Source organism: Castor canadensis, chromosome 2, assembly GCF_047511655.1.
Source record: "Castor canadensis chromosome 2, mCasCan1.hap1v2, whole genome shotgun sequence".
Taxonomy (NCBI): Eukaryota; Metazoa; Chordata; class Mammalia; order Rodentia; family Castoridae; genus Castor; species Castor canadensis.
The window spans coordinates 202412262-202556440 of NC_133387.1; the positions used below are offsets into that span (position 1 = coordinate 202412262).

Here is a 144179-nt window from a genome sequence, read left to right on the forward strand (position 1 = left end):
AAGTACCAAGAGAAAGGTGTACTAATGTAAGAAGAAACTCTCCTGGGAAACTCATCTGGAAAGAGCCAGAATTCCACCAACCTTCCAGCTCCAAGCATAGAGCTTGCTCTGTTAAGACAGCATGCAGTGGAGTGCCGGCACACAGTAGGCGCTCCATATGTGCACACACCCTGCCTCTGCTGGTCCGCTTTCCTTCTGTTGCAGGCTCTTCTACTGAAAATGCACACCGTTCTCAGGAGGAAGGAGGAAAAGACACAGCCGGTCCCCAGCTGTGCCTGGCCTTGACCCGGTGGATCCAGTGCTGGCCCCAGGCGTCAGGGAGCCAGGCAGTGGAGATGCTGGACCCGGGATAAGGCTGCGCTCTGCGGGAGAAGCCATGGCTCAGTGTGCAACGGCGCCGGGGAAGGCGGGCCGTGGCGGGACCTGGGGTGGACCTGGGCCGGGTGGGGTGGAGTGGCTCGGTGTGGCTCCAGGCCGGTGCCACTGCCCCTGCCGCTCATCTGGCCCCACCACCCGGGGCGGGGGCCCCCCAGGCTTCGGGGCTCTCGGCCTCCCTGCGTCCAGGGAAGAAACGCTTTCCTCTGGATCCTCCCAGACCCGACGGCCCCCCCTGCCCGCCTGAACCTGGAAATGGAGGCCCAGGCGTCCTGGGGACCCGCGACGCCCCGTTTGCACGTGCGGCAGGCCAGCGGGCTGGGGACATCGCCCATGGCCATTGCCGGAGGCCCTGCTGCACCGGGCCGCCTCCCTCAGGGCTTCCCAGCTCCGTGCAGCACCCACAGGTGGGACCCACTCCAGCAGCCCGGGAGGAAGCAAGCCACGCTGGCGTCCTGCTGCGTCCTTGAATCTTGACAAAACTGTTGTTTGGGACTGGCCATGGTGGGCCAGGATGAAGCACCAACGCCCATGCCCCTCCAGCCTGGGGCAAACTATGCCCTTTTGTCCCTTTCTGGTGGCCTGGCCTGTTCCTCCAGGCCAGGGGCTCTCTGTCTCTGAGGACTCCGAAGATGGCCACAGCTGTTCTTCCTGGAGGTCTCTGCCTGGAAAGAACACAGAGCCGCTTTCCTAACGCCCTTAGGGACTGCAGAAAAAGTAATAGGAGTCCTCCCAGATCACCCTGTGCAGAGGGATTACTGCCCTGGATGAGGTGTCCTACTGTGTGCAAAGTCCCACAATCAGTGACTGACAGAGGGGCCACCAACCCACCACTGCCTGACTTGGAGAAAATATATATGCACATTTATAATTTTGTCTATGGTTATATAATATGTAACCATAAAGTCACACACACACACACATATACATTTTTTCACCACCCAGAGTTGAGGACTAAGTCATTGAGGCACTGTCCCCTACCACCAAAGCCCTCCAAAAGCCTGGCTGGCATTCTTGGCTCCCGTTCTTCTGTGTGCTGCAGTGAACAGCATCTTCCCTCCTCATTTATCATCCACAGCCTTGGCTCCTTGGTAGCACTTCGGGGCACACTGTAATTGTTTTGGGGACCAGGTTTCACAGGATTCTGTTCTGAGAGGACAATGCCTTCTCCTTGGGTGCACCTGCAGAACGGTCTTCTTCCCTCCAGCTCAGCAGCCTTCCTCCAGAGCTCCGGGCAATCTCTCAGCCCCACTGCCAGGACCTGAGAGGTCCAAGATACTCCCCTCTGCCCTGCAGGACCCCGGGGGTGCTGTGGAAAATGGCTCCTCCCCTTGAGGAACTCTGCTTACAGAGCCTTTGGACATCTCCTGGCTAGATCCGGTCCAGTATGTCGATGACTGCCAAAGGCCTGGGGCCATGGGAGCTGGCTGTGGGGTCACCAGGACAGCATAGACCAACGGAGCAACTGAATTCTTCCTTGAGGGACTGCCTGCATGGGGTGTTGGTTATTTGGGGGGAAGGCAAAATAAGGCACTTGCACTTACAGCTCCACACATTTCAGAATTCTCCTCCCCCACTCCCCTTCTCCATCCAACCCTTCTCTATTCAGCTTGGCTGTGGACTGCTGCTCTTGCCAAATGGCCTCCTGTGGACGGGGGTACATTTGAAGGAGGCCTGTGTGCTCTGTGGAGACCAAGAGTCACACACACAGATAAAAAAGAAATTTCCCAGTACTGGGCCATTTAGCAATGAAGTAGGATTTGTGATCCCTCTTGGGACCCGAATGTTTTCAGGTCAATAAAAGCAAGGCCAGGGCAGTGTGAGGGGCTCTTGTGAGCCCCTGGAACCCCAAGGCAGGAGGATCAAGTGAGAAGTGTGTCAGCTCCAACATGGCTTGTGTTACTGGTTCTGAGTCTGTGATGTAGGACCAGATATACTCTCCATCTGTGACTCACCTTCACAAGACAGGACAAAGTAATTCTTTATCTTGTGAAGAAAACATGAAATCCCATATTTGAGAGCTGAAAGTTCTATTAGAAATGAAGCCAAGATGATTTCTGTAACAACAGATCTGGACACTTCTGGGAAGCCAGAGGTCTTTGGGCACCTGTGGCAGGACCTGGAGTCGGTTAGAGAGGAGAAGGGGAAGGCAGAGTGAGGACTGAGTGTCCGGGGTCTTCTCCCTCTCAGCTCTCACAATCTGGGTGCAGAGGGAGGGTGCATGGTATTCTGGCAGCATTGTAAAAATGGCTTCCCCTCTTCCTGATAAATGTGTCCCAACTCATCCCCTCCATTCAACCCTTTTCCTTCTCACACCTGGCATCTCAATGAGTGTTTTGAAATCTCAACTCCACAGCTGAAAAATTTGCAGTAATAGTGAATTTATAGGGTGTGGTAAGGCTTACGTGATCTAACATGCATTCAACAAATTAATTTCATTTCCCTAAGTTTTGTTTTTATCTTTTCTGCCTTCCTATTGACTTCTAATTCTCCCCTCTCTGCTTCTTCCTATTCCCCAGATAATGAAGGTGAGGCTGAGTCGGCACAGACAGGAGCAATGGGGTTTGGGAGAACTCTGGTTCCTTTATCTTATTCCTCCCTCTTTGGACTTGACCCTTTGAGGATGACTATCCTTGTGTCTGGCGGTTAATGTCTTATTAGCTAAGTCTTCTATCACCAGTCTCTCTGAGTGAATGGTTTCTGAATTATTTATTTTTTGGAGCTCCTTGTGGGGTGTATGGTCACGACTCGGAATCATAAAGAAACTCAAGACTGAAAGCTGATTCGATCTGGGACCATGTTGAACTCAGCAACATTAAAAATGTACTACCCTGTCTGAGGACTCGTGGGCAGGTTACAGAGGCACTTGCAGAACTCCCCTGAGTGCTCCCTCTGTTGCAGAGGACCGTGTGGGAGTTAGGGCCTGAGTGTTCTGTCCCCTGCAGAAAAGGCCCTCCTTGTCTTGCGCTGCCTGCTGCCCTGACACATCAGCTGTCCCTGTCTTCCGCGATGCTGCCTTTCGATTGACTGCCTGATGCATTGCTTATTCGACCACCACCTGCTGTGTTGTCTATATGGGGAATGGGGTGGTTATAACAGGGCAGAGCTCTGGACCCACTTTGGAGTTCTCCACGGTTCTGCCGCATTTTTTGTCTGACCTTCTGTGCCCGACCCCAGGGCTTTCCCTCAGTGTTGCCCCCTCCCCAGCACTCTGTAAACGTCCTCCCACCAGCTTCCACTAATATCACTCTCATTTCCAGTGATTCCCAGGGAACCCAGTCTGCATGGGAGGTGCTGGGACTGTGGACTGAGACAGTCCTGGGTTCAAATTCTGACTCTCCCTTAGGGGCTGTGAGATTTGGGGCAATTTATTCAATCCTTCTAAATTCCATATTTCCTGTGGGAAGGGAGATTTTTGTGAGGATTACTTGTGTACACTTAGTGTGTAAGTACTGGGACCACTAAAGTCATTCTACAAATGTTAGCTCCTCCTTCAGTGGTGTTTCTTGAACATAGTGTCACAGTCCTGCCTGAATTTATAAGATTTCCTATCATTTACATTGTCTTTATATTCTTAAAATTACTGCATTTTTGAAAAGTGTCACCTTTGTTATTAATGTTTTAGAATACTGTCCAGTTTGAAGTATACAAGTCATAGAATTAAGAGTCTGGATTTTGGAGTCTCGATTTAAACAAGCAATTTACCCATGTAATCTAGTTATGTCATTTTGAAATTTCCTTACCTGTAAAAAGAGATATTAATAGCAACTACTTAGGCAGATGGTATTTTCCATAAATGCTCCAGAATGTTTTCCATCCCAGCTGCTTTTCACAGATGTCTTTGCCTTCCTGTCAATAAATGGAGCCTAATTCCCACCCCTTGCCTCTGGGCTGGGCTCAGGGACTTGCTTGACCACTGGGATCTGCAGAAGTAATTCAAGGCCAGGTAAGTGATTTTTGTCTGGCTCTTTTAGGATGCTCCTTGTTGGAACCCAGCCACCATGCTGTGAGAAACTCATGCACTTGGAGATGCCATGGGTGGCTACCAGGGTTAACAGTGCCAGGTGACAACCGATACCAACTGCCAGCCCAGTGAGCAGCCCTCGTGGACATCTGGCACTTTGGGCCTTTGGATGTCTGCAGCCACAGCAACAACCGAGTATGACTCCCTAGACCAGCAAAAGAATGGCTCAGCTCAGCCCAGTTAACCCACAAATCAGGCCAGATATGAAACTGGTTTTAAGCCATTAAGTTGGGGGGTGGTTCATTATACAGCAGCAGAAACCAAAATGCACCGCTTGGGTGAAGTTGAATACGATGCTTGCACGCTGACTAACAGTGCTCTGAGTCGTTACTACCCTTGTCAAAAAAAAAAAAAAAGTAAGCTTCTTATATGGGGAGATAAAACAGATAGAAAACCCCTCAATACTACCCGGGCATCCCTGTTCAATATCGGGCACCTGTGCCAGGCCAGCGGCAGGTATACTGAGAGAATCTGGGTAGAAAGGAATTTCAAGCTCTTCTAATTCAACTTTGCAGCCAGTGATTAATCCAGTAATTATTTATTCACGCTGTCTGTGTCAGGAAGCATGGTAGGTGGCAGTGTTGAGAGTAGGATCTGAAGGTGACTAAGGCCACACGAGGCGAGCCTGTGCCCAGTTTCTGCAGGGTTACATGTGCAGCGAGAGGGGACGCAAAGAGGATCATGTGCTCAGCTCATGGTCAACGACTCATCCGCTTTCTGCCGGCTCTGCTTATTCAGTTCACCTGTGCTCTGAGGGCAGCACACACTGCCTGGGGATTGGCTTGCATTTTGAGGGCAGTTTTGGGCTCCTGCCTTCTTTCTCCACATCCCGGTGCTAAGCAAGGAAGATGGCAGAGTGGGGTGGGCGGTGCCTGGCACTGGAATAGCAGCAGCCCCGGGGCCTCTTGCAGGGCAGTGCCTGGGTGTGTTAATTCATCACTGCGGTCCCAGCTCCCAGAGCAATGGAGGAAGAAGAGAAAAGAAGAGGAGGAAGAAAAGGGAGGATGAGGAAGAGGAGGAAACAAACAAAACATGCACCCCATGTGGGTTCCAAGAAAATGCCTTAAATTCAAGCTTATTTCAAACAACTGCATTGGGGAAAATTACAGCAGCGCTGCTGTCTCAAGAGTCTCTCCCGGCCACACGACATTTTAACAGGCTGGGGTTGTGAAAGGCAGGTGAAACCGATTTTCATCAAAGCCCTTGTTCACGCTGAGTTCATTAGTTGGTGACAGCTGGTTCAGTGTGAGCGATCGATGTATTCCACACAAAGCTGTGTTTTGTGGCTTCTTAAAATCAGCTTTAAAAATGATTCGCAGACCATGATTTTGGAACACGAAGGTTAGAATTTTAATTTTAAATGACATTCACAAGCTGCACATTGCACCTGAGAAAGCCCTGGCTGTCTTCTTTTGAGAAACGGGTAACACTCCAATGCTGAGCAAAAGCCCTCGGAATTTGGCCCTCAATTCTCTGCTTACCTTGCCGTAACTCCCAAGGAAACAGGATTAATTCACATGCTAGACAGACGTTTTTGTCATTGTTCTACAGTGTTTCCTGATATCACAAGTTGAATCTCTTTTCCTCATTGTCCCCCTAATTCAAAAATTTTATTGCTTGCTTGCTTCTATTAAGGTTTCTCTGTGTGGCTGTAACTGCAGTTTTATGAAACGGTACTGGACTCTTGGCAATTTATTATAGTTTTTGTTATAAGTTATTTATATCAAAGGGGGGGACAGAATTTATTTAATAACTTCTAGAGACAGTGCAGTCCCCTATACAAAATCACCAAGACTTTCCTATGGAGGAGAATATGGGGAATTAGAAGAAGAAAGAAAACCTGGTGGGGAAATGGCAGCTCTTCCATCTGGAAGAGGAAGGAATGTTTCTGGGAACCTTAAGAACAAATGGGGACCCTGAAATCCCTCAAACTGGTGAGTGGGGGTTGTACATCTGTGTGCACTTGGGTGGGTGGGATGCACTCTAAGGGCAATCTGTAGGACAGTCCCTGGAAGGTAGGGACCTCTGTGGTCTGCAGTGGTTGGTGATGGACTCAGTGAATGCCAGAGATGTAGGGTCAGCCCAAGGGCCAGGAGTAGAATCCAGAAATTTTCAGTGGATTCCTGGTGCAGAATTAGTAGAGTTGGCTAGGGGACTCAAGAGTCTAAGACCACCTGCAAGGGCAGGGATGAAATTCATGGCCCTACTGGCCAAAGGGGAAAACCATTTATCAGTGGGAGGGGATTCTTGTCACACTAGGAGGTCTGGCAATGTCTCCTCCCTTCCTCCTAAAGTATGAGCAAAGAAAAACCAGGTACAAAACTCACCTGGTAAGCCCCAGCTCAACCCCTTGAAGGTGATAGATTTGTGGGACTCTGTAGCCACCAGTGGGTACTACTGTACCTGCCCAGAGGTCCAATCCTCTGAGCCTCAGCGTAAATAAACCAATGGAAGCGCATGTACCCTTGGAAATCTCTGACGGGCCAATCTGCAAGAGGAGAAGGCTCTTCAGGTCATCTCCAAAGTCCTCTGCTGGGTTATCTTATAGCCCCAAAGGAAGAATGGCAGACACATTCCTGGGCACACGTGGCCTATGGTGCAGGTGTTAGGAAGTGGTTTAATGGCAGACAGGAACGCTGTGACACACTCGTCACTTACATCATAAAGACGGTAGACAGGAATACTTAGTTTCTTTCTCCCAAAAAGGCATTAGCTATGGAAGGGACACTTGGGGGTTGTGTTAACATAGGAGTTTACTCCTTAGGGCACCTACCTCACTTCCTGGCTGACATTGGGAGCAGGCACCAGCCCACTGCTGGGCGGGGATGCTGTCTTATCCCCTCTCTCCTTTTTCTTGTTCTTCTTCATGAATTTGCAGGTGAGATCCCCACCCCCACCTTGTTCTCTGAGCATGACAACAAACAATGCTAACATTCTTGGGCATTTTTGTGAAGATTTGTGTATGCGAAGGATACTAGCTCTTTTTCTGCCATGTTGCATGTTTATCAGTCTTGGCTCCACCTCTCAGCCACAGTCTGTAAGGCACATGGACTCAGCACTGTAACAGGACATGGCCATGTTGTTGGTGTATCATCTGTGCTTAACACACTGCGTGGTAGACATGGAGTTTCAACAAATGACCTAGGTTTGCCAGCTAGCAGATAACCCTCATCTTATTTCTCTAGTTTTATTTCAAGAAGTTAAGGAGAGATATTTGTATTGAAAATTCAATCATAAATTCTCTCCTGTCCTGACAGTACAGAAAAATCTAGAAAAAAGATTGATGTTTCCTGATTCCTAGCAGAGTCTCAACTGCTTTGGAACAGAGAGAATGTCTGCAGAGGACACCTAAGGCATTTATTAAAATATTTAGCTGAAAGACATTCCTTTGTAAGAGAAGGTTATCTGGTTATAACTGTGAGCTCTGGAGTAGGACTGTGGTGTGTCAAGACCCAAGTCCACTCCCTGCCTGTGTGACCTTGGACTAGGCTCTTAATGTCTCTAGCTAAACTCGGAGTAAAACAGATGAATGCTTTAGTGCAGTGTCTAGAATGCAGGTGTTCAACACACTGTAACTGCTGTTATTTTTATTATGATTGCTTGTAGAGTCAGGGAAATTTCAAGAGAAAGAAATCACCTCTTAAATAATTGTGGTAATTAGGGAGTGAGTTCTTCACTGCAGAACTAACTATAACATCCCCTGTAAGTCAGATAAGGGCTGTATAACTCTGTGATAAAACACACCGGTATAATTAACTGAGGTATTTGTTCCAACTTGACCATTCGTCGCTCACTTAGTTGTGAATATTTGCTCTACAAAAATTGTTGAAGGAATTGCATTATTTCAACCACATTTATGACTATCATAAAATGGAAAGGAAAATGACTGCTGACTTCTACCAGAGCGTTGACCACAGCTCTAGAAGACTCCACTGATGGAGGAGATAGCATGAGATCTGGGTTTTACCACAGAGCCTTATGCCTGACCAGGCTCTGGGTCCCACCTGCAACTGTGTCGCCCTGAGATAGTCAGTTGAATCTCTGAATCTTGGTTTAAAATAAAAGGGGGATAATTGATGTTCATGGGATAGATATAAATGAAACGGGATCATGTTGGGGTTCAGTAAATCCCGATGGCCACAGGAGGTAAATTAAATGAGCATGGTGAGTTAGGTCAGAGAGGCAGCAAAGATGTGATGGGAACTGTGACACACTGTGGAGTGTCTGCCCTGAGTACACAACTCTAGCTGACTGTGGCCTCGTAGAAACACTGGTCCAGTTTTCATGGTTTTTTTTTTTTTTTTTAAAGAGAATCTAGAAACCAAATATATCTATAGTTGAAATGTAGTCCACTGATGAGCGTAAAGGGGCTTTATAAGTCTTAAGACATCTTGTAAATTCAAAGACCTCACTCACTATATGTCTTAATACAACATATCATCAGGCAAGTCAGTCTATGAGGGACTCTTGTAGGTGTCTGTTTTTCATATCTCCTCTGACCTTATGATGACTACACCACCACCGCACATCTGTAACCCAGTCTATGCCAATTGTCTTATTTCACCTTTCTGAATACGGTGACTGACCCATGGATGACATGTGCCCAACTGGGGAAAAGGGAAACAAAAGAGAATTCCTGGGGATTTCCTGGCCAGAACTAACAAGGAAGCTTCCTTTCTTTTCTGGCTATGAGATCCTAAGGGTGAATATCCACAACTGCCTGCAACCATGTGCCACGCTGGATGAAGCCCACCTCCTCTAGGAGCGAGGTCTGTCCTCATTTGTTACCCTGATATCAGCAGGCCCTTTCTAAGCACTTATTATCAGATCCAGCACGTGTAGAACTAGACTAGCCTGAGGGGGGTTTCTGTTGCATCCAAAGTAATCTTCAAGTACAGTGGCAGCAGAGGCTTAATCCAACACATCACTGTGACATCTGGATCCTGTGTAGAGGTTACAGAGCTAAAAACTATGTCCTGAGTCGAAGGATGGAAATGTGACCGCAGCATTTCAGAAAAAGTCAGCCAAAGCTGTGTAAAATTCTCTGTGTTCATTCAGATACCACAATACCAAAATTTCCAGATTTGAAAATTCAGAGGTGGGTTCTGAAGAACTTCCAGAAGAAATGAGGCTCTCTGAGAAATGAATTCACACTGGAACACATGAGAGATTAGGACAACCCAATAGATATATTTTATTAATTTAGATTGCAAAATAGAACGGATATATAGACTGGACCACTTCAATTAGCATTTCCAGTGCATCATGTCATGCTATGCAGGAAGTTGAAACACAGTCAAAATCCACTTTGTCCAATCTTGCTGTGATAAAGCAAAGTCAATGAGGTCTGAAACTGCTGTGGTTTATGTGCTCACTCCTGGAGGGCAAACCTGCAGAGGAAGCCAGGTCATGGTTGGAACAGACTAAAAAAGAGGTGGTGGATAAATTGTGGTCTTAGGGCATTATGCTAACAGCTTTCTACAGGGCAGGGAATGGCGACTTTGGTTTGAAAATATTCAAAGTAAATTGCCAAGACTTGCTGCTTCCTGCATGGCACTTGTATGGTCGTGGCCAGTGTCCCTCTCAGGATTTTCCTTTCTCTCCTGTTCTATGGCTTTTCAACTCCTTCCGTTGGACATTTCAGTTGGAAATCTATATTCTTAATGCACACGATTGGATTATGAAGCAGTGGATAGAGAAGCCAGCCCCCAACCAAGCAACTCCCACTGGCCGAGAGCATTCGTACAGCACACAGCTGCCCCCTGTTTTTCGTAATGACCCGTTGGCAGCCTAATGGCATGGTGGGAATATTGTACCCGCCTTGTTTCTTCAGGTGTATCTGTCATGGGGTTGTCTTTTGTTAGACATTTAGTGAGCAATTTACTGCCCCTATTTCTAAGTTCTCAGAAGGCCTCTCACCGTGTTCACATCCCCCTTAATACATGTCTTTTTTGAGTAAGACTCATGGCTCATGGGATGCTAGTCTAAGACAGGTACCTTCTGATTCCCGATATGGTGTTCCCAACACACCTCTTACTTATCAAAGCATTTACTCGTGTAGGAGTTGCTCCCAGCTACTGGGTAGGATTTCCTAAGATCATTTAACTTGCTAGTATTGACACAATGTGTTTGTTAACTATCCTTAGAAGACTTGTTTTCACAGCTTACAGGATGAGTGCCAAGTGGGGAGATTTCTGGCAACACAGTAGGCTGCTGGGGGAGTTATTTAGAAGCAAGTAGCTTTACTGGAATTTCTTAAATGCCCTCATGTTAAATGCACTGTACCCCTGCTAATTAATTGTGCAAGTCTGGGAAGAAGAAATGCTGATGACAATGATGATGATGGTGTTGTTTTCATGACTGGTCAGTCATGTCCTTCCTGATAGTGTCCCAAGGGACACTGGTAATGCTCAGAAAGAATTGATAAAACCTGAGCAGAATCTCCTCTGAGCCCAGTGATATGAAAGGGCTTGTTGAAGGGTTAACTACCTACAATTTGTCAAGGCCCTAGAGATGGTCTTATTTGATCTTCTCCCTCTCTCTCTTCTCCTTCTTCCCCTCTCTTTGTCTCTCAGACAAGATCTTGGTATTTAACCCAGGCTGACCTTGAACCCATGATCCTCCGGCCTCTGCCTCCTGATTGCTGGGATTACAGCCCTGTGCCACCACACCCAGCAGGTCTTCCCTTCTTGTTTTGCAAATACACCAATGGTGATCTCTAGCAAAGGTGCAGTAACTCACAGGAAGGGCAGCCAGTTCTGCCGTGTTCCCCAAGCACCTTCCCCTTCCACCAGCCCACCAACCACTGAAGTTTAATCCTGGATGCAGTGAACAGGATAAACCTGGGTATGTATAATCAGCAAATATCTCAGGGCAAAACACACTATGACCTCCAGAAGCGTAATCCCAGGAGCTGCTGTCTGACATTCTTGGTGACGGGCCTGGGCTGGCCTTCATTTGCAGGCTGCCGGGGAGCCCGGTGGCTTCTGCCAGTTCTGAGACTCCCTTGTGACTTTCCACTCACTGGCACTTGTTTCCCTGTACTCATATAATTTATGACTCGTGGTATCTTTCATTTCAACACCTAATATTCCGCTGACTCGCACAGAAAAGAAGCAAATGGGCCTGGGCAGGTGGGGCCTTCTACTGCTGAAAGAATTACTGGGTTTTAAGGCAGGAGAACTTGAGGATGGATGAGGCTGAATTCTAAGACCTTAAATTCAATGCCTTCTCAAAGCATAATGTTCAACATTTACTGTTAAGCACAAGCTTTAGCTAAGTGGCTGCTTTTCTGGATAAATCTCTACTCACCTTTTAGAAAATGAACTAGGCACCAATTTTTAGAGAAATAGGACCCCTCTGGCATCTCCTATAATAATGAAACTTCATATTTTCATGTTACTTTATGGTTTACAAAGCAAATTGTCTCATTTGCTCATTATAAACATCTTTGCATTTGTGTCCCCCCAGGTGGCCATCTGAGCAGGGCAGTGTGGAAAGCAGAGTTGAGAAACCTATGAGAACTTGGCATAAGCACAGCGATGATCAGTAATCTGCAGGCTGAGTTGGCATGGCTCTAGCTGCAGAAGGGGGCAAGGGCAAAAGGCAGCATGGCTGCTTTTCCTAAGATGTTCATGTTCAGAGAGTAGCGATTGCAGGTTCCTCCTATTTCCTGAAAACTACAGTGTCACATCCCCCTCCCCTGTCATGGCCTGGAACTGTTGCTCCACCTTGTTTGCCACTGTCCATAATAAACTCGCTGGAGGTGGGTGGTATGGCTGTTGTGTGTCCATCAGAGTACGTAAGCCCACCTAGCCCTACCTTTCTGCATCTTCTGTCACTGGAACCAGATGGTGGGAGAGGAATGGTAACAAAGAAAATTCATGGGGATTGAGAATTAACAAAGTGAAAGGCAGATAGTTCAGACAAAGAAGACTTCACATACAAAGGCCCTGAAGTATCAGAGGATGCACAACTGAAGGAGGGTAGGTGTTGGTGAGGCCACCAAAGGTTCTGTAAGTCACATAAAGTTTGAACCACAGGCCCCTAAAGGGCCTGAGCTTGTTTTAGAAAGATTGCTCTGGCTGTTGTGTCCACCTGACCCCAGCTTTCTGCATGTTTGTCTTCTGTCTTTTGTCCTTTCTTCACCATCTGTCACTCCCAGTTAGGTTTCTAGAACAAGAGCTCGCACAGGTTGCAAGAGGGCAGGAAGAACCAAGGGGACTGCAGAGAAGGTCAGGGACACCATGAAAGACTTTTGAGAGACTTTATCTGTGGGAATGTGTCTGCCCTGTTGAACAAGATTGACCAGACCACTGTGGAAGCACTGGCACTGAAGGTCCATGACACCATCTGAGGTCACACCATCTGCCCTTCGCAGAAACTGAGAATGAGAAAACAGCCAGCCCCCAAGCTGGCATGCCAGCTGATACTGGGCTGTTTTCCTGATTTCTCACGCTCGGACTGGGGGCGGGTCTTCAGAGTGAGTGACTTCTTTTGATTCTAGTCTGCTGTGCAGGAGCTTGTTCCAAAATAGTGGTTTTTGTTTAACACAAGGAAGGACTTTGATAAGACCAGTTGGCTTTTGGTTCTTTGTTTCTGCTTGCCTTGGTCCTCTTCTGCCTATAAAACCAACCTTCTCTACTCAGTTCATCAAAAACACTATTTTATAGAATTAGGTGCTGCCCAATTCTAGAATTGAAAATAAAGACCAAAAGCCAAGTTGGGATTTGTGAAAAAGAATTGTTTTGCAGTGTAGACGCTAGAAATTGAACTGTGATCTGAGGCTGCCTATGGGAAGAGCCAGTGAGAAGTCTGAGAACTCACTCCTGAGAGCCAGCAGTTCTACAGCTTGCTTCTGGTGAAATGTTGGGGGTCACGCACTGTGTGCCAAGCTGAGGCAAATGCTGAACAACACATGGTTCACACACAACACCTGTCCACACTGGGCACGTGATGAGAACGGCTGTCATCTCCACCCTGAGGGGCACCTTACTTACTACAGGCCACAAAGACCAACAGAGGCCACTTGTTCTTTCTCACACTGTGGGAGTTTCATGATGGCAAACAAATAAATCAGAGTGTTTCTATAATTTTCTAGATGACTTCGAGTCAGTACAGCATTAAACCTTTATCCTTCTTTATGAAGCACATAGGTAACTTAGAAAAGTAGCTCTAAGCCCTGTTTTAAACTTACATGATCTCATGTACGACTCAGAAGAATTTTACAGTGAACAAAAGCCAGATGTGACTGGGAATCACGTGTGTTAATGTGAATAAAAAATAAACATGAAGGGGTGGCGGGGGGAGGCGGGGAGCTCAGTGGCAGAGCTTGCCTAGCAAGACCCTGGATTTCACGCTGGAAAAAATAACACAAAAGTCACAGGTAATCCCCACAGTTCATTTCAACCACTCGGATGGTATTTTATAGAACTGCTAGTGAGTTGTCAATAATTACTTTATTGAGCATCACTAAGGGCACAGCACTGTACATAGCTTGAAAATGTCAAATTACTTCTGCCACACCCTCTGCAAAGTCTTCCCTAATTTCCTTGATTGTGTGGTTTTTCTCCTGTGCTCCAGGAAGCACACAGCTGGCCCGCTCAATGCAGTGCTTACCATGATTATTGCAAGTTCAATTGTACTTGTTACACATATTTTGAACTCTTTACAGATGGGCTATTCATCTCTGCAATCTTGATGACCAAACATGTTTGTTAAATAAATGAATGACTGAGGAATGTTGACTGCTCTGTTCTGGCTACTCCCAACTTTCTAGTTTGCATCCAGGTGGAAGTGCTGAAGCTAAGTAAGAGGCAACACTCAAAAGGCACAGGGAAGAGAGAGTGTCCAAAGGCGTGGCTGCATCACAGATTGAAAAGACAGCTCCATAAATGATGAGAGTTGGCTGACTTCCCCAAAGGGCCTGGGGACATGATGAAGCCACAGCAAAATCTTTAAGCCAGAGATGGAGCTCATCAACCCAAACTCCCACCTCCAAGCCCCAAGCAGCCCATTTAAAATCAGCCAACAGTGCAGTGATCCATGGGACTTGCAGCCCAAGGCAGACAGTTCCAGTGAGGAGGTCCAGACAGGAGGCTCTCAGCCACCAAGGCTTAAGGTAGTTTTGCCTTATTATCCCTTCCAAGATTTCAATAAAGCCACACAAAGACAGACACTCAACAGCCAGATATAAAAAAGAAGACACTTCCACATGGTTCTGAAGAAGCAGTTCAGACGCTCTGTTCCCTGGATGACGCTGAGAGGCACAGGCCGCTGAGGGTGCCCTCTTGGGGCCGTTCAGAATGCCAACTGTCCCATGACGGAACACGGGACACTGAGATGCAGTAGGCACGACGTCGGACGTGCTTATTATACCATGGCACTTGGGCTCAAGGCCTGACCGCTGATGGGGGAGAAGACCCTTCTTATGACCAGGAAGACAGCTGGCTAGAGAGTAGCTCGCATTCCTGCATGTGTCATCCAGGTGTGATGGGTGACCGTGGTTCCTGAGCTGTGGCCTCCTGTCCCTTATCAAATGAGGGTTTGTCCAGACTGTCTTTCTGGCCACTTCTTTCATCCAGTACGATTCTTAACTCACCAATACCAAGGCAAGCCTCACCCCTCCCCTGACCCACACAAAAAGTGTTGCCAAATACTGCTTAGGATTCTTGGGGATACGCAGGGCCCTGTCCCTAGCATGGACCGGTCTGGTGCCCACGCTCCCAACTGTGCGTCACAAAGTGATCAGGATGGCAGCTTGCTGGCTGCTCTTCCACTCTGGTGCAATCCGATTTTTCGTCTGTAAAATCTAACTCCTGCTATACTCACATTTCTCTCCCACCACATCCTGCAAGTGGTTGGCACATTGTTCTCTCTGTGGCCTTTCTGGACTCCCAGTTTGTGCAACTAAGTTTTTACTTAATCATGGACTATGCTTCAAGATCAGTATTTTACACCTGGGCCTTTTCTACTTTATAGCAACTCTTTAGGACACTCTAAAAACATCCAGATAATTCCATTACAGCTGTGGAACGAAAGCAAACTTTGGTTCCTCCTATTCTCATTTTTAGTGCAAGATTTAAAATGACAAGTACTTGATCAAAAACTGGGGATAAGCTCTCAAATTTAACTTGCATTAAGGGAGAGTTATGTGCTCTAGCCCCAAATACGCTATAAAATAATTTCCAAGAGATAATGACTTGTAAGTATTTATATACATACATTTTTCCCAAGATGGACAGAATATATATTTTTACTTTGCCTTTCCTATATACTTATATCAGACAACTGTTTAAGGACAGAAGCTGGCGTGTGTTACTGGATTGGGCACTTACTTGATACATTAAAAACTGCTGTGATGAGAATATGAATTTTCATGTTAGCTGAACATACAGATCTTTGAGTTCCATCTTGTCAGCCAGTGATTTAATATATGTCAAGCTAATGCAATCTTGGCTACGATGCCCTTGGATTTATAGCACCTGCTTAAAAGCAGGCTGTCACCCTTGAACTCCCTTCTTTACATCTGAAAGGACTGTATTTATTTGGATCAAGGTTGCTTTGAAACAGTGCTATGCCATTTTTGACATAAAATGCTTACCTAAAAGAAAACTGCAACAAAATTCAAACTTGGAAAAAATTAAAACCTAACAGGGCCTTGAGAACCATGGAAAGCTGAGAGAAACAGCACATTTTGTCTCCAAAAGGAAGTTATTTTAACAGAGAAGCATCATCCAGACTTCACAAAGGAGCAAAGAGAAGCGAAGGCTAAGAAATCAACCAATGATATTTGGGTCTGCTTTGCCCTAAATCTCAAGAAACAACAGGAGGAACAAGACTCCTTTCTTCTTTTCTCAGAATTCCTTCGGTTTTAAGTTGTCCTCTTTGCAACTGTTCCCTGCCTTGTAATTTTTAGTTGTCACAAGGAACACCAGGGTGTTTTAGGTGCTTTACTCTGTAACAGAGTGAATAACTGAAGTTATTAGTGGCGTGGAAACTTGCACATATAACTGGAGGCACACAGCAGATTACTATACCTAATCCCACCCTGAGCATTTCTTTTGGGTCAACTTCCTTTGCAAAAACCCCCACCAAGGACCAAAACAAAACAACTGAGTGAAAAGAGACTCATTAGCTTGTTGAGTCTATAACTCTCCGGAATTATCAAAGGTAACCTTGTAGCCAATCCGCTTGAAGACACCAAAAACAACCTGAAATAGACCACCCATGGTGCCAAAAGCAGTGTCAAAGAGCAGAGAGACAGTGCCACCAAGGCCCATGGCAATGTCCCTGCACACGATTGGAATCGCACCCATGGTGTACATGGGGAACGTAGCTACGTCCACCAGAACTCGGACGGGAATGCTGAGAAGGCGGCAAACAGCCTTCAGCAGGCAGCAGAGGATCCGCAGAACGGCCCTGATGATTTTGGCCAGGACTCTGAGCACCTTCCAGGGGATGCTTAGCAACTCTTCTCCAATGGCCACAAAGTACGAGGCAGTGGCCGAGCCCAGGCGGTAAAGGCAGCTCTCGATACCATTAACCACCTGCTTGGTGACACACCACAGGAAACAAGCAACGTTCTTCAGGATTGCCACCACAAGGTAATAAGTTAACTGGAAAAGCTTGATGACCGGGGTAGCGATGAAACCCAGGAGTTTTCCCAAAAGGCTTCGACTGCTTTCTTCAGATGCCTCTGGAGGCAACGGGCCAGACCTCTTGCTCGTGGTGCTGGAGAGGGGTACAGCACTCTGTTGAGACTGCACCATGCGCTCCTCGTCCTGGACTTGATTCACCACCTCCAGGATCTTTTTCATTTTCTCTGTGTCCTGCTCAGTCTCCCCACAGTTGTCCTGGAACAGCTGCAGCTTGAACGGAAGCAGTTTCTCAAGGTCTTTCACCATCACATCTTCTATGATGTCACTGTCCCGTGTATGCTTGATGAAACCCATGGCCCAGCCTCCTCCAGGGACAGCACAACACGCCGCCAGCCAAACAAACTCAGGGATGGACACCCTGTCTTTAACCCTGTGGTCTGAAGGCACTGCACCTGTGATGATATACAGGTCGTCCCCATTGCCACACTGTGGGATCAAGGCCCGGTCCATTAGGCTGTTGAGATTCATGTACCACCGTTCCTGGAAGGACTGGGTCATGGGAGCTGAGTTTGTGAGAGTGAATGTGGGTGCCTGGAGGTCACTGTTCAGGGGGAACGGGTACAGCTGTCCTCTTTGGTAATCAGAATCTAGGTAGTCTGCATTCAAGGCTTGCTGGTTTCCCAGATTGCTCACGGAGGTGGCCTCAGCCTCATCCATTGCCTCCTCCAGGCTGCTGTTGGGGTCATCGATCTGAAAGGAGAGAACACTGTTGAGATGCGGCCCTGCTCACGGCTGAGACGGCGGCCACAGTGCTAGGGAAGTTCTACTCCTCCACCCTTTCTAAGTCTTGGGTTTGGAAGAGTTGGTTCTCTGACATTCACTCTTCATTCTGGGATCCCATGACACCAATGTTTGAAAGCATCTTTCCAACAGGCTGTTTCCCGTTTTACCGCACCTCTGCTCTGCAACAGCAACCCCTACAGTCATGGCATTTCTTTTTTAGGGGGTCAGGGTAGAACACAGGGCTGAACACATGCTCTGCCACTGAGCTACACCCCCAGCTTCTGACGCGCTCTTTGAATCTCCTACTTTCATGAATTTCATAGTTTTTTTGGAATGTGTTTCCTGAATGTGAGAGTAACTGTTAAGAATGGAAACAAGGGGAGGATAGCCCATAAAAGTCAGAACTGCAGCTCAGACAGTCAGCCACCAACACTGGCTCTGATTTACGCATAGGTTCTTCCTAAATGTACATTTATGAAAAATAATCAGCTCTCATCACAGCATCTCAGTCAGATGGGGACAGGTACAGTTGGTGTCAGTTATTAGAAACCAAGCAAAGCCCGAATTCAAATCAACTACTTCCTGTTTGAACTTAATCTCCCTGTGTCAGTTACTATGACTAACAATTCATGTCTCTCTTGGTCAAGCTAGATATAGACCATGTTCCAGTTGTAGTCAACATACACACCCTTCCTGTGTTCTGCTTTTTGTAAAGAATCCTTTTTAGTTCAACAGCACAATTATATGTTGTCACTTTATTAATGTGAAAGGACAAAAGAACTCAGAAATAACCTAGTGCTATGTTTTGTTTTGGAGACAGGATCTCACTATGTAGCCCAGGCCTCAAACTGAAGATCCTCCTGCCTCAGCCTCCTGAGTGCTTGGATTTCAGGCATGTACCACCATGCCTGGACCAGGACTATGTTTCTGTTTCCTAAATTAGATTGTGAATTCCTTGACACCAGGGACCAGGTATCTTTTCTTTACCACTCAGCCAAAGCCTGCCAAATGCCAGAAGCTGAGGGTTCTTGGTTCACCTGTGGGCCTGAGATGGTCATCACAGCAGCATGAGTGACAACATGGGATTGTTTTCAAAAACAAAAAGAGTGAAGTAAATAATGCTATATTCCTTACAGAAATACCTCAAAGCCACTGAGGTGCATCTGTGATTAAGAAGAGTTTGCAATGCTGGGGAAGGATGTGCAATGAGGCTGAAGTCAATGGTCAGGCTATAAAATTAAATGGTCACAACTTTCTTAAAAGCCTGAAAATATGCAAGAGCATCTCAAGTCTGAGACACAGGACATCAATGTGGTTATTTGATTCCTGGGGATGCAGGTGGTATTTTTTTTTCTTCTATCTTCTTGTTTACCTCTCTGTACCTCCCCTACTGATCTCAAGTGAAACATTTATAGTGTGTGCACCTTTCAAAAGGAAACCAATTTGAATCAGTACATTCTCGCTCATTGATTCGCCAGTGTTGGTGCTACTCACTGAACCCATGATACCGCCCCCGTGGGGTCAAGGCCATGGGGTGTCTGGGACAACCCGACTGTGCATTTCTCCAGCTCTGCAGTGGTAGTGTAGTGAGGTGCACATGGAGTAGTCAGGGCAATGAATGAGCACTTAGTTTGAAGCAGGGATCTTGTTGAAGTCTAACGGGATGCTCTGCAGGCTGACCCTACTCATTTACTCCACCCCTTCTTAGAAGGAGCAATGATCTTAGATAGATGCTCTCTACTGCCACCACATCCCCTGCAGGACAGAGATAAGAAGCTCATCCATTTCACAAAAGTCCAGTGTCTGGTGCAGCTGGAGGATGCACACCAAGGAAATGCTAGCTTCGCTCCTAGATCAGGAGATCACAAGATGGCAGAGCCAAGTTCCATAGCCCCTTGTGTATAAGGTCAGGGATGTTGGATACTTGTTTTTCCATGGTTACCAGAGCATTTTGTCTGAATCTAATGGGTACAGTGTCTTTGGCCCTTTCGGGGGAAGTCTGGAGATGGCTTCTGATTTGGTGGTCCTATCACAGGGCACAGGCACCATGCCAATGTGTTTTCTAACCCAGAGATGCAACTGGCTTCAGCTTGGATATGAGCAGAGAGGAGGGACTCTTGGATCAAGGAGGGGGAAGAGGCAAAAAGACAGAGATAGGAGGAGAAAAGAGAAAGATAAGGAGAGGGGAGGAAAGAAGGCAGGAGGAGAGGGAGAGAGAGAGAGAGGGAGAGAAGTATCCTGCTCTTAGGCAGAAACCAGGACTGGACTGATTCCCTCCCATACTGCCCAATATGGCCTCTGGGCTACCACAGGCAGAGGGGGGCTGGGTGCCTCTGGATCCTCTCAGGCCCCTGGGTACATGGAGCTCCAGAGGCGCCAGATTTCTGCTGTGGCCATGAACCCCAAAACTGGATAAAGTCTTTTCTACTTGTATTTCACAGATACCTGGGAAACTGGCCAGGATGAAACCAAGGTGGCTGAGAAGTAAGGCCAGGGCTCAATTAATTCCACACTGGGCTCTGAGTACTCCTCTATCCTGGCCCTTCCTAGACGAAGTGTTCACTAAACTTTAGTAGGCTCTGGAGAGTGGGTAGCAGAGAGCACATCTTCCCGCCCCTTCCTTCAGAACCCCATACCCATGGTCACCATGTTCCTAGGCACCAAAGCTTGGTCCTATGGCTTGATGACAAAGTAGTATAAATATATTATTTGAACTAGAGCTAGTAGGTCTGGATATCCAATGTATAAACTTATTGGGTGGGGGAGGATGGAGACTAATTTTTTATTTTGAGACATGGTCTCACTATGTAGCCCAGGCTGGCCTCAAACTTACCATCCCCTGCCTCAGCCTCCCAAATGCTGGGATTACAGACATCATACACCATGGTAACCCAAGACTATTATTTTGTGAACTACTCATTATTTCCAATATAACATTATCTAGAAGGTATTGTGAACTTATTTTACAGATGGGGAACCTAAGACACAGGTTCTTATTTTTTTGTTTTTTGGTGGTACTGGGGTTTGAACTTAGGGCCTTGCATTTGCTAAGCAGATTCTACCACTTGAGCCATGAACACAACCCCCTTCCATTTTTGGCAGTGGTAGAGACTGAACCCAGGGCCTTCTGTGTGACAAGCAGGCACTCTACCACTGACCTATACACCAGTCCCAAAACTGAGACATGGAAAGAAGATGTAACCTTTTCAGTTCTTCAATAATTAGTAGCAGGACTAGGATTTGAACTGAGGTCAGTCTTTTTTCCCTAAAGCATGTGTCTTTTAATACTTATCCTACCTTCTCCTAGCTTCTTGATGAACACAGTATATCAGCTTTCTCTATCAGGGAGTAGGGGGGAAAAAAAGCCACACTGTCAGTAATGTCATGGAATAAATGGAGCTTCTTATGGCTCCTTACAGGGAGAGGAGAGGATATCTGAGACTCTGTGCTGTGGGCCCAGACCACACAGAGAGATGGCTAGAGGATGCATGTGCTGGCTGGTCCTCCTGCCTCCTTCTTGCCTTTCCCCAGGGCATGTGTCAGCACAGGCAGTGGACAACTGGCCAGAGTGGTTTTGTCCTTCAGAAACTGGCCCAAGTGGCCAGTGCACAGGTACTGTCCCCATTAGTGCCTCTCTTGGCTACTCCCTTTTCTTCTCTATACCAGCAAAGGCAGCACAGAATAGCAAGCATCCACGCCTGGGAAGCCTTCAGAAAAAAAAAACAATCATTAAAATCAGTCCCTTCTACCACCTCATCCACTTCACAGAGTGGGGTTATCCAGCTAGGAAAGGGACCCTATGTAATCAAGGCAACCTAGATAAACTGTGTAGCTTACCAAATCCAGACTGTGTTCCTTCAGACCTTCTATTTTCAATGAACAAAGACTCATTCATGTTTCCTTCTAAAATGATGGGTTCATTGGAAGGATAAAAGACAAGGAAACTCAAGAAAAGTTGGAATAACAGACTCCACAAAGATCCAGGAACTGTGGTATACATCAGCATTTTTGGAACTAGAAATGGATTCCAGGCAGCCCTGGAGAATTTTTGTTCATGATTGAGACTAATAAGACTCTCATGACAGCCATTAGTGAAGCGCAGCCACGCACAGCCTGTCACACTTTCTGCCTCCCTCCTGGGTTCTCACCTGCTTCCTTGTACACAGCTCTGTTTCATGGCTCTTTGACTCGTGATCTCTGTCCCTTCAGAACCTGAGTGTGCACATCGACCTCAGTGGCCTCTCTAGTCATTGCTAACAATCAACCTTCAATTCAGCTTCTTCTATTAACCAATTTCCCACTTATATGCTAAAGAGACAGAATCTGGTTGACTCAGCTCGTCTTTTCACACCAGCCACATCAGACAAGCATGTGGACTGGCTGTCCTCGAGTGTAGTGACAACTCTATCCAACCAACTGTGGGCCGGGTGTTGGACAGAAGAGCTGGTGATCCACATGTGGCAGTCCCTCCACCAGGGACCAGGGAGGTGTCAAGCATTCTAAACTTGGCTTGTCTAGTCATGGCCCTAATACAATACACTCATGTGGGCAAATCAGTGTGAATGCTACCAGCCCAAATTTAAACACAAATTAAAAACTAGAGAAATTTATGGTTTACCTAATCCAGTATGAAATCTCTGACAAAAATGACAAAGATGTTTTATAAGAAGATAAGATGACCTTCCATAAATCCTCTATTCTCTCTTTGAGGGTCCCAACTAGATGGCCATCCAAGCCTCTTCTTTTCTTCGTATTCTGTATTTCATCACCTTTTGTAGTGCATGCTAGGTGAGTTTATCGGATCTAACTTCTAATTCAACAAATCTCTTCTAATTACGTCCAGTCTTCTTAACCTTTTTTTCCATTTCAATGACATTTGTCTTTTTTAACATTTCTAACTCAAATTCTCCATTTCACTCCTCTTTCCTTTGTGGAATTCCCTTTTATCTCTCAATGGTTTAGACATACTTATTTTAAGGTTCCTTTAAGTAGTTTCTATTTTGTTTGGTTTTTGGTTTATTTTGATGGTTCTACGGTTGACTTCAAGGTGGAGGGCACATTTAAATGCTTTGTAATGTTTTCTGGTGAGCTTATCTCCACAGAGGCCTGTGGTGTTTTGAGGAGTAGGAATGAGTAGGTTGCATCTGTGACTGACTCCGCCAGAGTCCCACAGACTTCAGGTATTCTGGACTAGCTTCAGGGTGATTTGCACAGCGTAGGGTCTCTATGTGAAGAAGGCAGCACACTCAGACCTGCACAAAGGAAAGGTGGTGGCTTTTCACTCACTTCTGGCGGGTGACAATATCCATACCTGTGGTGCCTCCTATAGCAACCTCAAGAGGAATTCCCATGTAGCTCCCCACCATGTAGCTCTCCAGTGCTGCAGGACTCTCCCAGCCCCTGCCCGGCCCTGCCCTGCCCAGGGCACCTTGCTCCAGCTCTGTCATAAACTCTGCGGGTGACTTGGCTCCTGTCTCCACGTGTGAGAGCCCTTGTCCCTACAGGGCTTGATACAGCTGTGGCTACTGATTTCTTACATGTGTTACAAATATGAATTTAAGTTTCATAAAATTATATTTTTATCCAATATTTACATGTGCTTGCAGTGGGAGGAGAGGAACTTCACAAGGGCTCAGGCATCTGACCAGAGGGTTTTTTTTGTTGTTGTTGTTGTTTTTAACATTGTCTCAGGATTAAAAGGTTTTCTCCTACAGTATGCCTGTGCCCCTTACAGTTCAGTAACTTGTTATCCCAATTCATCCACTGTCTTAGCCCCACCCCCTTTGCATTTAGATGATCTCCTGCATCACTGTACACACTTAAGACCCTTACTAAAAGTAGGGTACAGGGGCTCCTGGGCCCTTCCTGAACCCATCAGCCAGTTCATATAAATTCTGATTCTGTTTTCTTACTAATTCTTTTGTGTTGCTATAACTCTTTCATCAGCTCATGATGTGTTTTTGTTTCTTGAAATTGATTTCTGCTGATTTTGTGTTTTGTAACTTGAAAGCAAAGACTGGACACTGTATTATAAAGTGACTTTGCCATATCACTTATAAAATCAAATCCCAGGACCTCTTAATAAATGCCCTGCTAACTGACCTCCACCGAGAGAAAGGCCCATTATTCTACTTTGCTCCATGCTTTTTAACCCAACCTTCTCCTGCTCCCAAGATGGCTGATGTTCTAATAGCCTTTGTTGAACAATCACCTGACACTCCTAAATAAAATCATTAACAAGACCACTGAGTATATTTTGGTAGAATCTCATTTTCTGAAGGGAGGGGAAGGTTTGTGTATTTGCATGCGTGTGTGTGTGTGTGTGTGTGTGAGACTAAAGTTCCTACCTAATGCATGGGGAACCATATTAAAAATAGCACACCTACTTGATTAGCACAGTCGCAACGTATGCTCTGCTCCCTTCATCTAAAGGCCCGCGTGGTTTTCCGTGCTCTCTACAGACACGGTCTAGGATCAGGTTATTGCCATTACAGTAAATTACTGGCAACATTGCCCCCTCAAGGTGAAAGAACACCATGATGTAAGAAGTGGTTTCAGATTTCAATCTCCACATCACACCAGGCTCAACACTGGGTTTTCCACTGGGCTCTCTGGAGCTACGGGGCCCACAGAGCTCCCTGTCAGATGCCCTCCCTGGTGGCCTCTGCTGCTCCCTGGGCAGCTGATGTAATTTGATACAGTTGCTGTATTTAATGGAAATTTTTTCTCTAATCCCAGCATGTTAAGTAGGTTTTAGAAGAATGAGCTGTCCCATTCTACCAGTCTCCTGCCCCATAAACAATCTTATGATAAATTCCTCTGGAGATTTGGTGCCAAGAAAAAAAAATGTTTCTCTCAAGGAGCAGGTCTGTTTCCTTATACCAGACAATAAAAGCTATGTAACCCCTGGAGTTTGGTTTTTGTTCAGAACTAAATGAAGGGAGGCTTTCAATGTTTGGAATAACATGCTTGTAAGAAAAACAAAGCGTGGGTTGGTCAGTAAAGCCCTAGGGACAGAAGGGAAGAGCCTAGAGGTAGACACGGTTACCACCTGCATTTTGCAACAGGAAAACTGAAACTCCCACACCTGACATGGAGGCCTGCCTGCCCACTAGGATGTGACTGGCACCATCTCACTGGACCCTCACCCTAATCTTCTAATACATGCAGATTTCCCCCAATTTCCAGATGGGGCTCCAGAGAAAACTCAGTAGACATTCTCTACTTCTGCCCCACATGGAAAAGGTAGCTGTGACAAAGGGTCATCAAGGTGGTTATTAAATTTGGCAGCTATTTGCCATGGGGAGGGTGGAGCTTCCTTCCCCAGGAGAATTTTATGCAGAGACTAGGTAAGCACTCAGGATGTCATACCATGTTCCATGATCAGAAGACCCGCTGCAATCCTTCTAACTCTGTGGGGACAAGAGGCTATTTCCTGTGTGCTTTGTCTTACTTTTCAACCAGCGTTTCTGCTGTGTGACTATGATGTATGCACACTCCACACACACACCCCCGATATAAATGCTGCTGTCACCCCCGCCCACGGAGGGGAGCCCCTCCTTACAAGGAAACCTGAGTGCATCGGACAATCAGAACATCAGATAATCTTATCAGAGCTGGACAGGGCATAAAGGTCTTCTGCAGCCATGCACAGGATGAACTTGACCTGAAGCTTGCGTGACTCCTAGGAGAACCTCTTACTGTGGAAAATACCCAGCCAGGGAAAGAGCTGCAGAGAATGGGGAGGTGGGTGGGGCCAGGACAGCAGATTAAGGTCATTTAGGAGGAATAAACCAGGAGGTCTTTCAGCAATCAGGAAAGAAAGAAACAGAATCTGGGTCCACCCATTTAAACAATAATAATGCCATGCTTTGCATCCAAAATATCTCTTATCCTCTTGGGAACAGAAGCCGATTTACAAGAATGAGAAGGATGCTAATTTTCACTTCCTTCTTTTTCTGTTTTTAGGACAGAAATACACAGACATCCATTTCCTGCTGGGCACTGCTGGCCTGCCTGCCTCCCATCTTCCTCCCAGGGAATCCTCTTCCTTTGGGCTCCCAGACCACACACACCCCTTCCTGCTTTTCTTTCTCTTGAAATATTAAATTAAAGGAGTAATAAAAAGCACCAACTCTAAGTTGACAATAAGTGCCAGCAAGAGAGTCCTAAGGGGTGGTCGCAGGGTGGTCACCAGGACAAAGAAACTCCTGGCTGCCTCCTCAGTTCAGCCTCCTGGGAATCCAGAGTGCCCTGACTCACTTAAGACCTCTCCAGATGCAGAACCTGGTCAGGTTACATCACCCTGCTCTTCTTCAGGCTCCTTCCTCATTCCTCACAGAGCCGTTTTCCACTCTGCTTCTGCTGCTTTTCCAGAAGTTTTTCTCAACATTCGCGATGTGGTGCAGAACTCAGAGAAGTTAGTTCAACTGAGAAGTCGTCATTTCAGTTTCTTCACTTTCTGAGGTCTTTGGAGACCAGAGGTTCTTCACACTGGCTACACATGGGAATCACTTGGAAGCTTTAAGAAATAAGCCTCATCTAATCCTATGATATCCGAAGAACAAGTCACAAAACGAGCCCCTCAGTAGAGTCACTGGGATGACTGCGCCGTTGCCCAGGTGATTCTAGAGTGGTTTGAGAGCAGGGGCTGCTGGGTCCACTCAGATTCTCCTTTCTCAGTGTCTGATGGAGCCAAGCCCCTGCCTGACAACCCCACAGGAAGGCTGCGATGTCCCCTAAGTCATTAGCTCCCGAATACCAGTTAGTATCATGTGGGCCCTTTTGAAAAAGGCAGATGCCCGTGCTTTGGAACACAGACACATGTGGCAGGTCTGGGTGGGGCTCAGATATGCATTCTATTGGGGATACTGATGAAGGGGTCCCCGATGCAGCAGTCCCCCAGGCCCACACTGGGAAACAAGAGTTTAAGTCATCGTGGGGAGTGCCCTGGCTGGGCTTGATTTATTCACTTGATATTACTACTTTGTGAGAGGCACGGTCCACAGATTGCAAGAGCTGTGATAATAATGCCAAAGCAGAGGACAGGTTAGAGCCACGTGGGTCCCCACCTATTGGCCAGCCAGCGATCTGTTCCTATAACGTGCAAACATGGATTTCCTACCTTACTCACACGTGTGCTGGGAACCCTATTTACACTCTCTTGAACGGATCAGTACACCTTCAACAGCACCCTAATATTTCTTGGTTAATGACAATTGGTGGATTTGTGAGCTCTCCCCGCTCTACACACACCAATTCTTTGAAGCTCTTCTTTCAAGCCTCCCCTTATATTTAACAAAAACATGCCACTCCCTGTCCCCCGACCATGTCAGTTCAGTGGGCAATAAAAACATAGAGGACAGCTCAGAGTAGCTGAATCCAGAGAAAAGGCTGAGACCAGGAATGTGTGAAATGAAGGCACTTCACCAATGACATGAGCCCAGAAGCATGGCAGTACTCACCCTGGCTGTCATCAATGGAGGCCTGACCTGGTGTGGGAAGTAGAGTATGAAAAGCCTATGAGAGCTTGACATAAGCACAGCTGTGTCAAATGAGCTACAGGCTGAGTTTGGCATGGCCCCAGCCACAGAAGAGAGCAAGATGTTTACACTCAGAGAGAAAGCAGGTTTCTCTTGGTACAATGTCACACCCTCCCTGAGAGCTGTTGCTCCATCTCCTTGTTTACCACTGGACATAAAAGACTTGCTGAAGGGGGATTTGGAGATTGGATTGCTTGGCCTTTTGTGAGGGGCAGAAACGGCTATCAGGAGGCTTGCGATGCTGCTGCTGCTAAGGCAGCGGCTGTTTGTGTGTCTGCGAGTCTGAGGACCGAGACTGTAAGAGAGATTAAGGAAAACATGGGACAGTGCGAGTCTAAGTAAAGAGACTTTAAAGAATAGAAAAGTAAGGTTTTAAAGATTACAGAAAAGAAGCAAAGTAAAGAAGAGTTAATAGAGAAAAGAGTAACCAGGCTCTTGTGTGTCTCCATCCGAGCCCAACCTTATATATGTTTGTCTTCTATTGTTTGTCCTTTCTGAGTCTCCAGTCACCCCGTTAGGTCAGTAGGACAGGAGCTTGCAAGGCTCATGAGAACCTGGGAAGCAAATGGTTTGTTTGTTTGTTTTCTTGTGGCCCTGGAATTCATTCCAAGGCCTTGTGCACACCAGGCAAGTGCTGACTGTTGGGCTTACATCCCCAGCCGCAAAGGTTATCTCTTTGTTCACTGTGCTTAACATTATGTAAAAAGAGCCTGGGGAAAGGCGGAACACCTTTGTCTCACGCTGTGTCACTGAAACGCCCTAACTCCTCTGTAAGCTAGGACAATTTATTAGCCTCATTAAACTGTGAGGTTTAATGACTTCCCAACGTCCCACAGCTGGCAAATGGCAGAGCGGGAACTCGACCCAGTGTTGTCTCCCTTGGAAGCCCATTTTCTTGACCACTCTGTATGTTTAGTCCTTGCCCCTTTCGTGGCAGTCTCCTGAGAGACTGAAGCAAACACTTCTTCTCATGACCTGTCTTTGTCATTAAGAAATAAGACACCTGAGTGTGAGGATGGTGTCTTGACCCAGCACGAGGTCTAGACCTTTTTGGCTTAAGTCTGAGATCTCAGTGAGTGGTTTTTGGTTTTGTTTTGTTTAAGTACTGGGATTTGAACTTAGGGCTTCACACTTGCTAGGCAGGTGCTCTACTGCTTGAGCCATGCCTCCAGCCCTTTTTCCTCTGGTTATTTTGGAGATAGGGTCTTGCTTTTTGCCCAGGTCAATCTGGATTTCTATCCTCCTATTTTATGCTTCCTGCCATCTCTGGGGTGACAGGTGCATGCTACCATGCCCACCTTTTTTCAGTGAGATAGGGTCACAAACTATTTTTTGCCCAGGCTGGCCTGGAACCGCCATTCTACCAGTCTCAGCCCCCCGAGTACCTAGATTCAGAGGTGTGAGCCACAGGCACTCGTGTCAATAAGTGACTTTGCCGCTAATGATAGTGACAATACTGATGAAAGTAACAATCGGCAGCTTGATGTCTGAGGATGAATCCTATGCAATGCTGAGGATCTAGAGTGCTGGCCAGGATGGAAGAGATGAAACAAGTAAACAAGTAAACAGGGTGAGCTGTTTCTGTCACTGAAGCTCCCTATAATTCCATGCCTACTTTTAAAATGAGAACAAATGTATGATCGTTCCTGTCTCTGACTGGTTAGGTAAAAGAAAGGTTAGGCTGAGAGGGAACAGACACACACACCACACTCACACACACATAAACACACCATATGCACTCTCTCTCTCTCTCTCTCTCTCTCTCTCTCACACACACACACACACACACACACACACACACACACAGCTGAGGTCCGCCTTGATCCTTAGCTTCCTCTTTCTTTAAGCAGCTAACCTGAGGCACTGGGCTGTGGGAGGAACAGAACTGCAGAAGGACAGCAGAAACAAGTCTGGTGGATAAGCTCCCTGGTCATCAGCTCAATGATGAGCCACACACATTCAGAAAGTGGGGAAGTCCATTGCCATCTCCACATGGGATTCTAACTTCGATAGAATTTACCTTCACCTTGAAGACCATCGGAGAAGGGAACATGTTAGCCCTTAGACCATTTCCCATAGCACAACAGCTCTCACTATCAGGAAATAGTTTTATTTGCATCCACCCTAAATTCTCCTCAAGCTGTTCATGCTTACCACCCCTTTTCTCAGGCGCAAAACAGACAGCATAGCTGAACAGTCACAACAGAGACTCTATGGCTTGTACAGGAAAAGTCTGCCGCCCGTTGTGTTAGACGATGAGGTTCAATGGTGAGCACCAAGGCCCTCGCCCTGCCTTGACGGAACTCAGAGTTGAGCCGCCTGGCATTTCATGAGCACACATGTACAATAAGCCAGCAAACAAAGGTGTGTTGGGTTCTTCTACAGAGCATCACAAGTGTTGACCTAGTTGGGAATATCATGGAAAGCAAAAAATCAAAAACAAAAGAGAACCCAGCAGTTGCCCAGGCCCTATGATGGAGAGAACATGGACATTTAGAAGAAGAAATATAACCAGAGTCGAAGGCCTGACATGGTATGTAACACCAGATATGGCTGGGGAGGGAATACAGGGCAGAGCCGGCCAAGTCTGGAGGCCCCGATAAGGATAAGGAGCTGTGTCTTTATCTGAAGAGAAACAGGGCACCCTGAAGGGTTTCCAGAGAGGCCACAGGATAAGGATGGATGTTGTGTGAAGCTTCCCTCACCTCAGAGTGCAAAGGCCTATAGGAGAGCCAGTGGGATGGATTAGCCATCAGGAAGCTTTGTAGAGCCTTTGATACAAGATGAGAGAATCTTGTACAGACAGCAAAGATTACAGAAATGAAATTGGTCCAACTGAGGCCACTGACCATCCCAAACGTACCTTGGAATGAGATGTGTTGTGCTAGAAACATTCAAGAATGAGAAACCCTTTTTGTCTTTCCTTTCCTCATGCTTTTCTGTATCTTGAGATGATAGTGCTCTATCTTTCAAAAACATAGATCATGCTCAATCACACATACTGGCCCATCCAACCAGCAAGCGTGATTTGGATCAATTCTGTCCCTTCCTTACGATACTAAGGTGAAAGCAAGAAGGTTTCCTAAAACCTTCAGCGTCATCTCACAGACACTGGGAAGCCACATTTGTCTGACTGTGTTGGAATCACAACTAAGGACCAAGGCAAGACTGGCAAAGATGAAGGACTTCAGCTTACTACAGTCATAACGGAAAAAAGGGATTCTTGCACCCTCACAGAGGTGGGGTGTTCTGAGTCAGAGCCCAATCTCTCTGCTGTTCCAAAGCTAGGCTTCTTGCATGAGTGGGTCATTAAATGTCAGGCTTGGCTGGTTTCGCTTCCATGGGGAGCCACGCTGGCTGCATAGAGGGGACTTCCGAACTGACTGGGGCTGAAGGACGGATGAGCAAATCCTTGGGCCTGCTCCTGAGGGTGTGGTTTGCCTGTATCCTCCCCCAGGGCAATTAGCCTTAGGTTAGGAGCTAGGCTCCAACCCTCCAGCCCTTCAGCCTGTCTGGCAACCAGGGCCCAATGCCCTACAGATCAAGACCCCACCTGAACCCCTCATTCTGCTGAGATCAAGGAGACAATACTTATTCCAAGAAGGAATCATTTTTTTTTTTTCCGGCAATACTGGGGTTTGAACACAGGGTCTCAGACTTGCTAGGCAGGTGCTCTACCACATAAGTCATATTTCCTGTCCTAAAAATAACAGTTTTTACATGATGTTTGTCCCAACCTTAACCTTAGACTCTGTACCCACTGAACAACAGTAACCATGTCCCCCACCCTCCAGCCCCTGGTAACCTCTACTGGATTCTTGTCCCTATGAACAAGTGAGTCCTGGATACATTCACAAGCCAGCTCCTCCTTATGCAGCCTTACTCACAGCAACTCCCTTCTTTTGAGTGTTTGGACCCAACCCCTTGAGTCACCTATGACTCCTCCCTTTCTCTGACTCCAAAGAGTCTTGGTTCTTTAAAATAGATCCCAAACCACATTGTCACCACGCTGTCCAACACATTGCTACCACCTTGGTCAAGCTACCATTGTGTCTTAACAGATCACTGAAACTCCTACTGAGTTTCTCCACTTCTGCCCTTGATCCTGTAAATCTGTCCTCAGTGCAGAAGCCAAAATGAGTCTATGATATAAGTCACATCATGTCAAAAAACTTCTGCTCAGAACCCTGTACAGAAACCAAGTTTCTTACAGAGTCCATAGGACTTAAATGACATGCCATCTCCCTCCCTTCATCTCTGCCTCATCTCCCACTAGAGTAGGCAGTTTTGTCTGTCCTGTTCACTGATCTAATTCTTGGAGGAGTGCCCCCACACTGCAATGCTCAATAAATATTTGTTGACTAAATAATCAAGAGAGGGCTTTGCTAAAGCATTAGGTGTCCTTCCCAACTGAAGAGCAACCAAAGCTTCAGACAAGTCATTTCTCAGGCTAGAAGTATGGCTCAAGCTGCAGAGCTCCTACCTCACACATGCCAAGCCTTGAGTTCAAAACCCAGGACCGACAAAAAAAAGATCATCTCTAAAATTAAAGTCTATGTCAACTCGAATGTGTGATTTTATTTACATTTTCAAATAATGCTTCAGTCATCTTTTATCCCACAAAATGAAGGGTACCCATATTTTCAGCTTTAATTAGAAATATAAAATGTCCTTGGTGTGACCTCTCTGGATTGAGTCACACTTTTGCAGGCACTGGGTCAATAAAAGCATGACTAAATGATGTGTCTGTCGGGGTTCAGCCTAGGCTCCATTTCTGTTTCCTTCCTGTGGCCAAACAGATATACCAGCAGGCAGGCAGTTACCGCCGGGAGAGATGTCGGGTTTCATGAACTACAGGGGGAAGTAAGCTCTGTGGACAGGAAGTGAATCTGGAAAGAGGAAAACCCCAGGGTTCTTGGGCTCACAGTAGTTCTAGGAGAAAGGCCAAATCCCTATGAGTGAGAGCTACTGGCAAGTGGGAGCATTTGTTTTCTTACATTTTTACTTTTAGAGCTGACATTTAAAAGGAAGAGAAGTTAGAAACCCAGAGAATAAAATCTTTGCTTCCCACGGAGTGCCTACGCAACACCAAGAACTAACAATGAACCTAAAACTGATCTGAAGTTGGGATTTTGAAAATGAGGTACAAGTGGCAAAGCATAAACCAGTCAACAAACGGGTTCAATTCAGAAAAGGTAAAAAAAATCTAGTCAGTCAGGTTGGATTCTGGAGGGAAAACACCCGCGTCTTACCGGAGAGGAAAGAGAGCTCAAAGCTTTGGAGCTGGGTAGTCAAAAAGCTGCAATCTGGGCTCTGCCATCGAACAGCTGGGTGACCCTGGAGAAGCTACTCAATCAGCTGTACTTCCGTTCCCTAAACTAAACAGCATGGACCACAACACCTAGAGTTCTTATATTGATAAGCTAGGTTGTGAGGATCTTTGCACACAGTAAGGGGTGAATAAATAACAGACCCTTTCCTGGACCTTTCAAATGAGTCTAAACTGAAAGATGGGTACAGAGTTACCACCACCCATCTGTTTCTAGACAAATGCAATTAGAGGACACAGGGCCTTAATTTGCTCCCGAGAATGACCTGTGAAACAGCTGAATTCAAAGATGAAGAAGAGGCAGAGAGGGGAAAGGCAAGGAAGCAGCAGGCGCGCTCCTGCTTCTGCTCTGAGCTCAGCAGTGAGCAAGAAGCTGTGAGTGAATCTTGGGAAACACCCCTGACTCGGGTGCCTCCGGCCCTGCCTGGGCTGGCACAGCTGTCCGAGTGCCGCTGCTCACTGTTTGGTGACAACACGCCTCTTGGTTGCTTAGGACACAGAGGGCAGAGGTATTCCTGGTATCTGTTTGCTTGTTGCTGGTTTTTAAAACCACCTAATTTCATCCATCCATCTACCCATCCATCTGTTCATCCAATCTTTCACTCGTTCAGTCTCTTACCATGCTTATTCTGAGCACTGACACGAATGTGGGATATGTCAAGCATTTGAGATGATTCAAAGATGGAGAGATTTTAGGAGATGTGAAGAACTGGAGCAGTCGTCCATTGATCCAGCCTTCCATTTGTATTCCATTTACAAATACCATTTGTATTTGTGTATGCCTGGCACCTGTTAGAGTGAGACCTTAATAAAGTCGGCACACTAATGTTTGCTAAGAGTTTACCTAGTCTTTATTACCCTTAATACACAGACTGGAAATCGGGGCAGGAAGAATGCAAAGTCACGAATAGCTTTTAACGGCACAGCAAGGATCTGAACCAAGCCTCCTGATAGGAGGAAGAGTCAGACTTGCCCTGTCTGTGCGTTCCGTATAGAGACTTAATGGTATGAGGTCATCCAAATATCTGTCTTCTGATGCAGGGAGCAGAGGATAGATTAAACAAGGTTTCTAACTGTGTAAGCAGGAAGTCACTGGTGAAAACTGCAGATCACGGCCTTCATCACGGTTCTAAGTTGTAATAACCGCTCACATGCATTTACTAAAATTTGAAATACAGCCCTATTGGAAAGAAATGCTTTTGCAGCTAATCAAAATATCCCCTTTGCTTCTGAGTCATTCCCACTTGAGCAACATTTAGGCATTCAAATATGTGCTACAACTTGTCCTATGACTACTGAAAAACAGAAACAGAGTAGAAGTTAGGATTCTCATACAAAAGACGGTAACTAGAGTCCTGACACCATTAGTGCTGTGGATTCATTGGGAAGTCAAAGGTGTATAAAACAGCAGTGAGCCAAAAGTAATGAGTCACATGCATTCATACCCAAGTGGTGTGATTTAGACACCAAAGTAACTTCTCATCTGCAATGAAGATGTAATACTGTACCTGCGTCACTATATTTTGTTAGCGATGTTCACTGTTTTTACTGACCATAAGGCTAGTCCCAGCATCCATGTTTATAATATAAGGTCTTACATGTTGGCTTCCAGCATGAATTGGTAATGTGCTTTGGAAATCACTAGTATCTTATGCACAATCTTCCACTAGACGTAAAGGAGTTGAAACACTAAAAGGTTTGAGGCAGCATGCACCAAGTCAGACTCCAGCTTTCATGTTTTTGGAGCCTTGAGCTGAAACCTCCAGACCATTCCGATGATATCAGAGAGAGATGTGCCTTCCCCTTTCTCTTGCCTGCTCTCCACTGCTAATGTAAAAGTAAGCACTGACCACACACCGCCTCAACAGCCCTCCATGCTTTCTGCCTCCCTTTAAATTTCTCCTTCTGTTCTGCAGAAGGTCTCCTTTGTGGGCACACACAAGAGCCTCTATCCCACACAAGAGGGCAGATAGGCAGGGAAGAGATGAGAACCAACAGGGATGGCTCCAAAGGCCAGAGCCAGGGCTGGTGGGGTGGCCTGGCTCCAGCTCTGCATATGGACCATGTCTGTGACAGGAGATGCTGGCCAGCTTGGGCAAGCTTCCAGAACAGGAAGGTCCTCACTAGGAAATCTCACCACTGCTACCTGGCTGGTCCTCCTTTTGTACTCAAAATAAGCTATTTCTTTCAGCACTAAGTGCTTTCTATGTGCTAGGCACAAGGACTACAAGAAAGAGTAAGATGAGCCCCCAGCCCTCAAGGGCTCAAGTTGGGGACTGATAAATGAGCAGGTGACCACAAAACAATGCTGTACACTGCAGGAGCACTGGAGGTGCCCCTATCCCAGGAGTGCATCTAAGTCAGGTGGGGAATTCCTTCTGGAGGGGACACACAGTCAAGTCTCAAAGAATGGACTGGGGCTGGGCATCCATGTCTCACACCAGTACTCCCAGCTACTTGGGAGGATGAGGTCAGAGAGATGGGGGTTCAAGGCCAGCCTATAAAAAGGCTCCCAAGACCTCATCTCAACCAATAGCTGGGTGCTGTGGTATGTGACTGCCATCCCAGCTATGAGGGAGGCTGAGATTGACAGATCACGGCTCCAGGACAGCATGGGAGAAAAAGTTCTCAAGACCCCATCTCAAGAGAAAAAAAGGCTGGGCATGGTGGCAAACCCCTATCATTTCAACTAAGGCAAGAAGTGTAACACTGGAGTGTTTGCCCAGGGTGACCTCGACAAAAAGCCAGACCCTAACAGAGCAAAAAGGGCAGGAGGGTGGCTCAAGGGGAGAGCACCTGCTTAGCAAACACAAAGCCAACTTCAAACTCCAATAGTGTCAAAAAATAATAATAATAAATAAAACTAAAAAACAGATGGTCTACAGAAGCATAGGGTGGGTGGAGGGGAGTGGTGTAGACAAGCCACTCAAGCAAAGGCAGTCCTGACAGTGCAGCTTACAGAAGATTCCAGGCAGCTCTGCAATGCTAGGACATAAATGTTGGGGTAGACATGGAGGGAACCAGCCCACGTCTGGTTGTAAATTCTGCAGTTTGAACTTTGTCCTGCAGGTGTTGGCAGTCAACACCCTACAGGTTTCAGCAAGAGTATGACCAAGTTTCTGTGACCTTCCACTGGGAAGCTTTTTTCAAAGGGGAGCTACAGGCCAGCCTGGAAAGCTGCTGAGTAGAATCCCGGGGTTGGCGCAGCGGGAGCTCCTGTGCTCTCCTGCTGGGCCTGTTGTTAACACTGACCTCATAAGAAGACGATGTGGGCACAGCTTGGCAGCAGCCAGAAGAACACACTGAGCCTTGAGCGTCTCTCTCTGCAGTGGGGACATTGGCTGAGACTGAGGCCTCCAGGGAGCAGGTGACAGGGGCTGCCTGTACCTCCTGCCTCCTCTTCTCTTGTTCTTTCCCTCTCTCCTTCCCTTGCTCCTAAATATCTTTGGTCCTCTGGTGACTTGGCATGAGGTTGGGTGGGGGTGGAGGTAGGGCATGGGTCCCATCTACATTGCAGGGAAAAGTAACCTGGCAAGCAATCTGACCTCTCCAGCCTCTAGGTGGGCACCCTGGCATCTGGTTCTCTTCTCTTGAGCTGCCCCATCCTCTTCTATCTACCAGGCCACTCCCTTGTGACCCCACCCAGAGTTTCCACTGCCTCTATGCCAAACCATGCTCCTTTACGACTCCTCTGCCTTCCTGGGCTTCCTGAGGACTCCTGCCTGCCCTGCCACTCCCTCCATGAAGCCCTGTCATTCTGGGCACGAGTACAGTGCCCTACAATGTGCCACTCCCCATGATCTGATCCCCAAATCTGCCAGGCCCGTCTCACTCATCTGCTCCTCCTCCTCCTCTTCCTTCTGAACTCCACCTTATCCTTCCTGGCACAGCACGAACGTCATCTGGTCCCGAAGGCTTTTCCCATCACCTCAAAGACAGATTAAATCAAACGGGCTGTGGTGGAGTGCATCTGTAATCCCAGCTCAGTGGCGAAGGCAGGAGGATGTCAAGTTTAAGGCCAGACTAGGCTAACGAGACTGTCTTAAAAAGCAAACTAAAACTAAAAGGGCTGGGGGGGTGGGTGGCACAAGTGGTAGAGAGCTCTGGAGGAGGCCCTTTGTTCAATCCCCAGTGGGGGTGGGGGGAACATTAAGTCTAATAACCATAATTGTCAAATTATGTCCTTTTGCTTTTGTGACAACAGCTAGTATTTATGTGCAGGCATCTCTCTGAGAACTTTATATATAGCAACTAATTTAGTCCCACAACAACCCTGTATTATTGTCCCTTGTTAGCCAGCCCAGGTTTACAGCCAGTCAGTGGAGGACCTGGGGCTTGAACACACAGTGTGGCTTTAATCAGACGCTCTGCCACCTTGCCACCCTCACACTCTGCCTGCAGACTCAAAAGTCTGGGCTATACTCAGTTTCCTTGGTATCCTCAATGTTTGGCAGCCAGTGCTTAAGAATGTTCTGTGAATTTAATTGATATTTGTTTAGCAAGCACTCCCACAACTGCCTCTGGTGGCCAACAAGATCCTTGGGAGAAAGGCCCAGGTCATCTATTTTCTTCCCAGGCCCACAGTCACAGTCCATAATGAGAAGCTGAGGGACTTACTGGACTGCAAGCTCTAGTTGTGCACTGGGGGAACTAATTTTAGATTGGAATGTGTATGTAATTTACAAAGTCTGTTGCACATGCCTGATCTCACAGGTGCTGATGTCCATGAGTACACTAGGAGGACCTATATGCAATAGGTAAGGCACTGAGGAGGAGACTGCTTGGGACTAGCCCAAGATCTCACCACACACAGTCTGAAAGCTGGTCTGCTGCTCACCTGTCTGGGGTGCTGGACAGCCGGCCTGGCACCAAGGGCTGTGTGGGACTCAGTGCCTCCCCTGTCGCCCAGACAAGGTGAAAGGTTAAAGGAGAGCAGGCCTGGGAGTTCCAAAGGAGCAGAGAAGTGAGCCAGGATGTGTTAAGAGCAGGCCAGCAGGTTCTGCAGGGTATGAGGAGGATCTGGAGTGTTTGACCACTGTCAGAAGACAGACAGAACGCCATGAAAGGTGACACAATTCCCAAGCGCTCTGTTAATACAGGCATAGATACTAAGAGTCAGGGGAAACTGGCCTGTCCCTCTGCCAGGTTGACATCCACTGCAGTGCTAAGTACCCATGACTTCGTTTACTATTCTCACTCAGTAGAGCTTCAGATTTAAGTTACAGTCATGTGTGGAGGGAAGTGCCCATCAGGATGGGCACTGCAGAAGGGAAGCTGTCCCTAGCAGAAAGGGCAGTTACTTTCTAGCCAAAAGACTACATCTCCTCTCCCTGAAAATAGGGAAGAAAATGCCCCAGACTTGTGGGCAAATGAATGCTGCGGTGATGACATGGCCCGGACCTGTGAGCATCCGGCCTGGGCTTCCAGCGTCCTCAGGCCCCTCACTACTCCGGGTTGCAGATATCTGCACGGAAATGCAGAGAACTGTCCCCAGCGGCCCTGCGTCCCTGCCGCTCTCGCTGTGGCTTGCACAGGGGGCGCAGTGGGGTGGACCCCGCTTCCCCGCTTACCTGCGGCTCCACCAGCCAGCGCGGCTGGGCGCGGCCGGGCGCGGGGCGCGCGGCGCGGAAGGCGGAGAGGATGGGGACGCGGTCCCGGGTGCTGTACAGGGTGGCGAAGCGCTCGACACCCTGGAAGCGCTGGCAGACCCGCAGGTGGGGTCCGGCGTCCGGCCCGGCGGGCGGGCTCTGCGCGTAGAAGAACCGATCGCACTCGCCGAAGCCGGCCTCGGGTTCGCGCACCAGCCGACCTTCGCGCAACCCGGCCAGGGCCAGGACGCTGCCCAGCGCCAGCCAGCGCGCGGCGCCCATGGCGGCTCTGCGGCGGGCCGGACGCGCCGGGCGGGGAAGGCGCAGGGGCGCGGCGGGGCGCGGGGCGCGGGGCGGCTGGCGGCGGGGGCGGTCCCGGAGCAGGCCGCGCCCCTTCCCTGCCTCCCTGCCGGCCTCGCGGAAGATGGCTGCGGAGTCAGGCTCCGGCCAGCGCGGCGGCTGCGGCGACGTCAGCGGGGCCGCGCCCGAGTGGACACGCGGACCACCTGCAATCGCGCCCGCGGGGACGCGCGCGGCCAGGGGTGGGAGGGCCTGGGCCGAGGGACCGTAGTCGGACCTGGTGCCCGGAAGTCCCGGCTAGCGCGCCCCGAGTCCTCCGGGATGCCCAGGGCGTCTGAGATGCTCCGGAGCCGTGGCTCTGCAGAACTGGGCCTGCCTGGGGAGAGGGACAGTCGCTGGACCCGGTGCTCAGAAGCCCAACCTAACGCGTCCGGACCTCGGGGATGCCAAGCGCGCCTGAGATGCCCAGAGCTGTGGCTCTGCGGAGCCAGTCCGCACTGACCCTTTCTGAAGTCCGATGTCCACTCTTCTCTTCCCCACCGAGAACTGCCTGCTGTGGTTTACTTGGTGTAAGTGTTTACGAGCCGACATCATTGGCTGTTGGTCGGCTGGTTCCTTCCTTCACTTATTCCACGGGAGTCCTGATTGCCCGCCCGACTTAGGCGCTGGGTTACGATGGTGGCAAAAGCGGGCTCTCTGCCCAGGTGAGACAGTAGCCCCTGGGAGAGCTTGTCTTAACCAAAAGGAATAATGAGACAGAACACCATCAATCTGACCCTTATCCCTCATAAAGATAGTCTGGGAGAGTTCGCCTAAGACCTTGGCATCTGATTGAGACATGGAGGAGGACATTGACGTTAAAGAGAAAAAGAGCTGTGCTGAGGGGTCTTCCCCTGATCTGGCAGAGGAACTTGAAGGCTGGTGTAGGCAAAGCACAGAGAACTAGGGGGAAATCACAGAAAACGGGGCTGGGAGCCAGGGGTCATGTGATTCAGGGTATAAGAGACCAGGGCCTTCAAACAATGACAAACATATCAAACAATTCTTAACCTACCACTGCGAACTTGTTCTATTCTACTTACATTCTACTTAGCCTTGCTGTTGCAATCTAGCATTTCTGCTCTAAGTGCTGGTGGTGACTCACTGATGGCCGTGACCTGCAGTTTAGAAAGAACATCAGGAAAGGAATCTTGTTGAGTAGCTGGGTGTGGTGTGGTGGGACATGCCTGAAATCCCAGCACATGGGAGGCAGAGGTAGGTGCATTTTGAGTTCCAGACCAACCTGGGTACACGGCAAGTCCCGTCCCAAATAAATTAAAATAAAAATCATGTTGAGACCCAGTGCCAGTGACTTACACCTGTAATCCTAGCTACGTGAGAACCTAAGATCAGGAGGATCATGGTTCCAGGCCAGCCCAGGCAAATAGTTCAGGAGACCCCCAAATCCAAAATAACCAGAGCAAAATGGACTGGAGGTGTGGCTCAAGTGGTAGAGCACTTGCTTTTCGAGTGTGAAGCCCTGAGTTTAAACCCCAGTCCCACCCCCCCCAAAAAAAAATGTTGAGGATTTTACTCTTTCATTGTAGTAGCACAATCACATTTGGTTTCTGAGCAATCTGGTAGATTTGGAGTGGTCCAGAATGAATGAGAACAAAACAAAAACAATTGAAATAATCTAGGTGACAGAAGGTAATTTAGACTAGGGTGGTGGAAGTAGACAAGGAGCCAGAGTGCCTACTGTTGGCTTTATGACATCTTATTATTTAATCTTTTTGCCCCAGGTGCTTCTTGAGGGGCTGAGCATCAGTGTATTGACAGTTGCCTGAGGTGGCATCATTAGTGAGTCCTGAGCCAGATTTGAAGCAGGTCTTTGATTCCCAGGTTTGCCTTCTTCTCCACATCTAATCTGGAAGCTGAGTCTGTAAAATAGGAGGCAGTTTCCAGAGAACACACTTGGACTGGGGGTATAGCTCAAGTGGTAGAGCGCCTGCCTAGCAAATGCAAGGCCCTGAGTTCAAAATCCAGTACCACCACACACACACACACACACACACACACACACACACACACACACACACACTCCTCTGCCATCTGTTCTGCCTTAGACCAGGGAAGGATGAGGCAGGGGAACCTTCATGCAATGCCAGCAAGTCTGTACCATTGAGTTCATGCTGTGTTTAGCTCCACCAGAGCAGGACTGACACAGACCTTTGCATTCCAGAATGTGAAGCATGGTAGGAAGGACACACAGACAAGCAATCACAACCCTGGGGTGAGCAGAGCTCTAAGGGGCAAAGAAGAATCACCAAGGCCAAGCTGGAGAGGAGCAGCTCAGGAAGACAATGGGAAGGGTGGAAAATAATGCTTGCTTAGGAGACATGTGGAAACATGGCTCATAGACTAGAATAAACATGACCTTCTGGACCCCGGCGCCATGTCTTTGGCAGGGTGTCCTCTCTGTAGAGTCTCTACACGAAGGAGTTGACAAATAGTAGACATTAACTCCATGTGGCTTCCTAAGAGAGTGAGAAGCTGAGAAGTCCTTATTTGGTTGGAAATCCTGGTGTATTGTCCTAATAATGAGCAAGCCTTGAGCCTGCTTGGCTCGCCCAGGGGTGGGAGGCAGAAAGTAGTTACTGGATCAAGACTGTGGTTGATGCACAAGCAGCAGATTGAGTCAACTGATGTGAGATTGTGGGTGGAACTCACTTCTTGTAGCAAAGCTGAGCTTTGGTTGATGTTTAAAAATAATGTTAATTGCTGTTTCATGGTATAGAGATTCAGGTTTGCAAGATGGAAAAAGCTTTCCTTTGTGGTACGAGGGTTGCACTCAAGACCCTACACTTGGAAGGCAGATGGGCTAGGCCATGCCTCAGCCCTTTTTGCTTTAAGTTTTTATTTATATATTTATTGATTTATTTGCTTACTTATTTGGCAGCATTGGGGTTTGAACTCAGGGCCTCAGGCGTGCTAGGCAGGCATTCTTAAGGCCTGAGCCACTCTGCCAGTCCTTTTTGGTGATGGGCTTTTTCCAGATATGGTCTCATGAACTATTTGCCCAGGACTGGCTTTGAACCACCATCCTTCTGATCTCTGCCTCTTGAGTAGCTAGGATTACAGATGTGACCCACCAGCGCCTGGCTACTTTAGGTTATTTTTCAGATAGGGTCCTGCTTTTTTGCCTGGGGCTGGCCTCAGACAACAATTCTCCTATCTATGGCCTCCCTGCATATCTGGAAAGACAGCCGCAGGCCACTGTGCCTGGCTTCTTTTGTTGATATGGGGGTCTCTCTAACTTTTTGGTCCTGAACCATTATCCTCCTGATCTCTGTCTCCAGAGTAGCTGGGATTTCAGGTGTGAGCCACCACACCTGACTGAAAAAGGTCTTGAGATCTGTTTCACAACAAAGTAAGTACCCTTCACACTTAAAAGTAGTTATGATGGTGAATGTTATTATCGCTTTAGCACAAGAAATGAAAATGTACTATTAGGAAACTTCAGAACTCATAGAAGAAACACAAGGGTGTGTTCATACAGAAACTGTTCCCCACCCACCCCTGCAGGCCTGAGTGAAAGACTCAGATGGCTGAGCATTCCAGGAGGTTGACTGACACTTTTTAAAAATAAAGAATACTAAATTCAGTTGAGGTTTGGAAATCACCGTAAATTTAGTACCTATAGCCTGTAGGCAAACTCCCAGGATTACTTACTTCCTTCTCACTGGTGTTCTTAGCATGCCAAAACACTGTTTCATTCTTCTTACAGCACAAAACTTCATGGAGGTTCTGATGCTACCTTCTCGCACGTGGGACAACACCTGGCTGGGCTCCCCTGCCTAAAACTGTTGATATCTGCTGTGCTGTTGAAGACCCCAGTCTGCTCAGAGGGAGGAGGAGGCTCGGTCTCTGCCCTTAGGCCTTCCCGTTCAAGAGGGTCTCTTTCCTCTGAATGCTGACAGGACACAGGAGAGACTTACTCATTCAGTCAGTAAATTTGAGAAACGACTTGTGGGCCAGGCTCAGTGCTAATTTTATTTACCCTTAGTGGACTCAGAGTGAATGAAACATTCACACCTTCCTGGAACCCACAATCTAAGCTCTCCACCAGGTCATTTCTATTTTCAACACAGAACTTTAAACATTATTTCGGAAACCTTTCTGCCCAAGTATCCATTTCATTATTATTTATGAATCGAACACAATTTAAACAAATTTATTTTTATCACTAGGGGAACAAAAGCAAAGCACCGAGTGCTATCTCTAAGTCCTTTCTGTCTCAGTCTGCTTATTCTAGCACTGGGGAAGCGCAAGAGAACTCCAGAAGCACAGACAAATGGGAAAGGCACAGTTTGGCCATCAGGAGGTTTTGGTATAAATCTGAGCTCTGCCATTTCTAACGCCATCTATGTGGTGGGCTGTATTCCTGGGTCTCCCCTCACCCCAGGCTCATGAGCCCCTGTCCTGGCAGCAAGCTCTCCTGTTAAAGTCACTGGGCTCTGGGCATTTGAGGCTTTGTCTTTGGATTTGTAATCTGCTCTGCAGTTACCCAGGACCCAACAATGAGGGCATCTGTTACAAATCTAATATTAGCAACAAACACAAGTTACATCATCTTGTATAAAGAGAATATTGAGGGAGAAACATTTGGTCACTTTCAGAGATGTGGCAGCACTGAACAAGAAGCTCTGTCAAGCGCTGGTGCCCTCTGTTCTGCAGGGGAGGGGGTGCCATAGTGGAGGGAGGAAAGGAAGAAAAGAAGACTAGAGAGTATAATCTTCTTTTCTTTCCTTCTGTTCTTCTCTTCCAACAGAATATAGCATAACTCTGCATGAGTTCTACAGTGTCGGGCCCTTACCAAACTAACAAGCCTGGAACAATTCACCTTAATTAAAAACTTTTGGCTACGTGACTCAGAAGATTCCAGGTATCTTACTTTCCTACCAGTGCCAAAGGTAGAGCAAGATCATTTCGGTTAGCTGCCAAGTCTCAGGGAACTTTTCCAAACAAAATGGGCTATTTGGAATACCTAGAATGACGAGTGTGCTGGTGCCTGCCTGTAATCCCAGAACTTGTTAGGTGTAAGCAGGAGTGTGGCATGTGCAAGGCTAGCCTGAGCTGTGAAAAACAACCAAGGGTGGGGAAAGTAGAGGGATAGAGTGCTTTCCTAGCATGTGCAAGGCCCTGAATTTGACCCCAGTACTGCAAACAAAAGCAAAAATAAATAAATAAAAATACTATCAAGCATGCCTCAGAGATCAGTAAGTCTTCTCTGGCCTCTGGAAATGTTTCATGTGGCCCACTGGGCTTTTAAGGTTATTCAAATTAGCTACCAACACTGAACTTCAAAACTTTTTCCTTACACTTCCAAGTTTCCAACTCTTTTGAAAATTCAGGAAATTACGGGCACGTGACACTAATTCCTATATAACAACTTCCTCCTGCCCCACCTTGGGAAGGGCAAGAACCACAGTCTTCACAGGAGACTCTCTTAGATAATTTGCCTGACCTGGTGGGAATTTGGATTTTCCACCAGGGATCAAACACGTGACATGAGAAGTTGAGAAGTGATCTCTGACTGGGTTTTCTCCACCCAAACAGCAACTGGGTCCTGTGCCCAGTGGTCAGGAGCAGAAGATTCAAGGAGAAAGGCCTTGTTTCAAGGAAACACGAACTTCTACTGCAGAAAAGCCAAGCCCCATCAGCACAGTGACTTGGCGAGACACAGGTCAACTAACGCAGCCTGGATGCTGTCCACTGCAACAAAAGGAAGCAGAAACGTGGGAGGAGACAGCTGGTCATGTGTCCTGGTGGCTGGAACGAAGACTGAGGAATGGAGGGGGCAGGGACGGAAAACCATGTGCTTCCGTGTCCTTCTGTACTTCTACTTTCCTTTAGCCTGAAAAGAAGCTAAACAAACCAGAACTCTTGTTGGCACTTGCTGAAGAAATGGAACCTACCGCCTAACTCCTCACGGACCACATGCCGGGTGAGTGAACTCAGCTCGTGTTACCTAGGGAGCTTTTTAAGTTTTTGTAATCCAGCCAATTGAAACAAATTTTTGAGGGGGGAGTGTTTAGACAGTGTGTTTCAAATATGATTCCAATGGAAACCACAGTTGAGAACCAGACATACAGATACCTCTAGCATTTGCTGCAGCAATGCTTCCCAAACTTAATACTTGCCCATGACTCACCCAAAGATCCTCCAGGTGAGGCCCTGGTGAGGATCCTCCCCATACCGTGCACAGAAGGAGCCAGAGCCCTTGGCTTTGCTATTTTCTTCTCACGTTCTTTAGTAGAAAAGACAACAGAGGTGACACCTCTGAGTCCTAAGTAACAGGAATAGTTAAAGTAATAATATTACTATTGAAATATTAAACATAATTAACTAACAGTAACAATAAATCAATAATTCATTGTGTGTTTCTTCCTGCCAAACACTGTGCTGAAGTTACCCTCTTAAAATATGCAACAAAAAGATGCAAAACAACTACTTGTTCTAACCTTGTGCTGGTTATTACTCAAATTGTTTTACTAGTCAGGTGAGGTGGTCACTCACCTGTAATCCAGGACTCGGGGGGCTAAGGCAGGAGGATTTCAAGCTAGAGGCCAACCTGAGATCTTTCCTCAAAAAAATAAATAAATAAGTAAAATATAAGGGCTGGAGAAGTGACTCAAGTGGTAGAGCACCTGCCTAGCAAGCCCAAAGCCCTGAGCTAAAACCCCAGTACCACAAAAAAAAAAAAAAGATAGGGTTTTATTTATTGTGTTAGTCAGATTTTTGTCACAGTCACAAGATGCCTGAGAAAATCAACTTAACACAGGAAAGATTTATTTTGACTGATGCTTTCAGAGGTTTCCATCCATGGTTAGTCGGCTCCATTGCTATTGGACCTGTGACAAGGTTGACCGTCATGGAGCAAGGGCATGGTGGAGCAAAATGCTTACTTGATAGTGGCTAGGAAGCAGAGAGACTGAGCAAGAAAGAGAGAGAGAGCTAGCAAAGAGCTGGGGACAAAATATACCCTAGTGACCAACTTCCTCAGCTGATCTACCTCTGAATAGCTGAATAAACAATGAACTCATCCATGCAATTGGCCCATGAGAGTCCGAGCCTTCATGATGCAGTCATCCCTCAATAGTCCCAACTCTGAACACTGCTGTCTTCAAGAGACAGTATTCAACACAAGTCTTCAGGGGACAGACACTTTGTATCTATACTCATTGTTTAGATATTGTTTAATATTCACAACCACCCTCGTTGTTGGGTACTCTTATTTCAATTTCATTTTAGGGACAAGGAAGTGAAATCGCACAGACATGAAGCAGTGTGACAAGGCCACATGGCTCAGAAGCATAGAGCTGGGTAGAGAGCAGGGTGTGTGCTGGGGCTTTAGACTTATGAGTCACTTCCTGAGTGAATAGCAGAGCTGGGGTTCAAACTTTACCTTATTCTACAGACTAAGCTCTTGTTAGAGGAAGGGAATGATGCGTGCAAAGTTCTACCAGGGTTCTTGGCACATTGCAGCCATCATAAAGCAGTGACTGTCTTTCCCTGTCCCTCTACCCTCTGTCTTTTTTCATTTCTCTGCGAGTTGCCAGTATGAACTTTAAGCAAGCAGTTTGGTAGATGCCTTACCTCGGGCCTCAAAAACAAATCACCATAGGCTGGTGGCTTAAACATTGGTTCATCAGAGTTCTGATCCTCGTTTGGGGTGGCAGAATGGCAAGGTGTTTGTGAACCACTTTCTTCCCGTAGCCTCAGACAGCAGAGAGAAGTCTCTTTCACCTCTCTTCTAAGGGCACTAATTCCATTCAGGAAGACTCTATCCTTTGACCTACCAGTGGGGTTTCAACACAAGAATGTTCGTTCCATTTATGGCAGGGGGAGATAGTGGGAGGAGGGACTAGAATAAGAAATGGAATGTGAATGGTGCCACTCCCTAAAGGACCCAGGAAACAATGCTGTGGACAGAGGAAGGGAGGGATTCAACAATAAGTCACATCTACCTCCTAGTGCAAAGCAGTCAATGTGGCCAGGCCAATCAAAGCCAGTTCCCAGGTTCCTGCAGGCTCATCCTATGCCTTGCATCACTTCCAAGAAAAGTGGCCTCTGTCCATTTGTCAGGCACCATTAGAAAAAAGCGCTCAAGATGGCTATTACTGAGAGCCAGAGACAGAATGAAGCGGCTTTCAGAGCCCCTGTGTCTTTGGCCCTAAACTCGAGACTGCGTGCTTTTCTTCAGGGGCTGTAACCCAGCAGCCTGGAGAGAGCCTGAGTATGGCTATGGTTTCGTAGGAGCAGCTGTGGCATGGGCACACTGCCTGGCTGCTTGTTTGTGTCTCCATCTAAGGAGACTCTGGAGTCCACATCAGGTTCTACCCTTAGCCTCTAGTACTCAGCGCTGGGTGGATGGAAGAGTGATCAAGAGTCCATGCTGAGTGCATGTGGAAGTGTGGCATTGGAATATGAGAAGCCGTTTGTTCTCTGGCGCTTCGCCTTATTACAGCGTCCTGCTTAGAATCAGCTATTGTATTTTAAAAGATAGTGAATGTGAAACAATGGCTTATTTATTTAGCTGTTTCTTAGGACGCTGGAAACTTTTTCCCGTTTGTATTTGTAGTTTCTGGTCATTTATTCAGGCAAACAACAATATGCATTAAGTCATCGATGTACAAATCAGGTTTAAAGGGATGGAGACATGGCTCAAATGGTAGATCATTTGCCTAGCAAGCACAAGGCCCTGAGTTCAAATCCCAGGACCACCACCACACAAAAAACAAAGAAAACACAAATCAGGTTTAATAAATGAAGCAAGCTTCAGACATGATAAAGTACTCAGGATCTTAGATGAGCATTTGTAAGTACAAGTAAAGATGATGTTACCCCAAGTGGCGTGAGCACCTCACTAAGTGCTAAGGAGTGTCTCAGGTGGGAGAAAATTATTTGGTAGACCTTTGAAACTTACAGGAAATGAATCCTAAGATCTTTGCAAACTCCTCATCCTAATACTTTCCTAAAATACTACTCTCACCTGGAGCTGGAGTTTTCCTGTGTGGAGCCTCCCACTCCAAATCCAAAGCGTGTTCAACTCTCACAGCTGACCTCACCTGGCAGCTATTTCTCTAGACAATCCCTGGTTCATTCTCCCCAGGAGCTACGTGTCTCCTTCCTTCCTTTACACTGGCTTCATGGTCCTCCATGTTATCCAAATATGAGTGTTGGGAAAATGCAAGGTATGGGCTGCGTGTCACTGATTTGATAGCTCAAAGGACTGTTAACTTAGCAAAACTCAGGAACCTGCTGGGATGGCTGGAGTCCAGTCTAATTCAATGCAGGAATGAAGTACCTCCTGTGAGTCATTCACACACCCTGTTCCTGACACAAGCAGAGAACCAAACCAGTTCCTATTCTCAATATTTGTAGCTAGTAGGAAAGACAGGACACCTACACAGCTGGCTGTGAACTATGAGTGACTTCAAAAGCTGTACAGCCCCAAGTCCCTCCACCTCCAGATTCCCTAACACCAAACACCCCAACTACACAGTGTGCTCTGGAGAAGTCTGCATAACCTCAGCTGAGACATTGGTGCCTGCCCCGCCCCACCCAGATCTCCGTCTTGGTTCCCATCCCCTCACTCCTACCCAGTCTTGTTGCTTCTACTTCTGGGCATTTGTACTTCTCCCTCTGCCCATAAAGATGCCCATTCTCACATCCACATTCTTGAAGACCACATCCCAAAGAGGCCTCCTCTAACTACCAAATATGGCAGCCCTGCTGCCCCCAACTCTTAATTCTGCTTTATGTTTTCTCATGGCCCTTATGATTACTCCTGACCTCAACTCATGTTCTTCCTGCCTGAGGCTCCTGAGTGCTGGGATTATGGTGTGAACCACCACACACAGCTTCTGTGTCACTCTTTAGAACAAGACTGTAGAGTACATAATGACACCAAGAGAATCAAAACTGTCCTTTTCGCCGGTGTTTCCACAATTCCAAAAACAGCGTGTTTGGTAAACAGTAGGTTCTCAGTAAACATTTGTTTAATTATTGAATGGACCTGAAATACATGGACAGAAGCCATGTGACTCTTGAAAGACAGATGGCACTGGGAAAGGATTTTGATGAGTGCAGGAAAGATGCTCTCTAAACTTGACAGGCCTGGGTAGATACAGTCCTTATGGGAGTGCAGAACCCTGAATAATTAGGAATAAGATACCAAGACTATAGAGACGAAGTAAGAGAGTGCAGAAACCAGCAATGCAGATACTCTGTTTCTGTGGGGTGGCACCTCTGATAATGACCCCTTCTTCCACATTGTGCTCTTCCTTGGCTCTACCTGAATTTGCTTATCTCTATAGCATCCACCTCCTGCTGAGGGTTAGGGAGAAGGGTCTTGACCTGTCACCCTTGCTGTCACTGAAGGAGCTGAGGCAGGCCCTGCAGCTGTGAGGAGCAATAAGAGAATGTCTGGGAGCAGAGTGGAGTCACCAGGCCACTCCTTGCCAGGGTTCTGATCAACTCCAATTGGCTTCCTTCCCACTGATCTCTGTAGCCAAGCCCCAGCAATTACAATGATAGGTAACAGCAACAAAAAGCCACTGGGGGGGTGGGGAGACCTTTGCCTCCATATGTGGCCTCAGCCCATTGAAATAAATATTGTAGTGCAATTATTCTAATATCCATATACAACTGCTAAAATAAAGAATAAGTTAGCTAGCTAGCCTAATCTTTGTGTATAATTCAGAGTGACCAGATAACTAGATGAAATCCATTACTAAAAATGTTTAATAAATCTTAGAGAAGTCTCAAGACCTAAATGCCAGTTTCTCCATGTGTGCATTCAAGTTCAGTTTATTTTGTTTACTTACTTATAATTTACAATTGTTTAGTGATTTTTTTATAACGATTAAGAAGTTATTGCTTATTCTGCTTCTGTGTGCTGCTCTGAACCTGTGTGTCAACTCTAGCACAGGTGCGAAGTGGCTGAGAGTTCCCGTTACCTAAATAAGAAGTGGAGCACCAGAGGAAACAGTGCATTTGTTGACAGATTACTCAACAAGCCAGTGTAGGAGTTCTAAAGAAAGGTCTTTTGGCTCCTGGATGTTTATGAAATCTTGACCTTGCCCTGGTAACATTGCAACAAGGCCAAACACCACAAGGAGTTGAATTTGCAAATAAGCATGAGTGACCTTTTGTACAAATACGTGGGTACATCCTAAGAAAAAAAGAATAGTAGAAGTAATAGATGGAAGATGGTTTGGCAATTTCTTACGAAACTAAACATACTCTTATGTAACCTAGCAGCTGAGTCCTTGATACTTACCCAAATAAACTGAAAACTTTCATCCACACAAAACCAGCACCATGATTTTTATACCACTTTTATTCATAATTGCCAAATCTTAGAGACAACCTTCAGTAGGTGAATGGGTAGAAAAATGGACACATCCAGGCAATGGGGTATTATCCATTAATAAAAAGAAATGATCTGTAAAGCCACAAGATAGAGATAAAGTTGCTTACTGCTAAATGAAAATAGCTAAGCTGAAAAAGCTACACAATGCCTGGCTCCAACTATGGGATATTCTAAAAAGTGCAAAACTATAAAGCAATTATTGTTACTCTTATTTTGGTGGTACTGGAGTTTGAACTCAGAGCCTAGATAGGCGCTCTACCACTTGAGCCACTCTCCCAGCCCTGCTATGAAGCAATTAAAAAGGCTGATTTGGGGAGAGGCGGACAGATGGAACAAAGAGGATTTTTGGTTAGTGAAACTGTTCCCTATGACAAGTAAGATGGATACATATCATTGTGCATTTTTCCAAACCCTAGAATATGCTGCGGTGGGACTGAACCCTAACGTAAAGTATGGACTTGGGGCGATAAACATGTGTCAAGGTAGATCCATCACAGGCGACAGATGTGATAAAGATGTGTCAATGTAGATTCATCACGTGTAACAGATGGATCATTCTGGCAGGACGTTGATATTGAGGGAAAATGTGCTTGTGGAAAGGGAATGGGGGAGCTATACATTCTGCTCAACTGTGTTGAGAACTGCTGCAAAAAAAATAAAGTCTATCATTACAAAAAAGACTGGGTTAGCCTGTGGGCATGGTGATGAGGCCAATGCTGAAGTGAGTGTGACAGAAGGAACGTGAATGAGAGGATGCCCTTGGCCTTGCGCTTGTACATAGACGTCCTTCTTTCCTCACATTCACTGACTGTTTCCTGCAGGACGGTTCCATTCATATCATACAATGTCTTCGTAAAAATCCTACACTGTAACTTCAGCTTAGAGAAATCAGTGATTTCTTTTTGCTTATAGGCATATGACTAGAAAGTATCAAAGCCCAGGTGCAAAAGACCCTCTGTTGGCTCTGAGTCCTGTTTTCCTCTCTAACTAACTGCAGGAAAGGAGAAAGCAGTGACCGAGGGACGGTTTGCATTACTGAACACATCACACCTCAGAATCAACTTTGTACACTGATTCTCAGCAGGCATCAGGACTGCTTCCTTGTAGATGGCGGGAAAATGTAAAAACCACATCAACCGCACTGACATTTACTACTTCACCATTAAAAGAAAAATAATAGGCTGTTGGGATGTGATGGGGAAGGAAGAAAAGTGAAACAGCGAATCATTATGTCTGTCCAGAGTAATTGCCTTCTGGAATTCCTCATACCAGGGATGGAAGGGTGTTTGTAATGGATGAGCAGAGTCAGACTTTCCTGGGAGTCACATACCTCTTTGATGAGGAGGAAGGGAAGTCTCTGTAGCTCAAAGCCATGCCAGGGAAGGTGGTTTCACAGCTGCACGATGCAGAGAGCAGTTTATGCCCAGGCAATCTGGCCCTGGTTACTGAGGGGAGTCCAGGCTGTGCAGGAGGGAGGCAGAGGTAAAGCGATGGGGACTCAGAGTATACAGCTGTATTTTTTTCAGGAGGGCTAAGTCAAAATGCTTCTGCTCTATGGCAACCACCTGAGACTCAGCTCAGCAGTATGAAGTCCTTTAGTAGTGGCCTCCACTATAGATGCTTAAGCCTCTTCACTTTTTAGCTGAGGTGTTGCAAAAGGTCCACATAATTCTGCTTACAACTATGGAGAAGTCTCTCTACCCATGATCACCACTGACAGATCTGATTGTCTTCCTTGGTCAACAGACACCTCAGAGTCCTAAAGACATCAACTAATCCATAGTACAAGGCCCATCTTGGCCCATCTCATAGAAGAAGCTGTAAGAGTCAGCCCTATGAGGGGTGTTCCACAGACATCTGGAACCTCCCTCCAAATCTAATTATGCTGAGAAGAAAGAGGGACATCTCTGAATGTCCACACAGCACTTGATGAGGAATAGCACAGGTCTTGTCTTAGTGGAGTCCCCAGACCTCTTAGGCCCAGGAAGCCTTCCCCAGGTGTACTTTCAGTATGCCTGCAGTACACCCCACAAACTTGGCCCCAATTCATAGCTTCCTTCATCCTATCTACCATCTCTATCCTCACTAGAGAGGGACCTAGATCCTCCCTACTCCCCACTTCCTTGCACCTCCAAGGAGAGAACAAGCTTCACTTCTTGTTGCAGGGAAGAAGACACCTGGCACACACACATAGACTTATATACTCACGCCTCCACTACCATACAAAGCTCTCATCTTAATGTCCTTGGACTATCTTCCAACTTCCTTCCCAGATGGAATCACAGGGTCACTTTGTTCTTGCCCCTTTATTTTCACTCTTCTAAACTCTCCCTTACTTTGATGAAGACTTTTCCAAAATCCAGGAAGAGCCCATTCCTGGGAGGTCCCTAAAGACGAATCAAGACAAAGTGATGGGCTGGGCATGGTGGTTCATGCCTGCAATCCCAGCTACAAAAAAGGTGAAGGTAGTAGGACTGTAGTCCATGGCCAGTCTGGACAAAACTAGAGTCCCTATCCAAATACTGACATGGCTAGGAGTGTGATTCAATTGGTAGAGCACCTGCCCGGTAAGTGTGAGGCCCTGAGTTCAAAACTCCAATACTACAAGCAAAAAAAAAAAAGATAAAGTGATACTTAGGGCTAATTGAGCCCTTACTATATAAATGGTGCTCTTTGCATGGCTTAACTAATATGCTCCTCACAGCAATCTGTGAAGTGGGTTTATCCTTCCCATTTTTAAAATGAAGAATCCAAGTCTCAGGGAGAGGAAGAAGTTAATTCACTCCAGTTAAAAATCTCCTGGAGGACTTGTTAAACAGATTTCTGGGTGTTGCTCCAGAGTTTCTAATCTAGATGCCTTACATGTGAGACCCTAAAATATGCTTTTCAACAAATTCGCAGATGGTACTGACTGGGGGAAAGGGACCCATGCCTTGGGAACCACTGATTGAGACCATAATGGTCCACAGGAGAATCACAATGGAGTCTCTGCATCCTCAAACTCAAAGAATGGCCTATGGTCAACAGTACTGGGGTTTTGTTGAACATGTAGAATCTCAGCCCCAGTCCTAACTTACTGAATTGGATCTCCATTTTAACATGATCTCCACATGAAACAAATCCACCACTCTGAGGATACGAAGCAAATCTTTGCTGCATTTTCACTGGAAGCTCCTGACTTGAAATTAGGCCCTGGAAGACCAAAAAACTGACCATAGCATAGTAGGTGACCACATGGTCTCATCCTCCTGTCCTGGACCAGGTGACAACTGACCCATCAAACTGCACTCGGGCACACCAATCAGCTGTCTACCACCAAACAGAAATGAGATAAAAATAACCAGGATAGGATAAGTTTTTAAGGCACTAGCGGATCTCACAGAAGTGACTTACACTCTCTAGCCACACCATTGCCTACTCTCAACCTTCACTTATGCCTCCAGGGAGTTCCCTGGAGGGCAAGTAATTGTTAAGAAAGAAAAGAGCAAGCTCGGTTATAGACAGGTGGCTGTGACAACTGTGTAGAGCCATTATAAGTCAACCACGGTTTTTGTAGCTTACTCAGTATGTCTCTAAGCCACTCTGGAGAAGAGAAAATCTTCCAGGGGCAGAATTGCTCCCACTTCCCCCTTATCATCTACTGCTCCTGGAAGGGGAGAGCTGAGAATAACCAAGACAGTCTTGCAGGGCTGGGGTTTGAACTCAGGGCCTTTCTCTTGCTGGGCAGGCACTCTACCATGTGAGCCATGCCTCTAGCCCTTTTAGCTTTAGTCATTTTTCAGGTAGGTTTCTGAATTTTTGCCTGAGACTGGCCTCAAAGCATAATCCTCTTGCCTATGCCTCCTACATAGCTGAAATCACAGTTGTGAGCTACCATTACTGGCTTGTTGGTTGAGATGGGGGTGGTGGTGGGGGTAGTGATAAATGAGTCTCACGAAATTTTTGCCCAGCCTGGCCTTAAACTGCAATCCTCCTGATCTCTTCCAGAATAGCTGGGATTATATGTACAAACCACTATGCCCAGCACCAAGGTAGTCTTGATGATAAAAAGGACAGGAGAGCTTGCTACTAGAGAAAAAGATTTATTAAAAATCTAAAGTAATTGAAACAGCATGGTCTCAGTACAGGTACAGAAAAAAATACAAATGGAAATGAGTAGCAATCAGAAGTAAACTAACTCAAGCCTGGGAAGAAATACGTGACAGAAGTGGCATAGTGGAGAGTGGTGGGAATTTTCAATAAATAGTGCAGGGGAAATTGGTGCCCACATAGGAAATATTAAATTGAATTCCTACTTCATACCATGCAAAAAATTAATTCCAGTAGGTTAAAGTCCTGAATGGTGAAAGCAATGCTGTAATGAGTATAGAGCAGACTATATAAAACTGTCTTTATGACCTTGGGGTAGGGAACAGGACACATAAAAAAACTAATCACAAGAAGTTTTGGTAAATGTAACTACATTAGAGTGACACGTCAAACTCATCAGATAACTGGTCAAAGATGTCATAGAGTAGATGAAAAGGCCAGTCATTGAGCAGGAAAGTGTATCGCTCAGGGAACTAAATCATACAGATAAGTAAGAACCAGAGGATGGAGTGTGACCTTGAAACTGTTAGCAGCTGGGACTCTCATCCATTGTTGATGAGAGTCTATATTGCTATAACTATTTTGGAAAGTAGTTGGAAATTATCGACTAAAACTGAATATGTCCTGGGCTGGAAGCATGGCTCAAATGTTAGAGTGCCTGCCTAGCAAGTGCAAGTCCCTGAGTTCAAATATCAGAACCTCAAAAAAAAAAAAAATCAAATGTCCTGATCTCAACCAAGCAATTGCACTCATGGGTTGATACATGAAATGTGTGCACACATGTACATCAGAGTGTAAATCTGCAAATACTCATAGCTTCCTTATTCAAAATAGCTCAACCTGCAAACAACTCAGACGTCCATCAACAGAACAGTAGAAATTTAATAATGATTTTTTCTTAAGTAAAATACTCGACAGAGTGTGTGCCGGTGGTTACCACCTGTCATCCTAACTACTTGGGAGGCTGAGATTGGGAGGTCAGGGCAAATAGTTCAGACTTCCATCTCCAAAACAAGTAGAGTAAAATGGACTGGAAGCGTGGCTCAAGCAGTAGAGCGCCTACTTTGCAGACATAAAGCACTGAGTTCAAACCCCAGTGCCTCCACACACAAATACTATATAGCATCAACAAAAGGAAAAATCCTCAGCCATATTTAACAATACAGAGAATAATAAAAGCAAAAGAGTGAGCAAAAGAATCAGAACACACAAAACACTTATAAAATGATTCCATTTTCATAAAACTCAAAAACAATTAAAATGTCTAAACTTGGTGGTGCACACCTATAATCCCAGCACTGGTGAGGCTGAGGCAGGAGGATTGAAAGCTCAAGGCCAGCCTGGATTACATACAAAGGGAAACCCTGTCTCAAAAGAAAAAACAATAAGCAATAAAAATCAAGCAATACTTTTAGAAATACAAATGAAGATGACAAAAGTGTCAAATAAAAACAAAAAAGCAAGGAAAGGATGCATTTTTTTTGGCATTATTGGAGAGAAAAAGTCACTCACCCCCTTGGAAAAAAGTCTTGAAATCTAGGCATAGAAGGGGTTTTCCTAAAACAATAGATAAAATAATAAGTTTATCAAGCCCTGGCACCTCACAGGTGAACACAGAACACTCTCGTTTAAGTTAGTAGCACATGAAGGTTGCCTGCTGTCCAATGAACTGCTTAGCTTGCTCTGAGAGTTCTAGAAACTTTTCTCCTTCTGCAATTTCCACCTCCCTTACTGTTCCCTGTCTCAGTAAAGAGCACTATCATCCACGCGACATCTCAGGCCAGTGATTAAGGAGTGATGCTTCTTTCTCTCCTTTCATTCACTCCTCTGCTCCTAACCCATTAACTTGTCTCTCTGGATCTCCACCAACACACTCCCAAATCTGTCTGCTCCAGTCAGTGTCTGCTGCCATCCCTGGACACCGAGGGACTCTCATGTCCCCAGGTTACTGCAGGGCTCTCATAGCCCCCATCCAGCCCTCCTGCAACAGTTCTTCATCAGCCCCACAGTGGTGGGTCACTGGAAAATGTACACCAGGCCATGCCGTGCTTCTGTGTCCTCCTCCTGCTGATGGCGTGAAGGTCCCACTAAAGGCAATGTCCACCTCCCAGATTGCAGGTAGGGGTCATCTCAGTGCCATCTCCACATTCCTGCTCCAAAGGGCCAACATTGATTCCTGGTTTCAAAGGTTTTATTATAGAACAGACTATTGATTATAATGCTATATTTTGGTCATATTACAAACAATTCTTCGCATATATTCCCTCCGAATCTCCCAACTCCAGCTGTGACTGCACCTGACACTTCCCCCGCTGAAAGTGGCAGTACTCGCCTATCCGAGGGCTAGCTGGTCAGAAAGGCCATAGCCACCGTTTCTTAGGCTCCTCATGTGTGCCTTGGGGTCCTGCAGAATCATATTTGTGAAAATGCAAATGTTTCTCATGGCCAGACAACGTGACACCACATTTCATAGATGATGTGGCTTTGAATTAATGACTACCAAACCTGTGTCCAGGTGTGTTGTAGACGGCTGAAATTGTGAGAGAAGTGTGTGTATGAAAACACTGCCACACAAAAACTAAGTACTGTAAAAGCAGACGCACCTCACCACCCGAGTTCAGATCTGCTGCCAGACAACTGGTCAAAAGGTCTCCTTCCCACGTGAACAGTGGTTGGTGGCTGGGGAGGCAGGGCATCTCAGTCACGTGACTTGATTGTGACGACTGAGAGGCCAGGGTAGCAGACCAGATGCAAGGGGGTTGAATTAAGAAGCTACTTAGATTGTCAGCATCACGCTGATACCGTCGAAGGGTCTGAGGAAGGTGCTTTTCTTCTGCCCAGTGGGCCGGGAAATAAAGCAAAGTAGAGAGCAAAGGCAAAGCACGGTTTATTGAAACCAAATGTATTGAGACAAGTAACAAAGTCAAAGTCAGAGACGCAGAAAAAAAGGCTTCCGCAGTGAGAAGGGGGACCTGAAAACCGGTAATCCCCCCTCGGGTCCCCCCGACACTTCTTTTCCGCATAGCTGGGAGGGGCAGCTCCTGTTGATTGTCTTTTCGCGTTGACCATGTGCATGCACGAGGCCACACATGAGCCTGCTCCCGCACACATGGAGGCCCGAGGTGGCCTGCTGGGAAGTTTTCCAGCGAGGACCCCCCACTACCATCGCAGGGCCAGGCTTTTGGGGTCTAGCATGCTTGGTGCTCCGCAGCTCTGCAGCTGCCCCTTCCCCACCTCCCAGGATTCAGCGGCTACCAGAAGCTCAGTGCTCCAGCCCTTTCCCCCTTCAATGAAATGCTGGCCACATAACGGTGGAGCTGAACCCTTAGCGCCACAGGGGAGGGATCCAAAGGTGGCAAGGGGTGACCATGGCAGGTAGACCATGGTAAGGCCCACAGGCACGTTCGTGTTCAGGAGGGGGATGAGAGTCCCTGAGAGGTACCACAGCCTCATGTGACATCCTGTGGGGTAGGAAGTCCACTTCAGTATTCTCTGGGAGTATGGTTGTCATAGAAGAAAGCATCAGGCATCCTCATAAATGTGCCAGTTCTCAAGGACGAAGGGTCTCTCTCCACGGGGGAGAGGCCCAGGCCAGAAATGAACTCAGCTAGGAACCCACATGGTTCTGGGGCTGAGATCAGAGACACAGTCACACTTGGAAACATACTCAAAATCTATTACTCAGAGCCTCACAAATATTTATTGGTGACAAATATCACAAAATTCAGAGGTACAGCTCCATCTGGGTGCATTTATTTATTTAGGTGGGACTGGGGTCTGAACTCAGAGCTTGCCCTTTGCAAAGCAGGCCCTGTACCACTTGAAACACACCTCCAGTCCATTTTGCTCTAGTTATTCTGGAGATGGGGTCACGCTAACTATTGGCCCAGGCTGGCTTTGAACTTCAGTCCTCCCAATCTCAGTCTCCCAAGTAGCTAGGATTATAGGTGTGAGCCACCTGTGCCTGGATACATCTAGTTTTGATCCCAGGTATCAGACGGGTTGGCGGGGGAGAGACCTTAGTACTTTCAGTTTGGACCAGCAACCTGCAGCAATGTGATCCAATGCTGCCACCTTGGTCAGGTTCACAGTGTCCTTGTCATTGTCCCCACCACCCTGGAGAATATTCTAAAAGGCACAGTGACACTGGGGAGAGTCAGCAGGACACTGTCATGGACACTCAGTGTACTGCTGTCTATGGAAGGCAAGCACCACCAAGTACACATCTGAGTGTTCCTGCAGGTGGCCCCGGGGTGAAGCCGGGGCACAGCAGCACAGGGAACCCTCACCCCATGCAGCAATCAGCGCTCACATAACAGCAAACCTTGGCCACTAGTTAGGGACTGAGCTTGGGATCAGGAGGAGCAAGTGCCGAATCCCCGGAGGGGCGCCTTTTGGCTGTGGGCTGCAGGGTGGGCTCCTCATGCTTAAATTTCTGACGACCACGACCAAGATCATGGCTGCCAGGAAACAGCCTGAGCTCCAGGCCAGCCACCATCAACGTGGCAGGGGGAGCCTCCAAGGGCATCTGGGAACTCCCAGCAACAGCAGCCCTAGACTGGGGAGCAACTCTGAAGGCTACAGAGGAGCCCAGAGGTGGCTGGTGCACAGGGCAAGCACACAGGGTCCCACTACCCTCTACCTCAGACCCAGAGGATTGCCTGCTTGGGATGACAGTGAGGAGCCTCAGGCTAGGCTCTGGAGTGTCAGGTTTCTGGAGCTCCATCCCAGGCATCTTCTGCCTTGTTTGGTTCAGGCTTCTGAGTAGCTCATGCCTAGCTTGGTCCAGCCCCCTGCTCATCTCCTGCTTGGCCCTGTCTATCCCCCTGCTGAGCTCCTCCCTGGCCCTGTCCAACCCCCTGCTCAGGTTACACCTGGCCTGGTCCAGTCCTTTCTTCAGCTCCTCCCTTGCAGGGTCCTGTCCCCTGCTCAGCTCCCTCCTGGCTTTTTCCAATGCTCTGTTCAGCTTCCTTCTGGCCTGGTCCTGCCCCATGTTCAGCTCCTGCCTACCCAGATTCTGCAACCTCCAGGCCATGTGCTGCCCTTTGCTCAGATCCTGCCTGGCCTGTTCCTGCACGCTGCTGAGCTCCTCACTAGCCAGTTCATATCCCCTGCTCAGTTGCCACCTTTCCTGGCCCAGCCACCTGGTCAGGTCCCACCCAAAGCACACCTCTGCCCTGGCCAGGTCTTTCCCACTGCTCAGTTCCTGCGTGGCTATGTCTTGCCCCCTGATCAACTCCCCCTTGGCCAAGTCCTGTTCCCTGCACAGCGCTGCCTGGACAGGTCTCTCCCCCTGCTATGCTCCTGCCTAGCCAGGTCCTGCCCTCTGCTGGGCTCTCCTGGCCCGATTCTGCCCTCTATTCAGTTCCTGCCCCATTCGGTCCTGCCCGCGTCTCCACAGCTCATAGCGCTCGGGCTGCAGGATGCGCACGAACGCGTCCATGGAGAAGCTGACCCTGGCCTCCCCGCAGCTGCACTGAGAGGCCACTTTGCCATAATCGATCCAGCGCGGGGTGGCGAAGTTGATGGCCTCGGCGCAGTTGAAGCCATGGTTGAAGCCAGCGTGGTAGCCATAGGGAAAAGTCACCACGAACTCTCCGGCCTCCTGCGTCGCGCGGCTGAAGGGGACGCCATTCTCCCTGAGCACCGTGGGAGAGATGAGGGCCACCTTGTGCCGCAGGAAGGCCTCGCAGATCTGGGCGCTGCCCGGGAACAGCTCCCTGGCCAGGCGCTCCAGGCGCTGCCCGTGCTCGGGGGGCACCGCGTACCAGGTCTTGGGCTCCCCAAAGTGCACATAGTTGATGCTGTACAGGTCCATGTCCTCCGTGTGCCACGCGAAGGTGGTCTTCCACATGCCAAAGTACAGGTAAGGTGTGTTGACCCCCTCGATGACGACACCACATTCCTGCTCCAGCAGGTCCTGAATGGTCCCCAGGTGCCCAAGGTTCCACTCTCTAGTGCTTTCATCAAACAAAGACCCGTTGACGTCAGCACCATAAATTGGTGAATCATAGAGGCGATTCTTCCAGTACTTTCTCTCCAAATCTTCATAATTCAGGTGTGCTGGAGTGCGATGCTTTTCACTGTTTGCCAGGTGGCGGTACTGCCCTACTGTCATGGCCTTCTTTTTATGGTATTGAGTGAACACACCTGCCCCTCCAGACACCACCTGCTGCAGGGGGGTGGCTATTAACATGTCACTGATATTGTCATAGGACTGTCTGGCCCTCCATCCCTTGGGTGGAATGACCTTGGCTAGTCCAGCTCGGTGGCCTTGAGACTCCATGTAAGCAATGTATTTGTTAAAATTTGAAAATTCCTCTTTTTTTTTTTAATGTTTTAATACCAAGGCTGGCTTGAATTTTTAAACAAATGATAATAGGATCTTTCCTAGGCTTGCTTATTTACCAAGGTGAGTCCACACTGGTCAGCATTTTTTGACAATGAGTATCTCCCAGTGCACTGAGTGCAGCGCAGTGAGTTTTTGCTAGGGCCTTTCTGTCTCAGGCTTGCATGGACGCACAGCCCCTGACCCCCTCTGTACCAGAATATCTCTTCGAGGACGTCAGTCAGTCTAAAAAACAACAAAGAATGGAGTATTAGAAAGCAAATGGACGTCAAAGGAATGCTCCAGTGGCTATATGTTAAACAAGATTGTTGTGCAATAAAGGTGCTGGTGGCTCATGGTGTCATACTAACCACTGAGGAGGCAGAGATCAGCAGGATTGCAGTTCAAAGCCAGCCTGGACAAACAGTTTGAGAGACCCTGTCTTGAGAAAATCCATCACATAAAAAGACTGGTGAAGTGGCTCAAGGTGTAGGCCCTGAATTCAAACCCCAGTACCAAAAAAAATTGGTGCACATGTTAGTATCAGGAAGTAAGTAGCAAGGGCTGATTGAGCTTCTCAAGTGGTAGAGCACCCACCTAGCAAACATGAAGTCTTGAGTTCAAACTTCAGTACCAAAACCAAAATAAACAACATAAGAAAACCCTTTGCAGATGACATGATCCTGTACCTCAAAGACCCAAAAAACTCTACCCAAAAAGTCCTAGACACCATAAACAGCTTCAGCTAAGTAGCAGGATACAAAAGCAACTTACAAAAATCAGTACCCTTTCTATACACCAACAATGTACAAATTGAGAAAGCGTATAGGAAAGCAATTCCATTTACAATAGCCTCAAAAAAAATCAAATACCTAGGAGTAAACTTAACAAAGGACGTAAATGACCTCTACAAGGAAAACTACAAACCACTGAAGAGATTGAGGAAGACTACAGAAGGTGGAAAGATCTCCTATGCTCATGGATTGGTAGAATCAACATAGTAAAAATGGCTATACTACCAAAAGTAATCTACATGTTCAATGCAATTCCCATCAAAATCCCAATGACATTTATCACAGAGATAGAAAAATCTGCCCTAAAGTTTGTGTGGAAACACAAAACAGTGCAAATAGCTAAAGCAATACTCAGCAAAAAGAGCAATGCTGGAGGTACCACAATACCCAACTCCAAACTATATTACAAAACAATAGCAATAAAAACAGCATGGTACTGGCACAAAAACAGACACGAAGACCAGTGGAACAGAATAGAGGACCTGGATATGAATCCACACAGCTATGCCCACCTTATTTTTGACAAAGGTACCAAAAACATACGATGGAGAATAGACAGCCTCTTCAACAAATGTTGCTCAGAAAAGTGGTTAGCTGCCCACAGAAAACTGAAAAAGTGGTTAGCTGCCCACAGAAAACTGAAACTAGATCCATGCCTGTCACTCTGTAGTACTATCAACTCAAAATGGATCAAGAACCTTAATATCAGATCTGAAACTCTGAAGTTACTACAGGAAAGAGCAGGGAATACTCTGGAAACAATAGGTATAGGAAAAGAATTCCTCAGTAGAACTCCAGCAGCCCAGCAACTAAGAGAAAGGATGGACAAATGGGACTACATGACATTAAAAAGCTTCTATACAACAAAAGAAATGGTCTCTAAACTGCAGAGACCACCCACATCATGGGAGAAAATATTTGCCAGCTATACATCAGACAAAGGACTGACACCAGAATATACATGGAACTCAAAAAACTAAACTCTCCCAAAATCAATGAACCAATCAAGAAATGGGCAACTGAACTAAACAGAACTTTCTCAAAAGAAGAAATTCAAATGGCCAAAAAACACATGAAAAATGCTAACCATCCCTGGCCATAAAGGAAATGCAAATCAAAACTACAGTAAGATTCAACCTCACCCCTGTTAGAACAGCCATCATCAAAATCACTACCAAACATTGGCAAGGATGTGGGGAAAAAGGAACCCTCATACACTGCTGGTAGGAATGTAAGCTAGTATAATCACTTTGGAAAACAACATGGAGGCTTCTCAAAAAACTAAACATAGCTCTGCCATATGATCCAGCAATCCCACTCCTAGGGATATACCCAAAGGAATGTGTCTTAGGTTATTCCAAAGGCACCTGCACACCCATGTTTATTGCAGGGCTATTCACAATAACCAAGCTGTGAAAACAGCCAAGATGCCCTGCTACCGATGAATGCATTAAGAAAATGTGGCATTTATACACAATGGAATTTTACTCAGCCACAAAGCAGAATGAAATTTTGTCATTCACAAGTAAATGGATGGAACTGGAGAACATCATCTTAAGTGAAGTTAGCCAGGCGAGAAGGCCAAAAATCACATGTTCTCCCTCATATGCAGACTTTAGACCTAAAACAAATGCAGTGATATTATTGGACATGGTCGCATGCTAAGGGGAGAACATGTACAGGAGGAATAGGGAAAGATAGGAAACCTAAAACTTGAAAGTGTTTCATGTGTCCACTGGAGAGGAGCAAATGAAGTAATCTTAAACTGGCCGAGGTCACTATGGAAAGGTGACCAGGAAGTAGTGAAGAGGTCTGGTAGAGATGAACCAATGTGGGTTGTAATATACAGGTGCATGGAAGCAACAATAGGAATCTCTCTGTATATACATCTTTAACTCAAGCTAGCAACAATGCTGTGTCTTTCCTATTACCTCTTATGTTTTCTCTTCAACAAAATTGGAGACAAGGGCAGAACAGATTCTGCCTGGAAGCTAGAGGGCTGAAGGGGAGTCAGTTAGGGGGAGAAGGGGGCAGAGGTGGCCCAAACAATGTATACACATATGAATAAATGTATAAACAATAAAAAAGGAAACCCTTAAGCTATAGGATTGAGATAGTTATAAAGAACCTCCCAACAGAGAAAAGCCTAGATCAGATGGATTCACTGCTAAATTCTTAAAGAAGAACACCAATGCACCTCAAATATTCAATAAAATACAAAAGAAAGGGATACTACCAAATTTATTCTACCAAGCTACTATTATCCCAATACCAAAGCCAGGTGAAGACCCATCCAAAAAATGAACGTTCATATGGCTAATATCCCTGATGCACTTACATGGAAAATTCTCAATAAAATGCTTATTAACTGAATCCAACAACACACTAAAAGGGCTATAAACCATGATTAAGTAAGTTTCATCCCAGGCATGGAGATTGGTACAACAGATGCAAATCAATAAACTTAATACAACACGAAAACCAGGTTATTCTTCTCAATAGATGATGAAAAAGGCTGTGACAAAATTCAACATCCTTTCATGATAAACGCTCTGAAGAAACTAGGAAAAGATGGAGCACTCCTTGACATTATAAAGGCTGTTGCAAACCAATAGCCATCACCAATGTATATGGTGGAAAACTATTTCCTGTAAAGTCAGGACAGAGATAAGGGTGTTCAAACTCTCCTCTCTTATTCAATAGAGTACTGGAATTCCTAGCCAGAGCAATAACACAGGAGAAAGAAATATAATGGATTCAACTAAGGACAGAAGAACGCAAATTGTTCTATTCGAATACAATATGACCTTATATACAAAAGATCCCAAAAACTATACCAAAAAACTCATTCAGCACTGTAGCAGGACATACCATCAATTAACAAAAATTGGTAGAATTTCTATACATCAACAGTGAATAATTGGAGAAAGAAATCACAAAAGCAATATCATTGTCAATAGCATAAAAAAACCACCCATAACACTAACCTTGCCCCGCCCCTAAAATTGAAATACCTAGGAATAAATTTGACAAAGGAAGTGAATGACCTATAAAACAAACGGCCTATGTATGACTCATTGAAGAAAGAACTCAATAAAGAGTAAAATGTGGAAGGGCATCCCATGCCCATGGATCCACAGAAGGAAGATTGCTAAAATGGCTACATGACTGAAAGCAATCTGTATGCTCTTTGCATTCCCTATCAAAGTTCCAGTGACATACCTCACAGAGGTAGAAAAGTCCATCCTGAAGTTCATGTGGAAACGCAAAAGACCTCAAATAGCCAAAGTCATCCAGAGCAATGAACAACACTGGAGGTTATCACAATACCTCACTTCAAACTACACTACAGACCCTTAAAAACAGCATGGCACTGGCACAAAAACAGATACGAAGACCAGTGGAACAGAATAGAGGCCCCAGACATGAATCCATGCAGCTACAGTCATTTGATTTTCCACAAAGGTTCCTCCAGCAGCTCACTGCACAGAAAGCCCCAGGCCCACAGGACACTGGTTTATGTGCCTCACCATCCTGTCCAGGCCCCACCCAGGTAATCCTTACTTTCTGCTTCCAAATCCTGTTTCAGCCACGCCCACCCCGCCCCTCTAAGACAATCCAATCAAATCAACAAGAGGCTGAAACTTAAAGGCTCTGAAAAGGAAACCTTGTGTGACAATATTACTCTTACATACATCTGTAAGACCAAAGAGAGACACTGCACAGCTGTAGAAAAGAAACCCTTTCCAGGAGCACACACTGATGAGTTTTGTGCACCTGACCTCAACCAAGGCACAGAAATCCAAGACTGACTGTTAGAAGGGAAAACTGACAAACTGCCGCCATCCTGGGTGTTTGGGGATTTTAAAAAATTACATCATTATCTCAAAAAACAATGTAGCATGGGGAAAAAAATGTAGCATGCAACAAACCTAGCAACCTTGATTGTAAACCTGTACCAAGCACAGAGCAAGGGAGAATGTTTTCTGCTTCTTTGTTTGGTTTGGTGTGGGTTTTTGAGACAGTCTCCTTGTGTAGAACACACTTGCCCTAAACTTAGATGCTCAACCTCCTGGGTATTGTGATCAAGAGCTTAGGCCACTCTGCCAGCTGAAAATGCTTTTCTGTGGGATTTTCTTTTCTTTTCTTTTTTTTTTTTTTTTGGCAGCACTGGAGTTTGAACTCATGGCTTCATCCTTGCTAGGCAGGCACTCTTAGAGCTTGAGCCACTCTGCCAGCCCAGTGCTTTTCAACACAAATAAACTAAAAACTTACAATGCAAGGGCATTGGAGCAACTCAAGTGTCAGAGGGCCTGCCTGGCAAGCGCTGGGGCCTGAGTTCAATCTCCACACCACCAAAAGGGGAGGGGCAGGATGAGAGAAAGAGAGCTTACCCGTGCAAGAGTCCAAAATAAGTATCAACTGAAAACCTGATAGACCCGATAATACTGACCACAAACCTGACCACAAGAAGTAAAGTAGAAAGGCAACAGCACTAAACCCAATCACATTTATTTGAATTTATATCCACTTTTCTCAAAGTCTACTTTTTTGGTAAAAATAAACCAAAGCCATACAAAAGAGGATATTGCAAAGGACAATACATGAGATATAAAATGATACGAAAAGATAAAGTACTCACAAAACAGAAATAAGAATACTGAAACCTGATTTTTTTACAAGAAATAAGAAAAGGTTTTATAGCCAGGCATGGTGGGGCATGTCTGAAGTCCCAGCACTCAGGAGGTTCAGGCAGGAGGATCACTATTGGAGGCCAATCTGAGCCTCTGATTGTGCAAGCCAATTTCATAATTCCCCTTTATAATGATACATACATTCTATTGGTTCTGTTTCTACTCAGAACTCTACTGCAGAGGGCCTTCTATTTCCTTCTCTCTCTCAACCCATCATTCAGCTTTTTGAGATTCGTTAGGACAGTTCCTCCTTTCTATCTGCCATTGTCTTGTCTTCTGTTAAGTTTGCTTCAGAATAAAATGCATGTAATAAAACACGTAGCTATTAGGAATGCAGAGAGCAGTAACCATGAATACACAATGCAATCTTCTCCCAAAATGAGATGTAGGCTGAACCAGCACCCCTCATCAGTCTTTCATGCCTGGATCTTTCCTATTGGTCCCCAACCCCAGCAGAGACAAGCACTTTCTAGAGTTTATGACTACACTTGGTTTTACCAACTTTTAGAAGGAACATGAATATAATCCAACAGCACATTGTCACTAGGATCTCAGTTTCTTTCTTTTCTTTTCTTACTTTCTTCTTCTTCTTCTTCTTCTTTTGCCTAACCCGAATGTCCTGAAATCTATTTATCTTGTACCATGAACCAGCAGTTCATTCCTTTCCAACCATCTATTCAGAGACTTCTCAGTTACTCACAGTTCCTGAGTATCATAAATTGGATATGTATGTAGGCGTATTATCCCTAAGGATAGGTGTATGCTTAAGTTACAGGGCACTGGAAAACAGTTTTTCAAGGAGATGTCATTATTTTACATTCTCCAAGCACTGTATGTGAGGGTGACTGTTCTGAGTTGGAACTATTGACCTTGGGACTGTCCTAGTAACCCTGGGAGTGACTTGTAGAGCTAAGAGCCAGGTGCTTCTTATTCCAGTGACTCCCAGTGTACAAAGATGTTCCCCCAGGACTCACACCAATGGCTGCACAAATTTAAAGATGACATTTTCATGTGCTTGTTGCTGTCTCCTCCCATCCCTGAAGAGCCTTACAAAGAAGGATTGCCATGTCTACAGGGGTGATTACGTTTTACTTTCTCAGGGAATTGGAGCTTGACCACACAATGGACACCTAGAGTAGTGTGGCAAGCTGGGTTCCATAGGACAAGTTAAGGTGAGATAAGTAACTTTCATCTTGACGGGAGATGTTGAGCTCCCAAAACAGGCTGTTGAATCCAGTTCATAGATGTTAAAACTTATTTAACATCTTATTTAATTTATTTTTTTCTGAGAATTTGGTTCTTTTGACTTTATTTCCTTCTAATCTAAAGTCCCATTGAACAGAGAATTTTTTAACTCTCCAGAAAAGAACTTATAAGCATGAAGTCCCAAGTTCAAATCCCAGTCCAACCCCTACCCCCACCAAAAAAAAAGAATTCCAGATTATCTAATTTAAATTGTATTTCTAGTCTTATTACTTTGGAAGTCAGAATGTTTAATTTTTTGTTTCTTAGTTTTAAGGGTATATTTATGATTTTTACCCTAATATGGTGTCAAATTTTGAAACTGAATTAGTGGCACTTGAGAAGATATAGCATTTTCTGTCACCAGAGGCATAATTCTCCTTTATCCTTAATGTTAACTTATTTTATGTTTCTCGTTTTGTGTCTTCTACTAAATGAGGTGACTTAAATTCTTCTAAACTGTCTCTCAACTGTTTTTTTTCTGTAGTATAACTCATATTTTACCCAGCTTCATGCATGGTTCTGACTGCTATGTTTGCACTGTGAAAATTACCCGGAGTTTACAAAGACTCGTTCTACGCACTTTGGTCTTAATTTAGTTTACATGATTTACTGTTTGTGACTGTTGCTCTGTTTTTGCTTGCATTTTCCTTGGTATGGCCTTGCCCATTCTTTTACCTTATTTCTCAACCACTTTATTTTAGACACAGCCCTTTTATCTAATTCTTGTTTGAATGTATGGATTAAGGAATTTTCCTCTTTGGCAGAATAAAATCTTTACTAAGTATCACAAAATTGTAAAACATTTGAAGTGAAAACTGGCAGAGTCTAGTGGTCAAAAGTCTGGTTTCCACATGAGCAGAGTTGGGGTGTCTTGGGAGGCAGAACATGTCACAGTTGGGAGACTTTGATAAGCTAGGACTCACTGGGACTGAAGCACTGTCCAGGAGAAGCCAGGGTCAGTGACTCAGAGGCCCAGACACAATGTTGGGATGAATTAAGAAGCTGCTCAGATACTCAGCTATCGTACAATGCTGACCACATGACTGTGGAGCTGAACCCTTAGCACCACAGGGGAGGAATCCGAGGGTGGCACAGGAAACAAAGGGTGACCATGGCAGGTAGACCATGGTAAGGCTACAGCCACGTTCGTGTTCAGGAGTGGGATGAGAGTCCCTGAGAGGTACCACAGCCTCATGTGGCATTTTATGGGATGGGACGTCCACTTCAGTGATCACTAGGAGAAACCATCACCCATCCTAAGAAATGTATCAGTTCTTGGCATAGAGGTCACATCTGGGGAGAGGCCCAGGCCAGAATTTTTGAATAGCTGAGTCCTTTCATGGTTCCTGGGTATATCAGTCAGCTTTTGTCACTATAACAATATCCTTGAGGCAAGTTTTTATGAAAAAGAGGTTCTTTTGGCTCATGGTTTTGGAGGCTGCAAGTTTGAAGAACTGGGTCAGTCTCCTGTAAAGGTACCCATTTGTAGCCTGATGTCACAGGGGAATTCCCTGCATATTTCTGTGTAGTTTTCTCTCTTCCTTTATAATGCCACTAGGATTTAATCACAGGGGTAATGACCTACTCTGAGCAAATCACATCCCAGGGCCCCCACCCTTACAAGCCATAGACACAAAAAGTATCCACCCTCTTAATAAAGTCAACCTAAGACGTCAGGGTGAAATTCCTGCAGTAGTCCCCTGACAGTCACCATATTCAAACCCTATGACTAAGGTAGGGGTCAGAGGCACAGTCATATTCATGACATATTCAATGGCCATAGGTTCTGAGGATAAAAGAACATCCTTTGGTGGCCAACTTGTTCAGAAGTCAAAGGAGCAGTTCTGTGATGGCTTAGTCTCACAGATTCACAATCTGTGGAGAGGAGGCTGTGACCACTGCAGCTCAATCCAGGATCCTGGAGGCATAGGAGTGGTCCATCCCTACGAGGCAAGGCAGGTTCATAGGGTTGTGCTATCCCCAGCAGTGTCGCTGGTGAACCTGCTCCAAGGCACAATGCCATTGGGAGCCGTTGGTGGAAGAATTAAGAGGATATTGGGCGCTATGCTATCCAGAGACAGTATGCATAGTCCAGGATGCATGGGATTGTTGGGATCCAGTGCTGGCCCCAAAGATTGAAGATCAGGAGCACACAACATCTAGAAGCTTTGGTGGAAACAGGGGGCTGGAGGCTCGCTGGTGAGGCTCAGAGCCCTCAAACGCAGGGCTGCCCGCTCTGCAGACACCAGGGCCCTACTGTCATGGCCTTCTTCTTTTTACAGTATTGAGCGAACACACCTGCCCCTCCAGACACCACCTGCTGCAGGGGGGTGGCTATTAACATGTCACTGATATTGTCATAGGACTGTCTGGCCCTCCATCCCTTGGGTGGAATGACCTTGGCTAGTCCAGCCCTGTGGGCGCCTTGAGACTCCATGTAAGCAATGTATTTGTTAAAATTTGAAAATTCCTCCAGGGTTGGCTGGAAAGTCATGATGGCACAACTGGAGTTTTTCGTGCCAGAGTGCTCAGATGGCATGGCTGCCGCAAGGTACTCAGCAGAACACACCCAAGTTATTAGTGTTTCCTAGATTCCTAGAAAGCTCAGGAGCAGTTCCTTCTTTCCTTCCTGTCTTTCTCCTCCCCAACCCCCTTCCTTCCTGTCCTTTTCCTCTTTCTAAGGCTTTGGTTTATCTGTGAAGCAGTAGCTGAGACATGAACCTTTGCAGGAGATGATATCTTTCCCCAGGTTGGCTGATTCACTGGCAGAATTCCTTTCTGATCACCTTTTTTTTACACAGGGGTATAGAGCTGTTAGCCGCTCCACCTCAAACCCTGGCTCAGTCCAGGTTCATCTGAAGTTGTCACTGCCCTGGGAGCCTCTCCCCATGTCAGGCGCACAAGTGGTCCCTGACCCCACTGCACAGGAAGGTCTCTGAAGGAATTTCACTCATCAAACCTAGAGAAAATACAGAATAATTGAGAAGGGGATGTCAAGAAACACTCAGTAGCTCTAAGCTAAACAGAATGTGAATGGCAATGTTAATACAGACAGAAAAGAGAAATAGGTCATTACTAACAGGAAAGTAAGTTTTTGAAAATAAATGGTTAAGTACTCAACTCAGAAACTGGATGAATTCACAGCAAAGGCAGATTAAGATACAGAGCTATGGAATGATGACAAAACCCAAATTCTCATCCACCAGAAAGGCTGTTAGGAGTGAGCTGCCACAATCAAGGAAGAGAAAAGCCCGAAAGCACTCCACTGTGGAAAACAGGGCACATAACTGAACACCTTGGGAAAGTTTAAAAACTTATACTCACATTTTATAAGCAATTTGGTCCTAATAATTTTTTAAAACTTAGATAAAAATGGAAAACTTTCTCAAAAGTACTGCCTTTCCAAACTATTGAAGAAAATTCTATGTTTATATATACTAATATAAACTTTTCAAGTTTATATTAGTATATATAAAAGTTACCCCCAAGCTCCCCCCCACAAAAACTCACATCATTTTGTAAACAGATTCTAACTCCTACCTTCTGAGTCATTTCTAGGGTATCAGGTTAAATTTGTTTTATGGCACTGTGAATGTAACCTTGACACCAAAATCGAAAGAGGGCCACACTGGAGAAGAAACACTAGGTTTATCTAGTGGCTAAGTTACAAAAGTCTTTAGTAAAACTTATCACATCATTAATGCATGTGTGTATTAAAAACTATATACCACCCTGGCTTTGGATGCTCATCCCTATAATCCTAGCTACTCGGGAGGCAGACATCAGGAGGAGTGCAGTTTGAGGCCAACTCTGGAAAATATAGTTCAAAAGAAGGACACTGTCTTCAGATTTCCCAACACAAAGCAGAGCTGGCAGTGCTCAAGTGGTAAGGCGCCTGTCTAGCAAGCTTGAGGCACTGAGTTCAAACCCCAGTATCACAAAAAAAAAAAAAAATATATATATATATATATATATATACACACACACACACTGCAGGGATTTTTGTTGTTGCTTTCTTTGCTTATTTTTAAATTAATCCTTTTAAGTGTTGAAGGACTTAAGTCATGAGGACTTAGAGGGAAAGCCTAATTTTTTATTATATTGGCAGGTTTGTCTTCTTTTCTTTTTTGGGATGGGGTCTCACTGTGAGCCCAGGATGACCTTGAACTGGAGAGCCTCTTGCTTCAGTATCCCTAGTGCTGGCATTAAAAGTATGTACCACCTTTTATTCACTTTTATAAAGCTTGAGTTAAGTAAGATTTAAGTGAAAATTCATTATCAAGAAAAAAATAAAAGAACAACATGTCATCATATATAATCATCGGGGTTGTTTAGAAGTCTAACAACATAATTCATTACTTTAACACATGAAAAGAAGAGATAATTTATTTCATGAGAAAAACACTTAAAATAACCTCTATTCAATTGCTTTAATATGCGTATATGTATGTGTACACTGATTTTAAATAAAAGACAAAGTTCCCGTAATAGAATAAAGAGTACTTATGTAAAACAAAAAAGCAGAAAAACAGTAACAAAACATGCATGTATCTGTGCTCAATAATAATTAGTCTTTTCTGTATTTTGGTTATTTGAGGCAGGGTCTCACTGTGTGTCCCAGGCTGGCCTCCTGAGTGCTGGGATTAGGTGTGTCCCACCATGCCCGGCTCCATTATTCTTGATATGAGAATACTTATGAAAACTTATTAAAAAGTTTTATTATTAATAAAAGAAGCTACTTATTAAAACTAAATCATCAGGTTGGAGGCGTGGCTCAAGCAGTAGGGTGCCTGCTGAGCAAGCAGGAAGCTCTGAGTTCAAATCCCAGTCCTGCATAAAACCTAATAACTTATTTGAATTAAGAAATGAAACTGCTAGAAATTTTGGTTCAGCAATGTTTCTAGGCACAAGATAAGAATACAGAACTCATTCTGTGTTATAAAATGAAAATGGCGAAACACTCCAATCTCCTTCTTATAATTAATTTATTCATTTATTTTTGGTGCTGGGGATTGAACCGAGGGCTTGTGCATAGCAGGGAGGCGTGTGCTGTACTGGTGAGCTACACTGCATCTCTGATCCAATTCTTTTATCAAGAGAAATACAGGTCCCTGTGGATAAATCTCATCATGCGTGCATTAATTGTTGCTCACAGTATGCATAGATAAATGAATGATTATTTTTTCATTTTAATTTGTTTTACACCTTAAGGTAGAACAAAACAGAAAAAAAATGCTGACTTTCTGCTGGTCTAAAACTTTGACCATCCAAGTGATGATCCCCGGGACTTGGAAAGATGGTTTCTTTTCGGGATTCAATCAGCAGGCATTTTGTTACACCTTCCAAATTCTAATTCAGTCAGCACCATTCCAATCCCGATATTATCCCAAGTCCAACTGGAACCATCAATGCAATCCCACATCCTTTCAATTGATCCGCTCTTTTCCCAGATTTAGAAATCATCTCTGTTGCATTCATCACCAGCCCATCATATATGATCCTTTCTCTTGTAAATCTTTGAGATTTTTACCAAGAAAATATTAAGAAAAAACTCAATCCAACAAATCAAAAAGTTGTTTTAGCTCAACAAAGTGATACCCAATGTGTACTTCTCCATCTTAAATAGATAAACTACAAATTCTTTAAAATTGTGATAAAGAATTCTCATTTGCAAAGGAAGGGAAGGAGAGAGAGAGAGAGGGAGAGAGAGAGAGAGAGAGACAGAGAGAGAGAGAGACAGAGAGAGAGAGACAGAGAGAGAGAGACAGAGAGAGAGAGACAGAGAGAGAGACAGAGAGACAGAGATAGAGACAGAGACAGAGAAACAGTTCAGCAACATACCTTCCACCAACAAGATCCTAACTCTAGACAGACCTCAGAGATCCAGAAAGAAAGTTTTCTCTTGGTAGCTAGACTCTAAATGAAGCCTCAAGTCCCCAGGAGCCTGTATTCCAACTGGAGCAACCTTCAAATCTAATCAGAGCCCAGCTAATGTAGTCACAGGGCAAGGTTCCTGGGCTAGCATCCTGCTTAACCCATGCCCACCCTTTATAAAAACACTTAATCGATGTTAAAGTAGGAAGCTAAAAATCAAGTGATAGAAAAAGCAGTTCAGACAAGTATTATGAGAAAAAAACAACTGGGGTAGGATTTTAATGTCAAATGTTCTAGAGCTGGGTATGATGGCTCATGCCTGCCATCCCAGCACTGAGAGGCTAGGACAAGGAGGATCACAAGTCTGAGGCCAGTCTGGGCTACATAGCGAGATCTCACTCAAAAAACAAACATGTATTGATAGGATCAAAGGGTTCTACAGTGGCCAGACAGAAAAACTCAGGAACATAGACAGTAATGAAATTTGTGCAACTAACCACAGCACTGAGACATAAATAACCATGACTTAGAATTACCTTTAAAACTGAAAATCTGCAATCATGCTGAGAATGTTGGGTTTTTTTCCCCAACACATTTTCCTCTGAAACTTAACACAGGGATTGGAGAAGAAAGGAATGTGCTGAGCATGGTGATTCACGGCTGTAATCCCAGCAGGCGGGAGGATGAAGCTGGAAAATCTCCAGTTCAAGGCCAGCCTGGGGTACACAGCCAGACCCTGCTCCAACAACAACAAAGTAAATTAATAATGCTATGAATTTGAACAACCAGACTTAACAACTTTGATTATATAGCCTGTAACAATCCCATAGCAATTGGAAAATGCTTTTCAATGAATATAAAACAATTGTGAAAACTCATAGACTATCTACAAGAGACAAATTAAAATTTCATAGAATTAATGTGTTGAGTACATGACTACAAAGGACTAAAATGGAAAGTCACAACAAAAACTCTGAACCTGACCATATTTATTTGAAATTAAATATCCATATTTCTAATAATCCATTCATCTTTATGTTCAATTCCAGCGGTTAGTGAAAACAAACCAAAGCCAAACAAAACCAAATTATGCAAAAGTAAGTGAAGTGTGACTATGATAGAATAATGAACAAAAGGGAAGAAAGCACATATAGCACTTGAGATGACTAATAAAACTAAAATCAGACGGCAGTTTTGATGAAGGAGAAATCAGAAGTGTCTAGACCTGGACAAGGACATGTTTCAGGTGAGGCTGGAGCGTCTAGCATTTTGAAAACAGGAAACCACTAAATACAAACAAGCAAAAACATCGATAGGTACGTAAAGTGGGCCGGGGACGCAGCAGTAAAACACTCCTGGTGTCACCAGGAGTGACTGAAGCTCAGTGAGCTGGACAAAATTACAGTATTAGTTATAACTCAAAGCATAAAGCAAATCCTTATGAGTTCATACTAATGTACATCATTGAGTGAAGAAATTGAGGAGAGACAGATCACTGCTGGGCAGTATTCAAATATATTATACAGACTCTACTCCCAACAGGAGGGGCATTATTTCTACTCTTCACGGGGAAGTATAACCTTGACGTCCTTCCAGAGGACCGCATGGGAACTAGGGGTAGTGACTGTGTAGGGAAGAGATCTGATAAACATGACTTCAAACAGGTCAACATCAAGCGTCAAGCATGCTGATGGTGTGAGCCCTGGAGACAGATGAGATTAAAAGGGCCCTTGACCTCTGTGACCCTACTCCAAACACCCACCCACCCTATCTGGTCTAGAGATAGAGTCCACAGAGGGGCAATCTACAATAGACCAGACCAGCACACTCCACAATTGTCAGATTTCTATGTAACTGCTTCCTCAAAAGTAGAGAGAGCCTGAGAAACTGTCAGCTCCAAAGAGAAAGCTGAGAGGACAGAACAACCACACAGGCTGTGGTCCCTCAGATAGGAGAAAAAGGCCAGGCAGAACTTTGGCCTTTACCTACCAGAACTCCCTGCTGTTGGTTATTTAATTTTAACAAATACACATATTCATGTAGGATGTTAACAGGGGAGCCGTGCATGTGTTTCTGGAAGGGCTGTGATATGGCAACTCTCTATATCATGTGCTCAAAACTTACGAAAATCTAAAGCTGTTTAAAATATATCGTTTATTTCGCTGGACACCAGTAGCTCACGCCTGTCATCCTAGCTACTTGGGAGGCTGAGATCAGGATGATCAAGGTTTGAGGCCAGCCCAGGCAAATAGTTCTAGAGACCCCCATCTCCAAAATAACCACAGCAAGATGGGCTAGAGGCATGGCTCAGGCAGTAGAGTGCCTGCTTTGCAAGCATGGAGCACTGAGTTCAAACTTGAGCCCCATCAATTGTTTTGTACTTTGCAATGAATGAATCCCCCTGTACAATGAATATATGCTAATAGAATGAAAAAAGAAGAATTGAAACAAAATTCAATGTTATCTAAATATTAAACTATAAACATTATTTTAAAACAGTCTTTTACCAAGACAATAATAACAATTTCAAAATACAGTCAGGATATTTGTAAGTGTATAAAAACAATAGAACATAATATGAACCAAATGATTCCATAAACCACTACACGCTTCTCGAGTTTTTCGGAACAGAAGGCACTCACCTCACACTTTGTAATTCTGTGATACAGTCTGCAGACTGGAAATTCACAATGCCAACATGCTCTGGCTCACAAATGACCACAGTGAACAAAATGTTGGTCACCGTCCAGTCCAAGAAACCACTTTGTGAGCTGAGGATGTAGCTCAGTGGCAGAGAGCTTGCCTAGCAGGTGGAAGGCCCTGCAGTCAATCCCAGGAACCACACACACACAGACACACACGTTAAAAAAACCTGAAAAAAACCAAAGAAACAGCATCACCAATCACCCCAAAAATCTGACTGGGGCTATTCCTCTTCTGACTCAAGGCCATAATTTCCCTAACATATAAAATGAAAAATTTGCCCATTTTAAAATATACTAAATAACCATATATAAATAGTTATACTTGTGTATCTCAGTGTATTTTGTCCTTTTCCACATCACTATGATTTCATGTAGCTGTACTTTGTTCTGTCTCCTTGCTATAAGGTATTCAATAGACTAAACCTATCTACTGTTGATTGGCTTTTGGGTTGTTTCCACTTTTAGTCACAGACAAGTAATGCTCCCTGAACTTGTCACATAACCTGTGGATTCAAAGGTTATCATCCACACTGCTTTTCAGCAGTGTTCACCAGTTCGAAAGCCTACTAGCTCCTCCTTGCTCTTCACTTCTGCAGACATTTGAGGAGCTAGCAACCTCGTCACCTTTATCCAGGCAGATGAGGGGATGGGAGCTCAGTAAGATCGTTACCTACTTGATTACTAATGGCAGTGAGCAAGGTGTTCATGTTCACTCGCCATTTGATGTCTTCATGCACCAACATCATGCTCAAGGATTTTGATTGCTTTCCTACTGTTTCCTCTACCATGCACTCACTGTTATATACTTCGAATATAAGCTCTTTGTTGGATTTGAGTAATACCATTATCTGTCCACATTCCTTTCTTTAATCCCCTCTGTCTCTCTCTCTTTCTCTCTCTTTCCCCGCAGTACTGGGGTTTGAACTCAGGGCCTCATGCCCACTAGACAGGCACTCTACCTCTTGAGCCACTCTGCCAGCCCTTTGTTGTGTTGGTATTTTTGAGATAGGGTCTTGTGAACTATTTGCCCAGCTAGTCTTGAACCTTGATTCTCCTGATCTCTGCCTCCTGATTAGCTAGGATTACAGGTGTGAGCCACCAGTTCCCAGCTTCTCTCTTTCATATCTTTTGATGAACAGAAATTCCTCTTTATAATCTAATAGCAAAAATATTAGTGAAAAAAATGTCAGGTATATGTTGCCTATCAAATGTCAACTGTGGCTCAATGCATTGCACATAGAATACCTTATTTAACCTTCATAGTGATCCCATAAAACAAATCTTATTACCTTTATTTTTTAGATTAGAAATCATAGTGGTGGAGACAGTAAGCAACTTCCTCAAGGTGATGGAGCTAGTAATTTCTGCGGTTGGAGCCAGGTATTCAAGTAAGACTCTTTAAGACAATTCCTCCCAAGAACATTCGGAATGACTGCACATCAAGCCAAAGCACAGTGCATCTTGCACAGAATGGAAAGGGCTGGAGCAAATCCACACACAGGTGGGAGTCCGTGTGTCACAGAGATGTAAACTGATGGGGAGGAATGGTCTATTCCGTATGTGGTACTAGCATTGCAATTTTTGGAAAAATATATGAAAAATAGAGCTCTATCTCACATCACTTACATAGTCAATTTTTTTTTTTGAGACAGGATCTCATTAGATAACCCAGAGTGCCCTCAAACTTGTGAACCTCCTGCCTCAGCTTGCCAAGTGCTGGAATCATAAACACGGGCCACCACACCCAGGTAGAGTTAGGTTAGAGATAGATTTAACACTGTCCAAAAGAGAGCTTTAAGATTACTAGAAAGTATATTGAAGAACATCTTTATAAGCTCAAAAAACAAGTCTTAAAGAACCAGAAACATAAGGATGGAAATGGCTGGTATATTTAATGAATTCCAATATATGGCTGACACTCAAACACTAAAGGACAAGATAGAGGCTAAGAAAGGCTTTTTAATAATACCTAAAATAGACAATAAATTAGTGTCCAGAATAAAGTAAGCAGTGAGGTGCTATGCTCCTTTGCGGAGCTGCCCGCCATTGTCTCCCCATTAATGGTATCCTAATAAATCTTTTCTTTCTCCTAAAGAATAAAATGAAATAAAATAGGGCAATGAAAAACATGTCAATGCAAATGACATAGGCAAAACAGACAGCTAACAACAGGAAATTCAAATAGGCAACCCATGAAGAGATGAGCAAGATTACTGCAACCAGGAAGTGCAACAAGAAACATTTTACCCATTGAGACTGGGAAAAGTGAAAAGGGCTGACCATATGAAAAATGGGCCAAGACATGGGGAATCTAGACCTTGCCCATCTGCCAGTTGGGATAGGCATTGGAGGACAATCTGGCTGTTGAAAAGTTGAAAATAAGTACAACTAAAATCCAGGAGTTCTAGGTACAAAGCTGTTCAACAAAGTATTGTTTGAAATGAGAAATATATGAAAATACTCTACTTGTCTATCAGCAAGAGAACAGATTTGAAGAATTAGATACAGTTGATGATGGGAGTCAGTAGTGTCTATACATACAAACAATGTGAAACTCGGTGAAAATAACACCCAGTTATATAAAAGGTGAGGGAGTGCCAGATGCTAGTGGCTCGAGCCTATAATTCTACCTCTTGGGAGGCTGAGATCAGGAGGATTGCAGTTCAAGGCCAGCTTGGGGAACAGTTCTTGAGACCCCCCCCATCTCAAATAACCAGAATAAAATCGACTGGAGGTGTGGCTTAAGTGGTAGAGCACCTGCTTTGCAAGTGAAGTCCTGAGTTCAAACTCCAGTCTCACCAAGAAACAAAAATGGAGAGAAGCTAGCAATAAAGGTCATGAGAGAGAACACTGTATATGCTCACTGTTATAATTTCCATTACCAATGTCCCTTGATTTTTTCAAAATAGAATGTAGCAAAAATTGTTATTGACATGCATATTACCCAGAGATGTGGTCCAAATAGAATGTGGCAACATGGAGTAACAAACACTCCCGAATATAACTCTTTGCAACCCCTCCAAACTGCCCCCAACTCCCTGGCTTTCCAGATGGAGCAAGAGAATGCAAAAAAAAAAAAAGCAAGTACCTAAGTGAAAACATGGGGGTACAATAGTATGTTGCCACTAGGATCTGCCTTTTTCTGCCGAACCTGATAAACTTCAAATTTATTTATCAGCAGTTCATTCCTATAGACTGAAGAATAATCTTTGAATTACCTACAGTTTTCCACTCATCTGCTCAGAGACATATATGGATGGTCTAACTGCTTCTCCTATCCCATTTTCCATACAACTGGTCTGCTTATTTAAATACCTGAATCACATTGTGTTAGCTGCTGCTTTAAACCTCCAAAGGCTTCTCATTTCAAGTTGAATCAACTTAACTGAGATGCGCTATCCCTGCCTCTTTCTTCTCTGTGCCCCAACACAAATGAGTTTCCACATTAGACGCCTCACACTTGCTGGTCTCTGTGAGTGGACAATGCTGCTCTGTGCCTCCCTCTTTGTCAACTGGTCCTTAGAATAGTCTCCTCTGTGAAGCCTGCCCTGATCAGGGACCAGACCTTCCCTGTTTGTCATTTGTCCTTAGAAAGGTCTCCTGCTCTGTGAGGCCTGCCTTAACTGGGGACCAGCACCTTCCCTTTCTGCTCTTCTGTCCAATCCTATTTTAGTTTCTTCACAGCACAAATTACTAACTGAAATTGTCTTGCTCCTTGATTTGTGCACTTGTTAATTGGGCTGAATTAATGAATATGAGGGTTAGAGGAGTAGCTCAAAGTTATAGCACTTGTCTAGTAAGCTGAAGGCCCTGGTATAGCAATCCCCAGTATAGAAAATAAGTAAATAAATTAATATGAAATATGCCTCCACCTTTCAAAAGTCAGTGGAAACAAGAGGGTAGTCAAGTACACACTTGTTTCCTATGTTTACTCATCTCCCCAGCACTGAAGTCCTATCCTACTGTCCAGCCAGCCAACCCTCTACAACTGTCCTCAAAGCCAGCTGGAGATCAATACCTCACCAGCAAGATATCAGAACTCAACACGCATCCCCAAGGCCATTCACCAGCACCACACAATTTACACAGCTCATAAAATTGTTTTGCCTTTAATATTTTGAAAAATTAAGGAAATTCATGGAAGAATAACTTCCACCCGCTCCCCATTATCTGAAACTGTATTATGAGAAGTAGAAGCAGACTTTAACATTTTGGCTACAGGAAGTTTAATATATCTGTGAACAAATGCTGGATGACAACACATTTTACATGCATCAAGGACATAGGTCATACGTTTCTTTCTGTGACTCTGTTAACTGGTGAAAAGTGCATCCTTGCAAGAAGTCGGTGAGGGTAATGGGGTGACCAGGACCAGAGCGTCTTCACAGCTGGCCTCCAGGATTGGGAGCAGCCTCAGTGCCATCGGTTTCTCAGAGACACCGAGTGTCCCATGGATGAAAGCTCCATGGAGATGCAGAAGTTACTAGAGCTCAAAGGCAGTCCAAGGTCTGGGAGGAAGAAGATGCAGCGAATTTAGTTACTACCAAGGACTCAGCAGCACCCTGGGGTCACCAGAGAGGCTCTCCCGCATGACCAGTGTCCTCCAGCACTCAAAGTTCTGAGATGGACATGTGGCAGTCTCAGCAAGTTTCCAGACAGAGGAGCAGTGAGCTGTAAAGGCAGTCCCTGGGCTTAGGGGTCAGAGGCCATAGCGGGAGGCTGTGACTCAGTATTCAGAGGAACAGGGCTGACCGATCCACGCGCAAGAGGGGAATCAGGCCCCGGGTCTGGAGCTGTGCGCGCTGTGCCCACTGACAGGCGCCTCTTGGCTGGAGCCGGGAGGTTGGGCTCCTGCACCCCTGGTTGCCAGGGACGTCGGCCACGACCACGCCTGCCAGTCGACTGGTGGGGATCTGGGACCGGGGCGGAGATGTGAGCTGCTGCGGGAGGCTGGGCAGCAGCACGTCTGGCGGAAGACGGTCCCTTGGTCGCCCGGCGCGCCTGGCTGGTGCAGTGGGTCGCACTGCCCTTGGCTGCAGGCGGAGGTGGGTGTGAGGCCCGGCGAGGACCGGGGAAAGCTTTCCTGGGCGCATGGACGTCCCTCCCGGCGCTCAGCTTCTGCTTGGCGGGCGCCGCGGGCTCGGAGTGGTTCACAACCGCCCGGTCCTGCCCGCGTCTCCACAGCTCATAGCGCTCGGGCTGCAGGATGCGCACGAACGCGTCCATGGAGAAGCTGACCCTGGCCTCCCCGCAGCTGCACTGAGAGGCCACTTTGCCATAATCGATCCAGCGCGGGGTGGCGAAGTTGATGGCCTCGGCGCAGTTGAAGCCATGGTTGAAGCCAGCGTGGTAGCCATAGGGAAAAGTCACCACGAACTCTCCGGCCTCCTGCGTCGCGCGGCTGAAGGGGACGCCATTCTCCCTGAGCACCGTGGGAGAGATGAGGGCCACCTTGTGCCGCAGGAAGGCCTCGCAGATCTGGGCGCTGCCCGGGAACAGCTCCCTGGCCAGGCGCTCCAGGCGCTGCCCGTGCTCGGGGGGCACCGCGTACCAGGTCTTGGGCTCCCCAAAGTGCACATAGTTGATGCTGTACAGGTCCATGTCCTCCGTGTGCCACGCGAAGGTGGTCTTCCACATGCCAAAGTACAGGTAAGGTGTGTTGACCCCCTCGATGACGACACCACATTCCTGCTCCAGCAGGTCCTGAATGGTCCCCAGGTGGCCAAGGTTCCACTCTCTAGTGCTTTCATCAAACAAAGACCCGTTGACGTCAGCACCATAAATTGGTGAATCATAGAGGCGATTCTTCCAGTACTTTCTCTCCAAATCTTCATAATTCAGGTGTGCTGGAGTGCGATGCTTTTCACTGTTTGCCAGGTGGCGGTACTGCCCTACTGTCATGGCCTTCTTCTTTTTATGGTATTGAGTGAACACACCTGCCCCTCCAGACACCACCTGCTGCAGGGGAGTGGCTATTAACATGTCACTGATATTGTCATAGGACTGTCTGGCCCTCCATCCCTTGGGTGGAATGACCTTGGCTAGTCCAGCCCTGTGGGCGCCTTGAGACTCCATGTAAGCAATGTATTTGTCAAAATCATTAAACTCTTCTTTGGTTGGACGAAATACCATTATGCTGCAATTTGGATTCTGGACACACTTGGTCTTAGACTTCATAGCTTCAATTTTGTTAAATTTTGTTAAACTCCCAGTGTTTAGATACAAGTAGCTAAGGATGCAAGAAAATCTTTTTAATGATTGTGTTGCAGTAGGTATGAGGTAGCCGGACACACCAGCCACCTCTTGTGTAAATGAGATGATAGTCTTTCTTGGAATTATTGATTCACCAAGAGGACTCCTCCATCTGAGCAGCCAGACTCTGAAGGGCCTCAACCTAAAATTCTATGTTTCTCACATGGGGGCTGATTCTGTCCTCTTGAGATATACTGAATTACCCAGTCCTGGCTGGGTGACTCAAAAAAGCAGAGTATATCTTCAGGGCAGTGTCTGTAACAAAACCTGAAAGAATAAAGATAAAAAATTAATGTTTTGAAAAAGTTATTTGAGCACTACAAATCAAGCATGGCAACAGGGTACTACTCTTCGGAAACGAGAATAAAATTGTATAAGAGTGTCAATATGAACAATGATACCGGGAATTCTTATACCCTACTGGAGGCACTGCAATTGCTTTGAAAAACGATGGACAGCATCTATAAAACCGAGCACATGTGTGTGCTGTGATCCAGTGTTCCACATGCCCAGGGTGTGTGTGGAGCTGTACAGTGAAAGTCACATCTGAGAATGCTTGTAACACGTTATTTCTAGTAACCAAATGTCTACTACCAGCAGAATGGTAAGTATATTGTAGTATATTCACACAATGGAATAACACTAGTAATGGAGATTTAAGACTGTATAAAATATAGCAGATTTTGTAAAGAAAATTTTGAGCCGAATTACAAGATTCAAGAGAATAGCTATTACATGATTCCACGTATACAAAGATCAACAGAACAAAGTCATCTGTGTTCAAAGTCTGAGTAGCAGTTACCTTTGGGAAAGAGAAGTGGTTGTGAGTGGTGCCTCAAAGGGTCTCTAGAGTAATACTAATCGGCTCTTAATATAGCTACTGGTTGCTGGTGGAATGGCTCAAGTGGTAGAGCACCAGCCTAGGTACTGGTTACATACCCATCAGAACAGTTAACTGCGTAATTCACCAAGCTCTGACTATTTTCACAAACTTCTGTATGTTCATTTAAAAATAGAGTTTGCTCTATTTTTACTATTTACTACAATTATTAAGGACAAGTAAAAGGTGTGTATTTTTTGTATTAAAAGAATAATGAGTGATTGAAAACAAATGAACTGAGCATCCAAGCTCAGAAGCTAGAAAATGATAATTTAAGGAAAGAGGAGAGGTAGTAAAAGAAATAATGAGGAGTGAGGCTATACATGTCCTTAGGTTATGTTGTCTGATTTTATGCATTTCTTTCCCAAAACAGACCAATCTAGAATGACAGAAGAGGGCCCATCCAAAAAAGATGAGGAAAGCAAACAGCAAGTGTCCAGTCATGGTTAGGCTTCTCCAACCAAGTACAACCCAGGTTAGCATGGTATTGGTGGATTGATGGAGGACCAAGAGAATGGTCATACTGATGGGACATTATGGGAATGAGGGAGAGTGAAATAGGATTTGATTTATGGGCTGAATTTCTCCATTAGGTCATGTAAGTCTGTTAGAGCACTAGGAAATAAAATCTGGAAACAGAATGGGATACTTGAAATGGAGTTCCAAACGATGAAGTTTCTAAATACTTATTTTTATTGATATCTGAAAATCGTCTTGAGTTTTGCTTTATTATTAAATTCAAACTGTTTTACTCTTCCCACATTCTCTTTTCCAAAATTTGCCCTCTTGAGTTTTTTGCTTGTTTGTTTCTTTGAGACAAAAATCTTGCTATGTAGATTACAAGCTTACCTGGAACTCACAATCTTTCTGCCTCAGCCTTCTGAATGCAGAGCTTATAGATGTGCATGACCATGTCCCACTGCCTTCTTGGTTCTTAAATTCTCCCCCTTCCTAAGCAGATGAACTTAGCCCTTGTCTTCTTTCACTGCCTCAACAAATCCTTTCTTCAGCACCATCTACTTAATTAGTAGCAGCTTTTTAGCCCTTGATTTTGCAGGTAAGCACTTTGTATACAGTATCCTGTTTAAACTTCACAACTCTTCCATGAAACTGGTGCAGTCACTATTCATATTTTATGGTGGAAGAAACCAAGGTGTGGGGAAATTTTCCTTTTTCTTTGGATATACAGCTTATGCTCTCAATCTTGAGTTATGTCTATATCTGGCTTGTCCTCCATATGTAAGTATTTGAAAGCATTATCTGTGCTTTGCTTGTCACTGAATTTTCCAAAGGATATAAGTACCTCGTATACTGTGGGCATTTAGCACATTTTGATTATAGGAGTAATTAAGTGAGGCCATTTGGCACACACACACTGCCTTTCTCTTCTCCTGGGTGCACCCCATCTCCCTTTCTGCTCTCCTCTCAGGGGAGGAGGGATACTCCTTTCCAGAGCTGGTCTTATCACTTTAACACCTTAAGTAATTAATACCTCTCACTTTCTCAGGACTATGGTCAATTAAGTAATCACTATCATGGTTGTCTTTTTAAAACATCAGTCATTAATTTCTTTCCTGATTTAAGTTACTGCCCTTTCCTTTCACCTTCCTTTCAGTACCAAATGTGTCGAAGACATTAGAAGTTTACATCCATGAGCCCATTTCCTCCTCCTCCTCCTCCTCCTCTTCCTCCTCCTCCTTCTCTTTCCTTTCTCTCCGTCTGATTCTGCCTCCAACTCTCTACTGAAAATGTTCTCTGTAAATTATCAAATTGCCTCCCAAAGATGGTAATCCAGGGACTACACTTCACTTCTCCACATCTTTAGTTCATGGCACCTTTCCCACCCTCCTTCCTAAAATTTCTCTGACATCTGGGGCATTGGTATTCCTCTTAACTCTTTGGTTCTCCTGTTTCTCCTCTTCCTCCCACAAATGCAGATTTATTTCAAAGCTCAATTCTCATCTCTCTTTAACTATCTTTCTCCTTTAAAATTTCTATTTACATTCATGGAGTTTGTTAGTTCTGAGCGCTCTCCCTTTAAACATATTGTTTATTGTCATAGCTTTTTGTAATATTAACGCTCTCCTAAACTTCTGTTTTCCTTCTTTATCTTGGATAGTCTACTGAGCTCCTGAAAGTCAACCTATGCAGTACAAATCAACCACTTTTCTCATGAGACTAATTTTTTTTTATTCAGAGGTCTTTATACCAATGGTAATACACTTGCCCTAATTATCATTGACAATTATATCTCCCTCTCCCCAGTCACCAATGGGGACTCCATGAGAGTCTACTTTGAGACCCTGAGGGGATCTATATACCCCAGGAAGGCTTCGTGGTCTCCTTACCCTCCTCAGAGAAGAACCCATAGATCCATCACTACTCAAGCTAGACCTTCAGAGTCCACAAGTGCAAAGATTATATTGTATCATGGGATAGTGACCGTCTCCCCACCATACCCCAATTTTTAAATATTAAAATCATCTGACAATGATTTTTATTATAAATTATTTTGAATAATCAAGTTTTTAACTTGATCAAACATTTTATTCTTTCTACTTGAAAACTTGCTCTGAAAAAAATGGAAAAGATTAAAGTGAGACAATTTGGCAGAGTTAAATATCAGAAACTCAAATACCACTCTGAGGGCCTTTCCTCCCGGAGATGGGAGATACTCACTAGGGGAGTAAGCATTCCCTTGTATAGGAGGCAAGCATTCCCTTGTGTAGCCTTCAGAAGTTGTACATCAAAAGGAAATAAGCCAGTTCCGTAAGTGTAATCTGTGCTCACAACAAAACTGCTTTCAACTGCTGAGGTGCGACATTAGAGTAAACCACCAGTAGTCCAGCCAAACGCGTTTCTTCTCTGTGGGTCTCAAATGGTTACTTGTACTGTGAGCCGTCTTCTTCCTTCTCTCCAGCGGAACTGCAGGTACCAGTAGAGAACAATTACCCTGTCGCTAGGTCCTTATCCATAGCAACCACAGTAAGACGGCATTCCTCATCAAAGGAAACTTGACAGTTCTGACACAAGAAAAGTATTTTCCTCCTATCAGAATAATTAGAAAACAATACACGATACCTTAAACTTGAAACATTTCTGGAAATTAGAAAGTCCCTATTTCATGTCTTTTAAAAATAATGCCCCTTAAGCTTCCGGGCGTGGGGGAGGGGGGAGAGAGGGGTGGGGCGGCGGGGAGGGGGGAGGGGGAGGGGCGGCGGGGCGGGGGATGTGCTTTGACAAGAGCCCTTTTCACTGCAGACCTTGCCTAAATTCTAGGACAAGGAGAGAGCTTTGTTTTTTTCATGGTGTGTACATACTTCTATTGCTTCAAATTGGGGTTGTTGGCACAATGCCTTAAACATTATTGTTTCTTCTGACAGTTTATAGCTTCTTGCTAAGTTAGGAAGCCTATTTTGTTACCATTGGTGGAGGATAATTTGTAACCATAATACTTGATAACTGAAAAATTCTATTTTATGGAATGATTCAATTTTCCCCTGTTATTGGACAGTTATTTTATTTTCACTGTTCCACAATTACTCCCAAGTCACTTACACTTAAATATTTCCCCATTTTTCAGAATCTTAAAACTATTTCAGATTTGAAACTACTTAAGATATTCAGAAAAATATTGGATTGATGAAATTCTTTACATTATATACTTGTAAATGAAATTACTTTATTACAGAATTAAATATTTTTAGATTGTAACACAGAGCCAAACTCTCCAGCAATTGCCTCTTCTTTTATACCTTCACTATTAAGCAACCTTATTTTGAAAAAGAATGTTTATTAATTCAGTATGTAAAAAAGTACGTAGTTCAAGTATATTTCTTGGATTACCTATAAGACTGATTTTATTCATGAATATTAGTCATTTGGATTTTATCACATATATTGGTTCACATATACTTTTGACCATTTTTCACTAATAAGGTTCTAGTGTTTTCTCATCTATTTATATGAACATTTTATAAGTTGCTCAAGTTGAGTTGTCCTCAATTTGTCATTTCTTTAATTTCATTTAATAAAAAGTGTTTGTGCATATATTTCAATGTTTTCTGTGATTGACTCTGCTTTCCTATCTAGAGGCATATATTGCTTTGGGTTTTTTCCCTTTTTATGCTAATTGTATCATTTATTATATCTTTAAGGAGTTTATAAACTTTTAAAAATTGTTTTCTGGGTATTGTTATGAAGATAGATATAAGGAAGATATAAGTCTGTTTTCTGAGTCTTTGTAAGTTATCTGTTGTTTGTGTATGTCATTTTTACTTGTGGTGGGTTTGGTTAGGTGTCCTCTCTCTTTCTCTCCCTCTCCCCCATTCTCTTAAATTTTATTAACCTAAAAAACCAGGTTCTTTAATCTTAACAAGTTTCCACATTACTTCTTTGATGGCTCCCTCTGCTTTTCCTCTGTATACAACTCCTGTTAATTGGATCTTGGAGTGCTCATGGATTGGACCTTTAATTTTCATATTTTCCTCCTAATTTTCTATCCTTTTATTCCTACATTGTATCTTCTAAAATACTTCCTCATCTTTATCTTCCAAACTCTTTCTCTTTCTCTTTTTTCACTTTTCCTGTCAAGCTTTTAATTTCCAATGGGTTGTTTCTTTTTCCTTAGTTTTTATTTTTTGTATGTAGGTAGGTTCCTTCTTCTTGCTTACTGTCTTGTTCTTGTTTTATGGATGCATGTCTTCCCTTATCTCTCTGAAAATACTTAAGTATCAATGGTTTTTAAAGTTTTGTTTTATTTGATATAGTCTTTGAAATAGCCATTTGGCCAATATTTGGTTTTGTTATCTTTATGTTAAAGGCTTTCCTCAAATGTCTGGCAGTACTTAGCAATGAATCAAGACAGCTGCTTAGAAGGTCAGGGTGCCTGGTGGCTTTGGGGGCTCTACTGGCTGGCCTGGTGATCTGTCTGTTTCGTCTAGGGCTGGTCACATTCAACAATGAGGCAACAGGTCTGGCTTCCCCACCAAAAGGAAATGGAGCCTGAAAGTTGTAGTATCCACCTTGTAAAATGAACTTTGTTTATTTATTTGTTTACCCTCCACAACCACACTCTCAATGGTTCCCAGAATTCTCACTCCAGAAACCACATACTGTAGAAAATGAAGCTCAGTCTCCTGCAGGGATCAGACAGTGGTCAGGGAGTAGCAATGGAACCCGAGCGCCAGCAAATCCTTCTTGGCCTCATTTCAACTTCCATTTCCAAAGGTGCCTAAAGCCAGGGCATCCTGGGCCTGTTGGGTTCTGTGAGACAATTGTGCTGCCAGTTTAGGACTCAACTTTCCAGAGTTTGTAATCAGTTTCCTTCTCTATCTTCATCTTTCATCCAAATTTTGGCACTCTCTTTTCTTCTTTATCACTTTCTGCCTTTGTGATTTTATTTCTTAACTATGAATCCTGTCAGTGTTATTTTAATGGGGTTTTGTTTCAATTCCATTTGTTTTAGTGTTCCAGAATGTATCGATAGTTCTTTATCCAAAGTCTTGGCTCCAAACACTTGTAGTCACTGTCGCTGACTCTCTGCTCTTTCCCCCTCTTGTCACTTTTTCTCCCTTTCTTTAAGTTATAGCCCTGCTGTCCAGATCAAGCTGTGGCTCTACTACATGAGAAATCTCTCCTTTCCTGTTCTGGACCTCGGTGGGGACTCTGACCTCTTCCACACTCCATGTACACTGGGCCATTATTTGGAGAGCAGAAGCTCTCCAAAATGCAGTTTTAATAGGAAACTTCACCTCTAATGGCACTTACATAGGTAATATGTCTCTTCCATGAGATGTGTTTGCAGAAATATGTGTACATATTTCTGCACCACAAGCCTAACTATTCCCTTCTTGATAAGCTGCATAGGAAAGCGAAGCTAAAAGGGTGACTTCCTGTCCGTTTTGTGCCTACAAATGCCAATATTTGGTGTCCAGAAGTAGTTGGAGGTAGAAGAGAAAGGCACAGAAATACCAGGCATGAACAGCATAGATTAAATTGTGACATAAAACTGGAAGACTTGGATTTGGCCTTTGAAAATCCCCTTTGGCTTACATTAAATAATGTGAATTCTATAGTATACAACTTAAAGAACCCCAGAGCAATACATTTCCCCTGCCTCATTCCTACTTGTCAAAGGCAAATTACTTTTTTTTCAGTTGTTTCTTCTGGTTTTTCCTGTGTTTTTAGACTTTTCAATTTTAGATATTGTAGATACTCAGACCATAAAAAAATGTGGGATTTATTTTCTTATACCTACCCTAGCACACATAGATTACCCCTGCTGCCTCATAGCTGTTTCAAACTTTTTTGTTAAAGGTCTACATAAAATTGGTCACAGGTGATTCTGTAGTGTACTGTGATTGCACGGCCATTCATGCGTAAATTTTTATTGTGCTATAGTTGAACACTGTCTCATTCTTTCATTTGTTTTATCCATATTAATTCACTCCTATGTTCATTTCCAGAAATTTAAATCTCAATGCATAAAGTATACCAGGCACTGAAGCAGATTTCTAAGACATATTCTTTCTTTAACTCTCATAGTCTTCAGTCTGGACTGGTTAGTGTCTAGGTTGTTGCACAGCCTACATCCTGATGTTCTTATCCACCAGAGTCTAGGAGATGGCATTCCCTCTCTACTATGTTGGTTCCCTCATCCCTCCATCTCAGCACCCTCCCTAGGCTACTCACTTGTGTTGGTAAAGCATATCCACCAGGAGTGTCCTTGGAAGCTTCCCTAAAGACCGGGTGTCTCACAGGATCTCCAGAAGGACAGAGAGAAGGGTTTAAAGACTGTGCATCCAGGAACAATACCCAAACCATCCAAAGAACTGCAGTGAGTACTCCTATATCTCTTCTTGTCAAAGGCAACAAAGACTTTGAGTAAGGAACATTTCGCACTAGAATTCTATGTCACTGCAGCCTCTGAAAGCTCACTCTCACCATCCTCCTCTAGAAACAGATACTTTGCATAATCTACTTATTTCTTCAAACTGAGGTCTTCATGGAAGTGTCTGATCGGAGAAGCTTGAGTTACATGACTATGGTTTTCCTGTAGTAGAAGCTGGCTTCAGCTCTGGAGAGGCAGCGATCATAACGTGGATTTTTCCTAAATACAAAAATGAAATTTTATAGTTATTGAGTGGCTACAAACATCACAACTGTTTACCAGAGTTTGTACACTTGAAAATGTCTTTGTTTTACTCTCATAAATTTCATTCAGAATTCGGAAGACAGTCTTCCATTGAATTATAGCTTCTCAAAATCCAAAACCAATCTGTTTTCTGATCTTTTTGTATGACCTGTTTTAGTTCTCTGCACACTCTTAGGATGTTCTTTTGATCCTCATTTTCTAGCATTTCATTAAGTTTGAATGGTGAATCTTTCTTGTCAACTATTGTGCTAAACTCCCAGTACACAAACTCATGTTCTTCACTGCTGTGAAATTGTCCTGTATCATTTATTTGATGTATTCTTCCCCACTTTGTTTTGGGTTCTGTCTCTGTCCATAGCATTAGGCAGACATCAAAACTCGAGTGATCCTGTATTTTTTTCTCTTATTTTACAGCATTTTGTTCTCTTATTTGCCAAATTTCCTATTATTTTTAATTCCCAGAAGCTATTTTTATCCTCAGAATATTTTGATATTGATATTTTCCATGGTTGCAGATTTTCTCTTCTCTCAAAGACTATTAATTATAGGAAATTTCAGAAGCTTCATATACTCTGCAGTTTCCACTACATTCACCTTTGCAGGTTATTCTGGTTTCTGTCTTTCACGTTAAATGTGTGCACCTCATATTTAATTGTACTTGACTTGTAATTAATAACAAGGCACTAAATAACTGTATTTGCTATGTCTAAACAGTGGCCTAACAGGCACGTGGTCATTTCTTTGAGCATCTGTAGGTAAGAATCTAATAAAGACTCAATCTATATATTTACCTAATTTGAAATTGGGGCCCAGGACTTATTTGTCTGAGTTTTTGGTTTTGAGCTATATTACAGAAGATAGCGTGGAGAACACCTGTAGGGAGGCAGAGATAGGAGGTTAGTGGTGCCAGACCAGGCAAAAGCATAAGGCCCTACGGAAAAATGAACTGAAGGTAAAAGGACTAGGGATATGGCCTGTGGTCCAAGTGCTGAATTCTCAGTACTGCAGGAAAAAAGAAGGGAGACCAAGGCAAGATGACTGGAAATTTGAGGCCATCCTGGGCTACAAAGGGAGACTCGGACTCAAAAGAGAAAGGAGAAGGACAGGGGGAGGGAGAGGAAAGGGAAAGAGAGGGAGGGAGAGGGGGAGGGAACAAATAGAAATAATCTATCACAAAATCTGCATTCCAACCAGTGACAATCAACAAATTTGTATATCAAATTTGCTTCAAGTAGTTTTTAAAACAACTTTATTGAGACAATTTTCACAAAACAAATTCGTCCATGTTAAATGTGCACTTCTATTATTTTTAGTATATTTAAAATGCTGTGCAACCATCACTGCAACCCAATTTTAGAGTGTTTCCATCACTCCAGAAAGAATCTTTGTTTGCATCTGCAGTCATCTACTGCCACCTCCAGCAACTACTAGTCTACTTGTCAAACAAGTTGCTTCTCTTGACATTGACTATAAACGGAGTCATATGTACGTGCACTTTGGGTCTGGCTTCTTCATGCAGCATATTTTTGTGGTTCATCCATGTCGTAGTATATATCAGTATTTTGTTTCTTATAGCCACATTTCACATACCCATTCATCAGCTGACACATGTTCAGATTGTTTTCATTTTTAGGCTATAATGAATTATGAAAATTAATGTACAAGTGTGGACATGTTTTTATTTCTCTTTGGTGGATACAAGAAGAATGAGTGTCATATGGCAACTGTTTAATGATTTGAGAATTTCCCACTGTTTTCCAAAATAACTGCAATGTTTTATTTCCCACCAACAATATTTGAGAGTTCCAGTTTCCCAGTCAGCTTCACTAACATTTATTTTTGTTTTGTTAGAGCAGTTCTAGTGGGTATTAAGTAGTGATCATTGTGGATTTGATTTGATTTACTCGAGGACTAATGAGATTGAGTATCTTTTCATGGTGTTTATTAGCCATTCACACATCTTTTTTGAAGATGTTTCTATTTAAATCCTTTGCTTCTGTTTTATGTGTTCTCTTATTAGAGTGCAAGAAGTCTCTATGTAGTTATAGATCTCTTACTGGATATATGATTGCATGTGTTCTCTCCACATCCATGAGCTCTCTTTTCACTTCCTTGACTATCTTTTTAATTTTGATGATTTTCAGCTTACCATTTTTTTTTTTTTGCAGTATTGGGGTTTGAACTCAGGACCTTCACCTTGAGCCACTCCAGCCCTTTTTTGTGAAGGGTTTTTCGAGATAGGATCTCACGAACTATTTGCCCAAGCTGGCTTTGAACCAAGGTCTTCCTCCTGAATAGCTAGGATTACAGGCGTGAGCACAGGTGCCTGGCCTAATTTACCAATTTTTGGTGGTGTTTATACTTATGGTGTAATAATCTAAGAAATTATTGCGTAGCCTAAGGCAATGACGATTTCCCTGTTTTCTTTTTTATCACTTTAGCTTTCATTTAAGTTTATGATCATATATTTGCTTCATTTTTGTGTAGGGATCCAAATTCATCCTTTCGTGTGTAAATATCCAGTTGTTCTAGCATTATTTTTTGAGGATTATTCTTTCTCCCATTGAATTGTCTCAATACTTTTGTTGAGAATCAATTGACAATAAATGTAAGGACTTATTTTGGAATTTCAATCACATTCCACTGAATATATGTCTGTCCTCACAGCGATGTCTTATCATAGCTCTGTGCTAAGTCCTGAAATAGGGAAATTTGACCTCTCTATACTGTTCTTCTTTCTCAAGATTGTTTTCTATACTTGGACCTTTATGTCTCCATAGGAATTTTAGGATCAACTTTATCCTGAGCTCTCACTGAACCTCTTGGTTTAGTTCTTAGTTTCTTAGGCGATATGAATACGGTCATGTCATCTGTCAACAAAGACAGCTGTATTTCTCCCCTTCTAATCTAGATGCTTTTTTCTTGCCTAGGAATAGTGAGAACAGACATCCTTAAGGATCTTGTTCCTGTTTCAAGTACTTTTTAAGTGGAAGAAATGAATGTTTCACATGAAGTGCAAATCTCTTTCTGGTCCAAATCCAAAATCTCTTTCTACTTTCCCCTCCTAACAGGTAACTACAATTATGCATTTGGTGTACTTTCCATCTGCAGATATCTTTGTGCACATGTGGGTCCATTCACAGAATATTGCGCTACATGTATGCTAGCTTCATTTTGCATAGATGTTATACTATATATGATCATTTCTTTCTGCTTTTAAATTCAATATTAATGGCTTTAAGACAAGTTCATACATGTATATGAACACATGCATGTATACATAGATGAATGTACATGCATATGTGCACTATGTAGTCTAAGAATGATGTGTTTTTAAACATATTTCCCTATTGTGTCCACATTACTTCCAGGGCTTCCTATTCTAAACAATGCTGTTCAAAAAACCCTTCCCCATGTGTGTTCGTAGGGAACACACAAGGAAGCATTACTTCTCAGTGATTACAAACTACATTTGTATTTTATTAGGCAATGTCAGATTGCTCTGGTAGTGGCTACCCTAAGAACATCAACTAACGGAACAGGAAAATTTGTTTCTTCAGATGTCCAGGTTCATTGGATAATGTTAGCTTCTTGGTTTTTGGCAACTTGGTTAATTTATGCCCTTTAACTTTGTTATCACTATTATTATTGTGTGGCCTGTTTACTGTGAGTCAAATACTTGTTCACTGATGTATACTTCTGGGTTTGAGGTCTGTGAGTTACCAGCTTTATCTTGTTTGCTGATTTCTCTTTTTGTTGATTTGTTCTTTAAACATTTGGGATACTAATTCTATGTCTGTTTAGTGTTGCAAACGCCTTCTTCCAGTCCACCACTTCTACTGCTCCACCGACTGGCACATTTCTGTACCAGTACTACTCTATTTTAATTACTATGGCTTTATATGCAGCACTGATAGTTGGTAAGGAAAGTCTCTATATCTGTATTCAACATTTTTCATAATCAGCTAGAATCATAAACGTCAGTATTCATTTTAGAGTAAATCTGTCAATTTCCACAAAAAGCCTATTGCTTTGAATTAGCATTGAATTGAAATTACAGAAAATTTGGGATATTCATAGCTCCTGAATTGAGCACCTCACCTCATTAACTAGCAATATTTCCCCATTTATTCACATTTTTTGTGTGTACTTCAAAAAAGTTACAGAATTTTATGCATAAAGATAATGTCTCTGTTTCTTGGATATATTCTTAGGAAACATGATTTTTTGTATCTTAAGTGGAAACTCTTTTCTACCTAATTATCTTGCATTGCTTCCTAAACCTTATACTTCTCACTTCCTATTAGCTGTATTAGTTTCACCATTAATTCTAAAATGTTCCAGGTAGATTATATATTACTTTCATGTCTTCCTTTGCATTGCTTATATTTCTTACTCTCTTTTATTTTGTAGCAGGGCACAGATGGAAGTCTTAAATAACTAGACATGATCTTTAGTGAAATGTAGAATGTTGACTGAGTTAGCAAAACTTCTACCCCTCAATTCAGATTTTAAGAATGGTACAAACTTTGTTATATTTATAATTTCTGACCCAATCTGTGGTATTTTTGAGAATAAAGGGACCTGGAAAGGACAGGCATAAACTAGAAAGTTAGCGATACATCAAATAGTTAAAAGGCAACAGGAACATAGAACTTTGCATTCCCAAACGGCAAAACAGAAATTTTTTTCAAGTACTATAAAAACTTTACCAAACTGGCCACAAAACTATGGTTATAAAACAAGCTTTCACAAATGTCAAAATGTTGAAAGCAGTCAGAACATATTTTCTGACCATAAAGCAATAAACTTAGAAATTAATAACAAAGAGTACAAAACTCCTAATTTGATAAAATTAAAATATATTTCTAAATGAGCCTTTAATGAGAATGAAACAAAAAATGGAAATTAGGGAATATTTTAATTTAAATAAAAATGAAAATATATTTTAAATCTGTGGGATGCTGGTAAGTTGTTTAAAAGAGAACTGTAAAGTGTTAAAAGAAAATTTGAGAGAAGGAAAAAGGGTAGAAAATTAAGTGAACTAAACATTCATCTGAAGTAATAAAAAAAAAAGAACACCAGAGAAAATAGAAGGAAATAATAAAAATAAGACCAAAAATTGATTAAATACAAAGCCAATATAAGAAGAGGACAGATAAACTCAAAAGTTTTGTACATGTAATAAAATTGAAAAATCTTCAGTGAAAATGGCACACAACAAAAACAGAAGATACAAACAACTGGTGTAAGGAAAGATGAAGCAGTCATCTCTACAGAGGCTTCGACATTTAAAAAAAGAAAAGAAACACAGAACAGGAAACTTCCTGGCAATAGATTTTAAAATTTAAATAAACTAATTCTTAGAGAAACGTAACAGAAAAATGGACACACAAGAAATACAGCAGTAAGTATATTTATAACCACCAAGGATACTGAAGCCATAGTAGAACTCTTCCCAGAAAACAAACTCTCAGCTCAGATGGCTATACCAGCAAATTTCACCAAACGTTACAATTACAATCTCAGATAAATTTTCCAGAGAACAGAAAAAGAAGTAATTATTTCCCAATTCATAGTCTGATACAAATTAATAATATAAATGCTCCATGAGTACACTATGAGAAGGAAAATAACAGGCCAATCTCTTTATATTTATAAAATCCTAAAAAAAAATCTCAGCAAACTAATTCCAGGACTATATACATCGTGATCCAAATGGTTTTATTCCAGTAATGAAAAGTTGAAACTTAAAAAGAATTAATGTTATAACATACATTAACAGATGAACAGGGTAACTCAGATGCAGAAAAGGTACTCGATAAAATTACTTTTCAGCAAACTAAAAATGGAAAAACTTTAACAGCATAAAATGGATCTACTGAAAATTTTTTGCAGAGTTAAGTTTCCCTTGAAGACTAGAAAAAAGTCCTGGGATCAGCATTTTTATTCAACATTGTCCTGGAAGTGCTAACCAACATAAGGCCAGGGGAAAGCAGAATAGAGGCACTGAGACTGAAAAGGAAGGAACAAAGCTGTCGTTACTGGCAGATGATATGCTGTGCATGTGGAAAATGCAAAAGATCTGAGTAAGCCACTCAAATTAATAAGAGAGTTGGGAACTACCTTGAATTTAAAATAGCCATACATAAAAATCAGTATTTCTACCAACCAGTTATGATCAAAATTTAAGAAAGATGCCATTAAGTACTGTGTGGCACCTAACACTAACAAGGAATTGCAAGATTTCTATGAAGGCAATACTGGAAATATACTTAAGGAAGTAGTATATTAAATATACTTCAGAATATTTAAGGGTGACTTAGGTTAATGGAAAGGTACAAACTGTTGATTTGAAAACTCAATGCTATAAAAAATGTCAATTCTTAATCTACAAATTCAATGTTATCCCAACTAAAGTCTCCAAAGTATTTTTGTAGACCTGAACAACTTGCTCCTCAATTTTGACAGTAAGATACAAAGGGCCAAGAATAACAGACACTCTTGTAAAAGAGGAACAAGGTGAGAATACTCCTTGGGTCAACAAGATTTCAAGACATCTCACACCATGAGCTTTGGCTCATGTCTGATGGTGCTGTGAAAGGCCCCTGAAACCTCTTAAAAGACGGTATCTGAGAACATCAGTAAAACTTCAAAGTACGGACTTCTCAAGAAATACTATGCACGAAACATAAAGGAAATGATTGATACACTAAAGTACCCTAAAATTAAAGACTTTTGTACATCAAAATGTTTCAAAAAAAGAAACCAGGCAGTGATAAATTATATGTGCAGCACAAGTAAGCACTAGAAATTTAATGCCCAAAGTATTAATGACTCATAGAAATCCATAAGAAAAAAGACAATTCAGTAGAAAGATGCCTCACAAAAGAAAATCAAATAGATAGTGAACATATGAATTAGTAAACAAATACAAATTGTGACCTCAGTGACATATCACCATTATATCGCCAGATGAGAGGAAATTGAAAAGTTAGCCAACATCAATAACAAGGGTGGTGAGATTACAGGAGGGTGCTTGTCCTGTGAGGGAATGAACATTTGTGTACCTTTGAACATCTGCAAGAATGTTTAGCGGTATTGGTTGTCAAACCACCATGATGGGAACATAACTGTCAGAATTAATAAACTAGAGTTATGTATTTTCTACAACAAAATGCTATATATCACAACTACACACAATACACATTAGGTGGTAGGGGAAAAGCAAAATACAAAAGAATACATACAATTAGTTTACATAAACATTTATAAACACTTATATGTAAGTTCAAAAATCAAAAAGATTAATATTTAGAAATGCATATACAGGCATTCATTGAAATATATTTTGGGGCTTTACAGTTGATCAGAGTTCAACGTTTATTGAAAACTTGTGTTCTCCTGTTTGGGTTACAGGATTTTATAGACATATGTAAATGCAATGAGCACGCAAACATATTAGGTCAAGGCTGGTACTTTGTCTGGATTGCCTATCAAACTGAGAGAATTTTGTTTAAAACATTCCCACCACAACTGCAGATTTGCCAGTTTTTCCTTGTAATTCTCTTTTTGATTCATATTTTTCAAACTCTGTGGTTAGTTGTACACATGCTGATGTTGTTACATTTCTTGGTGGATTTCTCTTTGTGATATAAGATGCAATTTCCCTTTTTTTTTTTGGCAGCATTGTGGTTTGAACTAAGGGCCTCAGGCTTGCTAGGCAGGCACTCTTACCGCTTGAGCTGCTCTACCAGCCCTCTTTTGTGATGGATTTTTTCAGCATAGGGTCTCAGGAACTATTTGCCTGGGCTGGCTTTAAACCATGATCCTCCTGACCTCTGCCTCCAGAGTAACCAGTGCCCGGCTAAGATGCAACTCTGTTCCTATTAATTTTATCAATATAAAGACTATTTTAATAATATTACCTCATGAAGCGTGCGCGTGTGTGTGTGTTTATCATTTGCCTGGCATGACTTTTTCTGTCCTTTCATTTTCTATACTTGTGTTCTTTGGTTTTATTTTTAATTGTCTTGGTAATACTGGTCTGGCTTCCCAATGAGGCAGTCACATGATTAGGGCAAGCTGCAGTACTGTCCAGTAATCTACCTGGACCACTAGCCATTGACACTTCATCTTGCAGCTCTCTCCAGGAAGCCACCTCTGGGCCCATAGTGTCTTCATTTAAAATCAGGCTTTTATTGATAGAAGGCAAGCTGCTTTATTTTTCTATTCTCCCTACTTACCAAAAGAAATTAAACTGCTAGCTTTTGTGTTAGAAAAAACATTTTCAGTTTAAAATCTGAAAGCACCTTCTGTTATTTTGAATTGCCTATTTCTTATTAGAAGCCTCAAACATTATAAAGCAAACTTTTGCCTTTTGTGAATGAGGGGAGTTACTAGAAATGAACAGAGACTGGATTAGAGATGTGATTAGGTTAGGGTAGAGCTGACTTAGAATTTGGGGTAGGGCTTACATAAAGAGCCTGATTATTGAATGAGTTTTTCATTTAGAGATTCTCTCCTGAAAAGCAATCATGTCTGTGGGTCTTGCCATATCTTCATTTGAAATCAGGATTGAAATGAGCAGAATGTAAATTACTTTTTTGACCTTTAAAATACAAAACAGATTAAGACAATAATGTTTACATCACAGCATTATTTTTTCCTGTTAAAACTCACCCATCCATCCATCCATTCAACTCTTTTATATTCTCATGTGGAATATTTTACGGGGCAACTGTTGGTGCCAATCATTGTTTTAGATGCTTGCCTACCACTGAGCAAAGATCCTTGCCTTTGTAGAATTTATATGCAGACAAGGAGGTAAAGAAGGAAACAGTAAATATAGTGTAACTATATCATATAGAATCCTGGAAGATGATTCGCGCTGTGTAAAAAAAGAAAAAGAAGAGCAGAGTATGGAAGACATAGAGTACAGGATATTAGCGGGCAGAAGGGAAGAACAGCTGCAATTTTAAGTTGGCTAGTCTCATTGGAGCAAAAACAAATAAGAAAGGCTATTCTAGGTGCAAGGGCCTTGAGGCAACAGCAGCGATGCATCCAAGAACACCAGGAAGGACAAAACCTCAAAGGCTTAGCAAGTGAGAGCCAAAGATGCAGGGGAAGGCCGGGCCATGGAAAACCTTGGAGGCCACTGTGAACAGTTTGGTTTTGACTGTGGGAGTCAGGAGAGACAATGCCTCCCCACTGTCTGACTGGATGTCCTTTTCTCTCAATCCCATTCCACTGGATAAATTTTTAAAAATTGTTGACAATCTGGTGCTGTAATGTAATATTTCATTGATAGTTACTTTCATTTTCCACATTGGGAGTTTGAGATCTTTCATGTTTATTGGCTATTGTTGATTTTGAATTTTTTTTTTCTGAATGACTTATCTCCTTTGTTTTTATTGTTTTTAAAATGTTTTATTATGTGTGTTAATAGCAGTAGGAATTATACATTGCAGACATCACAATACTTATCTGTTAATCTAGAATTTAGCTATTGGCTTTGTTTTGGGCATCTTCTGCTATAAAATTAACTTTTTAAGATGAGGTCTTTCTATGTAACACAGCCCAGGCTGGCCTGGAACATGCCATCCTCCTGCCTCAGTCACCTGAGTCCTAGGATGACAGGTGTGTGCTACCATAGCCTGGCTTCAAATTAATTTTTATGTAGATGATTTTAAGTCATGTAAGTTATAAGATGTCTGTCTTGATGAAAACATCTTCCCAAACTCTACATTTTGATACTACAGTTTTTTTAATCTTAGGTTTTTATGGTTTCTTTTTTCACTTTGGGCTATTGTTTTTATCCAAGGCTTGAAGCTGCAATTTATAATTACTTCCTGAAAAGAAAAGTCAGTTTTGTAATCACAGTTATTACATAAAGCATCCTTTTCACATTGAAATAAAATACTATGTTTCATATTAAAATGAAGGAGCACTTATAAAGTTAAAATATATCACACCATGTTCAAAAGCTGGTAAGAATCATCTGAGAACTGGGGGTGTGGCTCAAGTGGTAGAGCACTTGCCTAGCAAGTGAGAGGCCCTGGGTTCAATCCCCAGTGCTGCCAAAATAAAAAGGGGGGTGGGAGGGCAGGAATTATGGCAGAATGCCAGTCACTAAGAAGGCTAGAGGAATTAGGACCCAGATCACAAGGGAGAGGTTGGGGTCACCTTAGCTCTAGTAACCATGGAAAGCAAACTATATGGGCATAGCCAAAGCAACTCGATAGGTATGCTGAGAGGGGAAATGAGCAGCCCTTGCTTAAGAGAAGCCAAAAGATCTTTCCCTCTAAAGAAAGATGAAGAGGGAAAGAGAGGCAGTAGAGGCAAGTGGATGTCAAGAGGGGCATGCTGAAAACATTACAGCAGAGGGGAGAAACAATTAGAGCAATATGAAAGGATAGGCAGAATTAAGGGCCCAAACAGATTTTTGTGATGATGAGTTTAAAATAAGAATTGCAGAAAAGTTAATAGTTTTTTTTTGCCAGCTAGGTTGGCTGACAGGGTGAGTTTTAAGTTTTTAATAAATTTCCCAACTTTTAGTCTCTTTATTTCATATTGTTTTCAAACAGCCAAAGGCTTTATAGTTTCATTTTTTTATTAGTATTTCCAAGTCACTTAAGTAAAAAACTTTTTAGGTTTTTTTCTTATTAATATTTTCAATTATTTTAGTAGAAAGCTTTTAATTTTCTGAATTGATTGACTATACTTACTGAGTTATATTGAAATTATAGGGAACTTACCTGATCATACTTATAGGTCAAAAGATTGGGGTAATAGGCTAGAAGTTAAAAGGAACTTTTATCCTGAGTGAGGTAAGTCACTCAGGATAGACAACTGGGACATAAAAACTGTGAATTTTCTATAATTGTGTCACTGTCTTGCGACTGCTACTTCTTTCCTATTTCATAGTGCATCATTCATTCATTCATTCAACAAATACTTACTCAGTACCTATTAAGTGCCAGGCACTGTTCTATATGCAGAGAATACATCAGGGGACAAGAGAGACAAGGTTCCTGCTTTCCTGGAACTTACATTCTAATACAGGAAGCTGGGCAATAATAATAAAAATAATATTAGTAACATGGCTACCATTCACACAGTAATTACTGCTTGCTGAGACATTCTAGGTACTTTACAAATATTTACATTATCCTTACTACTGTAGTCCCCACATAAGGAGGTAGGGACTAAACTACCCTCATTTTTGCATGAGAAAGTGAGGGTACAAAAAAGGGGAAATAATTTGCCTAAGGTTGCACAGCTAGGAAAGGGCAACACTGAAATTTAGCACTGAGATGGGCTACATCACCTTCGCTCCAGGCCTTTGCTATACTGCCTCTCCCACCAAAAAAAAAAAAAAAAAAAATCAATACAAGCTTTAAATCCATGTAGTGCTCAGTACTATGAAAATTAAAACAGGGCTATGTGATGATGTTTGTGCAACAGAGGGGGGTGGGGATATTTTCTAGAAGAAAAATCAAGGCTTTCACCTTGAACTTTGTGGAGGAGGAGCTTTTTCTACTTTTCTTTCATTTACAAGTTTCAAAGAAAGAATTTAGGAGCAAAACACTGAAATGTAGATTTCAGGGAAACCTCACTGTGATGGCCTCTAGAAAGCTAAGACTTGAAGGGTGGCAATACGCTTATCTTGGAGCAGAGGTGACAAAAGTTAGTGCAAAGATTAACTTTACTAGTCTTTCAAGTTCAAGGCCACTCCAGGCTCCATGGTGAGACCCTGCCTCAAAAAACAAAAACAGAAGGAATCTTGACTTATTCTGTGAAACAAAAATGCCCACTTTTCTACATCTACAGCTTAGTATATAATTGACTGATGGAAGTGACATCAGGAAGATAGACAGGAGTGAGACTGCATGGGGCCTCGGGTCATTAAGAAATTCGAGCAAGGAGTCAGCGGCTCACGCCTGTAATCCTAGATACTCAGGAGGCAGAGATCAGAAGGATCACGGTTGGAAGCCGGCCCAGGGAAATACTTCCAGCGAGCCTATCTTGCAAAAACCCATCACAAAAATAGGGCTGGTTGAGTGGCTCAAGGTGGAGGCCCTGAGTTCAAACCCCAGTACTGTAAAAAAAAAAAAAAAGTTATTCTAAGGGCAGAAGAATTCTATGCAGGAAAGCAACACCATGATTGATGATTTTGAAACATCACTCACTGTCATATGCACAATTATAGGAAAAAGAAGCAAGAAGATCCATAAGAGGCAATTGCAGTTCAAGTGGCGAGGATGGTGGCTTGGATGAGTGGTGGCAGTGGAATGAAATTTAGGGTAAATTTTGAAAGACTTGGCAAGAGTGAAGAAAAAGGAATGTAAAGCACCTTGGGATTTTTTGTTTGAGTAACTAGTATGATGACTGGGTCCTTTAAGATGTGTAAGATTGGGGGAGGAATACTTTCCCTAAGAAAAACCAAGGTTTTTCATCTGGACCTTTTAGGGGAGAAAGGGCTTTTTCTACTTTTCTTTCTTCACTTACAAGTTTCAAAGAAAGAAGTTAGGGGGTAAAGCATTTCGGTGTTCGGTTCTTATGAGAAAGTAAATCGGGGAAGCGCAATCTTCATTTGTTTAGCCATTATTTATTGAGCATGTACTATGCATCACGGTCTATGCGATGACATACCAAGACACACGGAGCACAAAAGTCCCTGCTCTCAGAGTACTTTTCATTTCAGGGGTGGGAGGGGAAGCCATGGGGATTTTTTTTCCTTTGGTTGTCTCATTGGAACGTCACCTAACGCCTGAGTAGCCATCTTAACTCCAGCTGAGGCTTCTGGCAGTAGGGCCCGCCGTCCCAACCGTTTGCTCCATGTCCACGCTGCTGACATCTCCCTCCCACTGGAACCTACCGCTTTCTTACGAAATAAAAGCCTGAACCAACAACACGCCCACAACCTTCGCTTCCAAGTCTAGTATTTGTGCAGGAATGGTACCTTTGTAAGGATCGTGGCTGCCCCGTACATATTTGTTCTTTCTTCATGTCCACTTAAAGAAAACCCTAGTCTCTCCGCAGCCCGGCTGCCTAGGGTCTAGCTCGCGGCACGACGCAGCAGGAGCCGCTGGGCTCAAACCCTGGGGTGTAATCCTTTCCCACGCTCCCGCCCGCCACCGGGGCTTTCCGTCCGCGCAGTACCGGAGTGAAGGAGTCTGGGAGGGGGTCGGGGAAGGAAAAGACGGAAGAGACATTAAGTAATTGGTTCTCGAAGGTATAAAATGATGTTTAGGGTCTATTCCCAGGCACTGATTTCAAATGCCCGCCCCCTGGGCAGTCTCGACCACGCCCCCTCCGACGTCACGTCAACTTCCACCAAGCTCTCTGCGGATTGGTCATTGCCTGCGTCTCCGGGTTTCGCTTCCGGGTCCTGGGCTTCGGCTCCAGGCGCAGAGGCTTCTGGGAACCGGGATCGGGATGGTGTGTGTGTGAGATCCTCCGAGGCTGCTGCTGCGTCGGACCTCGGCTAAAGTGAGCGGCGGAGGGTAGTGGTGTATCGTTTCCCTGGGTGGGCTGGGAAGGGTAGCTGGGGTCGGAGGGCGACCGACGCTCTGGGACCGTCGTCCAGGACGCCGCGCGGAGGCCCGGGCCGGCCGCGGCCCGCGGAAAAAGGCGGCGAGTCCCGGCGCCGGGCGGAGGTCGGGCGCTGCGTGCGGAGGAGCAAGGGGGAGGTGTGGCCGGCGTTGTCGCCGCTCGGGTGTGGAGCCACGACAGCAGCGGCTCCTGGCCAGGCCCCGGGTTCTGAGACACGCTTAGATTACAACTTGCGAAGGGTCTGATGGCCTTATGGTGGCTGTTAGAGAAGAAGAGGGCATCAGCGAGGTGGGTGGACGGTGTCTCGGGAACCCTGCGCCCTCGCCCAGCTTTGTTAGGCTGTTGTGCGAGGTCTGATAAAATGCAAGCCTTAGGGAATGCGGTGGAATGAGATGAGAAGTCCTCAAGCGTAACTCACGGCAGTACTGTTTCACGAGGCTTTGCCATGTCGTGTCTCGAAGTAATCGTGACGATCCACAGGCTGAGGGACCTGCCCGAGGCTGCACACAGCCGGGACGGGAACACAAAGCCGGTCTTCGCCGCAGAATGTTTGTAGTAAATAGCGCTGCCTGAGCTTAATGATCTTGTTTTCTTGGGAACTTGTGTTTAAAATGATTGTTTAGGCAACTTTGGGGGAATGAGAAATGGAAATTATTTCACAAGGATAGCTGTTAATGGGCAGTTTGTAAAGTGAGAGTTCTGTTAGAAATAAAACCGTTTTTCCTCAAAGAATAAAAGATGACAACAGCAGCAAGGCCAACTTTTGAACCTGCAAGAGGTGGGAGAGGAAAAGGAGAAGGTGACTTGAGCCAACTCTCAAAGCAGTATTCAAGCAGAGACCTTCCCTCTCACACAAAGATAAAATACAGGTAAAAAAGACTTTCCTTTCACCTTGTTCACAACACAAGGTGAAACCTGTTACGTAGCACGAGCGTGATACGTGATCATCTTGCAGTTATAGCACTTAAATATCTATGGGAATTGAATGCAAGAAAGGTTTTAACAATAAAATTATGCTCTGTGGTTATAAAGTACTACCAGGTATTCTTTCAGTGGAAATGCCTAGTTGCCAGAAATGTCCATATGTAGATGGAACGGTAGCCAATAAATTACTTCAGAAGGACAATGCACTATCACCACCAGTCAATATGAGATAAAAAGTGTTATCCACAAGACTTTGAGGTGATACAATACAAACAAAAGTCAAAGATATTTTAACCAATCTGCAACATGTTATGGGAGAATATGTCATTTGAGTTTGGGCTTCTTGAAATACTGAAGGCATCATACTTCCTGTTAACCTTTACATTAGGTGATTGTCTTGTTCTCTTCCTTGTTGTATGCTTGAGGGACAAGGTCGCATTTGTGAATTGTCTTTCACTGCTGTAGCCATGTGCTTTTCATTTTTGCCCTGGTTTGTTTCTTCTGTAGACAAACTACTCAGGATGCCCCTGAAGAGGTTCGTAACCGTGACTTCAGGAGAGAATTGGAAGAGAGAGAGAGAGCTGCTGCACGAGAAAAAAATAGGGATCGTCCAACTCGAGGTACCAGCACTGTCAAACATTTGTCTCATAAAATTAACTTTCTTTTATGTGGTAATTGGGGTTTTTATTAGTGTATATTAATTGTACAAAGGGGTTTCATTGTGATGTTTATGTATATGCATATGTTCTTTGCTCAGATTTACCTTGCCTGTTGCTTTTTCTCACGTGGTAATTGGGAGGGGTTAACTCTTTTTGTGAGCTATACTGCTGGTCCTTAAATAATTAGATTAGAAAGGGAAGAGGTACATTCCAGTTCCATCCTTTTATGCTTCCGTATTTGAAATGACAGGGTGATCTGGGGATATTTAGCACAGTACATTTCGGTTCCCATCAAGGGGTTTTTGACTCTTTATGGCAGCCAGGCCCCAGTTTTGTAACCAGCTATTGGAGGGCATCCAGAGGCATCAGTTTTTAGTGTCTTTTTTTGCCTCCAGCATATGTAAACTATTTTCCTGGATTTCCGAAGAGACCGCAGTTCTAGCATTAATATTCCATTTAATATTTGCCAATAGCCCATTTGCCTTTATTGGGCACAGTCTCTGCTGTCATGGAGCTCTCAGTGGGCTCTTTGTGCCTGAGATCAGAAATGCATTGTTTACCAGATATAGTGGTGCATGCCTGTAATCCCAGCACTTGGGAGGTACAAGTTTGAGGCCAGCATGGACTATGTAACAAGTTCCTGACTCAAAAAGCAGACAAACAAAAAAAGAAATGCACTGTTTGTTTCAGTAAGCTCAATGATGTTTGGTTTTACCCAGAACATACAACTTCCTCTTCGGTGTCAAAGAAGCCTCGGTTAGACCAGATTCCTGCTGCCAACCTTGATGCAGATGATCCTCTAACAGACGTATGTCCTGTTTTCTTGTTTCATCTCTAGTAGCTTATCATACTTTTGTGAAGTACATTTTTATGCTTTTAGCTTTAAGAAATGACCTATATTTTACTTACTCTTACTCAACTGTATCATTGATCCAACCCTAAACTTTACAGTTGATTTTAAAACAAAAAGTATCCTTTTGTGAACAGGATTAATCTCTACAGCGTCAAATACAGAAGCAATCCATTAAAGGACGTGGTTGCCCGAAGAGTAATTCCCTGTGTTATTTAAACCTTGCCATGTTGTACCTCCACAGAGCACTCTTCCTCATTAGATAGGTGCCCCATCAGACATGCAATGGACATGCCAGTAGGGTTTTAAGGATTACCATTTCCAATAACATTAAAATTCAGTGGGACCCCAACAGTCTTACCTTTCAGTTTTCTATTTAACAGTGAAAACAGAGTAGTGTGTAATGATGCATACACGTCAGCAATTCTAGATCTGACTTAATAATCGCTGAAATAGGAAACCTAATTTTAAGTGACATTTAAGTATTTGTTTGAAATTATTGTTAGGAATTTAGTGCCCTTTATTATCTTTACTTATTTAAAATTGTTTTGAGCTACATAAAATTATTTTTATTCTTTCGGGTAATACTCTGTACATATGTACTATTTCATTATGAAGCATCCCTTTTCTGATTTTGGAATATTTTCATATGCAAAATTTTTTGGCTATGTAAATTTGAAAAGTTCTTTATAAGAGGTTGACATTTTAGTAAGTATTCATAAGCTTTTTGTGGAGTTTATTTTATTTTTTGGTTGGTTGGTTGTAATCATATTTAGGTATGTTTATTTTTCCCACTGGAAAAATTCTGTCCCAGAGATTTCTTAAATATAGTTTTTAAGGGAAATGCTGGACATTGTGTATTATCTCTCCATTCTTCTGGATCATCACTGGTCTTTTTCAGGAAGAAGATGAAGATTTTGAAGAAGAGAGTGATGATGATGACACTGCAGCTCTTCTTGCAGAATTGGAAAAGATTAAAAAAGAAAGAGCTGAGGAGCAGGCCAGAAAGGTAAAATCAAAGTGTTAAGTGTTTGCATCTCCCCATCCTCACACATTCTAAATTGGAAATGCTTTTTTAACTCAAACAGTTACTAGAAGTGCATCCATAAATCTGTTTTCTTTCAGAATATTATAAGCCTCCTCATCATACTCATCAATTTGCTCATATTTACTTACTCTTTTGTTCAACAAATATTTACTCAATGTTTATTAAGTGTCAGAAGGATCAAAGATGATTAAGATACAGTCATAGTTTGCAAAGATTCTCTCTCTCATCTCCTGCCTAGATACTTGAGGCTTTCTGTCCATAGATTTTATTGAATCTAGGGCAAGTTACCTACCTTCAACTAACCACTTACGCAGTGGGAGAAAAGAAGGCCTAACTCAAAAGATTAGGAGATGAAAATGGCTCCCGGCACTTGGGAGGCCAAGACAGGACTGTGTTTGGCTGGGCAGCATAGTGAGTTCCCGTCCAGTCTGCACAACATAATGAGGCTCTGTCTCAAGCATAAAAGGGAGGGGTGGTGGTAAGGGAATATGATGGAGGGGATGCATTTGCTCAAAGTAGGCATGTATGGAATTACAATGAAACCCCCTCGTACTATCATTGTATGCTAATTAAAAAGTAAAATAAAATTTAGAAAGAACAAAGAATTGAAACAGGAGGCAAGCAGAGGTATAAGCATTGGAATCTGGATTTTCCAAAGGATATGAGGAGCCAATTGATTTCAGCAGGAGATTGATAAGATTGCTTTTACATTTTAGAAAGATTACTCTGGCAAAAATAGGGATGATGGTTTGGACGAGTTAGGCTATTTCAGTAATCCTTCTGTGCACTAATGTAATCTTTTAATTTGCTGGGTAGGAGTTGGAATTGAGAGAAGTAAATAGGTGCTGATAGAGATGTGAAGGAGGTGGGATGACCAGATAAGTTAGCTGATTGGTTGTGGGAGCAAAGAGGACTCCCAGTTTCTGATAGATACTGGTGCACTGGTACATGGAAGCAGAAGAATAGGCCTGCTTAGGCAGAGAGAGAGAATGAATGCTGTTCAAACGTGGAATATGACACAATGAAAAACATTCAGATGGAGATAACATTTTTAACCAGAGCAGCACAGCTTTTTTATTTTATGGACTTTGGTGTAAAATTTCAATTGAGACAAGAATTGTTCTGTTTTTAAAAGGAAATAAGGAAGGAGTCTTTGGGGAAAGACTGAAAAAGGTTAATGCTAAGAATCTAGGGAAGTAGAGTTCATGTGAGTCAGAGGGTCTGGGAAGTACAATATGAGAAAAGACTTTAAAGAATTAGAATTCAGATAGGAGAAAAGTGCTGTCAAGCACAGTCCTCATCAGAGTTTGGCACAGGGGAGCGTGACTCCTGTCATAGCTTACAGTTCTTATATCTAATTTATAAAAACAACTACCAAGAGCAGTCCCTGTAGTACATGCCAGTAGAGGGCAGTTGTTCCAAATTCTTTGAGCTTGCCTACCCTCTCTTTGTACAAACAGAGACAAGAAATTTAAATACTTCTGGTTGATCTTTTAGGCAGTAAACTTTTTAGACATGAGGTCTTGCATTATGAGGTTTTCATTTAATCTTTGTACAGAAATATGCTGGTATGTCTTAAAATTGCATGAGTTTAATTTTTTTGGTCCCTAATTTTTGTTTTTGTTTTACAGTGCTAGGGATTGAACTCAGGACCTTGGGAATGGTAGGCAAGCACTCTACCATTGAGCTGTATCACCAGCCCTTAGTTGTTTTTTGAGGCATCCTAAAGTAACATTTTCAAACTAAGTAGCCTATATCAGGGGTCAGCACACAAGTAGTAAATATTTTTGGCTGGCTGGTCAACTCTGTTGCAGCTACTCAGCTGTTGTTACAGGGCAAAAATAGCTGTAGGTAGTATATAAATGAAAAGGTGTGACTATACTCCAGCAAAATTTTATTCTCTGAAACTGAGGGATGGGTGTAGTTTACATCTGACCCATGGGCTGCAGACCTCTATGTTTTTGGTATTTGAGTATGAAAAGAGGTGGTTCCTTTTGCCCTAGTGGTGTATGTGGCCATCAAGTAACTCTAAAGGAAATAATATTCCAAATATAAAAAGATCAGGACCTTGTATGTTTCACACATTATTATTGTAAGGTTGGATACATTGTATTCTGGAGCTGCTTATTTTCTGGAATCTTGGAAAAATGTCTTTTCACTTTAAGCATCAGTATGATATTTTAAAACTAAGTATATATAGTTTTTAGAAAGCTACCTATTAATCTTTGAGAAATAGTTCCTGACTTTGTTTGCTTAAGGTCTGAGCAGTCCCCTAAAGGGATTTTCCTGTTTTATCTCCCTCACTTCCCAGTTATCTGCCTTGATAAAGGAAATCCATTGTTCACATTTGCGTATTGAAGTGTCAGGAACCTGAGTGGAAAATACTTCTGGTCAGTTTCTTTTTCCTTGACCTATTAAATCATCCATTTCTGTCATTCTCAGAACATAGTAAAATGAAATTTTTACTTGGCTTAAGATAGCATGCAATCAAGCAGATCTAAAAGTTGTGGTTAGGGATTTTAGGTGTTTAATGTTTCTAATTCAGAGAGTGAAACTAAGAGTGATTCATGCCAAAATTAAAGTGAAGAAGTAGACCAGGTGTGGTGGTACATGCCTGTAATCCCAGTAGCACTCAGGAGGATCAGAAGTTTGAAGCCTGTTTGGGCTACTTAGAATCTCTAAAAAGAAAACCTATAAAGAATGACAACATCATAGCTGATGAAGGATAATAGAAAGTAACAGCACATTGTAACAAAATGTTTATTCTTTGCGTGTTCATGGAATATAATTGGTTTACACAATATTTTGTCAGATTTTAGGAGTTATGTCTTAGTTAATAATTTTATCAATCCTAGAGATAAAAGCTTACATTATTAGTAATGCAAAATTAAATTACCGTTAACAAAATTTGTGTATGGTCCTTTAAAAGGTAGGACAATAGCTTTGCTAAACATGTCTTTTTGATTTTTAATATGTTCTTAGATTGTAAATATAAGAATTTTATTGATGTATTCTCTTAAAACTTAAAATAGTAATTTTGTGTGGACTTCAAAAGAAAACATTTAAATATGTATCACATCTTTTCTGTTAAGAAAGATTAAGGACTGCTGGCAAGCATGAAAGATTTTTGTTAAAATGCCAAGGTATTTTATTTTGATTTGTTATACTTTTCTGGTGCATCTTAATCATAAAAGAACAAAGGAAAGAAAGAATAATGGGAGGAAGAGAGAAAAAGAAAGAATACTATCTTGATTTTATCTTTTTTCCTCATGACCTGAAGTTAATGGAAGCTTAACGCAGGTTAGTTTAAGTAAGTGCGTCTTCCTCTGTTGTGACAGGAACAGGAACAAAAAGCAGAAGAAGAGAGGATCCGTATGGAGAACATCCTGAGTGGAAACCCGCTCCTTAACCTCACTGGCCCAGCCCAGCCTCAGGCCAACTTCAAAGTGAAAAGAAGGTACTAGAAGAAATGGGTTACATTTATATGAGCAGATTTTGAGTTGTCCAGCAAAGTACTTTATGGAAAGCTTCTGAAACCCTACCTTCTACCGACATCCTTCTCTATCAGATTTTAGAGTAATGGAGGCAGGAAAATGAAAGAGAATGCACTCAGTTTCAATAGATATTCATAATAAGCAGCTGTGTACCCAGGAGTGATCTAAATGTTAAGGACAGAGCAATGAACTGAACCCTTGACCCTACAAAGCTCCCATGTTAGGTGCAAGTTTCGAGGGTCCCCAAGACCACCCTCACATTCACACAGTCTTTAGGATTCAGGGGACTCAGCCTATGGTTGTATTCATCCCTAACATAGTGAACACAGCCAGATCACAGGAGAAGACAAGGAAGAACTGGAGGAGTCTGCATGTAGGCTTTGTTCTGTCCCTTCTACAAGGGGTCACACAATTGAGTGATAATGTAGCAAAATGTGGGCAGTGTTAGGCTTGTACTGAGGGCTGGTCATGTGGGCAGCTTCTGCCAAGCATATATCAAGTCCATACTCCACAGAGGGAAGGAGTAGTTTGCAGTAAACCACGATATTTACACATGCTAGGCACAAGGACCAAGAGGAAGTCTGAAACATTGCCTGAAAACACAGGCTTCTGCTGCCAGCCAGAGGCCAACCTTGCAAGCAAGCGTGAGGATAGCAGTGTACTGTGTGCATTTGAGTGATAAGTGATGAAGAAGGCTGAAGAGGGAGAGAGTGAAAATAGTAAATATATTGTGACTAGGAACACGGTGATGTGTACAAAAGTAAAATGAAAGCTTATGGTAGGTGCTGAATTGTGAGAAGGCTGGTTATTCTGCATAAGGTTGTCAAGGAACCCTGCTGTCTTAGTGTAAACTGTGCCCCTGCTTCCTGACCACCTCTCACTCTCGAATCAGGGGCAGTGCGGTGCCCTGGCTGCTCTCTCGCTCACCACCCTCCACCCTCTCCATCGTCACTCCCAGTGTCTTTCTCAGCGTAGTAGCTTGATGCTTTCAAACTATAAAGTCAGCAGTTTCTTGTTCTAAACCGTCAGTACCTCCTTAACTCATTCACAGTAAAAACAGTCTTTACAGTGACCTGCAAATTAAATCTACCTTGCAGCCCCATTCCATGCAGAGGCAGGGGAAAGTTTGCTGTAGAGAACAGACTCCAAGGCATTTAACCTGAGCAGCTAAAAGGCTAGGATGGGGAGGGAATAGCAGTAGCAGGTTTAAGACAAGGTTTTTTGGGTTGTTCTACATATCTCTGAGTAGGTAACTCGATATGTGTCTGCAGTCAGTTCACACTGGAGATAATGCACTTGGGAACTGTGACACTGTAAGATTATAGTTAGAAGTCAAAGGACTGAGCCTGGTATATACAGAGGATGGATTGATGATTAGTTACAAATACTTGGGGCAGTGTCTGGTATATAGTAGATGCTTAAAAGTTGTTTGAATGAAAAGAAACAAGTTAGAAGGAGCAGAAAAGCAAATGATTGGTATGTGGAAAGCCAAGCAAGCAGCATTTCAAGGGTGGAGTGGTCAGCTAGGCCAAAGGTTAGCTGGGTCAAATATGGATAGCAGGGACCAGCATAGCAGCATGGAGGAGCAGTTGGGTGTTGGAACAAAAGCCCATTGAAAGTGAGTTGAGATAGTGGATATAAAAAAGCTATCGATTGTGTATTTATGAATATTGCACTGTGAAGTCTATTCTGCCCTTTTTGGATGCAAGTGCAAAGAAATGTTCTGGTCATACTGCTCTGCTCAGCCCTTCACATTTTGTGAACTGCATCAGTGATGAATTTAACTTTTTCCAAAAGTGCCCACATTCTTTGCTTATTTTCTATGTGCAGTTTTTCCCAGCAAACATACACCAACACATTATATAATCTTGCATTTGTGAGAGCATGTCACCTGTGTGGGCTTATGTTTTATATACTAGATAATATTCCGAAGTCATGCTCTTTGTTTTATGTAATGGGTGTATTTTGTAGCCCACTCATGGGTGTTTTTTAATCTTTTTGAAATCCAAGCAGAGCTCTACACTTGAGTTTTTGAGCAGATTTTTCTTTTTGGTTACTATGGATGTGGGCCAATACATGAGCCTCAGTTTTTATATTCCAGTAGTCCTTCTCAAGCCAGGCATGCTGGTGCACACTTGTAATCCTAGCTAAAGCAGGAGGGTGTTAGGTTGACAGCAGCCTGTGCTACATAGCAAGTTCCAGGCCAGCCTGGACGACATAGTGAGACTGTCTGAAAAAAACAACAGAAGCCATAGTTCCTTCTTCTTTTGTTGCCTCATTATGCTGGATAACTACTAAATGTTAATTGACAAAAAGAGGAATGTATAAAATCCTCAAACTCTCTGGTCTCAACCGTAGTAAGCTGACTGGTCACTGTCTACTATTCAGTGTGCTGGGGATGAAACAGCACACTGTTTCATCTGTTTAAAAAATAGATTTTAAGTAATTAAAATCTATGTACTTCTGCTTTGTAACTCAGTTCCTCTTACTGGAGAAATGGTAACAATGTTTCGTATGTTCTAAGTAGGAATTGTCCCTCCTGCTGTAATAAAGCATTGTGCCTCACACGTTACTTTTTCTTCGCTGTGTCAAGTGGTGTGTATGTTAGCCCCTTTCTCTGTAGCAGCGGTTTTGCAAGGCGCGTGATATTCTTGTCTCCTTTTTTCCCTTTAGGTGGGATGATGACGTTGTCTTCAAGAACTGTGCAAAAGGTGTGGATGACCAGAAGAAAGACAAAAGATTTGTGAATGACACACTGCGATCTGAGTTTCACAAAAAGTTCATGGAAAAGTATATTAAGTAGTACAGTTTTATGTGCCTAACTAAAGACTGAAGTAGTAAGGTTCACTTGGACTTCTGTTGTTTTTTTCTTTCCCCCCCCCCCGTATAAATCGTGTATAGGTTCCCCTAATTTTAAGTTGTAACTTGTCTTCCTTTAGTGATACCGTATTTGATGGTGGACTTGAGAACAGGTTCCACAGTTTCCAGTCTCTGAATGTTTCCAGTTGTATCTTTTCTTATTAATACAGAAAAAGGAATCTGCTTACAATAAATATTTTAATCTAAATAACCAAATCTGTGTCCCCAACTTTTTGTTGGAACTCACACAGCTTATAAGATGTTGTATACTCTTCAAAAGGAAGATTACCTTTTATGTGTTGTGTTTGTTTATGCATTAAGTTTTTCCTTCTGCTTCTCCCACATTGATTTAAGGACATTCAGTTCATAATTCTTCCACTGAGGGGTGATGGAGGATTAAGGGTGTTCCATTTTGGACCCCACGTTGGTGTGGAAAAGTGTCAGCAAGCACACAGGCAGGTGGGTGTTTCTCCTGCAGACATTTCTTATGTCGTTTTTCTTGGCATTACTGGGGGTTGAACTCCGAGCTGCATGCTTGCTAGGTAGGTGCTCTACCATTTGAACCACACTCCCAGCCCTTTTCACATTGTTTAGTTTGAGATAGCCCCTTGCTTTATACCCAGCCAGCCTGCACCACAATCCTTTTGTGTCTGTGTAGCTGCCCATTGGTTCAGGTGGAGACTCACAAACTTTTTGCGAGTCTCAAACCTCTGTCCTCTCAGTCTTCTCACATTGCTTTGATTACAAGCATGAGTCACAGTGCCTGGCTCTTTATTTTCTTTTTGCCCAAGGCAGGATCTGTTAGCATTTCTGGCAAAGCATGTAGTACTCATTCATATTCTGGCTGCTGACAGGCCATGTTTCTCTTGAATGAGTTAGTAATTTGCAAACTCATCCATTAGTTGCAAACCAAGGAAAGTTGCAGATCAATATATAAAACTTTGGAACTAGCATTTGTTGATTACCTCGGAGGACACATGCATGGGAAGTAGTAGAGACACAGCTGGGCACTTCTACGAACTAGTACTCCTTCTGCACAAGATTTAACACCATGTTGGACATACAGCAAATAAGGACGGCTTGGGTTGGATGTTTGCTATCTTGGATGAAACATTACAGGGTAGAAAGACCAAAGGAACTACATTAGTTAACTTTGTTCCTATAACAAAATGCCTGAAGCAGACTACTTTATGAAGAAATTTATTTACCTCACAGATGGAAGCTGAAAGTCCAAACAGCATTTCGTGGGCTCTGAAGAGGGCCCTTCCCACCATAGGTTGCATCACTTTGTGGCAGATGGCCTTCTTGCTTGCAGAGTCCCAGGCAAACACATGGCAAGAGAGGGAGCAAACGTGCATGCACATGTCAGTGCTTGTGCATGCGTGCATGTGTGTATGTGCAAGCATGTGTTCTTCTAAAGCCATCAGGATTCAACCCTGAATCTCCAGCCTAATAATCTAATCTAATCACTTCCTATAAGTCCCAGCTCGCGAAGCACCATAGTTGGACTACTTTTCTTTATTACAATTAACATAAGATTGGGGATTAAACTCCTACAGTTTAGAAGGTAAGGGGGCAAACCATCTTCAAACCATTCTTCCCACATAACAGGAGCCAAGGAATCCAGATTGAATGTTACTCCTACTGTTAGGAAGGCAGGCACCTTTAGGGCTGAGCTCCTATATTAAGGTGCCTTCAAATTATCCTTTCCTTTTGTTTCAGCTAAAACTTTTTAGAAACCTGAGTATACCCAGAGACCTTCCGATCTGCCATCTTTATGATGCAAACAGTGCTCTCAAGCTCTCCAGTCCACCATTTTAACCCTGAGCTGAGCCTGCCACTTCTTGAACTATGACCTTGAACTGGGCTCACTTAGGATGCACTCCTTAAGTTGAGCCTTCTCAGCAATTTGCTGGCCCCTAAAGGGATGTTCTTGAAATCCCCATGCTTCCTCTGCTAGGAGAGGGCATTGCCCTTCTCTTCCCTTGCAGGTAAAAATCTTTCTCTGTTCTTACCTCTTGGTTGTGCCTTCTTTTTGCTTTTTTTTTTTTTTTCCGGTGCTGAAGACCGAACTCAGGGCCTTACACTTGCCAGGCAAGCGCTCTTCCACTGAGCTAAATCCCCAACCTGTGCCTTCTTTTTGCGTTTGCAGTTAACAAGATGCAAACAGCTATGTTCATTTGCTCTGCCACTTTCTGACTTTATGGCCCTATTTCTGTCTCCAAGTCTCACTTTCCTCCTTTGTACAGCAACAGTAAAGCACTTCCCACAAAGCTGAAGATTGAAGGTAAGATAAGTAAGTGTCTAGTTCATAGAACTGTTGGAGGTTTTGGAAGGTAGTGGTTAATTATTCCCTTGCCTCCTCTCAATGAGGAAAGTTTTAACTGAGTATCTTAGCCAGCTTCCTGTCCCTAGTGCCGTCTCAGGCTCAAGGCTCAGAAGGGCTACACCCTGGGGTGTAATGCTCAGCCACTGGAGTCCTGAAATTGTTAATTGCTGCGTCTTTGAACGTGTGTGTTACAGAAAAGAAGCTTGGAGCCTTGGTTTGGATGAGGTCCTCCTTCCTGGCAAGCTCCCTCTGCCCAGCCCCAGGGAGGGTCAAGCACCCACCCAGGCACAGGTGGAGAGGCTGAACCCACCAAAGCAGAGGCCTGGGGTGTCCTGCCAGGAGCAGGCCCTGATGGGTCAGTTTCCTGCTGGGTTCTGCTGTTCCCACCCAGGGAACAGGGAAGGGCTTGTTCTGTCTTAAGACTAAATGCACTGAACCACTTCTGGGGAGGAAAAGGTGGGGAGGACGAAATGGGGAGATTTCAGATGGGCTGCAATAATGGCCCAGACCTCTTCAAGGACAAGCTTGGAGCAAAGAAAACCTGGAATGCTCCTCGGTGTTGTCATCTGGCATCCAGCATTTGCTGGAGTCGTGTTTGTGTTCCTCCTGTTATTGTAATGGTGGTGTGGACCTGTCACTAGCTCCTTTCCCAGAGTTTCCATGACCCCCAATGGACAGCCTGGCTCCTGAAGACTTTCTATAGGGAAGGCTTTTTTTTTTTTCAGGAGTTTTTCATTTCATTTTTTAAAAGGTCCTGTTCTCTCTTGGCCCAGCTCTCAGAGGCACTGTAGAAGAGAAGAGGAGGAGGAAGATATGCATTGTGTCCTCACTCTTGAGAGGCATCTGCCAGGTTTCTTCTCCAGGGTGAGTTTTTCATTCCACCTTAATTTATAACAGCCTCCCTTTTGACAAAGAAGGGAGAAGAGGCTGCTGAAGGTCCTGGGCTAATTGGAAGCAGCTTCCTAGACATTCAGGTATGTGCTACAGCCTCAGTTGGGGAGAGCCCTCCTTCTGAGAAGACGAATTGGATAAGTTGTCTTGAGATGTCCTCACCACCTGCCTCCTTGCAGAAGTTATGCTAACTCGGAACTGAGAATTGAATCACTCTGAAAGCATTTACTCCAAAGAAACCACAAGGAAGGGAAAACACTACTAGTGAGAAAGAAAACCAGGATGACAGACAGAGGGGGCAAAAATTTGCTCCTTATCAGGTTCCCTGCCTCCCACCTGGCCAGCTCCCCACTGTCCTGGGTAGAGCTTCCACCTTGCTGTTCCCCTGCTTAACCTCTTCAGTAAATGATCACTGTGTATGAAACACAGCGCAAAGATGACCCCATGCATGAAATGTTCAGGAAATGTAAAACTCAGTCATTACAAGAAATGTGCAAAGTATTGAAAGAAAACGCTGACGTGGAGCATTAAGAAAGACATTTATACATGCTGAGGAAGAGCTCCTGGGCAGAGGACTCAGTGGCATAAAGAGATTATGAAATTCCAGTGGATTCATATTTTTAAAATTGATAATTGAATTAAATTACTTTTAAATTTTCCATTATAATAAAGTTTAAGTGCATCCAGGGAAAAAAACCTGGTAAGCAAGAATAAAGAGAGGGATTTCCTTACAATATTAAAATGAACTATAAACACACAAAATTCGTGTGATTCTGGGACCAGAGTAGACAGATGGGGGGAAATGGATTATCACACAAAGTCTGAAAATAAATGCAAAAAGCACAAAATAATTTTGTGTGTAAGAAATGTTTTAAAAAGAAAAAAATGGAGAAAAATGATAAGGGAATAAAGTATTCAGTAGTATCAGGAAAATTTGCTAACTATTAGTAGAAAATACATGGCTACCATTGAGCGCGAGGCCAGGCAATGCTGGTTGATCTAGTCCATTCAGAAACAACAACACAGGGAAGTAGCCAAAGGTGTGGCCTTCTGTGGTCCTGGAGCCTGGCAACAGGGAAAACAGACCAGATGAAGAACCACCAATGACTGGACACCCTCAGGCAGCCATGGTCACCAGAAAGCTAAGGTTACAGCTACAGTTGCATCCTAAGGGCAGTGAGGCAGAGAGCCTCACCAGACAGAACCAGGAGGTGACAGCAAGCCAGTAAGAAGTGCCCTTGTAGCCTGTCCTCACAAGCTCCCTGTACTCTCATGCAAGGAGGGTAGCAAGCATTCTGCTAAGATGCAGGTGACCTGCAGCTCAAGTCTTGAACACCTGTGGGGTCTATGTAGATGCTTACAGGTCACCGTGCCAGCCCAGGCTGTTCCCCCTCAGTTAACTCCACAAGTTCAGCATAAATGTCATGTGGTTTAGAATTAGAAGGGAAAAAATGTAGGAGAGAAAAATCAAAGTAAATGTGTGCATAATATTGAGCTGGGATAACCCTTCTGTTGGGTTATAGTTTTTTATTTGCTTCTTTTTCATTTTCTTCTATTTGTTTATTTTTGAGATAGGATCTCCTGATGTACCCCAGGCTGGGCTCAAATTCTGCATCCTTCTGCCTCAGCCTCCCTTTCTAAGCATGGTATCAGAAGCAGAATTCATAACAGCAAAACAAACCAGTTAAATTGATTAAGTGAAAAGATTTTAGAGATCAGAGAATTCTTTTTTCCTTATACAGCAGCAATGTCTTTTCTCACTGGAGGCTAAAAGCTGAGCCAAGGTGTTGGCAGGGCTGGTCTCTTCCGAGGCCTCTAGCCTTGTCTTGTAGAGGGCCATTTTCTCTCAGTGTCTGCATGTGGTCTTTCCTCTGTGTGTGGATCAAAGAATTTGAAATGCCAATTCTATGAATCAATTTCTTGATGTTTTTCTTAGATTTCTGATTGTCTTTTGTTCTTGTCATTTCTTCATTTGCTTACTGTTATTTCAAAAAAATTTTCATTGCATGACAATTAGAATTTCTCTTTTCCAAAATCTTTCAGTCAGAACAGTAAAGGGTGACAAGTGTCACTACCTCTCTCCCTCCACCTGAACATGCTTAGTTGATAGTTTTCCTATAAATTCTCTTATAAGTTAAAAGTTTGGCTCCATTTACCTCAACATTCCAGTATTGCTCGCAAAGGCTCTGATGTCTATTTCTTCTGTACTCCTTTTACTTGTCTGCAGTGGTTTGACTGTGTTCCACAAAGTTCATGTATTGGAAGATTAATCCCTGATGCACAGTGTTGGGGGATAGGTCCTAATAAGAGGTGAGTGGATCACAGGGCTCTGCCCTCCAGCATGTTTTACTGTCACTGTCTCAGGAGGAGGTTAGCAATTTGACAGTGGACTTGTTATAAAGCAAGTCTGGCTCCCTCCCATGCCTGCTCTCCCACACTTTGTCCTTCTGACTTCTGCTGTGGGTGATGCACAATGAGAGGCCTCGCCACATGCCAGCACTGTGATATTGGACTTCTCGACCTCCGAAACTGTGAGGCAAACAAACTTTATAAATTACCCAGTCTGGGAGATTGCATCATAGCGTCACAAACACAGGCTAAGACAATGTCCTTGTTTGGTTTGGAACCAGAACCTTCAGTTTTTACAGACAACTCACAACTGGTGCAATGTAATGTAATTTATACAAGCAATCACTTGTTGATTTGGATGTTCATTTTATTCTTTGAGAGTCTATTTCTTTTCTGGTCTCCCCTACACACTGAATGTTACTGTTGTAAACTCAGAGGATTTGAACAGCACTGTACTAAAGAGGTCTGGGCAGTTTTCCCAAAGTCAGGCTCAGACAGGTAGGACAGGAGAACAGAAAAATGCTTGCCACATACCCCAACCCCAAACTTACATGTTACCAACAATTGAGAACTTGTGGCCTCGACTTTTGACAGTGGCCTACGTGGACACTCTGTGTGAGGGCATTGATAGTGTTGACTTTCCATCCTCTTCCATTTCACAGTCTCCTCCACTTCAGCCCTTCCCAGCTGCTGTCCTCAGCCTCCTCCCCATAACATTCTGAGCAAGACCCTCACAGAATAATGACATCAGCCCCTTGGGTTTTGAAACCTCTGCAACGTGGGGACTTGTGGGTTGCATAGTTTGGGTGGAAATAGATATTTCCTCTATCTGGGTAAACGTTTTCAGAAAACAGAGGTACAAGCTTTCTGCCAATCATCTCTGTGTCTCTGACCCAGGGCTCTGCTCTTTATTTCCAGTTTTCTGCTGAGCATCTCCAAAAGCCCACAAGCACCTTAAGTTCAGCAAATATTTCCAAAATGGAACCCTCATCCCTCCCTTTCACCAAAACCTCAACTTTGGGCAATGCTGCCAGTTCTTCCTCTGTGTGTGCCTTGGAGACATTAATTTCTATAGGGATTTAAATGGTTTTATACCTGCAAAAAACATAGGCATTCAGTGAGTGGTGGTTCTCTCTCTGTCTCCTTCCTTCTCCCTTTCTTCTCTCTTTTCTTGAGGAAGAAATCTCTCAATTTGGGAAGAAAGGAATGCTCATACAATTGTGAAAGAGAATGTGCTAGCAATTAAGGTATAAAATATTCTTTAGACAGATGATCCAAGAGTGAGTGCCTCAAAAGGAACATGACAGAGTTGATGGAAACTGCACTGAGAACAAGATGAGGAAGAAGCAGACTGTGAGTGCCTCCTGACTGTCTTGTCCCCGGCAGCAATGTGGCTCCAATCCAGAGCAGACTGGAGGTTATGCTGCAGCCTGGCTGAAGGCAAAAGAGAGTGGTCTGAGACCATCTAAGTCAAAGGGAAGGAACATCCCTTCCACTTGAGAATTACCGAAGGCTGGCAGACACAGCATCACACTGGATGGATACAAATACACCCATCCTTCCATTATCTCCTGAGCTGGTCACTGGAAAAGCTCATGAAACACACAATGACAGCACACACTTAATAGGTTCTTGGAAGCCAGAGAGCACCAAGGCCCACCAGCATACCAGGAACAGCAAAAGAGCACTTACACAAAAAAGGCTGTAGTTTTTGAAAGGGGGGGGGTGCACTTTTTTTAAGGTGAGGAGGGGATGCTGGGACTGAATCCAAAGCCCTATGCACACTAGGCAAGCAATCTACTACTGAGCTACATTCCCAGCCCTGAAAGTGTGCTTTGAAACTAACCCAAAGAGTCCTAAGACACAGTGCTGGCATTTTGACACAGCCGTGTGCTGGTCCGGGGTCAGAGGTGGATTCACATCACTTCCTTGACTTTAGCCTGGTGATATCATCTCCCTGAACCTCATTTTTGGGGAACTGCAGAATGCAGATAATGATCTCATTTTCAGAAGAATAAGAGGGGACATGTGTTAAACTCCTTGCATAATCCCTGTGACACTCTTCCTCACTGTTACAGTCCCCATGCCTGAAGGAGTTCTCACTAGTGCACAGAAGGAGACAGGATGCAAAGCACAAAGCTGTGTTTTAGGAGAAATAAATGAACATGTTCAGAGGGCAGTAAGAAAGAACAAGAAAAATGGAGAAAGGATGTAATAACTTGCTGTGTGGGAACTGTTGAAGGAACCTCCTTACTCAGTCTAGAAAAGTAAAATTGTGGGGTTGCTGGGAGGGGCAGACACTGCAGTCTTCCCTCTGGAAGGCTGTGTGTGGACTGGATGCACCTCAGATACTCAAGACCTAGACAGATGTCAGTGGGGCTGAAGGAAGAACTGGCTGAGGGCAGTGACAGACGCAGGGAGTAGCCTCAGCAAGGCACAGGGTAAGGGCTCAGGTGCTGAGTGCTGGAAGGAGGAGAGACATCCTTGCCCCTTCACACCTGAAGGTCTGATTCTGAGAATTCTGCTCTGTGTGAGCTTTGTGTAAGGGCTCAGCATTTGTCTGTTGTGTGCCTCCTTCCATACCTCTCCATTCCCCACTTCCTAAACAGTGGTGCAAGGGAGGAAGGGTTTGCAAGAGGAAGTTCACCCATCCTTGCGCTTCTGTCCCTCCATGGGAGAACACCGCATCCCTCTCCTCCAGGACATTCAATGTTTAAGGCACCATCTTGAGAACACACAGTGGCCCCCACCAGATGCCAGCACCTTGATCGTGAGCATCCCAGCCTCCAGAACGGTGAGGAATAAATTTCTGTCCTCTAAAAACTACCCTGTCAGTGGCATCGTGTGATAGCACTACAGCATGACTAAGACACAAGCAAAAACCCACTTGCATCAGTGAATGTTTGTCCACCATGGCTTCTTCCTATTTTGGCCCATGAGTTTTTGAGCTATGCAACTATTAACTATTTCCTACATTGCCAATTGTGGACAGCAGAGTATGAGAAGCCTATGAGAACTTGACATGAGCATAGCCACGTCAAATAATCTGCAGGCTGGGATGGGCACAGCCCCAGCTGCAGAGGGAGCGAGAGCAAAATGCAGCACAAGGTTGTTTACACAATGACCTTCAGACAGGAACAGTGCAAGTACATGCTGAAAGCAGCGATCACAGGTCCCCCTGTTCCTGATAACTTCAAGGCCATGCTACCCCAAGAGCTGTTGCTCTGCTGACTTTGCTATCCCACTTCCTTGTTTGCTGCTGTATATTATACACTCGCTGGAGGTGGACGAGGCTGTTGTGTGTCTCCACCAGAGCGCCCAGCCCATCTGACCCCAGCCTTTTGCATGTTTGTCTTTTGTCCTTTCTCAATTTCCCGTGGCTCCCAGTTAGGTTCCTAGGACGAGCTTGTGCAGGTCATGAGAATCAATGACTGTGGAGCAACTAGTTGCTTAATTCAGTCTTAGGTCCTGAGTATCACTTGTATCCTTTTGTTCATGTTATACCAGCAAATCTCCAGTCGTGAGCAGCACAATTCCATGTGTTTTAATTCAAGCCCTAGCTCCAGCACATACTAACAGAGTGATCTTCAGCAAGAAGACAGACATAGGGGCTGGACGTAAGTTTCCTCAGCCGTAACAGGGGTGTATGGCAACTTGCTCTCAGGACTGTGTGGGAATCTAATAAAATGCAAAGTACTTTAGAGGAGCTAGTGGCTGATATTGTTACTATTTGCTGCAATCACATCTCTGCTCCTTCTTTTCCAGGCAGCTAATTCCCTTGCATATGCTTTGAGAAGGGCAGATGTCGCCCAGTCCAGTGTCCCTGGACAGAGCTAAATGGGAATCAGAAGGGAATAGCAAGGCCACCCTGCCACCGGGTGCCTGCTGTTTCCTTCTCTGAGATCCCTCGCTCTGAAGAAGACAAGAAAGAAAATGCCCTGCAAACACAGGAGGGGAGTAGGTCTAATTAAACTCCCTCCTTCACCTACTCCCCTCCTTACGGAAAAGGGGATCTCAGTATTACATTGCTGAAGTAGGAAGGTAGATTAAGAACAACCTTGGTTCTCGTGAGGATGATGTACTGTGAAAAATACTCCTCCATTCTAATTCTCTCTGTTCAGGAACACAGGGCCTGCAGGCAGTGGGATTGATGGGTTATCAGCCGTCCACTTGCCTTCCCCACTTTGCATTCCACTTGCATTAAACCCAATTTGCTTTTCTCAAGTTCGGTCAAAGTTTTCTAGGTGACTTCGGACCTGAGATTCAAGGCAGCAGCTCAACCACAGCCACATCTTCACTTAGAGTGCCCGAGCTCGTCATTCAAATGAATGAATGAGAACGAGCATGGCTGGGATGCTAGCCCTGCTCCTTAGAAGGGGTGGCCCAGGCCACTTGCTGTCGCTGTGCTGTGGCTTAGATCAACAACAGGGTAATAATGAGACAACGGTTGACTGGTCAGTGCCCGGCCGTGACGGGTTAGCGGAGGCCTGCTCCTGCTCTCTTCTTTGCTCCACAGACCCCAGATTTGTAGATCTGGTGCTTGTGGGTTCTCTTCTTTCACACCACATCCAGGCAAATGGCTTATTGTATTTCGTGTATTTGTTTGCTCATTGATTTTTAGTATTAGGGTTTGAATCCAGGGTCTCTGGCATGCTAGACAAGCATTCTATCACTTGAACCATGTCCCCAGCTCTTTTTTTTGTATTTTGTTTTTGAGATAGGATCTCCATAACTTTACATGGGCTGGCTTCAAATTTGGGATCCTCCTGCTTTCATCTCCCATGAAGATGGGATTATTGGTATGTGCAACATGCCTGGCTTGTTTTTTGAGGTAGCCCAGGCTGGCCTGAAAGTCACTATGAAGTCCAAGCTGGTCTTGAACTCATGATCCTCCTGCCTCAGCCTCCCTAGTGCTGGGATTATCAGCATGCCAGGCCAATGTTTTGATTTAGACCCTTAATTTTCAAAGGAGACATTGAACCCTGCTCTTGTCAGGTGATTAGCAAAAACACCAATTTGTGTTTTATAGCAATGTTTAATAGTTATAGCTGGGGTCCTGCCAAAGACTGCAGCTGTGACCTCTTCCACATTCCTGTCCCTGTAACCTGATTTGTGTGCAATCAGCTTGATGGAGATGAATGACAAACACTTGGTCGTCTAATTCACCTGCGTGCTGCAGCTTATCACTGGGCAACGCTAGAGATTGACCCCCAATTCACTTTCGCTGAATGCTTGCTCAGAGCGGCCAGTGAAAAGCAATGTTGTTTACAGCCATCCCACCCACTTCATCACAACGAGGTCTTCAGTGAGGAGCCATGGAGCACACATCATGGCAGCTGGAAAAGCACCTGGGCGAGCTGGATTGGCTTTACTTCCAGACTTGGGGAGTCCTATAGAAGCTGGGAGCTCCTGTTTGCTACATCATGATGTTCTAAGGTATATCTGTGCAGAACCCCTAGGTAGGGGAGGGGAAAAAAACCAAAAAAACCTTTCTTCTACCCTCTAAGATTTTCCCGTTTTGGATTGTGTGTACTTTTGTAAGTGGTGTACTGGTTTTCTAGTAAGAAAAATAAATACAAATTGGAGATTATAGGACACCCTGAATGGTTTCCTGACAGTGTTTTATGCACATTTAATCTTAAATAGATTACAGTCAAAACAAGATGAGCTATGTGTGGTGGTGCACACCTGTACCTATAATTCTGGCACTTGGGAGGCTGAGGAATAAATGCAAGTTCCAGGCCAGGCTGGGCTACATAGCAAGATCCTGCCTCAAAAACAAGCAAGCAAAACAAAACACTTCTTTTAGTTTCTCATTGTGTCAGCTTGAGTCCCCTGAGAAGCAAGTGCCAAGAGAGAACAGACATGCAGGAGATTTGTTGGGGACACCTGTCTGTAAAGGACAAAGGAGAGAGGGAGCAGGAGTGGTGGGGCAGCAGACCTGAATGAACCCTATGAGAGAGGAAGGGAGGGAGGAAGGAGAGACATTGGTAAAGGAGAGCTCCCAGTTGCAGGAGCCAGAGATCCTACCAGCCAGGCCAATGGGGAGGTCTAAGCAAAGATTCTCCTATCAGAGCAGTCTCCCTTGTGCAGCAAAAGCCAAGAGGTAGCGCTTCTGCTGAGCTCAGTCACGGGCTGGTCACACCTCTGCCTTAGAGTGGTGAAGAGTCGAGCCAGGTTGCTGGGGTTCATAGCTTGGGTCCACCACCTACTAGTGGGGGAACGAGGGCAAAGCATTGAGCTTCGTGCCTCAGTTTCCTCATCTACATAATGATGAGCATCATGGAGTTGCTGAGAAAATTCCGTGCTGCCTACAAAGCAATAAATAGCATGTTTTCAGTCAATTTAAGTATATTGTCTAACGTTTCCTCTGGATTCACGTACTCTATTTGCAAACCTAATGCAGGCATTTCAGACACACTGGCCAAAGACTTTAAGGAACTCTTCCTATCATCCCTTGTAGGATGGTGACTATTCTGCCTGTTTTGCTTCCTAGCAAGCTCAAGGCCCTGAGTTCAAATTCCAGTACCAGAAACAAACAAACCCCAACCAAACAAACATAAAACTGTGAACATAACGCCTGCCATATAGTAAGCACTTGAAGATGGTAGCTATTTCTACTGAGAGTGCTGCTAAAAGTGAGTTCTGTGGATTTTGGAGAGTCATGGGTTGGTAAAAGGATTTACCAAGACAGAGAGTAGAAGAAAGCAAAGATTTATTAGGATGCCATTAAAAGAAGAGACAAATGACAGAAGGCTAAACAAAGGAGTGGAGTGCACAGAGACATGGTTTAGAACAAGTTTTATACCTCAGGTTAGGCCACTTTTGATTGGCTGTCTCCATTTTTGTGGACCTTACTGATTGTTTGTCTCTTCCTGAGATCATGGTTTGAATTCCTCTGTTCCATTTGGGCCTCCCAATGCTGAGTTCGCTGAAGATTCTACTCAGAAGATTTGGTCCTTGCCCACTGATGAGGAAGAATCCAAGCAGAACACATGGATATAATGAGAGAAATAATGGAGTTTTACTGTACGAAAGGGGGAAAGGGGTTACAGGTGGGATCCCTGCCAGATGAAATGGAGGCACCTCATGCAGGAAAAAGAAGGGAACGATTTTTTTAGGTCGTTTTTATATCATCCTTAACTTGGAGGTGGGGAGAAAATCCACATCACTCTCCATCTCCAATGGCCTTTGGGCCCCAGGGGAGGATCTGGGAAATCTCCTGCATACACCTATGCTAATTCTCCTGTACCCTAAGTCCAACAAAGGATTTGCAATTGAAATGGAGCTCTCGGGTCAGGAGGGGTGGAGTGGGGTGCTCTAAGTCAGGCCTAAACTTTCCCTGTCTAGCTTGCCTCACCAGGGGGGTGGATCCACCGCCCATTCTGTCTGTTTGTTGACATTTCTTTGTCTTCCATGTTTCCTTAAAGTGGGGGCCTACTCTTACCTCCATTTGTTCCTTTTCATTCTTTCATTTACACAATGAACATCTGTTGAGCACCTGTGGGCGTCCGGCGCTGTAGTACATATGAGAGCCTTGACGATGAGTCATACATAATCCTTGCCCTCCACAAGACAAACTCTACAAGGAGTAGAGGCACAACAAAAAGAACTACAATGAAAAGTGGAAAACTATACAGTGCTAAAAGAATAGAAGGAGAAACTGCCTCCACCTAACTCACAGGTCTGTCTAGACCCACAGGTGGGGGCCAGTGCAGGTAAGGGGCTCTGTGAAAGGGAAAAGCATTGGACAGCCTGTTGGTCATCTGCTTGCCTAGGAGAGTCCTCAGGAAAGCCTTGCTTCATAGGAACCACCTGCCTCTCTTGCATGGCATTGTAAATATAAGTGGCAGAATTGCACAGAAAACCAGAAATAATAATAACAAGATTTCTTCAAGCCTGTCCTCTGTTCCTTTTATGCATGCTGTAAACAACATTCATCTCTAGAGGATATTTTTTTCTGGAGCACCTGGAGATAAGCTTCAGTGCCCTTTCTTTTCTTGTAGACCATTAGCAGAATAATTGCAGGAGGTGCCAACTCTTCAGGAAGCCTGTTGACTCTAGGCCATAGAGGAATTGTGCCAATCTCCTGCTCAGCCCCAATTGCCTCCAGTTGTGTTTGTCACTCTTGATTTGCTCATATTCTGCCATCACAACCTCTCCTTCCCAGGCCTCTCCTCAAATAGCTGCAGGCTATGGGCTCATATCACTTGTGTGTCTGTTCCTTAAACCCTCCCCTATCCCCTACTGGGTTGACATTTCCAGTGTGATGGGTTGTTGGGTATCAAGCCATTTCAGTTGCCTCTTATTGGGGCCCATTGTGTAGAAGAGCTGGGAACTCAGGGTTTCTGCCCACCATCATTTGGCCTCCCTGATTTGATTGTAGCAGTCCTGACTCTAAAGTAGGAAAATGCAGGGGACCCTGTGGTGCCACATGAAGTGGTGTTGCCTGGAACTCTTTTCACTGAGGTTGGGAGGACCTGGGGGAAAGAAGAATGTACTTTAGGAAACTTTAGGATCCCTTCCCAGCTGATCAAACAGAGATGTAGCATGGGCAGATATCTAAATATGAGTTCTGAAAAAGGTTAAAGTTATAGAGCACACACACACATTGGTGAACCTTCAAGATAGTATAGAACTATTTAAATCCATGGGACTGATAATATCACCAAGGAAGAGAATATTTACAGAGAAGAGATGAAAAGCCAGCCCTTGGTCCTTCCAAAGTTTAGAAGTCAGGAACAAGAGGAGGACCCAGCAAAGGAGATTAAAAAAGCACTGTCAATGAGGTCAGGGATCCTGGAGAACCTGGACTTCCTAGAGGCATTTCAAAGAGGGGGTTGAGAGTTGCAGGTGTGGCTCAGTGGTACAGCATCTGCCTAGCAAGCATGAAGCCATGAGTTTAAATCCCAGTACTAATTTAAAAAAAAAACAAAATGCCCATATTCAAAGAAGGAATGATCACTTTTGCCAGCTAGCTAATAGGTCCGAGTGTGGTGTTGAGGCAGGTTAGAAAGTAGGGAAAGGAAATCATTGGGACTCAGGTGCCAAGTGACCTTTCCTGGTGGCAGAGCTCTTGTTAATTGCAAATCCCTTGCTTAAAACATGAATATTGCTGGTGCCTAGTGGCTCATGCCTATGATACCAGCTACTCAGGAGGCAGAGATCAGGAGGATTGTGGTTTGAAGCCAGCCTGGGGAAATAGTTTGCAAGACTCTATCTCAAAAATACCCAGAAAAGGGCTGATGGAGTGGCTCAAGTGGTAGAGCACCTGCCTAGCAAGTGTGAGGCCCTGAGTTCAAACCCCAGTACTGACAAAAAAAACCAACAATGAATATTGATCACACCCCATGCATGTAATTTAAATGCTTAAGAGCTAATTTAAGTGCATGGACAGATAAATCTGTCAGTCACCCTAGCCCAACCCATGGGAACCACCCCCATCCTAGCCCAACCCATGGGAACCATCCCCATCTCCCCCAGATTAAAACAAAAGAGCTCTCTGGCTCCCTCCATCTCACCCTTTTCCACCCCACTGGCAGGAACAATGCCACTCTTGTGGCCCCTTTCCTCACCTATGGTAAATTTCATTATCTCCCTTCCTACATCCACATGTCATGCCTGGATGTTTTCTGACCGGTTGCCAGAGTCTGCTGGTCTAACAGCAGTGGGGCTGAAAACTGGTGGTAGGTTTTGCAGCGCCTCCAGAGTTATTGGTGGCCTTGACAAGGGAATTTCAGACAAGTTTGCTCCTACTTTTGCCCTGTGTGTCCCCCACTTCGTGTTCTTCCCCTGGTCTCACCTTCAGCTTCTCCAAGCAACAAAAATTCTTGAACTCTTGCTGCTGTCTTGATTTCTGTGTTCAGATATTGCAGAGATTCTCAACCACACTGGGTCAGCAGCCCTTTGAGAAAACTGTGTACACGTGTGCTTTCTTCACACACTGCACATACATTATGCATATAATCCCCAGACTCACCAATGAGTTTCCTTCACCTCTGGCAACTTAGAGGTTACAGTTTCCAGCTCCAAGGCCAAAAGCCCACAAAGATAATTAATCAAATCAAAGTTGAGGCCAAATCGTGTGCTTTTTTGGTTTTGCTTTTTGCAGTACTGGAGATTGAACCTGGGTCTTGAGCTTGCTAGGCAAGCCCTCTATCATTTGACTCATGCCCCTAGCCCTTTTGTTTTTATTTTATTTTCAAGGTAGAATCTCACTAACTTCTAGCTGAACTTGAACTTATGATCCTCCTGCCTCCACCTCCTGAGTAGCTGGAATTATAGGCATGCACCATCATGCCTGATACTCTCCTCTCTCCCTGGTGCCCCACTGATTTTCCATCACCGAGTTCAAGACTTTCCCAGGACTGCAGCATTCATTTGGATGATAGTGATCTGATTACTCTTCATATGACCACAGCCCACTTCAGCTACTCTCTGCCTCCCCAGGGAACTTCTTTTTGTCATGAACCAAAGCTGACTTACAGCTATCCCTGTAAATAAATCTATTCAGGGTGGACAAGCTCTGCTGACATTTGCTAACCTTTTAACTCACTAAAATAGTTGCTTTTATGAACTAGACAAGTCTCAAACTCTAAACATGGCTTGTTCCTTCCTCCATTCCATCCCTCAGAGTCACAACTGGAGCAATATGTTCTCTGGGAGACTGACCCAACCACACCTTTCCCCAGACAAAATTCCAGCTCCTCTGCAAGCATCTGCTGTGGCAAAGACTGGTGTAACAGAGTCTGGATGGTTATGGCTGGGACCCTGACGTCTGACAGACATGGGTGTGGACCTCTAATTGCCACTTACTCATGAGTTGTGTGGCCATGGAGAAGTTGGGTTTCCTCACCTGCAAAGCAGGGATAAGAATGCCTGTCTCTTGGTATTACTGGGGCGGTAAATAAAGTCTGGAAAGTGCTCAGCCCCATGCTTGGCAAGTAGGTGGAGACTTGTAGAGAAAGTTACTACCATCTCCACCACTGCCACCAGCACCAGCACCTCCACCACCACCTCCACCACCACCATCTCCACCACTGCAACCACCACCACCACCATCACCACCATCATCTCCACCACCTCCACCACCATCTCCACTATCACCTCCACCACCATCACCACCACCATCTCCACCACCATCATCACCACCTCCCCCACCATCATCACCACCACTTCCACCACTATCATCTCCACCACCATCACCACTATCACTACCATCTCTACCACTGCCACCAGCACCTCCACCATCACCTCCACCACCACCATCTCCACCACCTCCACCACCACCACCTCCACCATCACCACCACCATCTCCACCATCATCTCTACCACATCACCACCACCTCTACCATCATCATCTCCACCACCATCACCACCATCACTATCATCTCCACCACCGTCACCAGCACCATCACCATCACTACCACCTCTACCACATCATTACCACTACTTCCACATCTACCATCACTATAATCACCACCACACTTCTACTACCACCACTATCAACTCCACTTTCACCATCACCTCCACTAGGACCTCTACCACTATTACCTCCATTACCTGTGTCTCTACCACCTTCACCATGATTGCCTCCATCTCCACCATCACCATCACCAAACTAGTTCCACCATCACTATTGCCTCCAATACCACCACCACCTCTACCATCACAACCAGCTCTACCACCACCATCACCTTCACCACTACCACTGCCCCTCATTGTCTCCTTTGTCATTCTTAATGGAACTTGTCTGCTCATGTATTTGTCTCACTGACTCTAGCTGGTGCACAGCTCAAAAGCAGGGAAGTAACTGTACTTTTGTATTTAGGGTACTACATGTAGAATTCTGAAAGTAGTAGACACGAACATTTTTGTAACAAGTAAATGAACATATGTGATGATATTTTAAAGTCCTCTTTAGCTGGGCATGGTGGTGCACACCTGTAATCTTAGTACTGGAGAGGCTGAATCATGAGTTCGAGGTCAGCCTGGTCTACATAGTGAAAGCTTTTCTCAGAAAATAAAGTCAAATAAAATAATCTTTAGTCTTCTGTAATTTTATGACAAAGAGATAAGAAGCATGAGCTGTTGTGCCCACCCCAGGTCTCAGTGGGCCCCATGCTCTGTTTTACAAGCTCTCCAGGATTCTGACGCTCACTTGAGTCCCAGAACCATTGGTCTAAACCACGTGTAAGTAGGAATGAAATAGTTACACAGAAAAGCTGAATGGAAAACTTTCAACCTTGGTCATTATGGTGAAAAAGCTATTTGGTATTCCAACAGAAAGAGCTTATAAATGATAAATAGGCAGGAGTGAAGAAGCAGGGTGAAAAGGAAAGAGATGGAGGCAGCTGTCTGTGAAGAAGAGGTTATTCTGGCTAGAGTCATGGAGGCTTATAAAAAAAACCTTCCAACACTACATCATAACAGTGATTTTTTTATTTTTAAACTGAATATTAACAAATTATAATTGTATAGAACAGTGGTTTTAGAATTAAATTTTATTTGGAGCCATAAGCAGCAGGGGAAATGGAGCAGTTTGGGCTGAGGAGCTGGGTTCCCTGAGCTCCCTGCTCACTCCCTGGAACCTTGAGTCACTTGGAGAACCATGCATACCTTCAAGGCAGCACTGAATCTGCAAAGCATGTTAACAGAGACTCAGTGCCAGACAAGGCTACTAGAGCAGCCAGTAATGGGTGGGAGATGGTTAAGAGAGAGCAGGGCAGTGGGGGTGCCTGCAAGGGCATCACTCATGCAGAATATGTGGGTGCGTTGGGACCCAGCAACCTAATGGGCCCAGGAGTCATGCCCAGTGAAGCAGGACCAGGAGCAAGTTCCTGCCTCCTTTAACCTGACCTCAGTGCTGAGGCTGGCGGAGTGAGTGGAGAGCAGAGTCCATGGGAGACTCAAGCTCCCCGGAGGCAGGGGCTGACAAGGACATAAGGCCTAGTAATGAGGTGAGCACTTGGCCAGCATGGCTGACTTTCCCCTGGACAGCAGTCGTTGTGGAGGACACGCTGGGAACATTTTATAGTTTATTGTGTGCATGCGAGAGGTATATGCAGTCACCCTGCAGTGTCCAGGAACGCCTGCACACCACAGATACTCAAGTTCCTTTTATCAAATGGTGTAGTATTGTTACACATTGTTACAGAAGGAGGGGAGGAGTCCCCCATCTTGGAACTGTGGAACCAACAACAAGATTGAGCACCAATTGAGCAGTGACTTTAACTTTTATTCTTGGCCATGCCCTTTCTCACTCCTTGGGAGTCAAGAGGTTATAGGGATGCAGTGGAAGAAACAGGTTACTAAAGTGACTTTTCTAGAAATGGGTGGAGATTTTAGGGGAATTTGGGCACTGCCTCTTTTCGTTCCTTTTATGGTTCTTTCCAGCCATCACCATGGCAATAGTCAACTGTCATGGTGCTGTGGGGGGGGGGGGGGCTGGTTGTCAGCATGCAGATGGGACTGTAACGACGACGTTAAGTGTTGTCTTCTCTGGTGGTCACTCTGTCATCCATCTTTGATCCAACCAGTTTCAGTTAGCCCACCTGGAGCGGGACCTGTGGCCTTCAGACAAGCCGTCCTCAAGGGTGAGCAAGATTAGGGTGGGTAGAAATCCAACTAGGTCAGGCGGGCAGGATGCACAGAACCGACCACATCCTCCTATGTATTTCAAATCATGGCATCACTTACAATGCCAAATAAATGTAACTGCTCTATCATTTAAGGAATAATGACAAAAAGGTCAGTACATAATCAGTACAGACGCCATTTTTTTCAAATACTTTTGACTCGCTGTTGATTGAATACACAGAGCCAAACCCATGGGGAATGAAGGCCAGCTGTACATATAACTAACATGGTTCTTGTTCCTCAGGCAGCTCAGTCATTCTCCAGGAGCTGTTCTTCGTGGTTGTAAGATGCACCCAGAGACATGCCATGTCATGTACCTCTCCACCTCTGCTCCTTCTGGGATGTCTTTCTACCTCTGGAAGATTCATGTTTGGTGCTGCCTTCTCCTAGAAGCTTTCTCTTGGATTGGCTCCCTCTTCCTTTGTGTTTTTGAACTGTATTAAATTGCTTATAGATTTTCTTCTTCCTCTAGATTATGAGCTCTTAGTAGATGTTCAGAGATTCATAAAAGACGTTCAAGAAATGTTTATTAAATGACTACTATCACAACAGAGAGAGGGGAGGTGTCCTGTTTGACTGAGGCCAGCTGATTGCCTGGGCTCAGAGTAGCAGCGTGGTTGGACATCACTCTTTGCAACTATGACCTGGACACAGTCTTCTAGGGGAAGGACCCTTCACATGTGCAGCAAGTTTACTTTCCCTCCTACCAGGGAGCATCTGGGAGCCACAGATCCCAGAAAGGGGCAATATCCAGTTGGCAAAAAAATCTCTGACTGTAGAAACATGAGGGAGATAGCCTGGAATCAGAAATCTCATTAGGTACAAATTTGCTTCTGGCCTTCGAGGTTTTTTGGTGTTGTTTTGGTGGTGCTGGGATTGGAAACCAGGGCCTTGTGCATGCAAGGCAAACACTCTACGGTTACTGGGGAAGGTCATGGGGCAAGAAGTATCCCTAATAGGAGAGGATATCTTCAACTCGACTCCCCAATTACCCCAAGCCATGGTTCATGAATGCGATGACAAAAAAACGTTGAAGAGATTTGTGGACAAAACTCACAAGGTAAGGGATCAGCTAAGATTTATTAGTAAAGCAGAGTGTAACGGGAGAGAAGAAGGGACAAGAGAAACCCTTCTGACACGCAGAGGGTGGGAACTGAGAGGCACAACCGGCAGCCCTCTGTCCAGGAATATTTATACCAGGTAAACTGAGCTGGGGAGTCTGTCTAGACTTTCCCTAGATAGGTGACTGGTTGCATGGCGACCTGCAGTCATTTTGCTAAGTTGCCGTTCTGATGTTGTAATTCAAACAAGAGAACAGTCCAGGGTGGCCTGACAATCAAAGGGTCTTGTGACATGGGTATTGGCTTCTGATGACCTTGACTTCTTGTGACCTTGAGCAGTCCTTCCTGGTCAAAGAATTGCTGAACCAGGACTCACCTAAGGACAGGTTACATCTAAAAGAAAGGACTGTGATGGAGGGAGTCCGTGCATGTCCTTCCTTCAGAAGGTTAGTTTACTCTTGCTGCTCTAGCGACCCTAGACTCCTAGGGGTTTGACTCCTAACTCGGGCATTCTTTCTGATCTTCTGTATGGCACCGTATCTGCCTCACCACCACTGAGCTGCATACCCAGCTTCTGGTCTTGGAGTTTTTCTCACGGGTAACTTAACCTGTCCTCACTTCCAGGAGGATGGGAGTCGAGTCAAGGAAAAAGTCAGCTGCATACAATCAATTTGACCAGGTGGGCCGTTTCTGGTTCCTCACCAAATCCTGTGAGAGTTTTCTTCTGTAGGATGATGTGTGTGACCTAAGACAGGGAAAATTTCCTCTTCCATCCAGATGCATATTAAGAGCCATGCTCTCAGAATGAAGAGATGACTGCAGTTGGGTTTTATTTTTGAAGCTGACATTTTAAACATTTACTAAAATGCTCTCAATAGAGGACAAGTGTCCCCGCCCACACGCTACTCCCCAAGGACAGAGGGGGAGGGAAATGGAGAGGGCAGGGTATCCAAGCCCCAGCTCTGCAGCTCACATCCTCTGGGCCTGTATAGACCAGACCTGAGTGTTCTTAACAGCGGTTAGGAGTGATTGCCATGGCAACTCACTCCACCTCCCGCCCTCCCCGCCTCAGGACCCCTGATAACTAGGATTGTCATGTTCCAGTCAGAACCCTGGAACCAGTCATCACATTTCTCTTGGCCCCTCAATCTCTCTCCAGCCCACTCTAACCCTCCTAGGGCAACTTGGAGCCCAGCGCCCTCCGACTTTTTGAGTCACAGAGCAATTGGTCTGTATTTGGAAGATATAGGAGATTGAAGAGGTCACACACACAATCAGCGACTCACTCACTGCCTTTGGCTCCCATACTCAGGCTGGCTGGGGGCTGCAGGAAGGCTGAATGACCTTGAATGCAGGTTTGGCATATTGGCCACATCCATTCCAAGCAAACAGCAGGACCTCTCTCACACAAGGCCAAGCCCTGTTCCTCAGCCAGGCCCCCACATCAATGCAGGGTTAGAGCAAGGTCAGAAAGGTTATTGCCATGCTTGCTTTAAAGAGAAGAAAATTATGTGAAAATCTTCTAAAAATGTTCTTACCCATGAGGAGATGTTGGATTTGGGCAAAATAACACCCTGATCCTCGGGGCTCCTCACTAAGCAAATAGACCTCCAGCAGAAGTTCCTCATTTTTACCCCATCTCCCAAGACTGTCCTGACCCTTCCTGAGCTCTCAAGGGAGAAAAGGGTCATGGGGTCAGAGGAGCAGATGGTGACCTAGACCTGAGATACAGAGAAAGAATTTCTTGTTTCCTGGCCAGAGGAAACTAGGCCAAATAGCAGCAAGAGAGGCGATTTCCACTGGAGCAAGGATTTTAGAGGAAACGAAGGCTTTTTGGGTCACCTGCTCTGCTATAGGAAGAAGCCGTGTGGTGTACCTGAAGGAGTCAGGAAGGCAGGGTTACAGTTGCAGTTCTACTTACCTGGGTGGCCTTTGACTAGACAAGTCCCAGTGTCACAAGGACTCAGTTTCCTCTTCTGTGGAATGGAGAATCTGTCTGTTTCACATAGTCTCAGGATGGCAGTCAAACAAGAAACAAAACATGCAGAAGTTCTTGGTGGACATGCGACACAAACAAAACCAATTTCCCAAGATCTGTGTGTCACTCAAAGGGAAAGCAGTGTGGACGACAAGCAGTGATAAACCTGGCAGTGGGACAGAGGTGCTGCCCTGAAGTCTGGCTGCCGCACCCGCTGGAGACTCAGAGCACCAGGCTGTAACTCTGAAAGATCCGGAGAACACTTGGAAGTCTTTCATAACTAATTTATCTGGCCAGTTCAGGTCAGCTACTTCCCACTCTGTGAAGAGTCAGTCAAGGATCTGGGGTAGAATTGAATTGGCAGGTGGAGAATGAACCACGAAGTCTCATTTGAAACAGCCCCAGGGAAATTCGATGCAGATCCAGGAAAAGCTGGAACCTGACAGTGACACCACAGGTTGACAGGTGGTGGTTGTAAGGGCTCAGTGTGGAAGGGTGGAATGGCAGTGACAGCAGCCATTACTGATAACCCTCAAGGACTGCACTCTTGTGTTGCTATCAGCAACTGATTCTGTTGAGTAAGGTGTCGTCACATAGACAAGAGGACAAGAATTCAAATCTACCCATGTTTGACCCCCAAAACTGAGCTCTTCACCACCATGCCAGGGACCCCACCCTGCACTGGGCATCAGCATCACCTGCAAGGCCAGCTCCACCCCAAGCTCTGGGCCCCACCTGATTGATTCTGTGGGTGCGGGAAGGGCTGGAGAACGCACACTCCACACGCCAGCACTCTGACATGGTCCAAGTAATGCTGCTCTTGCAGGCCCCAGGAAGTTGTTGGAGAGCCCATGAGCTGTGCAGTTTTGCTGCTCACACAGCAAGGCAGCTCTGGGGCTGCCCTGCTCCGAGAAAACACCACCTGCTGTGTCCATGGTCTGTCAAAAGTTCCACCTGAATCTAACACCTTCCCCAGAATGAACTTCAGGAGCCTTGCCCAAGCTAGACAGCAAACATAGAGGCTTTCAGACTTTTGTGTTTTGTTTTTGTTTTTCTCAAGACAGGGTCTCCTTGTGTTCCTCAGGCTGGCCTCGAAATCACTACACAGACAGTAGGTTGGCCTTCAAGTTGTGAGTGTCGTGCCTTGGCTTCCTGAGTGCTAGAATTTCAGGTCAGGCCACCATATTCTCTCTCTTTTTTTTTTTTTGCAGTGCTGGAGATCAAACCCAGGACCTCATGAGCTCACTTCTGAGTCCTTGCTCTCAGCTTTTTGGATAGTTGTCCACTAACTTGGTCTCAGCTCCGCACTTACCTACTTCATTCTTTATTCAAAAGACTTATAACCTCAGAGGTGTCAGAATCTGGAAGGATTTTTTACAGCTTTAAGAATTCAGGGGCCCACCTGCCGAATCCACCCTTGGATGCCTTCAGAGCCTGATGCACATCAGGCATCAATTATTACTGAGGCCAGCTGTAAGGAGCCATGGTGGGAGGCGTGGCTATGAGGAGTCTTGCTGAAGTCTTCTCAGTGATGGCATGGTGGGTGCTTTCTGCTGTTCACATCAAGCTCATCCCGCTCCATGCTGGAATTTCTGCCGTTCCCTCCTGCAGTGGATTGAATATTGCCCCCCCCCCCCAAAAAAACTGTTCACATTTCTGACCCTTGGATAAAAGCCCTAGATAAAAGGAGTGTCGTCAACAGCAACTTTGTGTGAAAAAACGGCAGAGCACTCATGGACCAGGGCTTTCTGCTTTGCAATTTTTTGAAATAACAGCTATGATGTCAAGTAACATAGTTTTGCCACAGAAAGGTCAAGAAGCACTTTCAACCTTTATATATTGTGCACACACACACACATGCACGTGAGCGCACACTCATGGAGGACTTTGAACCTGGTCGCATGTCTTTCCCATCACTCCCATCTCACCATCTGCAGAGGAGCTGAAGGTCACAGACAGCCCATCCAACTCAGCTCCTGTCTCTAACACGCTCATCACTGTTAACTCCAGCCCACGTTAACGCTCTACGCCATGGCCACTCGTAGAACTTGTCATACTTGGAGCTCTTCTCCTAGCTGTTACACCCATGACCACCTCTTATCCCAATCTTCCATCCTTCCTGACTTTTCGTTTTCTTACATGTACTTCCTACCTTCTTGGACCACACCCAAACCTCCCTGACCCTATGCCTTTATTTTCCCATCTGTGAGGCCAGCTCATGATCCCATGGACCTTCATTGTTTTGTTGAAACTTCCAACTCCTGTATACCATTGATGCTGCTTTTCCATGGACCTGGCAAAACCTAAACTCTGGATGATTTTAACTCAACTGTTTTTACTCAGACTTTTAAATATTGCAAGAGATTCTCGCATGTATGTGCAGATGAGGTCATCACAGATGAACACAAGGCATCCAAATTCAGAAGGGCCTCAATGTCAGCACCTTGGTGCTGGGGTTGCAGCTGTCATACACAAAATGTTGGTGCAAATTGCAAGGTGCCTCCCTTTTGGGCCATGCAGAACTCAGGGTTCCGTGCAGGGTTACAAGTGCTTTGAAAGACAGCCTTTGTGCAATCCAGACTTACACATCTGTACTTGCTCTGTCTCTTAGTCCTTCCTGTAAGCATTCCAGAACTTTACTCTTGCCACTATTTCCACGGAACAACTTGCCTCAATTTGACAGAGAAAATAAAGATTATCAGGGGATCTCTATAGATTTATAACCTCCAAACTAGACAAAATTATCTCTTTCTTGACAAAACATTCCCTTCTCTTCTCTCCTCCATTCTCAAAACAAGTGTCTTTTCCCTGGTGGGGTATGGTGGTGCATGTGTGTAATCTCAGCCCTTGGTTGTCTGAGACAGGAGGATGGAGAATTGGAGGCCAGCCTAGGCTACATATGGAGACCCTGTCTCAAAAAATAAAAGTGTCTTTTCTGCTCACTAGGGCAATCCTCCTTGTGTTTGCCATCTCATCTCCATTCTCTTCCCTTCCTCTATCATTCTTCTTGTTCCTTTCCCCTTCTATTCACATTCTTCCACCAGATTTTAAACGTGGTCAAGCCCCTTTCATTAAAACAGACAACCATCTACTCATGTTTGGAATCTTCTTAGCCAAAGCACTAGTGCTACCTTTTTTTATATACAAAATAATAAAAATAGCACTGCAAAAACTTTGAAAGAGACGTAGAATAGTACCATGTATGTTCCCATCCTGGAGTCACCGACTCAAGACATCTCCAGTTAGGGTTCTTGAGAGCTCCTGATGCTCACACCCAGTCTGTCTTCAGCCCCAAGCTCAGGGTTTCCCTTCCCGCCCCAGTGGGTTTGCTGTCTGGAGCACCTCCATTGATCTGATGGGCCCATCTAGCAGGTACTTTTTGTTTGTTGCTTCCTTTTGACCATGTCACCTTTGGACTTCTCTCCTTCCTTGCCTCTATGTCCCATTTTCTCTGTGTTTTCCTGCTACTCCTCAGTTTCCTCTGTGGCTCTTTGAGTTCTGCTTGTTTTTCACATATTCTATCTTTAGCTTCCTCCTGTCTCATTCTTTACTAAGGCTTCCCTGACACACACATAATATGACCTGCAGGCTGGGAGGAGGCGGAAGCTCTAAGTACAGAGGTTTTCCAGCAATCCTGAGTAATCTGATGGCATTGTTTATCTCATCACAGGAATTTTGAGACTAAGAGAACCACCTCGGGCTCTGAGATTCAACCATGCTCGCTCTTTAACCAATGATCAGGCTCTCCAATCAGACCTGGAGGACTTGAAGCTGGAGGCCAGATGGAGTTACCAAGCTGCAGCACGTAAAGTCCGCTTCCTGAGTTCCTGCTATGTGCAGGGCACTGCTCCAGGCTCTCTTGATGAAGTCAGTCCACCAACCAGCCAACATCGCAGCTGCTGCTACCAAGAGCATCAGCAACCCCGTATGCTGTATGGGCTTACGTACAACCTCATCCCCATATGCTGTTTTCTGAAAGCACTCTCATTGTCATTGGTGTCACCTGGTTTGACTTTTTGAGAAATCGGGCATTTCTCCCAGTGTAAAAAGAGAAAACCAAGCTCTAGACAGCTTCTTGCAAGGATCACACATTACGCAGTCAGATGGATCTGCCTGCACTGTCTCCAAAGTTGGGCTCCCTTTGCACTGGATCTGCCTAGAGGGTGTGTGTCTCTTACTGTCATGGTTGTGTGGGCCCAGGTCCTGTCCTCCACAGAGAGAATGAGTCCAGAAACAGCCTCATGTCTGCCACTGACCGTCTCTGCAAGGAACAAAGTCTATGAGCTACAGCTTCTTTCTCTGCATCTGTGACACCAGCCCTGATTACTTTGTGGAGTTTTGTGAGGATCAAATGAGATTAGGATAGCGAAGGCGTGCTGGACAGCACAATATGGTGACAATTATTATTACTAGCAAGGACACAGCTTTCATAGCAAGCCGAATAAGGTTTTTTTCTTTATATTTTTGCAGTACTGGGGTTTGAACTCAGGGTCTACACTTTGAGCCACTCCACCAGCCCTTTTCTGTGATGGGTTTTTTGAGATAGAGTCTCTTGAACTATTTGGCCAGGCTGGCTCCAAACCTTGATCCTCCTGATCTCTGCCTCCTGAGTAGCTAGGATTACAGGCATGAGCCATGAGCTTCCGGCTCCCTTTCAAAACTTTTAAGGTGAACTTTAAATAAGAAGCCAGCTCAGTTCTTTGTTTTCAGTGTTTAGTACTCTTTAATTCAGAGCCTTTGAAAGCAAAGAGAGACATTTGGAGGCACAGTTCCCAGAAACAGGCAGAAAGGAGAAACTGGCACTCCCCTGGGGAGTGTTGCTGGGTCAGGAGGGCAGCCCAGACCTCTTCTGTCAGCAGCTTCTCATCCCCAGGTTCAGGAAATCATTGCCACTCATGGATCCTCTTTCCACCCTGGCAGTGAGCTTGAGTTCAGGTGGAGAGGAAGATGGAGGAGGGTCTTTGTGTGGTACTGTCTCTGTCCCTTGGGAAAGTGTTTGGTAGGGATGGATGGGGGAGCACTCACTTGCCGATCTGCTGAATTAGGCTCTGCGTTCTTAAGTTTAATGTTGCGTACTACGCACAAAGGCCTTCTGCGGGAGCTATCCCTACTTCTGTTTCAGAAATGAGGAAAGCAGGGCTGTGAGTTGGGCTAGTGGAACGTGAGAGCTATCACACAGCTATGAGGTGGCAGAGCTGGATTTAGAGCACTTCTGACACAATCATGGCAGTATGCTTCATGCAGATCTGATTCTGATGTGATAAAGTAGGCTCCACTTGAGGAAGCCCAGAGGGGCTTCCTCTGTCTCCATGGAATCGAATACAGCCTGCCACCCCCACCTCCTTCAGCGCTGTGTAGTGCTCACTTCCTAGGAAATTTTTTTAGTATTGACTCTACTTTTTCTGGTCCCCTCAAATGTATTAGTCACTCTCCTGCAGGCATGCTGAATACGTGCCTCATTCAGTGGAACCATGTGCCCATCCTCTGTTCAAATGCAGATATTCTCCAGTTGAGGGTGATAATGCTGAATGCCATCCGAGCCTGGAAAATAGCTATGGTTAAGAAATCAGGATGGAGGTGTGGCCCAAGTGGTAGAGCATCCACTTGGCAAGCACAAGGTCCTGAGTTCAAACCCCCAAACTGTCCCCAACTCAAGATCCCCCATCCTCTGTGCTCCAGATATAACTCACCACAAAGAACACACGCAGCTGAGACTCACTGTTCACTCCCCCGGGACTCCTGAGACTCATCCCATGAGATGTGAAACTGCTGAAATGCCAGGTACAGACCCTCTGCTTCCTGTTTTTTGTCTCATGAATGATTTACTAAGACTAGCAGTTTGTCTCGCTGAAGCTACTGAGGCACAGAGCTGAACATTTCCTGTTGAACCGCTGACTGAAACTTCTCTGATTGAAAATCAGTCCCATGTGTAAACTACCCACCTATAACCTGTCCACTCTTCTCTACTCCCCCAAAGAGAGTCAGGTCTTCAGATCTGGGGTGCTCTCCCTATGGCAGTAGCCTGGATGAAATAAATTTCCTCACTAATTTGGTTTCTGTCATTGACAGGGAAGAGAGACAATAAGCAAGTAGACAGAGCAGATAAGTTCACATGACAGTCACCGGGATGATGGTAAAAGAAGGCAGATCACATTTCAAGTATATTACTGCCAGGGCAGAGGAACAGAGCCAACAAGATGTGTAGACACAGCGAGAGACCCAAGTTACTGAACGGAATTGGCTCACAGAGTCTGAGAATCCAAAATCTGTAGTTGGCAACCTGGACACCCAAGAGAGCTGATGGTCCCTCCTGAGCCCAAATCCCAGACACCACAAGGGCCAGTGTACTACAGGTTGCAGTCTGAGAAGAGACTGATGTCAGTCAGGCTGAGGAAGAATTCCTCCTCACTCTGCCTTTTGTTGTGTTCGAGCCTGTAGTAGATTGGATGAGGCTAGTCCACTTTGGGGAAGTCAGTTTTCTTTACTGTACAAATTCAAATGCTAATCTCACCCAGAAACTCTCACAGACACACCCCAAAATAATGTTTCACCAAATATCTCTGCACGCCCCAGCCCAGTCAAGGTGACACGTAAAATTAACCATCACAGCTGAGAAGATCTTGGAGAGGTTCTGCTAGTTTGGTGAGGGGAGATTTGAGGTGGGGACATATGAATGAGATCTGAGTAAGGAGGAGCAGTCCTCAGACCATCTGGGGAAGGGAGTCCCAACAGGAAAAGCAGGAGACACACAGCTCTGCTTGCTTGAGCAGCAGAAATAGGACCAGGAAGTCTGGGCTGCCCTGAGTCTTGGGTAGGAGGTATGAGAAGAGGTTAGCAAGGAAGGCAAGGGTCAAATCATATCCCTCTGTTTTCTACCCTGCACGTTAGCTGTTCCTTTTTTTTTTTTTTTTTGAGATAGTGTCTCACTACGTAGCTCAGGCTAGCCTCAAACTTGAGATCCTTCTGCCTCAGCCTCCCAAGTGCTGGGATTATATGCCCATGCCAGCATGCCCAGTTTATCACTTCATCCTTTAAAACACAGGTCAAGAGTTGCTACCTCTATGATGCTTTTTCTTACCCTTCTTCTCCCCACCTGAAGGTAAGATTGTTTCTTCCCTCCTCAAAGTCCTTTAATGCATTAAATTAATTTCAATCCTGGCTCTGCAAGGTGGTAGCTTAAGCAAGATGCCCTAAATTTCAACTTCAACATTATTCAATTTGGAGTAATGAGACCTAGACCTGAGAGACTATGTGGACATAAATATTCCATGTTGGGAGACAATTCTTCATTTCTTGTTTTAGAAACTTGTGTCCCTTTGTTCTAGACTGTTCTTTGACAATGTTTGTATAGCACACAGCCTTAGGATTGAGATGGTGTCTCCCTCCAGAGCTACAGGCAAGTGTGCTTGGTGCCAGCTCAGGGTTCCTCTCTTGACACACAAGTCACTGCAGGTGGGACCCTGTGGGAATTGGGCCTTGGGGAATTGGCACACAAATTGGATACCCTGGCTACTGCTATTGTGCATACTAAACCGTCCTTTATTCTGACAGACAGGTCTTGCTTCTTCTCCCAGCATCCCTGCACTGTTGCCAAGCTAGCCTGTTAGCTGGTAAGTAGGGTAAAATCCCAGACTTGCAGGTCATTGACAGCAGGTGATACTCACCAAACATTCATTCGCCTCTGTAATGCTCACAGTGCCTTCATTTCTCAAAACATTCCCCTGAATAGAGGCCACCAGGCCAGGAAGTTCCCGCACTAGGACTGATAGCCAGTAATTGACTGAGGTGGGAAACCAAAGGCCAGACTTCATTCTCTGGTGTTGGGAGTTTTGCCCAAGGGTAATAATTCTCCTTTAAGGAAAATAAGAAAACAGCTTATGCTGAGCCAAATATAAGTGGTCATGCCCCAAGTACCTGGATTCAAGTTACCCTGAGTGGCGTGTTCCGTTTGGAAGAGGTTATATGAACTTTTACAGTCACAGAACCAAAGAAACTCCAGAATCGATATCTTCATAAAACACACTGGGGAGCTCCTCAGGTGGGTGGTGACAGCTATGCAGGGAAATCACTTCTCTAGGATTCAGCTGTTATGGCCACATTCTGGGCTTAGGGTTGGTGGAGGCTACAGGTCTGTCAGGATCAGTGACATTGCAAGAGTTTTATCTAGCAGTCATGAGGATGTTGATCAGATAAAGAGTTGGGAGTAAATGGTTATTGAAAGGGACTAACGATAGCCCACATTAACTTTGGCTCTTGACCTGCAACATCCATCTCTCCACAATCACCATGTTCCAGCTAGCCAAGGTCAAGCCCATGCAGGCTCTTCCATACAGATGTGACTTCTTCAGAGAACTTTCAATCACAGGGAAAGGACAATTTTATGGTGCTGTTTGTGCTCCAGAGCCTCTGCCCTGGCATCAGGCCCAGGACAGACTACCTAAGACCACATCTTTGCTCAGCCCTCTCCCCTTCCCTACCTGGCTCTCTGGCTTCTTCGCATATGGATCTCACCCAAGAATCCTCCCTCATCAAATGACATAAGCCCAATCCCTGCATTAGGTTCTGC

The 144179-nt window shown here is 44.3% G+C and overlaps 4 protein-coding genes and 1 non-coding gene across 8 annotated transcripts; 2 read left to right on the top strand and 3 right to left on the bottom strand.

Annotated features, from left to right (window-relative positions):
* Window positions 1–13838: 13838 nt before the first annotated feature.
* On the bottom strand, window positions 13839–38559 carry Endod1 (endonuclease domain containing 1). The gene is made up of 2 exons (XM_020159555.2): window positions 38223–38559; window positions 13839–17748 (listed from the first exon to the last, which is right to left on the bottom strand). Exons 1-2 carry the CDS (start codon window positions 38520–38522, stop codon window positions 16546–16548), a joined length of 1503 nt encoding a protein of 500 aa, XP_020015144.2. The 5' UTR covers window positions 38523–38559; the 3' UTR covers window positions 13839–16545.
* Window positions 38560–38644: 85 nt separating this feature from the next.
* Cwc15 (CWC15 spliceosome associated protein homolog) lies at window positions 38645–113583 on the top strand. 3 transcript variants are annotated; one of them, XM_074066878.1, is made up of 9 exons: window positions 38645–39109; window positions 42307–43464; window positions 44139–44526; window positions 104264–104402; window positions 104965–105077; window positions 105836–105924; window positions 106868–106975; window positions 110353–110471; window positions 113182–113583. In XM_074066878.1, the coding sequence occupies exons 4-9, from the start codon at window positions 104272–104274 to the stop codon at window positions 113309–113311; spliced, it is 690 nt and encodes a 229-aa protein (XP_073922979.1). In that variant the 5' UTR covers window positions 38645–39109; window positions 42307–43464; window positions 44139–44526; window positions 104264–104271; the 3' UTR covers window positions 113312–113583. The 3 variants fall into 3 exon arrangements, with proteins under 3 accessions (XP_073922979.1, XP_020015148.1, XP_073922980.1); XM_020159559.2 differs by lacking the exons at window positions 38645–39109; window positions 42307–43464; window positions 44139–44526 and adding an exon at window positions 103329–103470; XM_074066879.1 differs by lacking the exons at window positions 38645–39109; window positions 42307–43464; window positions 44139–44526 and adding an exon at window positions 103672–103821.
* LOC109683599 (lysine-specific demethylase 4D-like) lies at window positions 59357–69648 on the bottom strand. The gene is made up of 2 exons (XM_074059725.1): window positions 69408–69648; window positions 59357–60369 (listed from the first exon to the last, which is right to left on the bottom strand). Exons 1-2 carry the CDS (start codon window positions 69646–69648, stop codon window positions 59357–59359), a joined length of 1254 nt encoding a protein of 417 aa, XP_073915826.1.
* Window positions 79858–103261, bottom strand: LOC109683597 (lysine-specific demethylase 4D-like). Of its 2 annotated transcripts, none has more exons than XM_074066877.1 (2): window positions 102941–103261; window positions 79858–82207 (listed from the first exon to the last, which is right to left on the bottom strand). In XM_074066877.1, exon 2 carries the CDS (start codon window positions 81863–81865, stop codon window positions 80381–80383), a length of 1485 nt encoding a protein of 494 aa, XP_073922978.1. In that variant the 5' UTR covers window positions 81866–82207; window positions 102941–103261; the 3' UTR covers window positions 79858–80380. The 2 variants fall into 2 exon arrangements, 1 of the variants encoding a protein (XP_073922978.1); XR_012445636.1 differs by lacking the exon at window positions 79858–82207 and adding an exon at window positions 86747–89931.
* On the top strand, window positions 99986–100058 carry Trnaa-agc (transfer RNA alanine (anticodon AGC)). Its single transcript has one exon. It is a non-coding gene; the product is annotated as a tRNA-Ala (tRNA).
* Window positions 113584–144179: the final 30596 nt, after the last annotated feature.

What these genes read in the sequence shown, in the direction of transcription:
- LOC109683599 (XM_074059725.1), bottom strand. Translation starts at nt 69,648, where the DNA reads ATGCCATCTGAGCACTCTGGCACGAAAAACTCCAGTTGTGCCATCATG. An exon ending in GGTGGTGTCTGGAGGGGCAG is followed by an intron (nt 60,370 to 69,407) that starts GTGTGTTCGCTC and finishes AAAAAAAAAAAG; the next exon opens with AGGAATTTTCAAATTTTAAC.
- LOC109683597 (XM_074066877.1), bottom strand. Translation starts at nt 81,865, where the DNA reads ATGAAGTCTAAGACCAAGTGTGTCCAGAATCCAAATTGCAGCATAATG.
- Cwc15 (XM_074066878.1), top strand. Translation starts at nt 104,272, where the DNA reads ATGACAACAGCAGCAAGGCCAACTTTTGAACCTGCAAGAGGTGGGAGA. An exon ending in TAGGGATCGTCCAACTCGAG is followed by an intron (nt 105,078 to 105,835) that starts GTACCAGCACTG and finishes GGTTTTACCCAG; the next exon opens with AACATACAACTTCCTCTTCG. An exon ending in CTGAGGAGCAGGCCAGAAAG is followed by an intron (nt 106,976 to 110,352) that starts GTAAAATCAAAG and finishes CTGTTGTGACAG; the next exon opens with GAACAGGAACAAAAAGCAGA.
- Endod1 (XM_020159555.2), bottom strand. Translation starts at nt 38,522, where the DNA reads ATGGGCGCCGCGCGCTGGCTGGCGCTGGGCAGCGTCCTGGCCCTGGCC. An exon ending in GCTGGCTGGTGGAGCCGCAG is followed by an intron (nt 17,749 to 38,222) that starts GTAAGCGGGGAA and finishes CTCTCCTTTCAG; the next exon opens with ATCGATGACCCCAACAGCAG.